Source organism: Onychomys torridus, chromosome 1 (assembly GCF_903995425.1).
Source record: "Onychomys torridus chromosome 1, mOncTor1.1, whole genome shotgun sequence".
In the NCBI taxonomy this organism is placed as follows: Eukaryota; Metazoa; Chordata; class Mammalia; order Rodentia; family Cricetidae; genus Onychomys; species Onychomys torridus.
In genome coordinates, this window is record NC_050443.1 from 151,302,498 (window position 1) to 151,446,676 (window position 144,179).

Sequence of the window (144,179 nt, forward strand, 5' to 3'; positions counted from 1 at the left end):
GTTTGATTTTTAAGGTTCTTGTCCTTGGAACCAAGTTCAGGATACACAGGGCAGACAGTGAATACCACTCACATCTCATCTCATATTCTGTGTCCAATTGTAGGGCTGGAAATGCAGTGAAAAGTCATCTCTAGTCCCATTACCCTGTGTAAACTTGTTCACTAAAAGCAAGGCTTTTGCCCCATTTTTGTTTCACTGAAGAAATTTCCCAGGCTCCTAAGGATCTGTAATGTTTTGTGTAATGGGAACATGTCAATCATTGGTCCTAGTTTCTTCGATTGTACAATGGGGGTGGTGAATGAGGAGGTCTTTGAGATTTCTTCTCGATCTTCTATCCTTCTATCACAGGAAAGTCTGCTACCAGGTAGGACCGGAAGATGGCTGTGGTGCTGTAGAAATACAATTATTTCTGGAGGAGAAGAAAATGCTTTGAGCAGAACACTGTTACACGGTACAAAGAGTGGAAATAGACCTTGTGGAAGCAGTTGATACAGGGAAGACAGGATACTTGGATTATCACAGAGCCCATTTAGCACATAGCATCCCTGTAGTACACAGCATCCCTGTAGCACATAGCATCCCTGTAGCACACAGCATCCCTGTAGCACATAGCATCCCTGTAGCACACAGCATCCCTGTAGCACATAGCATCCCTGTAGCACACAGCAATTTCTCCCAGATAACATTTATGGCAGACACTGAGCAGACCTTTAAGCTTAAATGCTGGAAATTTCTTAGTGAGCTCATTTATTTAAAAAATGAAATTAGAGCTGACCTTCTTCTCTGGTTATTTGATATTCTTCTGGTAATATACATTTATTTTTAGCTTTAATTCTACTGGGAGAAATCACTTTTTTGGTCCTATGAAAACAAAATTGATCAGTGTAAAGAACACCTTTAATTCCAGCATTCTGGAGGCAGAGGCAGGCAGATCTGTTAGTTCAAGGCCAGCCTGGTCTACACAGCCAGTTCTAGGACAGCCAGAGCTACATTGAGAAACCCTGTCTTAAACAAACAACCCCCGCCAAAGCCCAACCAACTAAACAACCGCCCCCCCAAACCTTCAACACACAAAGAAACAAACAACAAAGGAAGAGACAGCAGTCTCTCCCTCTGAAAGGCTTTTCTTTTCTTTCAGACTTTTGTTTATTCTCTCAGATATTTTCTGTGTATTTAGATGAACATATTTATCTATATATGTATTTGTTTTCAATTTTATTTCCTTTTTTTTGGGGGGGGGTTTCAAGACATGGTTTCTCTACATAGCCCTGGCTGTCCTGGAACTCGCTCTGTAGTAAATGCATGTACCGCTTCTGGAGGTGGAGGCAGGAGGATCAAAAGTGAAAGATCATTGTCAGATACAATGAGCCTGCAATAAATAAGAACCAGTCTCCAAAACTGGGGCCTGGGAGCGTCTCTTTACTTATCAAGAGTCTCAATGTGAGAAATGGCTGCAGGGGTCAACTATACAGTATGCCCTTGAGATAAAGATCCAGACAGGTGCAAAATGAGAAACTTCACCCATGCTCTTCATGATAGCTAAGTTATGGGCTCAGCTTTAGAGCAATCACATGAAGACAGGGAGGCCTCAGTCATTTTGGTTACCTCAGCTGAGTCCCTGGATACTTGGGTGAAACTCCCTTGGACATTCCAGATCCGGCCAGACTCACAGCTGAACAGACCACATTTGTTCCTCAATTTCATCAGTGGCACACGCCTTTGATCCCAGCACTTGGGGGGCAGAGGCAGGTGACTTTGTGAGTTAGAGGTCAGCTTTGGTCTACAAATTGAGTTCCAGGACAGCCAGGACTGTTACACAGAGAAACCCTGCCTTAAAAAACCAAAAAAAAAAAAAAAAAAAAAAAAAAAGAATTGTCTAGCCATACCCTTCCCCAAGAATTGTGGAAAAACAAAGATGGTCGATTCCAGTCACTGGGTTTTACTATGATTTGGGGTGAAGCAATAGAAAACTGAATCAGTTATCAAGCATCACAGTAGTTAACTCGACTTTGTGGACTGTGAGGAAGTTGTAATAGTCCAAGGATTAGTTCCCAAAGCTGACTCATCCTACTGAATGTGGACCCCCGCTGGCCAGTCACTGCTCTACTCATAAGGCTTAAAACAGTAGGAGCACTTAACAGTCCCAAGTGTTTGTTGACTGAATCATTACAAGAACAGAGATAAGGGCCCCTGTCATGATGAGGACAATTTAGGCAGATTTTGTCTGTTTTCTCTTGCAGAAAAGGTACTCCCCCTCCAAAGCAGTTGATTATCTAGAAGAACTGTCAGACTTGATTCCATCTCAAGGGAATCCTAAGCTTGCATGTGGGGCTACCCTGAGTCATTTAGCTTCTATTATTAGAAGTGTTAATACAGCAAACTATGTTCTATAGAGCTGAACCTGGGGTTAAGACCCAAGTAGAAGATCTAGCAGTCAAAGTTAATGGAAATAAAGTTGTTTTGTGTCACTCTCTGAGGGGTAATTCCTGAGTGCCATGTGGACGTCTGATCTGCTCCTTGGCACTCCTGGGAACACACAGTTTACTCTCTGTTTGTCTGAGACAAATGGTTTCATACAGAATATCTCTTTCCCAAGACAGGCAAGGTGACAGAGAGCCATTTGCAAAAGCTTTGGGAGAGGTTTAGGGTATGGAAAGCTTAGACAGTAATTCAAAAATTTTCCCTAGAACACAGTATATGTCTGGAGAAAAGCTGAGCAAACTGGGCTTAAAAGAACAGTAATGGGGGTGCTAAGATGGCTCAGTGGGTAAAGGTGTGTTCCATCAAACCGACAACCTGAGTTAGATCCCCAGAAGCTATGTGGTGAAGAGACAGAACAGACTTGCAAGTGCCCTCTACCATGCACCAGTGTGCCATGGCATTTGTAATATGTGCTGGGGCATGCTTGCACACACAATAAATAAATATAGATTAAAAAAACTAAATAAACAATAGAATAAATAAGAGGAAAGCCTTCAGAACCATAGATGAACAGGCCAGTTTACATTCAAAGCCAATTATATGCTGCTACCTACTCCATTATTTTCTATTATTTAGAAAATGCTTTTTAGGTAAAAATAGAGACGCTTGCTTAAAAATGAAAGCACTTAACTATCTTGTTGAAGGGTCAGAGTACGGGAAAGGAGAAAGGCACTAAAGCAAGAGTGCTCACACACAAGATGCTTTAGTGCAGAACCTATAACAGCACATCAACTATTTATATTATCCACATCCAGTTCTTGGTGTCCCACTTATCAAAGAAACGAAGAAAGCCTTTTCTTCGGCCATCTTTTGCATGTAGTAACAATGCAGTTTTGGAATCAGCTGCTAGAAACTATAATTAAAGCTGGTTTATCATACTCTCTAATTATTCTATAAAGTTAGTCTCCCTGGAGCTTTATATAATTCCTCCTTTGTTATAAGCTTCTGTTTCTCCCTGGGGTGTTCTGAATCCAGACAGGTAAGGAAATGAAGTGCTTGGAAACCAGCATATTATAGTATCAGTACAGCCAAGCATTAAATATTTTTATTTTTTAAATAAAACATTAAATATTTTTTATTGCTATCTGGCCTATTCACAGCCTTTGAGTGGAGTAAGGAAGTGAAAAAACACCAAAAATTTTAAAAGCATCAGTATTTCTTTCAGAAACATATTTAATGCTGCGAGAGGAAACTCCCACCAAGAGCTGATGTCAGCCTGGCCACACACTGGCCAACATGGTTATCTATCTGTTCATTCTCCACTAGAGAGTAGAGGTCTGTGGGCGTTCAGGGAAGCAGCTAACTGGTTTCCGCCTTTCTTCCCTCACTCGGAAGTGCCTGTGGGCTGGTGTCAGGTTCCAGCATTTCTGTGCTGTGATCTACATCCCCTGTGCTCTAGAGTGATGCTCTGGGAGCAGAAAAGGGTCCCCTTTCCTCCAGCATCAGGAAGCTTAGGAGTGAATGCCCTTCTTTTTCTTTAGAAGATGTCAGAGCTTCTTACACACCCTTAGACTACATCACACAAGATGGCTCCAGGGAAGAGGCAAAATAGGGTGATTCTAGTTAACAGGGACTCTGGGGACAGGAACAAATGTGGGACATTTCCCCCTTCTCAACCTACTTCTCTTGATGTAACTCCATCCTTATTTCCCCACCAAGCAGTAGTAGATGCTCCACAGGGCACAACTGAGGTTTTTACCATGCATCTCATATAACACCTTGACTTTTGGGTCTATTTGTAAAATAGATCTCCTTCTTAGATTAGGCTGTGTGGGTGAGATTTGTTTACATCTATAGAAACCAAAAGGAGGCCTTTCTTCTATTGTTTTCAAATTGCTCTCTTCTGTCTTCCCTGCCTCCCCCAGCTGACCAGAACCATGAACAAAAACAGCCTGCAATAAACATTCAATGCTTGCTTGGCTTGGGCTGCTAACTCCTGCAGAGAGATCTTAAAAGGATGCATCTAAATGCAAGGTTTGAGTGGCCTCAGAGATCTCTAATAGAACTGTAAATATCCCTGGTTTAATTAGCAGTCCTGGAGTTAGGTAATGGCCCGTGGCTCTCTGAGCCAGGCCTCTTGAGGCTTCAGGAGCTGCCTGCAACTATGCTGTGCACATACGCAATTTTCTTTCCCCTATACTTCATAAACCCTCGGCTGGCCTTCCTAAACACCTACTCGCAATCACTGCAATACCCATGATAATTGATTACTAATCTCCAAATTTCTAAAATGACCCAGCTCAGCTTAGGTCTCAAGTCAGATACTTTCGGACTCAAATTATCACCCCGAGAACTAAGTCCTCTGGGAAAAGAACAAAAAGGAAGAAATCCCTACGTTGGCGCTGATGTCATTTTTCTCCAGGCTCAAGGTGATCGCTTGCTTTGTGGCTGGTTGGTGGGGGAGGAGAGGCTTGCACTTTAGCTATCAGCATTTCTGAACCAGCTCTCTCAACCGCGACAGGTCAGCCAATCCCGGCAGTTAGCTTTTACTTGACAGGTTTGCTCTGGGCGGACAGCCATTGACTAGGTGCTCAGATAAGTCACTTGGCTGAGTCTACAGTAGGTGGGGCGCGCTCACCAGTTAAGGGGCAGTGACTGGAAGTTTGTTGCAACATCGGTAAGCCCAGGCAGCCAGCAGCAACAGGAGATACCCTTTTGCCCCGCGAGTACAGATCTAGAGAGGGTCCACCTCATGAGCAAAGGAGATGCGTCAGACCCCCTAAGGCCCAGCCTCTTCTCCCACGGTTGGGAACGCGCGGGGTGGGCAGATCCAGAACAGGCGTCTCGTGCCTCGGCCTTTCTGGCTCGCTCTACGGGTTGCAAACGAAAGGGAGGAACAGCCTGGGGACTCTCCGCGTCAGCGTGCACAAACCGGCGGCGGCCAGCAGAAAGGGGTGGCGGGGGCACGTGCTTGGATGTGGGTGCTTGTGTAACCAGCTCCCCAGGCGCTTGGCCCCGACAGCGCTCCTGCGGACCGCTCGTGGGTGCAATTCTCCGCTCCGCCCGCGAAGAGCTGGGGTCCAGCCGCCCACACCTGCGGTGGCCATCTAGTAGAGCAGAGGGGTCCAAGCTCTAGCCTCAGGAGCACACAGATAGGGGAATGGGAATTTGGAAAGTTCCCCAACTAGGACCACACGTGACCTCCTCCTGAAAGTAGTTCCGACCGTGGCTCGCGTATCCTTCCACCTCGCCTTTGAGCCCTCCCAGGCCTGCTCGCCCCGCCCACTCGCAGTCTGCAGCTTCCGACCGTTCCATACTCCACACCCCGGCTCAGCAACCGGGTCCCGGACCGTGCACGGTCCGACACCGGCAAGAACCTGGCCACAGCGATCCAATTCTGCCGGGTTTTCATAGCGGCCACAAAGGGGAGGGGAGGCTTGGCCCCTTCAAGACGGAGGTTGACTGATCCGGTGGACCCACCGCTGCAGAGAGCTGCCGGGCTCATCACCCGGCAGTAGAGGGGTGCGTGTGGGGTGCACCCTGTTCATGGAGATCCACTTTGTGCACCCAGGGGTGTCCTCTGAGCCCTGGAAACTCAAGGGGAGACGTGTATGTACACGCCCCGTAGGCACAATCATCATGCTTGGCTGGGAGCGTTCATCTTTCGGGCAAATGAACCAACCCAGCTGCCTGGGAAGCAAGAGGTGGGGCAGGGAACCCGAGCCCGAAGAGGTGACCCACGCGGGAGACACAATAGGGGGTTGTTCTTTGTGCAAAGACTGACACCTTGAGAGCACCGTGGGGGGAGAGGCGCACTACCTAGGTCAAGACGGTCGCTGTCAGATCCTAGCGAAGCACTGCCATCTGACCACAGCGCAGGGCAGGGAATGCGAGCCTACTCGGAGGAAACCCAGGGACGGAGGCAGGATAGGGGGGCCCTGCCCCCGAGGCACTGACCAGCGCGACCGGCCAGTCCGATCCACCTGAGAGCAGTCGGCGGTCCCGCTCAGCGCAGGTTCACCTCCTCCGCCACAGCCTGCCCTACCTTTGCCGGGTCTCTGCGCTGAGGCCGAAGCCGGCGCAGCTCCGGGAAGAGAACCGGGGTCTCACTGGGCATGCTCCGCGGCGCTCGCCGCCCCGTCCCGCCGGCGCCCCGCCCCGCCCCTGCCCTTCCCCCGGCTCCGGCCGCCCGCCTCCCGCTCGCCTCCCGCCCCGCCTCCGGCTTCGGAGGCGCCCGGCTCTCCTGGAGGGGCGGCGGAGGGGGCGGGCTGGCCGGCGCACGGTGATGTGGCGGGACTCTTTGTGCACTGCGGCAGGATACGCGCTTGGGCGTCGGGACGCGGCTGCGCTCAGCTCTCTCCTCTCGGAAGCTGCAGCCATGATGGAAGTTTGAGAGTTGAGCCGCTGTGAGGCCAGGCCCGGCGCAGGCGAGGGAGATGAGAGACGGCGGCGGCCGCGGCCCAGAGCCCCTCTCAGCGCCTGTGAGCAGCCGCGGGGGCAGCGCCCTCGGGGAGCCGGCCGGGCGGCGGCGGCGGCAGCGGCGGCGGGCCTCGCCTCCTCGTCGTCTCTTCTAACCGGGCAGCCTCTGAGCGGCTTCGGAGAGAGACGGTGGAAGCCGTGGGCTCGGGCGGGAGCCGGCGCAGGCTCGGCGGCTGCACCTCCCGCTCCTGGAGCGGGGGGGAGAAGCGGCGGCGGCGGCGGCGGCCGCGGCTCCGGGGAGGGGGTCGGAGTCGCCTGTCACCATTGCCAGGGCTGGGAACGCCGGAGAGTTGCTCTCTCCCCTTCTCCTGCCTCCAACACGGCGGCGGCGGCGGCGGCACGTCCAGGGACCCGGGCCGGTGTTAAGCCTCCCGTCCGCCGCCGCCGCACCCCCCCTGGCCCGGGCTCCGGAGGCCGCCGGAGCAGGCAGCCGCTGCGAGGATTATCCGTCTTCTCCCCATTCCGCTGCCTCGGCTGCCAGGCCTCTGGCTGCTGAGGAGAAGCAGGCCCAGTCGCTGCAACCATCCAGCAGCCGCCGCAGCAGCCATTACCCGGCTGCGGTCCAGGGCCAAGCGGCGGCAGAGCGAGGGGCATCAGCGACCGCCAAGTCCAGAGCCATTTCCATCCTGCAGAAGAAGCCTCGCCACCAGCAGCTTCTGCCATCTCTCTCCTCCTTTTTCTTCAGCCACAGGCTCCCAGACATGACAGCCATCATCAAAGAGATCGTTAGCAGAAACAAAAGGAGATATCAAGAGGATGGATTCGACTTAGATTTGACCTGTATCCATTTCTGCGCCTGTTCCTCTTTGCTTTTCTGTCCCTCTGATAATCTTGGAGTAGACGGATGCGAAAAATTTCCGTAGTTGGGGTGACTATAACGTTTAATACTGGTCACATTTCTGGAGCGTGTATTTTGTGTCTTTTCCAGTGTATTGAGCCTAGGCAGCGTTCAGCTAGACGGAACTCATGCCTGCTTGCAAGTGTCAAGGCACGGATTGGTTTCTTGTCTAGCTCTGTGCTCCCTTCCTATTGTCCGTGAATGCAGAGTACTGTACATTGGATTAACGAGTTCGTTAATCCAAGCCTTCTAAGCAAAAAAAAAAAAAAAACAAAAAAACGCTGTGAGGTTGAAGCATATTTCGATTAGATCGTGACTTAGGCCCTAGATCTAGGGTGTAGATCAGATTAAAATGAAAGTCCGTGCTGCACGTAGGCATTATTGCCTCAGAATCTTGCAGTGATTGTTAGTTTCCTGGGTTGCGTTGATAGATTTTTCTAAAATGTGACTTGTGGACTGATTTGCATAACTTTATAAGCATAGTCGTCCTCAGCATAGATGGTGCACATTTGAGGGTAAAAGTAGGTTTGTGTGTTTAAACTGAGGTAATTACAACTTTGGAGCTACATTTAGAAGTTTTGTATTTTGAGATCAACAGTGCCAGAATATGTGTTATTGGAGCTTTTAATAGAACTATGCTAATTTAATCTTTGTTTCCTGCTGAGACGCGGGATGGGGCATGAAATTTGCCTTTCAGTCGTATTTTACATTCATTTGGCCTTGCCAGACCAGACGTGATAGGATAGAGATTGAATAGTTTTTGATCCCAGATGATGATGTCCGTGTGAGTTCAAGGATATTGTTTGTGTGTGGCAAATGACTGCAGAGGTTAAACCTCAGCTCTCCATGAAATCTAAGTATTATCGTGAACTAGAATTTGCTGCTCATATTTTTTGTGTTTCAGGTGCTCTGACCCGTTGACTATCCATGTTTTTGCCATGATTTGTATAGAATGTCAAGTATAATTTAACCAGCTGATACCCAGGAACACTAGCAAGAGTGGATCATGGGCTTCAGATTGTAGGTATGCTAGCTTTTTAAACTACTGAGTCAGCTTGTTGAATAAGACAGAAACCCAAGAATTTTTAACGGTGCATAGTTCTGATTGTCTAAGGTTAGGCCTTTGTACTTCAAAAGTTCGTGGTATCTTAAAGCATTTATCTTTGCAGTTTCAGGTATGGTACTGGTTTTGATCAGGGATAGAAAGAGAGCCCTCCTTTTTTGGAGGAAGTATTGACAGATAGTGAGAGCTTTTGGGAGGCAGATGTGTCAGGTGTGTGAAAACACAAGTTGCTAGTCTCAAATGACAAGTTTGAAGATCTATTGAGCCTTTTGTTACGACCCCAAATTTCTTCATGTGACTTGGAGCCGTGAGCAATATTTAGTTAAAATTATGTAATTGCATAATTGTTAATAAGGTATTCTTGGTAAAAGTTATTTCTTATTAAATATCAGTAGACATTTTCTTAAGGTAGAAGGGCAGCAACTTGTCTATACATGTCTTGCTAATAATCAGCATTATGGAGAGGCCTTTTTTTTGGAAGAGGTTTTTTTTTTTAAGATTGCATTAACAGCATATTTTGACTGAGTTTTTGTTCTGAAATGAGGATGAAACTCACTGAAGAACTGGCTTTAGAAACAGGCTAATTTTCTGTTAAGTTAAAAAATACACTTTAAGAGGAATCTTTAATTTTCAAGTTTGCATTAATTGAAAAGCTTTACTCAGAATGAGCTTGACCTTTTCCGAAAGGTATTCGGAGAAAATTCTGAGTTATCGCTTGCTTCAAGGCAGTTACTGTTGGTGTGAATTAGTGAGCGTAGTCTAGCTATAGAAGGAATTAGTCAGTGTTTAATTTAAAAAAAAAATAGATCCTCATTCAAAGAAAAATCTGGAATGCCTGGTAGTCAGGCTTCTCTTAGTTTCCACAGCACACTTATGTTTTGCTTTTCCCACTTGATTTAAAATTGTCAGGGGTATTGGACTTCAAGATTATTTTGCCAAATTTTTATGTATGATCGGTGATATGATTGCAATTTCTTATTTGATTTCATAGTACATAGGCTCCTGCATGTGCCATTTATGTGACTTAGAACTCTGAAACTGGACTTTTAGTTATGATATGCATGGAAAGCAGTGTCAAATATTGCATCAAATGACTAATAACACTTAATTTTTAGAGCTGTGGTTTTATTGAGCCAGATGTTGATATAAAAGAGTCAGTGGGGAAGCCAGTGAAGCCCTTGCTCTTCCGAGAGCTGTCCTCCCAGTAACTTTGATAAGCCGAGGGCTTGCTTGATTTTGCGTCAGTGTGCTGCTGTGTTTAGGGGCAGAAATTAAAATGCTCATTGAAGACTTGTATTGTCAGTGTTGGCGCCGAAGCTGGCCAAGTTAAATTCCTTTATGGAAGTAGTAAGGGAGCTGTGTTTGTTTGCTAAAGAAGGGTCAATAATGATGTACTTTCTGAGGAAAGTTGAGGAAAACGAGTTTTAAAATCCTTTGCAAGATTGAATTATTGTAAGAATTTGTTGGTTGGGTTTTAGTCTCAGTCTAGAAAATAGGCTAACTGAGATTGCACGATTTCATGTCTTTAAAGCACATGCAGAGCTTAGGCTTCTTTTACAGTGTTTTGTTTGGTGGATGTGCATCCTTTCAAATCCTGATCATGGGAATATTAGTATCTTGAAGTGATTATTAATGTTAGCTGTTTTGTTAAAGGCAAGTGATTGTTGAAAGTAATTCTAGGTTGTTTTTTTTTTTTAATAAGCAGAGTCTACAATCTTTGTCTTGATTTTTCATAGTCATTTGTTTCTTTCTTGAGAAACATGACTACGTAATTGCTGTATAAGTTGCAAATTTCATTTTCCCTAAAACTTACTTAAGAGTAAAATGCATCAAAACAAGTAATTTTCAGTTATATATAATTCAATATAAGGAAAAGAAATTTCATTACTGTCAATTTTAAAAGTTGACACAGTATAGTGATGCAGATTTAGATTGCTTTTAAAATATTAAAGATTAAATCAATTTAAATATATATATAACCATGTTAGTTTTATACTTGATTTTAGAAAATGGCGATTCATTGACTTTAAAATTTTCATTTTAGTAACAGGAGAAAGGCAGATAGTATATTCTAATTTTTGTGTGGAACATTATGTCTAATTTACATAAAATATATACCTAAGTATTATGAACCAGCTTACTTTCTGGAAATGAGTTCAATTCTTACTTTCAAATGTTACAGCTTGAAATTTGTCTTTGTTTGCTGTTTGTTCGTTTGTTCACAGCTTAACAGTTTTTAACAATTTTTAGGCCACTTCAAAAATAGTCACTTTGATGACTTGATTAGAAAATAGTTCATGTAGAAAAAGAAAAAAACAAAGTTTGAACATTCATTTCAGTAAATATTCAGTTTTCAGTGTTTCATTTTGTGTCTCAGTCTTTTTAGTAAGCCCAAAATATAGACAGTGTTTTTATATTGATAATGTATGTGAATTCAGAGATGGTAAAGATAAATTTAGAAGCCTGTGTACATAGGGCAGTTTTTCATTTCCATGAAATGTTAGGCCTATTCCATCTCAGAAGTATTTGGTTCCAGAAGACAGTATTAGTTATTAACATAGCTTAAGATATTATTTATTGGATAGTGTTTGTTTGTTTTCTTTTCCAGTAGAAACTACTGGTTCATAAAACAGAAGTTTCACTGCACAGAGCTGATGACTCTTGAGTTTTGTTCCCTTTTTTTCACCCAGTAGAGAAACTGGATTTTCAGAACCAGCACTGGAGAATTGGTCTTGTGATCTACATTTAAGAAGTTACAAGGATTTGTTCTAAAGATCATGATTTAGGACATTTGTATGGTAATATCAGAAATGATTTCTGTAAATATTCATTAATTTTGGTAGTTGCTTTGTATCTGGTAGTTTTGAAATTGATGCAGTTGCTTTTGGAGATATCACCAATATTGAGTATCAGTGAAATATCTATAGGCCATGCTACTGTCACATAACTTTCTTAGTTAGGTGCTTAAAGATTTTTTGATATGGGAATATTTTATTGGTTCTGTTTGTATTGAATGTACTAGGAAAGATGAAATTAGAATATTGGATTTGTTGCTTCACCTTCTAATTTTGTATTCTCTTCCTTGGTTGCAGAAGGGGAACTAGCAGTTTCATCTTTTAAAATGATTTGTACTGGAACAAAAAGGCTGTTTCTTAGGGAAATGTTCTTATCAGAGTAGACGTGACTTAGGAATGAATTGATTTTTGTCTGGGAAGTTTCAGTTTTGTTCACTCTTCCACTGCAACAGTTGGCATTAGGACATTTGTGGATGTCTTCACAGCATTAGACTTGTTGGTAGTATTGAAACTCTGGAGAGATGGGTATTGCAGGTGAATCTGCTAGCAAAAGAATGTTCTTGACCTGTATATGTACGGTCTGGAAAAGACTGTAAATGTGTTGTTTTGTCTAATTAGTCAAATAGTTAAAATTGAAGTCAACACTTTATTTTATTTTATTTTATTTTTCGTATGTGAAGCTGAGGATTGAACCCCGGGCCTTGGGCCTGCTAGGCAAGTGCTCTACCACTGAGCTAAATCCCCAACCCCAGAAGCCAGCACTTTAAATATGAACAGTGATGCTAACTTATGAATATTTGAATTTTCTGTGTGTATGTGAGAATAAAGTTAACAAACTCCTATTCTAGAAAATGGATTTTCTCCTCAAAGAACAGACTGCTTTGAAGGTCATTTTAAAACATGATTGAGTCTTTCTGGAGGTTGTTTTAGAACATGATTCTTTTAAATTACATGAAAATATGGTTGGTTTTGTCTACACTCTGGGGTTATACATTGTTTCATCTTAGTTTTAGGCAGCCAATGGTGGACTGGGGGCTGTAATCTTGGTGCTGTCACTTTGTAGCTGGATGACTCTATGCTATTTAGCTTTTCTCAGTCTTATTTTACCTGAAATAAGGGAAGGATAATGGTACCCACCACAAACGTTTATCTTGATTAAATAATGGAACTATCTAGATATAGTAATTCTAGCAAGGAGGAGGCAGGATTTTGCTAAATCCTGGTGCAGCTGGACTGACTAGAGTCTGAGGCCATCCTGTTCTACATAGGGAGTTCCACCATGAGACCCTGTCTGAACAGACAACACACAACATAAACAATGCCCTTACCGTGGTATCTACCTTACCTCGTTGTCAATACTTAAATCATAACTTCTACTCTTAACAATTTCCCATATGTCAATAAATTTTGCATTTTCGTTTATGGGGTGAGCAGTGTTTATGAATTTTGCTCAGTTTGAGACCTGCAACTTTAATTGACTCAAGATACGACTTTTTTTTTTTTTTTTTAAATTGGGGTGGGGATTCCTTTAGGAATTTAATTTTGCTGTTTACTTAGAGTTGCTCAAAGCAAGTAAATCATGCTTAGCAGAAAATATTTGCTTTCAACTTTTAAGGGAAGGTGAAAACTTTCTTTTAGTTTAGCATAATGAATTTAAAACTCTTATCTGTTGTAAGATTAAATTTTTTTAGTATGCTATAGATGATTGAAATTTATAACATAATATGTAGGTGTTTATATAGCATATGCATGGCATCTATGATCTGTGATACAGATAGGATATAGTTGCTCCTTTGGGTCAGGTTCACCTCGGAGCCCTGGCTTGTCTGGAATTGTGGCCATTCTTAGCTAGTATCATAGTTACTTTCACAAAGAATAACCCTCACCAATGATAACTAGACCTTCTAATGTATAACTCAGGAGAGTTAGGCAAACTCTTTTATCAGTAAAGGTACATTAATATAGCATTTCCTCTTAAGTTCAGCTTTATGGGGTAGTCATGCAACTCTGCCAATTTACAATTATTAGAACAGACATATACTCTATTATAGTCTTCAGTGAATTAGTGTAAGAATTTAAAGTTGGTGTTAATCCCCATTTTCATGTTTGGCCAAGATTTTCCACATAACTAGAACTTTGAAATAGGAAGAAAAATCTATAGGGATGTTTTTTTCTTCATTTACTCTATTTTAAAAATTACAGGGTTGGGGATTTAGCTCAGTGGTAGAGCGCTTGCCTAGCAAGCACAAAGCCCTGGGTTTGATCCTCAGCTCAAAAAAAAAAAAAAAAAAAAAAATTACATTCATTTATTTTGGGGTCAGAAGTGGGAGGAACAAAATGTGGCATAAGTGTGGAGGTCAGAGGACAACTTAGCCAGTTGGTTCTCTTTCCTCCAGTGCCATTGGGAATGGTACTCTGCCTGCTAAGCTTGTAGAAAGTGCCTTTACCCCACTGAGTCATCCTGAAGCTTACACACTGTTGTTACCAAGGAGAGGGAGGAAGATCTGCCTGCCTGCATGTGACAAGGGACAGTACCTCCTAACTTTGCTTGTATTGGCCTTTCAGGTGTTTAGTATCCTTAATAATGGAGCACCTTCATTTCCAGAGTGGTTTCTACTTATTTATACTGAATTGCTGAGTGAATGCTGCTCTATGTCATGACTGTGTGTTCTTAGGATTTTTCTTTTTCTTTTTCTTTTCTTTTCTTTCTTTCTTTTTTTTTTTTTTTGCTGAGTTTTGTAACTTAGCTGTATTTTTGGTGTAACACAGGCTGTAAAATTGAGTTGCATATCTTGATGTCTGACTGTGCTACATTGTCTAAATCAATTTGTCTTTCTCTTCTGTGTAACTGTATTAGGCACGTGCTGTATTAGGTGCTGTATCGGAAGAGCTCTGTAGAATAACTTTGTTTCTTTAAAAAGTAATAAAATTCCTGTAGATTTTCAGGCTGAAGTAGAATAGTTTCTTCCTTTTTTTTTAATTAGCAATTACAGACCTAATTTTGTTTGTTTACTTTGGAATCTTTGAATAGGATATAATTACTAAAGATATGCAAGTCTGCTTTAAATAAGGTATCTTTAAACGACATGCATTCCTAAAAGTGATTCATAAAATCAATATACATGTTTAAAGTTGGAAGCAAATTTTTGCTCTTTTTTTTTTTCCATTAAAATTTTTTCTCTTTAATGAGACATGTTTTTGAGTATTTGTGTTATTCTAAACTAGAGTTTAAAGAGCATTTAAGTTTTTCTTGTACTCTTAGAATGAAATTTTGGGAGATATTATTAAGGTTGTCTTTCTTTGTATTACATTATTACCCATCAAACAAACCTTACTTGATGTGTTATACTCTGTGTATGTATGAATGTGTGTAGGCTAGCAATCAACATGGGTTCCTTCCTCTTATGTTCTCTGCCTTATCTTTTGAGACAGGGTCTCTCTTTGAGCCTGGACTTGTCAGTTTGGCTAGACTGGCTGTTTTCTGTCTCTGCCCTCCAGTGCTGGGTTACAGATGTGCACCACCGTCCACAGATTTACATTGGTGCTGGGGACCTGCCCTCAGACTCTTGTGTTTGCACAGTAAGTGCTTGTGTTATCCATGGAACCATTTCCTTAACCTCCACAGTATATTCATTTGAACTATTAGTATTTATAGGTGCATTTTATCAATAGACATATAAGTCCTAAATAGCCTGACATAAGAAATATGCTGATTTTGTAGACAAGGCCTAGTGAATTAGAAAGGCAGCCTAGCCTGCTTGAATGCAAAGAATATAACTTGGCATTAGCCAGACCCCAAATACAGCTTAAATTCCTGCCCCAGTTTCCATCTTTATGAGGTAAAGCTGTGATTTGTAGGTGTTTGTTTTGTTAGAAGTATGTGGTATTTTCAGAGTATAGTATGTTCAGTCAGGAGGAACTTCTGCTAATATCCAGATACATTTTGGTGGGCATGGTCATAACTAAGGTGGCAGAATACTCACCCCACTTAGACATCTGCAGGACACGGCATCTCTCAAATGCTAGGTGAAGTGTCTGATATGTAAGTGTAGTACCTTTGCCTTAGATTGTGGACTCAAGAAGGTCGTATTGTTACTAGATGGTGGAGCTGGGCCTAACTGGGTTTTCTGACTGTTGTGGGACCTATGTTTTATATAAGAACTTTGTCCACTACAGATTTCCCTAATAAGAAAACAATTTATTTGACGACGTCTCATGTCTTTTGGCATTGTGAGATTTTGGAACTCTGTTAGAAAGGTTCAACTTGTTCCTAGGAAACCCAGTGTGAATCGCTCGTTGTTTGTTCAGAAGGGTATGTCAGGGAATCCAGGAAGAGGGTGTACTTAAGAGGAAGCAGGTAAAGGTGGGTATGTAAGCCTGTAATTCCAGCACTCTCGAAGCTGAGGCAGGAGGATTGTTTTCTTTGAGGTTAGCCTGGGTAACCTCATACTTCTATACTTTGATTCTAGAGTCAGACCCTAAAAAAATAAAAAGGATTCTTTTATTCATGTTTGAAAAATTTTCTCTGTAATTGGTTAGGGAGTTACCTTCCTGCTAGTGTCTTTAATGTTATTGTTTAACATTTTCTTTAGACTTTAACTCTAAACCTTTGTTTCTTCAGATTGGATGAAATTAAATGTGCTGATGTTAAGTGGCAAATTTCTGACAAGTAATAACAAAAAATCGTTACATTTTCCTGATGAGGATGGGGCTACTTGACTGAAATACTTGGATGCATGCTCTTTTCTGAGCTTCTGTTTGCTGGCAACCTGCTTGAATTAAAGTGTTTTACTCACTTAAAAACTGAAATCGCCATGAAGTTTTTCTGAATTGGGGATGCGATTTTCAATTAGTCCAGAGATGCAAAGAAACCATGGGAATAAAAAGGACATTGAATTTCTTGGTTTTATTTTTAGAGATCACAAATATAATTATAAATTCTAGGAATAGATTAGTTGCTATGATTTTTTATGTTTAATTTTACAATTTCATTTTCTATTCACTTTACATAGAATAAAATGTCAAGGCCTTACTTTTTAAATTCTTCAGAAATTCAAGTACTGACTTAGAATTTTGATTCTTGAAGTTAGGGAGTTTAGATATACTAATCAATATTTTGAAACCAGCATGACTTGTTACAGTAGCCTCATATTCACCAAGAAAAGCAAATATTAGTCATTGCTTTAATTCAACTGAATAGATTGATGGTGATTGTCTATGAATTAAAAACTCATTTGCTTACTCAAGAAAATTCCTTTTATAAAAAGATTACTAAGAGAAAAATCACCTTTTTTTTAAACTTTCAAAATTTAATATTGTTTTCTAATCATGGTGAACTTAAATGTCTTTCTTTTTGAACAATTTGCATATTGCCTCATAATTGAAATTGTCAAATTTATTTACCTATAAAGATTTCTCCTTTTTTTTCTCTTACTATAATTCCTTAGGGTGGACTTAAGGTGACAAACAGGAACAATTTTTATGATTCAGATTTTACAAAAATCACTATTAAAAACAAAAAAATAATTGAAATATTAGAGCCTTGAAATGCCTCCACCCAAATTTACTTCTAAGAAATCTATTACATATTTAATACTTAATGTTTATATTACTTATGTAAGATAACACACTATATAGTATATAATATGTCATATATAATATATATCTATAAAATATTATATGTGAAACAGTTTTTGATTCTCTAGCCCATGCTGGCCTGAAACTCAACTGTACACATCCTATTTTTTCAGCCTCTCAAGGGCTATGATTACAGGCTTGTATTACTACTCCAGGAGAAAAATACTTTTGATATGTTAATTTCATGTACTTTGAGTATTTTTGCTGTGTTGAAATTAAAGTGGAAGAGAAGCAATTTGAATAAACTTTTCACACTAAAGGCATAGCTTTGTTGATGTCCTTTTTGAATCCAGGATTATTGGCTTGCTATGGTGCTACTGTTGCTTATTTTGAATGATGTGGTTTATATTTTCTTAGTTGCCTGTGTTATTGTTGTACTATTAATTGATGAGAGTTTTTTGTGCATTTGCACGATAACAAGTACTATTTATAGTGAAAAATTGGCATTTAGTAGTCTTGCTAGATTTCATTTATTTATTTATTTATTTATTTTTGGAGCAGAGGATCGAACCCAGGGCCTTGTGCTTGCTAGGCAAGTGCTCTGCCTCTGAGCTAATTCCCCAACCCTACATTTTATTTTTAAGTCAGATACTAAAATAGACTATCAGCTAATTGTTAATTCTTTTTCAGTGAATTATACTAATATTTTTGAACAAAATATTTAAAACAAAGTGATAGAAACACAGTTGTCTTATTTTTATAAACAAAGTTGCTACCAGGTATGCATGTATGGCATGTCATTTCAACAGCTAGAGGTGTCTTCAGGAAAATCAAAAGTTCAGAGTCATCCTTGGCTACATAGTAAGTTGAAGCCCAGCCTGGGCCACAGGAGACCCTGTCTTAGAAAAGTCAAAAACCAAGCCAAGAAAAAAAAAAAAAAAAAAAAAAAACACAAACAAACAACAACAAAAAACCCCACCAAAACTACTTGCTTATTATTAAGTACAATTTTTTAACAAATAAAATGAAACTTAAACTTGAGATTTTCATCTAGGCATGTTGGTTGCTGTCTTAGGTTCTAATAAAAATCAGTGATGGAAAAATATTTTGTTAGTGTTTTCATGTTTCCTTTTGAGGGTGGCAGACACAGTCCAGTGTCTTGTGTAGTTTTTATGGACTAGTTTATAGAAAATTTGCATGAAATAACAGTATACTAAACAGTGACCAGGTAGTGGTCACAATTCTGTGTGTTTGAAAATACTCGAAGATCCTTATTAAGGGTGTTTGCTCTTTACTACTGAAGAGGTCACAGGTTGTGATTGTTGTGTGGTGTCCAGGAGCCTAGCCCTGCCACCTGTCTTCAAATGTAGGAAAACTTAAGATAGTTTAATGGTAGTAAGTGGTTTTGATACCTTTGTTTTTGGAGTCATCTAATAATAAGTTTTTAAGACCTAAGATTAAGTTTTGGCCTTTATTTATTTATCCATTTATTTATTTAATTATATTTATTTTTCCTTTTTTAAAATTTATTATATTTGTGTTTTAATTTTACACATCAGCCATGGGTTCCCCTGTCCTCCCCCCTCCCACCCCCGCCCCCACCTTCCCCCCAGCCCCTCCCCTCCATTCCCATCTCCTCCAGGGCCAAGACTCCCCTGGGGATTCCTTTAAACCTGGTGGATTCAGTACAGGCAGTTCCAGTCCCCTCCTTCCAGGCTGAGCAAAGTGTCCCCACATAAGCCCAAGGTTCCAAACATCCAGCTCATGCACTAAGGACAGGTCTGGTTCCCACTGCCTGGATGCCTCCCAAACAGTTCAAGCTGTTCAATTGTCTCACTTATCTAGAGGGCCTGATCCAGCTGGGGGCTCCACAGCCTTTGGTTCATAATTCATGTGCTTCCATTTGTTTGTCTATTTGTCCCTATGCTTTTTCCAATCTTGGTCTCAACAGTTCACACTCTTACAGTCCCTCCTCTTTCTCGACAGTTGGACTCCTGGAGTTCCACCTGGGGCCTGGAAGTTTTGGCCTTTATACAAATGAAACTTAAGGTCTGCTATCATTTGTACTTTGTTTCTAAATCACTAAAGGGGCTGCTTAAGAGCTAATGCTGCTGCTGCGAACCTGGAGTGTTTGGATGCTTCAGTAGAAGTGTTGTGTTTTCACTTGAGATACTAAATTACACAAAATTTTGGGGTTTTCAAGTTAGGATTTTTTTTTTTTTTTTTTTTTTTTTTTTTTTTTCGAGACAGGGTTTCTCTGTGTAGCTTTGCGCCTTTCTGGATCTGGCTTTGTAGACCAGGCTGCCCTCGAACTCACAGAGATCCACCTGCCTCTGCCTACCGAGTGCTGGGATTACAGGCATGCGCCACCACCGCCTGGCCTCAAGTTAGGATTTCTAACAAGTTACGTAAGAATTGATAATATGAAATTAGTGAGGGAAGTGATTTAATAAGAAACTTTAAAATGTTTGCTTCAAGTATTTTTTTAAGTCCTGTGCTTTTTTCCTCCACAATTTTATTCTGATCTGTATATAAAAGAACTCCCTCATTTAAACACTTTTCTCTTGCAACTTAAGCCTCTACAGAAAATTGTTTCTAATTTAAACATTTTCACCCTTATGAACTTGATGTTACCTATACTGTATAGAAGTCTTTAAAATGGCTTGATAAAATCAGATGAATTTTAGTTTTTTGTTTGTTTGGTTTTGGTTTTTCAAGACAAGGTCTCACTTAGTAGCCCTGGCTGTCCTGGACTCGCTCTATAGACCAGGCTGGACTTAAGCTCACAGAAATGTACCTGCCTCTGCCTCCCAAGTGCTGGGATTAAAGATGTGAGCCACCACCACCTGGCTTAGCTTTTTTTGTTAGATTAATTTACCTTTATTTTCTTGAGTAGGTGGGTTTTTTATTTTTACTTTTATTTTATTTATTTATTTATTTTTTTAATGTGCCAAATGGTTACTATAATAAAAAGTAATAATTAAGTCATTGACTGGAATGACTTTTCCTTTGGTCAAGACTGAGTTAGAGGCCATGAAACTTGAGGGCCTTTTTGCATAGGGGCCACTGAGTATCCATATATCCTTCTTAACGTTAAGTGAGGCTTTTCCCCAAATACTGACAGGTTAGAAATAGTCACCCATTCTTCTTACTTAGTGTTTGGATAAGTGGAGTCTTAAAAGGGTTCCTGTCTCATTGTTTTCGTTTATATTCCTTCCATTTCATTGGTATTTTTGTCTTCTTGATACTGAACTTTTTATCTCCCTCTCTTCCTTTCTGTTAGGGCCTCCCTGTGTAGTTCAGTTGCCTGAAACCCCTCCTGTCTCTACCTCCTGGAGTTACAGGAGTGTGCCGCTGCACCTCAGCCAGACTTGATATGTTGCGGCACTTTATTATCAGTGGAAAAGGTTGACTTTCTTCAGTTTTTTTCTCCAAAAATTTAGCTTAACTATTTTCTACATTTTTAAAATATGTTTTTTGAACATGAAGATTACTTATTACAAAGGTGCTTTCTCTCACAGTGGCAGTAACTATTTTTTTTTACAAAAATTGTACCCCTCTAGTAAATTACTGAAAGCAAGGCATTTGTCTATTTAAACATGCACCAAAGACTTGTTCTTACTTTCAATCTATCAATATAGTTAAAATGTCATAGAAAATTTCATACTCTAAAATGAATTTTGACTATCATTTTTATATATAATTTCAGAGTTTGGGGAATAATCTATAACTCACAGAAATAAAGCTGATTATAATGATTAAAATGCTTTCAATGGGAATAGGAATCCTTTCACAATATGAAAACAAGTCAATTATAAAATCATCAATATGATTCTCTTTACTATAGTTATGAGTGAATATATATGTCTTCATGATTTAAAACCCACATATTACTTCTGATTTATGTTATTTTTCTTCAATTCAAAACAATCTGTTGGGACAACTTATTTATATCACTTGCAAAAGAAACTAAGTCATTTCTAGATGATTCTAGGCTGGAAGTATAAGGTAAAGAAACTTGATTTATTTCATGTATTACATTAAAACCATATGTAAAGTGAACTAATCCAGTTTACACATTTGGAATTTTTCTGTTTTACATAGTCTCAAAGGCTTTACTTTTGAAGGACACATTTTGATTGTTAAGAGCAAATGTAAAAATTTTCCAGTTTTGGCTAAACTGGTAGAGAAAGATTTATTGTTGGGGACATGTTTGTGTTAGGACCCGTGAAATGGGCTCTGAATCTCCAAGCTCCTTGTTGAACCTGCAAAATCAGTGCAGATGAATGCTTTGGAATTTTTTGTCTTTTCAAAATGCAGTTACTACTAAGTGAATTAGCACCAGATATGACTGGGTGTTTGTTCTCAAATTACTGGTACATGCATCCTTGGCATGTCTTTACATCTTACCTGTTGGAATATCTTTCTTTTTTGTAAGTTAGAGAACTTAATGTCTTTTTTTTTTTTTTTTTTTTTTGAGCTGAGGATCGAACCCAGGGACTTGCGCTTGCTAGGCAAGCACTCTACCACTGAGCTAAATCCCCAACCCTGGAGAACTTAATGTCTTTTTGAATGATTATTAAGTAGCTAAAACTTAATGGGTTTTTTGTTTTCTTTTTTTTTGTTTGTTTGTTCTGTATTCTCTGCTCAGACTCTTCTAGCCACTTAAGTATTTCTTTTCTAATACAAATTTGTTTGTTTGTGAGTGTTTATGCCTGCGTTTTTGTCTGTTCACCATGTGTGTGCCTGGTATCCACAGAGGCAAGAAAAGGGAATAGGATCTCCTGGAACTGGAGTTACAGATGGTTGTGAGCTGCTATAATGGGTGCTGGGAACCAAACCTGGATTCTCTTTCTGCAGGAGCAGCAAGTATGCTTACCTGCTGAGTCAGCTTTCCAGCTCAGTGTTTTCTTTTGTCACTAATGTGTGATAAGGCTCTTGAGACCTGCCATCATACTCACTTGGTGACAGTTTGATCTGTAGAATTAGTTCCTCCCTCTGAAAACATCTTACTTTTTAAAATGTAATAGTACTTTAAGTGCCACTGTAGGTCTCTGTGCCTGTCTTTCTTGATAGATCAGGAGCTCCTTGAGGGCAGCAGTCTTGACTTAGCCTCACATTGGCAGTGCTCACTACATAGAATAATCTTCAGTACGTACATACATGGATGCTTTCACCAATGGAGGGGCCAGCTGAGTTCCGTAAGTATGTAGCATCCGTTCATCTGTAGTTATTGGTAAATGGTTTTCTTTAAGAGGGTAACTAAGCTGGAGCTACTGCCCAGAAGTAGAACGCTGGAGTTACCAGCAGCAACAGAAAAAGGGGTCAGGAGACTAACCCAATCTTTTGCCAACTTGTTCATTTCATTAGTATTCAGAATTCAAAGTTAAATTCAAAGTTAGTTCTAGATAGAACGACCACATTTCAAGAGACTTGGCTCTGTGCTTTTCTAGAAGGAGAAAAGTATTAACATTCACTGAACATGGTGATAATTTTTTCTTTTAATAAAATTCAGTTCTTAGTTGCATTGTTCAGTAAAGCATAGTTTATTTCCATCTTTAAATGTGTGCATACATGTTTATGTGTTTTTTTTCTTAGTGTTGTATAGAACCAAGGGTCTTGTACATGCCAGGCACAACCCTCTATCAATGAGCTATCTCTTTCCACCTCAATTTATATTTTGACCAAAACTGATTTATGTTTTGGGTGGGAATTTCAGAGTAGAGATAATTATCACTGTTCAGGCCTCTGTTCTGGTGACTCAATCTTTTGCTTGTATTTACATTTTTCTTTTTCTTTCTTTTTTCTCTTTTCTTTTTTCCTCGAAACAGGGTTTCTCTGTGTAGCTTTGCGCCTTTCTGGATTTGGCTTTGTAGACCAGGCTGGCCTCGAACTCACAGAGATCCACCTGGCTCTGCCTACCGAGTGCTGGGGTTACAGGCATGCGCCACTACTGCCTGGCTGTATTTACATTTTTCTTAAGTTGATGCTCAAAAAATTGAATCTTTTAAAAAACAACTCAGAAGTTGTATTGCTTTTGTCTTGGTTAGATCTCTCCTTGCTTGCTTTTTTCCCTCATTACTGAACATAATATAACTAGCACATTTTAGTAATTAAAGAAAAGCTATATTTTTAGGTGTGACCTTTTTCCTAATTTAGAATAATAGATGACAGATAATATTTGTGATATTTAAATGATAATTTTATTTTGGAACTTTTCTAGTTCTTTTTTGGTTGAAGTGAATTTATGTGTTCTTACAGTGACAAAATTTGTTCCTGGCACAGAAAATGTTATTAAAGTATATATGTCTGTACATGCACTTAAGAAATTAGGAACCTTAAGGCTGTAACTTGACTTGCTGAAGATGGCTAGGTCATGTCCTGCAGAATTTCAATTTGTCTCATTTACTGTTACATGATGTCAATTAGCCATCTCTATAATTCCTATACGTTAACATTTTCACCTAAAGGCTTTGTGAATTGGTGTTAAAGGTACTTGGCCATTACAGATGTTGCTCTGCTCTTGTAGTGTATATGGCTACAGCCTTCTCAATGACTTGGAGATTGATTGCTGAGTTACATGTGGGAAGCAAATAGATCCAGAATATGTAGCCAGAGATCTTTAATGACTGTTTTAAAGGAGGCAGCTTGGCTGGGTTGATGTGAAAAGTCTGATAGGTAATCATGAGATGAGAGAGGATGGGTGGAGCATCAGAGTAAGTGAGAGCAGGAAAGATGGGCAGATTCATTGATGTGGAGTTTTAGTTAGTTGGAAATAAGTTCTTCCTGAGTATAGAGGTTTGTTTTTATGTTAACTGCTGTGTAACAGAGTTGAGACTAATGGGCATGTTAAGTACTGATTACATTGATTAGAACAAAGTAACCGGACTTAAACCTCAATTGCGGATTAAGACCTCACAAGTGGCAGGGCCTAGAGGTCTTAGAGGTTATCTCTTCCAGCTCAGTCATTGTGTAGAATACTCACTCCAAGGATGGTGAGTGACTTGTTCAGGTTATACAGCTTGAGGGACAGTCGGGACAGTCGGCTATCTTCTTGAGTCTGTATTTATTTCTTACTGCTCTAATCATTGTTAACCAGGAGAAATGAGAAGTTGTACTGTTACGTCTTTTCAGGCTGCTTCAGGTTCTTGTTTTTGAGTTCACCTTGACAAATTAGCTATGTAAGATTTACAAAATATGGGTTTTCATTTTCCTTATTCCTCAACACTGTAAATATGGAGATGACCTTTTGTCTTAAGCTCTTGTTTACTTGATGTTTTGGTTTTTGTTGTTGTATTTTGAAATAGGGTTTCTTTGTGTAGCCCTGGATGTCCTAAAAACTCACCATGTAGACCAGGCTGGCCTCAAACTCAGATCCGCCTGCCTCTGCCTTCCAAGTGCTGAGATTAAAGGCCTCTGGCTCCTTACTTACTTACTTACTGTTTTGTATGTTTGAGACAATTTCTCACTGTATCTGGTTCATCTGAAATTTGTTCCATGTCCAAGGATAGCCTCCAATTTGAAAGCTTTTTGAGTCCTGGAATTATAGGCTTGTATTATACCCAGCTTTAGGCTTATTTTCAAGGTATTAAATAGAGAATTTTTAACAGTATTTTGTTGTAAAATTGATTTGAAAATCTTTTTTAGAATGATGTGTTTATCAGTATTTCTTATTACACATAGTAGGTTGCAGACCAATACATTTGACAACCTTTTATAATTACAGCTATAGTGGGGGAAGCTAATGTTTAAAAATGCATGAATATTTGTATAGTTGCCTATTTTAGGTATTTCCTTAACTTAAATACTCAGATATTTATCCAAATATTATTGCTATGGGATTTCCTGCAGAAAGACTTGAAGGTGTATACAGGAACAATATTGATGATGTTGTAAGGTAAGAACTCTTGATTTTCTGTTTCATATATTTATAAACCATTTGATGTGTCTTGTTTAGAAAATATTCCTAAAACACAGAATAGTATGTACATTATGATGTAGACTTTGTTTTGTTATGATAGTACTCTGAAACATTTTTAACCTAAAGTATCTGATAGCTCTCAGTAGGTTGCAATTCACTGGATAAGAACTGACTTCATATATAATCATGTGTTTACATGATGTGATTTTTTTTTGTATTTGATAAGATATCTCTTACCAGGTTAGTGCCTGGCTTCTATTACAGTACAGGTTTTTTTTATTTTACATTTGTGTTTGTCCTTGAATAGTTTATTTTGTTATCCACACTGAGGTATGGGTGACTGATTAAGTTGTGTATGTTTATGTAAAACTTCATATAGTGGTGTTTGATATAGTGCTTATAAAAGGGAGTTGTTGGAAATATGAAAGACAAAATTAAGAGATTTATAATTAACATAATTTTCCAAGTGAAATTGTCATGTAATTCAGAAAAGTGTTTCTCAAGGCCCAGTTAAAAATACTTTATGACCTAAGAATATATGAAATTGCCTGTTGGGCAAGTTAGTCTTAATATATCCTAATTTCAGAATTAAAATACATGTAAATGAACACTAAATTTTTAGTACAAACTACAGTGGTATTTTAATAATTCATTAATATTGGGTTTTGCTATGCTTGCTATGCTAGTTTTGAAGTACTTTAATGGAATTAAATGTTAAAATTCTGGATTATTTCCTTTGTACTCATAATGTCTTTCATGGAACTTTTAACTGCTTTGTGATTATCTGGATTTAAATAGGGAAAGCATTTTGTAACTTACAAAGTAGTATGCAGCTGTAGGATGCCTTTGTAATGGTGTATTAATACATGATTTTATACCGTTATATGAGTTAGCTGTCAGTTTTCCCAAGTGGTTAATTGTTATTGTATTAAGTTGTGCTCATTTAGATGTTTACTATAGTATTATTTATGTTTTGTTCAGGTTGACATTTCACTATAAAATCTACCAAAACAAATGTCCAAACCTCTGTACCACTTTGTAATTTCCATTGAACTTTAGGTTGTACTGTTAGAGGTACTGTTTAAAAATTAAAAAAATAGGGAAATGCATTTGCCTCCTCATAATTGGTAGAACATAGTGGGAGGGTCAAGTGTTCATCTTATTACTCTTTAACTAATAAAAACTCAGGAGTCAGATATCAGGGTAAGAACCTGAATGATCAGAGAAGCATTGGAGAAATGACCAGCAACCTCCTCTTTCTCTCTCTGTCTCTCTCTGTCTGTCCCTCCCCCCCCCCCCCCCCCCCCCTCTCTCTTGTTCCTCCATCCAAAAGGGCCAGAGACCCTTTCTCAGCCCCACCCTACTACTTTCTGTGTCTGTGTCCTCAGTTCTCTGAAACCTCTGTGGTCATTTTGGTCAGCTAGTAGCTAGCTCTGCCCTCTGATTCAGACAAACTATTGTCAGTCTCGGGGGCATCAGAGTGCAATCAAAATATCACACTGCAGAAGGTTATACTTCGCATGACAGGCCGTAGGAGCAGCAGCTTGGGAGTGACGACACAGAGAAGATTAAATAGGCCCTAGAAAAAGGACAGGACAGTTTTGAGTCTCAAGTTGCAGAATATGGTAAATGAGCAGTCTGGCCAGATAAGGGTCACCAGATAATGTATTTTCTGCTTTGATGCAGAATTGTTTATGTATTGGTAAAATTATTAAGGCCACTCTACGTAGTTAAAAGGGAGGTTTATTTTGTGGGGTAACTTAGAAATGATAGGTTGCAGGGTCTGGGAAAGGGATGGCTCCGTCAGGCGGTGTTCTCTGGAGAATTCTGCTCTGCTCAGTCTACCAACAGCGTCCAGGGTCCTGGAACCAAGAGAAGCCTCTCCTTTGGATCCTGGGTCTAAAGCGTACTCTCAGCCCCGCCTTGTAGGCGTGACCATTACCGAAGCCTCAATGGGGGTTGGAACTTCCAGGCCAAGGCTGGAATGGCTACCCACTACATTTATGCCCTGTGTGTAATGCCTCATAAGATGAGCTATTTCACATCAATTTTATTTTCAACCAAGGACCAATTTAACCAAGCCAAATTAGTACTTCAGCTGAATCAAACAAGGGTGTGAATACTTGGAATAGAGAGGAAATTACCTGGCCATGTAAGGTTCTTCTGAGTGATCTGGCATGTAAATTTTATATTAGTTTATGTTAAGTATAAATTATTGAGGGTGATTGATCATCTTTTAGGTTATTGTTAAATTCCAGTTTCTAGACCTTTACCACTGATTGATTATTAGACCCTATACTGTAATAACTCAACCAAAAATATGTTGTGTTGGGAAGGTAGTTTGGTCCTGAATCTTCTGGCTTTGTAACTCTTACTCCTGGACTTTGTCAGATGTTTTTCTTTTTTCTTTTTTTTGCCAGAGCTGAGGACCAAACCCAGGGCCTTGAGCTTGCTAGGCAAGTGCTTTACCACTGAGCTAAATCCCCAACGCCCAGATGTTTTTCTTAAGTTCTTATCTGGATTATCTAGCTAGTTCTTCCTTCCTTCCTTCCTTCCTTCCTTCCTTCCTTCCTTCCTTCCTTCCTTCCTTCCTCCCTCCCTCCTTCCCTCCCTCCCTCCCTCCCTCCCTCCCTCCCTTTTGTTTTTTCGAGATACAGTTTCTTTCTCTGTGTAGCTTTGGAGCCTGTCCTAGGACTCGCTCTGTAGACTAGGCTGGCCTCGAACTCACAGAGATCTACCTGCCCCTGCCTCCCAAGTGCTGGGATTAAAGGCCTGAGCCACCACCAGTTAGCCAGTTGTTCTTTTAGCCAGCTGATTTTGCTGCCTCTTATAATGTTTTTAGCATAGCAGCATGGAGAATTAGCTGTGTATAAAACTATGCTCCTTGATGGATTTGTTGTTGTTGTTTGTTTGTTTGTTTGTTTGATAAGATAAATGATCAGTAAGGCATGGATAGCTTCTGTTTACCAGCCCCTGCCCTCTATTGTAGTAAAGGATGAACAGTGACTAGGTGTAGTTAGAGTTTTCCTGCCTGGCCCATGGTCAGGACAAATCTCTCTTACCCGCCAGTCCCACAGTTGCTCAGACCCAACCAAGAAAGCACACAGAAACTTATATTGCTTATAAACTGTATGGCCGTGGCAGGCTGCTTGTTATCTACCTTTTTTATCTTAAATTAACCCATTTTTGTTAATCTATACTTTGCCACATAGCGTGTGGCTTACCAGTCAGTGTCTTTACATGTTGCTTTCCATGGCGGCGGCTGGCGGTGTCTCCCCCCTTTTTTTTATGTAAATTAACCCATTTATTAGAGAGCAGGCAGCTGTATAAGTTTTTATGTGCTTTCTTGGTTGGGTCTGAGCGACTGTGGGACTGATTGGCAGATGAGAAAGATTTGTCCTGACTGGGCCAGGCAGAAAAACTCTAACTACAACTAGGAAGCAAGATAACACTTTTCCTACACACTAAAATGCCTACAAATAATATTTTGGGGTGTTTTTTCTGGAGAGAGGGTCTCACCTAAGTAGCCTTGGCCAGCCTGGAAGTCCCTATGTAGACCAGTCTGGTCTTGAACTCACAGGTATCTGCTTGCCTCTGCCTCTGAGTGCTGGGATTAAAGGTAAGCGCCACCATATCAGCCCTTGCAAATAACTCTTAATTAACATGGCTTTATGATTGACCTTTCCAGAGTTTCTGTGTTCAACATCTAGATGACTGCCTACTTGAGCTTGTTTACACTATATTGGTGATATTAGCAATAATCAGCGATTCTTTTTTGCTTTAAAGATGATAACTCTCAGTAGAAATATTTTAGTTTTCATATACATACCTTTTATGTTAGTTACTGTTGGCATCTGTCACCAAATCACCTGGCGGAAACAGGTATTGAAGAGAGTCTGCTCATGGTTTGGGAGGGAGTTCAGTCTGTCACGGATGAGAAGGCAGGGTGGAGGCACTCCATCCATTCATCCATCCGTGGCATCAGTAACTTGCAGCAGAAGTTCATGGTGGAAGGACTGTGTGGCAGTCGACTCCTCATGGTAGTGGACAGGAAGCAGGGACTAGAGGACTGTTCAGATACCTGCCCCCAGTGACTGATTTCTGTCAGCTGCATTTTACTTCCAAAAGGCTCCCTGTGCGGGGATCCAGATTCAATCCATAACATCATTGCTCTTTTATTAATAAAACTTTTTTTCAGTTGATCTTTCCTCACTTTGTCTAGTAGGGCTTCCAAAAGGTATTTTAAGTATTTTTCGTTTATCCAGTTACATATTTTCTTATGATTTCCCCCACAAGTTTTATACTGTATAAAACTTAATTCTTTGTTATTGTACTATATCACTTCCTGGAGTAAAGTGAACTTAAATTGCAAATATCTTCATGCTTAAATTGTCCTGTGATTAAAGGTTTGTGATATATAGTGTTATGGTAATTGAAATTTCATATTTGAGAATTTGAGACAAATATTTAACTTTTCCATTTGAAATCAGGGATTAATATAAACCATGAAAATGGAGAAATGAACCAAGTTGGAGCTTTGCTTTCTCTCTCTCTCTCTCTCTAAGACAAGGTTTCTCTGCGTAGCCTTGGCTGTCCTGGAACTCGCTCTGTAGATCATGCTGACCTTGAACTCAGAGAGATCCACTTGCCTCTGTCTCCCAAGTGCTAGTGCACCACCACCTAGCTGGAACTTTGCTTTCTTAATTGCAGATGATTTGCTCACTCTATAAGGAATTAACACTGATGGAGGACAGGTCAAGACTGCCCAGGGGAGGGAAATAAAGAACATCTCCACTATAGTTTTTCTCTTTCCTGTCTATTTCTTGCACTAAGGTCTTTCCCTGAGCTAGGGGTAGTATGAAACCACGCTTTGTTCTAATAGTTCATTACTCTTTGATTTGTGCATTTACATTGTCCCATAGGCCAAGATCAAAGTGCCCTGTTTCTAAATCTAAGCAGTCTTTAGCAGACTGGTGCATAGTGTACTGAAGGGGTGTTATCTTGTGAACTGGTGTGCCCCTAATGAATCAGGAAATGTGGATGTAACAGAGGCAAACTGCCTTCTACACAGATTCTTCACAATGCCACCATGTGTACCTTTTCCCACCTTTGATGTTTCTTTCAAGTTTTCTTTTGTAATTTGTTAACTCTCATCTTCCTAGACATTGTTTTCATGGAGCTTAATTTAGGAAGTGTTGAAAATGAAAAAGTTAAGCATACAAATTTTTTTCTCCTTGTCTAAATCTGTGGCAATTTATTGTAAAGTTTATGGTAAGAAGAACATTTTTATAGTTTTGCTGTGTTTTAAGGTAGGATCATGCTATGTGGCCCAGGCTGACTTATATAGTCCAGACTGGTTTTGAACTCATGATTCTTATGCTTGCATCTGTGGGTGCTGGCATTATAAGTATGTCCACCAAGCCCAGTTTACTCATAGTTTTTAATAAGGAAAAAATTAGAACTCAATTTTATGACATAATGATGTAGCAAAAGACTTACCTGTTACTGTCTTGTATACTTAGCTTCCTTACCCATGTGTAACCTGTTATAGATTCAAGAGTCTATTCTTTTTTGGCTGTTAGCATGTACATTTTCTCTCTGAAGAAACTGCAAATGTTCAATTCTTAATTATATGTACATCCATCAGTCAAACTTAATTGTATGTTGATTTTCATTAAGTGAGAAGTATTTGTTATTCTATCATCATTATTGACTATCAATTAAAAATAAGACTTGGAAACAGATTATTTAGAGGCCAACTTCACAATAATGAATAGGAAAAAAGTTCTTCCATTCTCTCGTTTCTTTTTCCTTCCCTGCCTCTTTCCCACTTAAAGTGAGTTCATAGACCAATCAGTCATTGTTTTTGAACTGTGTAATTTGAGCGACATTTAATATTTCCACAGTATAGCCAGAGGTGATGCAGTTACTATGTATACCAAATTCTAGAACATTTTTGTCACTCCTGAAGAAAGCCCCATTCCCATTGGCTGCCTCTCACTTTTGCAGACCATATTTCCTTGCTCATAGGGAGATCTAGTGATTTAGACAATAAAAATATTATGGGCACAAATCTGGCTTTGCTATTTTAATAGTGGATATTATTTTCAGTACATTATTTACTTACTATTTATATGTATTAATTATTCTAGTTTGCATATACCATCTTACTAAGTTTTAGACTGAATCTAATCCACGATTCACTTTTATAAGTGATTTAAAAGAAACTGAGGGCTGGAGAGATGGCTCAGGGGTTAAGAGCACTGACTGCCCTTCCTTCCAGAGGTCCTGAGTTGAATTCCCAGCAACCACATGGTGGCTCACAACCATCTGTAATGAGATCTGGTGCCCTCTTCTGGCCTGCAGTCATATATGCTGTATACATAATAAATAAATAAATCGTAAAAAAAAAGAAAAAGAAAAAGAAAAAAATTGAAATCTTCAATTGCCACATCTTGGAAGTAGAAAGAGTCCATGTCTGTGAGATTCCAGAGTTGATTTTTTTTTCTCTATTGCTCGTTATTATTGAATTTGAGACAGGGTATCATTATGTAGCTAAGGCCAGACTTGAACTCACGATCTTCCTGACTTCTCATCCCTAGTGCTGGGTTCATCATCTGCCCAGAGAAGTTTTCTCTTTTTTTTATTGGGAGTGGGGGTCATCACTAGGTGCTGGATCACTGTATAGCACTCAAGCTACTTTCCTTAATACCTGTTTTCCTGTGTGTCAGGACAAAATCTGGACTATATTTAAAATCAGGAAGCCTCATGCAGAAACATGCATTTTTCGCTTATTTTAAAAAGCTGATAGAACTGTCAAAACTGAAGTCACATTCCTGTGTGATGCATCAGCTAGGGTTGTGTAATTCCTGACCTTTGTCACTGAGCACATTGTTAAGGTGCCATTTCTCTTCTGCTGGCAGACTGATCACAAGGCACTAAAGACTAACTGTGATTCTGTATAAACTCAGTATTTTTGCTTTATTAGTGCATGTACAGCAAGATTTTGGTACTTAATACCCTGAAAATGCACTATAAGAGACCGGAGAGATAGCTCAGAGGTTAAGAAAACTGGGTGCTCTTGCAAGAGACCTGGGTTTGGTTCATAGCACCCACACAGTGGCTCAGAACTGCCTATAGTTCCAGTTCCAGGAGATCTGATGTCCTCTTCTGAAGGGCATCAGACACTCATGTGCTCTAGATGTGTACAAGCAGTCAAAACACTCATACACATAAAATAAAATAAAAATCTTAAAAAAAAAAAAAAGTACTTGCTGGGCAGTGGTGGCACATGCCTTTAATCCCAGCACTTGGGAGGCAGAAGCAAGTAGATCTCAGTGAGTTCGAGGCCAGCTTGGTCTACAGAGTGAGTTCCAGGACAGCCAGAACTGTTATACAGAGAAACCCTGTCTCGAAAAACAAACAAACAAACAAACGTACTTGTGTTCTCTATAATTTTTCTAAAACACACCAGAGGATCAGCATAGAATTCTGATCTCCAGTTACCAGGAGTCCAGAGCAAGTGTTTCTCTTATACTGCTTTCTCATTTTGTCGTGTAGAAGAAAATGCCTTAGTCTGTTCATTTCTGTTTGTTCTTTGACTTGGTGTCTAGTTAAAAAAGAACTAATCGAGCCCATTTGTGTCTGAACATACAGTTTATCTGAACATAGTGGGTCTTCTGTTGCTGAGCTGGGTGTGTGTGGGCGAGTCTTTGCTTGTAGGCTTTACTATGCTGGTCAAGTCCTACTTTTTCTTGTCTCTCCACTATTGTGTTAAAGTGTTGTGTATATCAAAGTGTGCAATTATTACTTTAGAACATTTCTTATTTTCATTTTGTTATATTTGTTTGGTCTTATGTAGTCTAGGCCTGCCTTGAACATCTGATCCTCCTGCCTCTGCCTCTCAAGTTCTGGGATTACAGAGGTATAACTCTGTGCCCAGCTGCTTTAGGTATTTGGGTGGTCTCTCACTAGATGTCTAAATGCTTAAATTACAATTACTAAAATCTTCTTGATGTGTTGATATTTTTGTTTTTTATCTCATACTTTAAATCTAATATATTTTCTGATACTACTCACTTTTGATTATCACATAATTTTTTTTGCCCTCTTTCAATCTGTGCCTATACATTTAAAAATCTGTTTGTGCTGGTGTGTTGTGGGGATAGTATGTTATTGGATCATGTCTTTTGTATGCTTTCTGCCAGTCTTTGTCTTTTGATTGGAGGGTTTAATTTGTTTGCATGGATACAGGGAGAGTTAGTGTCCTACAATTTGCTATTTGTTTCTGATTTGCCTGACTGCTTTTTGTGTTCAGTTGATGTTTTATAATGAAATGTTTTAATTTCTTGGTGTTTTTATTCTGGATCTATTTTCCTTGTGGTTATCATAGGAATTTCATTTAACATTCTAAAGTTATAATACCAGCTTACCTTCAGAAGTATTCAAGCCTTGGTTCCTGTATAGTTCCACCCTTGCTTCCTGTTAGCTTTAAAAAAAAATCATAAAGTTGTGTCTTTTTAATGCTATATAGCCATAATTTAATAATTGGATTTTTTAAAATACCATGTCTAAAATCATGCGGAAAACAAAATGTGGAATTACAAGCTAAAGTTATACTACTGTTAGATTTCATCTTTTTTGGTTGTAATTGTCATTTCTCAGAGGTCTTTATTTTGTCCTGTAGCTTCAAGTTGCTATAGTTCCCTTTATCTGAGGTTTCAGCTTAGGTATGGTCGATAGTTGTTCAAAAATAATATTTGCCAAGCTGGGTGGTGGTGGTGCATGCCTGTAATCCCAGCACTCAGGAGGCAGAGGCAGGGATCTCTGTGAGTTCACAGCCAGTCTGGTCTACAGTGCAATGATCCGGGACAGGCACCAAAACTACACAGAGAAACCCTGTCTCGAAAAACCAAACAATAACAACAACAACAACAACAACAACAACAACAACAACAAAACACTATTTGCCTTTCCTCTTTTGAGAGAAGTACTGTATTTATATAAATTTCATTATGTTATAGCGTTAGAAATTGTTGTGTTTAAATATTACTGTTAATGTTTTTCTGTGCCTGGTTTATTAAACTGGCACAGGTAAGTATGTGTAGGAAAAGTGTATGTGTGTTCACAGTTTTAGGCAGCCACTTTGGGAGGAGGATGTAGTGTGATGTATCCTCTGAGAAGAAGCTTTTGTGTTGTGAAATGTTGTATCATTCCTACTTGAAGGACTGACTAGCATTTCTTTGAAGGACTAGTCTGGTGGTAATAAGTTTCCTCAACCTTTGTTTCTCTGGGACTATCTCAGTATTCCTCATTTTTAAAAAATGATTTATTTTTATTTTATGTGCATTGGTGCATTGCCTGCATGTGTGCCTGTGTGAGGGTGTTGGATAGTTGTGAGCTGCCATATGGATGCTGGTCCTCTGGAAGAGCAGCAGTGCTCTTAACCACTGAGCCGTCTCTCCAGCCCACTAGTCCTCATTTTTAAAGGACAGTTTTGCTGGATAGTTTTGGTTGACATTTTTGTCTTCTAGGACTTTAAATATTGTGTCCTTGCTTCCTAACTCCTCAAGATTTCTGAGGGGAGAAAATCCGCTGATACGAGGCTTCTTTGTGACACGTTGCTTCTTTCATTCTGCAGGTTTCCTTCCTTCCTTTCCTTTCCTTTCCTTTCCTTTCCTTTCCTTTCCTTTCCTTTCCCTTCCCTTTCCCTTTCCCTTCCCCTTCCCCTTTCCCTTTCCCTTCCCCTTCCCCTTCCCCTTCCCCTTCCCCTTCCCCTTCCTTCCCCTTCCCCTTCCCCTTCCCCTTCCCCTTTCCCAGCTGACAGAGTTTTTGTAAAGACAGCGGTCTCACAGTTCGGCTGGCCTGAAGCTCTCTAATATATGCAAGAATGTACTTGAACTTCTGGGCCTCTTGCTTCCACCTAGCTAGCACTGGGATTTCAGGCAAGCACCACCATGAGAGGCTTATGCAGAGCTGGGGACGGATCCCAGGGCTTTGTTAGGCAAACACTCTTATCAAATGAGGTACACCCTCAGTCTGTCTTTGTCTTTTGATGGTTTGATGATCATTTGTCTGGTAAGTCTGAGTTTTTGTGACTTGTGGTTCATTGAGCCACAACTTCTTTATATTTATATCTTTCATCAGATTTGAGAAGTTTTTGATTATTCTACAAATAAATCTCTTTCTGGAATCCTTAAGGTAAATAAGTTAGCCCAGTTGATAGTGTCTCATAGGTTGGTTAATACCTACTTTGCTTCAGTAAGTTAATTTCAGTATTTTGATCATATTTGTCCTCTGACCTCAACTCCTTCCAGATCCTCCCAAACCTCCCTACCTATATAACTTTATGTTGTGTTCTGCCACACTCTCCCCAAGTCAGGTCCAGTTAGTGTTGGGCAGCTACTTCTAGGTGTGTTGCTCATCCTGGAGTGTGCTTTACACCATTAAAGAACTAACTTCCCCTCTCCTGGTAGTAAATCCCGATAGCTCCTCAGCTGGGGTGGGACTTTGCTCGTCTATGGCACGCTGGACCTTTTTTTTGGCTTGAGCTTTCACTTAGCAGAGTAATAGTTGGTTTTCACCTAAAGTTCATGACCTTTTTAGTCACAGGCTCTAGGCCTCGTTTTGACAATGTTAGATATGGATTCCAGCTTATTGAACAGACCTTAAATCTAATCAAAAAGTTGTTACTCCTATATTTGTGCTCAGATCTACTTTTTATTTTTTCTAATATATTTTATTTTATTCTTTTTACTGTATTTTTCAGCCATGGCTAGGATTACAAGTTTGTACTCTTATGTATGCTGTTCTATTTAGAGTTTTGTTAAAAAATTTTTTATATATTTTGATTACATTCTTTCCCCTCCTCCAACTCTTCCCAGATCTTTCTCCCTCCCTCCCACCAACCCAACTTCATATTCTTTTTCTTTGTCCTTCTCAAAAAGGAAAAAAACAAAAAATGAAAGTCAAAACAAACACCGAGTAGTGGTAGTACACACCTTTAATTCCAGCACTTGGAAGGCAGAAGCAGGTGGATCTCTGTGAATTCCAGGATAGCCTGGTCTACAGGATGACTCCCAGAACACCAGAGCTACACAGAGGAAACTGTGTTTTGAAAAACAAAAAACAAAGACAAAGTAGAAAGCATAAAAAACATGGAGTCTGTTTTGTGTTGGCTAATGCTCCTGGGCATGGGGGCAGACCTGGAATGTGGTGGATATATCCAATAACACTCTGTTGGAGAAAAACTGATTTTCTGTTTCCCAGTAGGTATCACTGCAAATAATTTCTTGGTTAGGGGCAGGACTTTGTGTCTACTTCCCCTGGGATTTGGTTTGGTTTGAACTTGAGCAGGTATTGTGCATGCTGTGACAGTCTCTGTGAGTTTGTATGTGTATTGCCCCTGTTGTGTCTGGAAGATACTGTGTCCTTGGAGTCATTTATTACCTATAGCTCTTACAGTCTGCCTTCCTCTTCTGTACAGATAGATCCCTGAACCTTGAGGAAAGGGTTTCAATAAAGACATTCAGTGCTTCAAAGTCTCTCAATCTGCAAACTGTCCAGTTGTAGGTCTCTGTGTTAATAACCATCTATTCCAAAAAGAAGCTCTGATAAGGGCTGAGTGATACACTCATCTGTGAGTAGAGCAATATGTTGTTAGGAAACATGTTATTTTTGTATTCCTTCTACAGAATAATAGTAGGTTTTCTCCTAGAGCCACAACATATATTTAGCCTCAAGTTCTTCTTGGCCACTTTAGAAGGTCACTTGAGAAAGACATGAGTTCCATCTTATGGAATGGGCTGTACATAAATTTAATTTTAAAAAAGTGATTAGTTACTCCCATAACATTTGTGCCACTGTTGGACCAGTATATATGCCTGCGTGCAGGCAGGTCTCTGTTGTAGGTCGAAGGGTTTGTAGCTGGGTTGTATTGATGACTTCTTTCTCCTCCAGTAGTGTGCAAAGTACCTTCCAGCACCATGAATTCTAGTCAGTAGTGGTGATGCTTCTGGTTGGCACCTGCTCAGTTTCTCTGTGTTCCATGACACAAGTAAGTGTATCTCCAGCAATAGGCCCCTTACTATCTGGTTGTGGAGGAAAACAATAGCCTTGGCAGGTGGGGTTCCAAATGTGTGCTACTGTACCTTGTTCTCTATGTGAGTTTGGGGTCTCTAAACTTGGGTCCTCATACCTTCGAGTAATGTGCTTTACTGACTGAGGTGTCTTTCCAGCCCTGGATTTCTCATTTTTAAAAAATTTAAAATATTACATTCTTTGTGTGTTGGGGGATGTGCTTGTGCCATGCCACATGTGTAGAGGTCAGAGGTCAAATTAAAGTTGTTTCCTTTACTATGTGGTTCCTAGAGATCAAACTCATCTCTAGGCTTGGTGACAACAGTCTTTACCTTCTGAGCCATCTTGTTTGTGCCTCCTCCCCTCATTTTAAGCAAGCAAACAAACAAACAAACAACAATAACAACCCAGAAACTGTCTTTTCCTTTCCTGCCTCGGCCCCCTGGATGCTGGGAATACCACCATACTCAACTCCTTTCTTTCACTTTATTGGTATTTCTGTTTATCATTTCCCTGATCTCAGCCATGTATTTGTTTAGCTTTCTGAGTACCATTAAGGTAAAAAAAAATTCTGTCTAGTAAATTTGCTGTCAGGTTTTTTTAAGAGACAGTTTTTTTGACTAATTTTTTCCCCTTTGAGAGATGCACACTTTCTATTTTGGTGTGTGTGTGTGTGTGTGTGTGTGTGTGTGTGTGTGTGTGTGTGTGTGTTGGCTGAAGACTGGAACCTGACTCTTCTGGAGTGGAACAATTCTCCCCTTTTCTAGAGTTTGCCCAGCTTTAGGTGGGTATTTCAGTGCTGGATATGTGCTTATGCTATAAATTTAAGGCCTGGGCTTTGTTCTGGGCGTAGGGATGACTTCCTCATTCCTCTTGTCTGTGTAATTGCTCTCCATTGTTACTATTAACTGTTGGACTTGTTGAAGGAGGGGAAAGGGAGGGGCAGAAGGAGGCTCTAAGTCCTTCAAGTCTTCAATTGGTGGGGATTGAAGAGTGGTCAGACCAGCTGCCTCCCTGTCTACACATGTGTGATCAGAAGCACAATTAGTGACCAGAACACAGATTGCTAATACTGGAACACAGGCCTCTGTAGAGGTCATCATTATGGGCTGGGATGAGTAGACTCTGCTTCATGGAACTAAAATCAGGGCTGTGGAAACGGCTCAGTTGGTAAAGTGCTTGCTATGTATAAGCATGAGGATCTGAGTTCAAATCCCTAGAACCCATGCAAAAACCAGATGAATGGCATGGCATGTTTATGTAACACCAGTGATGGGGAGGGAGGCAAAGAGGACTGGATCCTGGGGGCTTGCTGACCTCCTAGCTTAGCCAAAATAATGAGCTCCATGTTCAATGAGACCCAGTTTCAAAAACATAGCAAGTTCTAGGGTCATAAAGCAATACCTGTAGTCTGCTCCTGGCCTCCCTGTGCCACACATGCATTCAACACACAGGAGATAATAGCGCGCGCGCACACACACACACACACACACACACACACACACACACACACACACTAACTTGTGGAAACCGTCAGCCTTTGTCTAGACTCCCCAGAGCCTGAGTGGGCACATGGCAAAGGTTCTGCAAGTGTAGTTGGTAGATGAATGTTGATTTCTGGTGCTGCCTTTTCTGTCCTCTCTCTTTAACGTGTGTGTGTGTGTGTGTGTGTGTGTGTTTTGGTCTTCTTTGGGAGGGGAGGTAACACTTTTCTAGCATCTGAAATATGTATTATCTAGATTTATTTAATAAGAAATCTCCCATGCTTGTGCAAGCAACCTCAGTTAAACTCAGTGAGACATATGCACACAAAGACATCAAAGTTGTTTCTTTTTTTTGGTTTGTTTGTTGAGTCAGGGCTTCTCTGTGCAACAGTCCTGGCTGTCCTGGAGACTAGGCTGGCCTCAAACTTAGAGGCCTCTCCCTCCAGAGGCTGGGATAAAGACCTGCAACACCACTGCCCGCCTGACATCAAAGTTGGGAAAAAGGGGTTCAGCAGGGATAGCAGTGGAGGTAAGAGAGAGCAGTGGGGGAGTATGCATATCAGGATTGCTTCAAGTATGGTATAGTTAGGAAAGAGGGGTCTAGATTGTGCAGGTTTAGGGAGTATTGCCTCTCTGCTTTTGTCTATTTAAATATCTGTAGGTAAGTTTGCCCATTTCTCTGTGGAAAGGACTATCTTCTTGCCTCTCCCCCGTTTCCTTTCTGTTGTCAGACTTAAAAGCTGAGCCAGATGTGGTCATGAAATTCCTGAGAGGACAGTGAGGGAATTGGTGGATGTTTCCCTAAGTGATCAAGTTCTTTGAGGGAATCACCCCCCCCCCCACACACACCTCTTTTGAAATGCTGTACTGTGTCCTTTAAAGGGCTTCTTTCTTCTGGTAGTCTTGCTGTGGCTCACATGCTAGCTAAGAAACCATAATGTACAACTAACTGTTAAAGGGGACATACAAATATGATTTCAACTTAAAACACACTATAGGAAATAGTCTTTGAAAATAATTATGAGTTCTTGTTTGCAAAGGACAGAAAGTGTCTTTAACTTAATCAGAAAGAAATACTGCTTTGTAGGAAGTTTGTATCTTGGAAAGTGGAAGGTCTAGGAAGTTGTAGGGGCTGCAGTCTGCTTAGGACCTTGTGTTAGACACCTGCTATGCATGCTCCTGCTGCCCTGCCTACCTACATCCTGCTGGCTGCCTGCGAATTGGCAGCTCCTCCAGTGAGATAAATCTCTGAAGAATCTATTCTCCTCTGCCTGGCTTCTAGCTCTGTAAGAGTCAACATCTGAGAGAGAGAGAGAGAGAGAGAGAGAGAGAGAGAGAGAGAGAGAGAGAGAGAGAGAATATGAGTGAGAATGAAACACCTGCTTCTGATCCTTTAGGGTTTGCTAACTGGTCAGCAGAAGGATGGCAAAGCTTCCCTGTGAAACGCTTATGCTTTATCCCCCCTCAGATCTTTGGAGCTGTGTTTACACACAAAAAACCTGTGTTTTTTGTTTTAATATTATTTCCTCAATTTTTCTTCTGTGTGTGTGTGTATGTACACTCTTGGACTTTCCAGCTTCCAGAGCTATGGACAGTTAATTTCTCTTTTTTTTATAAATTACCAAATCTACTTGGGCATGGTGTGCACACTCGGTGTTTATGTGTGTGTTGACTTTCTTTTCAACTTATTTTTCTTTTGGATTGTTTTTTTCTAATGGTTTCTGTGAGCTCTAAAAAGTAAGGAAACTGCTTTGATTCCTTTCGTTGACACAGCTTTATAATGAATACCCTTTCCTTCTATGCTATTAGATTGAGATTAGCTGTAGTTAGAGTTTTCCTGCCTGGCCCAGGCAGGACAAATCTCTCTTACCCGCCAGTCTCACAGTCGCTCAGACCCAACCAAGAAAGCACACAGAAACTTATATTGTTTACAAACTGTATGGCCGTGGCAGGCTGTTTGTTATCTATCTTTTTTATCTTAAATTAACCCATTTTTGTTTATTTATACTTTGCCACATGGCTTGTGGCTTACCAGTGTCTTTACATGTTGCTTTTCATGGCGGCGGTAGGCGGTGTCTCTCCCCAGCCTTTTACTTCCCATAATTTTTTTTTCTTCTTGTCCCGCCTATACTTCCTGCCTGGCCACTGGCCAATCAGAACTTTATTTACATAGAGCGATATCCACAACACTCGATATCCACAACAATTAGCAATTGATTACAGATATTGATAGGTTGTCTTTTGTTCAGAATTACTGATTGCTAACTTTGCTTTATTAATGTATATATTACAGAATATGCATATATTGGTTTTTCGAGACAGAGTCTCTGTGTAGCCCTGGCTGTCCTGGCCCTCTCTCTCTGTGGACCCTCCCTCCCGAGTGCTGGGGTTAAAGGCGGTGCTACCACCTCTCAACTGCTGGTTTTTTGTTTGTTTGTTTGTTTTGTTTTGTTTTTTGTTTTGTTTTTTTGTTTTGTTTTGTCTTGAAGAATTTATTGCAAAAGAGAATCCTAGAAAGTCTTACCAAATCCATAGCATTGTTGTTATTACGATTGCTGTTGCTTCTGAGTCAGTGTCTCACTCTGATCCTGATTTCAAACTCACTATATGGAACCACCTGCTTTCTGTGTGTTGAGTTTACAAGTGTGCTGTGAAAGCTAACACACATTCACCATGCCACTCAGTGGTTTGTTTTTTTAAAGTCATTAAAGTATATCTTTATGTTTTGTCTTTTTTAATATAATAGCATTTTTCTTCTCTGTCTTAGAATAATTTATAGTTTCCTCATGGACTTACAGTGAAATTCTCTCTTTAGTTCTCTTCTGTAGAGTCATAGGCTGTTGATGAAATGAAGCATTTGAAATGTTTTACAGAAGATCGGTATCGGATCTCACCATGCCAGTATTTCCTTCCTTGTCTGACGTGAACTCCAAAATTACATGAACACTTTCTCCCTGTTTCCTGACATTTCCAGAGTTGTAGTTTCCTTTAAAAAAATTATTTGTAGAAGAGAACTGGCCAAGCATTTCAATATTTTTTTTTTTAAAGAGAAAACTGCAGTAGTTAAAAGGAATAAAGTTCCTAATATTTTGCTGTATTCTTTCTTCTAGTTTTATATTGTATTCCAAGGATATACCTACTTCTGTTACCTGACTAGGACACAAATATGTTGGGTCATACTGCTTAATTTTCTTTTTTTAATTGAAAATAGATTTTTTCAGAAAAATGTTCTGATTATGATTCCCCTCCCCCATCTCCTCCCAGTCCCCCATCCAAATCCACACCCTTTCTTTCTCTCTCATTAAAAAACAGAGACATCTGAAAAAAATAGAGTAAAGTAATATAAGATAAAAGTAAACAAACCAGAATAGTACAAAACAAACAGCCAAACAAAAATGAAGAAAAGAGCCAAAGAAAAAGCACAAGAAACACATAGATTCAGAGATGCTCATGCTTGCACACAAAGAAATCCCGTAGAACCACAAAACTGGAAACTGCAATACAGATGTGAAAGATCTGTTCTTTCAGTTTTAATTTATTCACAAACCTGTCCCTTGGCTCTATAAATCTCACTATTGTTGAGATTTTTCTCCCTTTGTTGTTGTTTTTTTGTTTGTTTGTTTGTTTGTTTGTCGTCCCCCACCCCTTCTTCTGAGACAGGGTTTCTTCTTGTAGCCCAGACTGTCATGGCTCCCAAGTGCTGGGATTAAAGGCGTGAGCTGCCACCACCCACCACATGGTTGAGCACATTTGATGCTCATCAGTCTCCCCCTCTCCTGGAGTCTCCTGATGTGCTGACTCTGAACTAACTGCCTTCCTGTGTGTACAGCCTGTCTGAGATGCCCCTTTACCATCCTTCTTGGGGTTCTTATTTCTTCTTTTTCAAGTTGGGTTCCCCAGTTCCTAGAACCTGTCATCACCTATTATGATTTTTTTACTCTCAGTTAATGTATGGAAAACAAAATGACTTGTTGCTTAACCAATGCTTGTATTATATACTCACCTGTGATGTATCGTCTGTCTTGGTATAGCGTTCTAGGCTGGAAGTAATTTTTCCTGAAGATCAGACTTTGTATAGTTATTTTTAGAAGCTAATGTTAATGACAGTATCTTTGATGTCTTTTTTTTAATGTCATTTTTTTTTTTCTAGCAGACTTTAGGGTCTTGTGTTATCTTTGGCACTTAGAAATTCATAAAGATATGTGTGATTCTGTTTGAGTCTTTTTTTCCCCCTCCAAAGTCAATTTTATTGACTATTTATCCCTTTATCTTGAAAAACTCATGTTGGGCCTGTAGCTACTGGTAGAATGCTTTTGCAGCATGGCCGAGGCTCTAGGTTTAACCCCCCAGCACTGAGTAAACCCAGCTTGGTGACACATACTTGTGATCCCAGTCCTCCAGGGATGGAGGGGTGATTGAGGGTCAGAAATTAAGGTTTATCTACACTGCAGAGCGAATTCAGGACTAGCCTATGCTACATGAAACTGTCTTTCTCCTTTGACTTATAATTAATTCTTCAGCATTCTACCTTGCTGAGCCTTCTGTTACAGGCCTGGAGATTAAACAAATTTACATACATAAAGTGCTTAAAATAATATCTGGCGTGTAATCAGTGCTTTGGTACCTGTAATTATTGTTTAGTTTGACAGCTGACTTGAGGGAGTGGTCCGTTCCTTGGGTTTGAATCTTCCACTTACTAGCTACACACTTTAGGCAAAGTCTCCTAATCTCTTTCAGACTTATTTCCCTTCTCTGTAAAATGTAAGCTCCACCCTTGCGATGTTAGTGAGGAACAAGAGAGAATTTTCACAAGAGGAACATGTGGAAAATGCTTGAAAAACTTTGTACAGGATTACATTGCTACTTGTACCTTTCAAATATATATTTATATTTTTCATTAACACTAAATTTGCCAGGCATTGGTGGTGCACACCTTTATCCCCAGCACCTAGGAGGCAAAGGCAGTCTAAGTTTTTTTTAAAAAAAGAGTACGTTATTGCTTATGCTTTTTGTGGAAATCAGTATAAGCTAGGTACACTTGGGAATTGCTAAGATTGCCTTTTCAAGACATTACCATAATTTATTTGGTTGGAGACAATATGAAAATAGTTTTTGATAAAGTTGATTCTACTTCAGATTGTATAAATCTGTGTAATGTAATAATTATTAAATGAATGATATGAAGTTGGAGGGGATATGTATTCAGGTTATTAATAGTATTTGAGATTAGGGAAAATAAAATCTGTTTTAGTCCTGCTCAATATTATTGTAATTTGAAATGTTAGCTCATTTTTGTTAATGGTGGCCTTTTGTTTGTTTGTTTTGTTTTAAGGTTTTTGGATTCAAAGCATAAAAACCATTACAAGATATACAATCTGTAAGTATGTTTTCTTATTTGTATGTATGTTAAAATAACTAAATAAAAATTATTTCTTTATTGGAGTTAAAAATATATTTTAATAGAATTGGATTCCTAAGACAGTTGAAGTTGGAGAGAGAGGATTGTTGGATCTAGAAAGTGTGGTGATGAGGTACAACAGTGCTGGCACATTCATGTTACTTGATCTGCTTCAAAAGACTTGGCATCTCGCCCATCCTTGAGCCCATAATCATGTGATAATTTGAAATGTAATCCACAGCAGAGCTGCTGTTAGTGTTAGTGGTGGCTTCTATGGAGGCTGACTCCAGGGCGGACAGACCTTTGTTTTCTCTGTGCTTCTTGGTCAATTGTCTGAAATAGCCATTTGAATATTCTGTGTGTATAACCTAAATAAGTTACCCAGCATTGTTTAATTATCTGGTGTAGGGTTTTAGGGATTGTCCATTAGAGCTTGCAAGCCTACCTTTAAACCTTTGTTTTCTTTTGACTTTTGGAGTAGAGATGTGAAAAACAGAAAGAAAGGGGGAAAAATCATTAAACATTTTTGTCTTTGAAGACCATTTTTATTTCCCCCATACACTGAGCTTTTTTTTTTAATTTTAGGAGGTGCATAAGTTATTTTTCTATATGCCCTTTTTGTCATTTATATCTGATTTATACAGCAGGATAGTTTTATGTAATGTTAAATACCAATTAACAATTCCTATATACTCTATCAGATGTAAACACAAGTATTCTCTTTTCTGCTTCCAGTGGGCATTTGATTTTTGGGGGGTTGGGGTGGGGTTTCAGACAGGGTTTCTCTGTATAGCCTTGACTCTTCTGGAAGTCACTCTGTAGACTAGGTTTGCCTCAAAGTCTCATTGATCCACTGGCCTCTGCTTCCCCAGTGCTGGGATTCAAGGTGTGTACCAGCACTGCCTGGCAGGCAGGCATTTGAATTTTTATCCAGAGGATTTTCTGTGCCTTGTTAGGTTACTGGATGTTGCTCTTTTTCTTTCAGTCTTTAATAATATTTCTGTTTTGATAAGATCTAGTAATTTATGTGCAGTATCAATATTGTTTCTCGGAGTTTTTTACTGACTTCAAATTCCAAAAGATGCAGCCATTTAGTTAGGGACATCCCTTTAGTCATGATAAAATATATAGATATAGTGCTCACAAGGATACTTCCAGTCCTCAAGTAGCATATAGTTAATTCCAGAGTTCAGCAAAGTATTATGGGAGTGAGCTGTGACAGAATTGTAGCCATAGTAACTGGGCCCCATGGGAAGGTTTTGTAAAGGGTGGGATGTTTAAGCTGTGGTTACTTCTGATACCTTCTTCTATCCCTCTCTGTTACATGACCTGGTTTGGAGTTTTTCTTTCTTTTAATTTTGGAGTTGCAGTTATATGTGATACATCTTTCTTTGCAAACACACACACACACACACACACACACACACACACACACACACACACTTGAAGATCTTGAAATATTCCCATTAGGCTTTTCTGCTAATCAAAATCAATAGGGGTTAGCTGTTAGGCTGAGGAGGCTGGGGCATGGCAGGTGAGGAGATTGATAGCACAGTGGCTTTGAGATATGCAGTAAGTCATTTTTGGCAGATGGTGGTGTGTGCTGGCTTAGGTGGGGTTATAATAATAAATGTATATAGGAGAACTATAAAACTGTTTTGAACAGCTGCATTGGGAAGCTGACGGAAAAAAGGACAAGAACTGTCGAAAACTGAAATTCCTTATATGAATCATGTCGGACTCACACTGTCAGGACTGGAGATTTAGAGTCCCAATAGGGAAGTAGAAAGACACTAGAAGACATTTTTCCTGTGTTGAAATTTCATGCCTGTTTAACATATCCAAAGAACAGGGAGGAAATTCTTCTCATTCCTGTGTATAGTGGCTTCCTGCTTCTAGAATTTAGGGATTAGGCTTATGCTATCGCCTGTGTTCTATTTTAGTATAGTTAAAGGTGGCATTGGGTCGTAGCCTAGGAACTAGACTCCCTGTTTCTAAGCATTTGATTTCCAATGTAATGAACTATCTCTTTATTAGTTGAGAATAACCTATAGTACGTAGTAACTTACTACCATGTCACCTGTACAGAGGTTTTCAGATCTGCAAGATCACTTAGTAGAGCCATCTCATCTTTCAGATGGGAATCAGTTTAGGGAAGTTAAGGGAGGCAGCCAAAGACACAGAGGTACATATGGTATAGCATAGCATGTTCCTGTGCTTTATGCCAGCAGTCCCTTGTTTGTTAGTTAGGGCTTTGTTTCTACTTCTCCTGTTTTAGTCACTTCACAATTCCAACACCTGCAAAGTCGAGTGTCTTATATTTTCTTTTTTGTTTTTGTTTTTTGAGATAGGGTTTCTCTCTGTAGCCCTGGCTGTCCTGGAACTGGCTCTGTAGCCCAGGCTGGCCTCGAACTCACAGAGATCTGCCTTCCTCTGCCTCCCAAGTGCTGGGATTAAAGGCGTGTGCCACCACTGCCTGGCCTATTTTAATTTCCTTGCCTATTCTGTATCTGGTTTTAGGCAAGTGAGCCTAGCAGCAGCAGCAGCAGCAGCAGATGTTTTTGTTTTGTTTCTTTTTGTCTTAGGGTAACAATTGTAGGTGATATGTATTTATTTCTTGGGATAGTTGAAAATCTTAAGTATTTTTTACTGGATATACCCATTACTAGTAGTTTATGAAACCCTTTACAGCAGCTGTTGTATGTGGATGAAGAACTACTAGCATAAGCTTTCTGATAATTACTTGTTTATCTCTAAGTATCCTTGGATATTCACTAAGTTATTTTAAGAAAGGGCAATATCCTTAAATTAATCAGTTTTTTTTTTAATGAGAAAGATTTCATTTTTTGTTTCTCCATGTTCAGAGAATGCGAAACATTAAGTTTTATTTTAATGAATAGTTGACATACTTCTTGGCAAACATTTAGCTGTGTTGTTTTTATCTGTTAAGATTTCCTCTGTGTCAGGCAGTAGTGGCACCTGCCTTTAGTCCCAGCACTCAGGGAGGTAGAGGCAGGTTGATCTTTTTGAGTTTGAGGCCGTCCTGGTCTACAGTGTGAGTTCCAGGACAGCCAGAGCTGTTATAGGTAGAAACCCTGTCTCAACAAACAAACAACAATTTCCTTTGTAAAGTAGAGATAGCTTTGTTGTAAAGAGTGAAGAAGAGAGCTTCCTACCCAAGGGGTTGTACACCCAGTCCCAGTTCTCTGCAAACCTCTCTGTAATCTCATGCCTTCGCTTACTTTCTGTTTCTACTTTGGAAAACCTCTCTCTTCATTCTCCTTCATTTCTGTTCAAATAAGCCAGTTTAAGGTAAGGCAAAGACGTCATTTGAGTTTTAAGTATAAAGAAAAATTTAAGTCTCAGTTGTTATTTGCTATCTTTCATTTTAGTATGTTGAGTGACTTATTGCTAACATGCCATAAGAAATTTAAAAGGACTCCTCTGTGAATTCTGGATATATACCAGACATTTTTAACTAAGGTGCAAGTTTTCTTCTTTACTCTGTCAACCCTTCCTCTTGAACACCGTTACATAGGAAGCCCCAGCACCTTATGCCGGATGCCCCATGCTCACCTGCACAGGGCTGCATGCTCTCCACCTCCCCAACCAAAGCGTTGTAGGAGCTGTCTTGTCTTCAGTGACAGATACTGTTCATGTTAGGGCTGGCTTGGACTCATTTGAGTAAAACTTGTCACTGCTTTTACATTTAAAACTTGAGTGTTTTTATTATGTTGAATGAAACAGTAACAAAAGTTGGATTTTGGTGACCAAGGAGACTGAACTTGAGCTCATGTGTCATGGTGTGATTAGGCAAGCTTTTAAGGGCCTTTCTACATCTTGGCTTTCTCATCTATATAATGGAGATATAAACTGTCACATCATTGTGAGGATGAAGATAGGAATGTTATTGTTATCTTGCTGTCATTATTTTCCCTTCCATATCGTCATCTTAGCTGATACATGAGAACCATTTCTGATGGGAATAAGCCGTGGTCATTACACCAGGCTTTTGAGAGTATTTGCTCTGGCTTTCTCTGGGACACTCTTTTCTTTGATGAGGTGTAGCTTGATTTGTCCCTGCTAGACAAGAACTCTCCCAGATCCTAGACCTCAGACCAGGCATTTGGAGGTCCTGAGCAAGTGTGGTAGATTGAGACAACTATGCAGGAAGCTAACATTTATATTCTAGTAAGCTGTCACAGGACCAGTTTCTCAGGGTATGTGCCTAGCTTCCTGTCTCATTTATTTCCCGAGTGTCTCCATGACTCCTGCCTATGCTCCACTGTGGGTTCTTCCATTGTCTCACCAAAGAGCAGAACCTGGCTGCCCTGCATGGGAGCCCAGTACTTGGGAGGTGGAGGGAGGAGGGAAGTGGAGTTCAAAGCCAGCCTTGGGGATATAAGATTCTGACTCAGAAAAACCACAGGAGGGGAAAGGAAAGTAAAAATGTGCTCATCTGTGTATGGGTCAGCTCTCTTCTTCCCGTCTCAGTTTTATATACGCAAACACAAAGAAATTTAGCAAGGATGCATGCATCATTATCTAATTAATTGTTTTCTTTAGCAAATCAGTACATTAAGTGATACACTAAAAGGAAAAAGCTTGTTTTGTTTTGTGTGATAATACAAAAGTTGATTTGCTTTACGTCTGACCAGTTAGAAATCCAGTGGGCTGTAGTTTATGTATGATTTGTTCAATCTTCATTTGAATTTGGTTTTGAAACTTTAGAGTTGAGGAGCTGTGTAGATTCCAAGTACACAGTGCAGGTCCACAGCTGCTTCTTTGGAAGTCTTGGATCAGTTACATTTCAATATGCAGAATTTTTCAGCTTTCAGAACAGTGGTAGGGAAGCATATCCCTTGAGTTATCCAAGTAGCCATGTGGTAGATTGGCTAGTGCTCGTCATAAGCCTAGCTCTTTACTGCAGGTGTGTTGTTGAGCAGCCCCAGATTGGGTCTGTTAGAACTGAGATTACATACTTAAAACTTAAGGATTTGGGTTTATGGGCTAAGGAGTAATGGAACTTTACTTGTTTTAAAACACCAACTCTTGTTTTCAGTAATTTCCTTTGTTGGTTTTTTGAGACAGGGTCTTGTTATGTAGCCCAGGCTGGCCTAGGACTCATTGTATAGCAGAGATTAATCTTAACAATACAATCTTTCTGTCACAGCTTCCCAAGTGGTAGGATTACAGCCTGTGCCACCATGCCTAGCTTATTTTAGTAACTCTTAAATGTCTGATTTTGTTAGTAGTTGGAGTCATCAGGATGCTGCTGACCCCACTAATATGTAGGATACCCCCTTGAGCCTATTAATGCTTATTTCATAGCCTGTTAATTTTGAGTGAGCCAATTGCATAACAATAGTCACTGGTGTTATTGAAAAGATAATGTGTATGTTTTATAATGGTCAGCATTTTACTATTCTGATTGGTTTTACTTTATTTACTTAGTTATTTTATTGTGATTTGATACTAAAGTCATTGATAAAGATGACATTTGTATATAAAAGGATAAAGGTCTGGTTTACCGTTTTTAGTAAGCATTGTGTTATGTAAATTAGTATCATTCAGTTGTCTTTTACATTTTCTTTGTTCTTATGTTTGGCTATTTTTAAGATGTATATTTTAATGGTTTAAGGTTGTATATGATCACATGTCAGGTAAAAATAACATTGAAAGTAGCTGTTCACAGGTATTTGTGAAATAAACACATTCTAAAGGCATGTACAGTCTTCATCCAAGAAATCTACAGGGTCAGTGCAGTTGAATTCAGTGTTGCATGTTGATGTCACAAATTGTATGAACAAATACATGCACTCTAATTGCATGCATTTAACCTTTTTATTAAGCTTGGGTTTCCTTAATTACAAAATAATAATAATAATAATAATAATAATAATAATAATAATAGTACCTACTTCAGAATTCTTGAAATTAACTGGAATAGTGGATATAAAAACACTTAGCACAATGCCTGGCATAGTATAAGGGTGAACAAATGTTGGTAATAGTAATACTGTGCCTTCCAAGTGTGAAAGGTAACTTTATGCCACATTTAAACTTTCTTGTAGATGTGCTGAAAGACATTATGACACCGCCAAATTTAACTGCAGAGGTATGTATAAATACAACCATAGTATATTGTGTAACTTAAGACCAATAGACTGTCTTTTACTGCCTAGTGATAATTACCTAGATTATTGAGATAAAAGTCTTAAGAATAAAGATAAAAAATCTGGCAATTTTAAAAAGTGAATTTAGTTTCAGAGTTGTTCTTTAGGTCATATATAGACCTGTCAAAATTGTTAGGAAAGCTAAATCACTTTAGAGTAGATGGAGAACAGAGGAGCTCACTAGACTATACTAGGATAAGGAGGGACTTGTTGACTCTTTGGGGCAGTCGGTGCCATTGTAAACAATTACAGGAAGACAGCAGAACCATTAAGTTTTCTATATAGAAGAATGACATAAAAGAGGAAAGGATAGGGCAGCTGGGGCCGTCTGTCCCAGAGCCTGCAGAGACTGCCATGCACTGGAAGTCAAACAGAGATGGGTACTGTAAGCGATGGGTTGATGCCTGTCATCCAGCATGCATGCTAACCATGACCTGAGAACTGCGAAGCCTGAAGAACTACGTGAGGACAATTTGCTAGGAATGTTTCTTTGTAGGATAGATACAGGCTACTGCTTATTAGGAAGTTTGCTTCATTTTAAATGCACATTTTAATAGACTCTCTTGATGGTCTTGTGTGTCACTTGTGAGATGAGATTGGGAGTACAGTTAGGCAGATGATTAAGTGAAAGCTAGCCTGCCACCTATGTAACTGCATGCCATTGTTTACCAGAGAGCTCTCCTTTCACAGAGAGGATCAAATGGACTGTTCTTAGCCTATTTTATGATGGCTTGGTTGGGATTTGTCATAATTTTTGCATATTAGATAATATATCAGATAACTAGAACAACAGTATCCATCAGGGTTATTTTATTTTTGAAATTTTAAGGCAGTGTCTCAGTGGCCCAGTGTGTAGCTGAAGGTGCCTTCAAACTTCTGATCCACTGATCCTCCTGCTTTTACCTCCCAAGTGTTGGGATTACAGATGTTCACCTCATCCTCAGCTGTGTGTTTATGTGGAGCAAGGATGAACTCAGGGCTTAGTACTGTTAAGCAAGTGCTTTGCAAACTGAGTTATATCCCTAGAGTTGTAGTTAGGAATTAATGATCTCAATAGAGTATAGCATCAAGACAGATATTAGTAAAATAAAAATGAAGAAGGGTAGAGCTGAATGAAGCCTTGTTTCTAGACAATAACACCGTCACAAAGCTCGGCTCTGACTGTAGGGAACAAAAACATGTTAATGCGTGTGAAAACAAATGAAACTTAATTTGATAAACGTTACTACAGTTGTATGCTTTGTATAATTAAAATATATATATATTTACATATATATGTATATATATATATATACACATATATGCTTTTCAAGCCATTGATATATAATTACAATATTTGTGAGACTATTTTAAAAATCAGACACTTAGGTGGGCAGTAGTAGCTCACACTTTTAATTCCAATACTTGAGAGGCAGAGACAGGAGGATCTCTGTCAGTTTGAGGCCAGTGTGGTCTATAGAGTGAGTTCCAGGACAGCCAAGGCTGTTACACAGAGAAACCCTGTCTTGAGAAACAACAACAACAACAACAATAATAATAATAATAATGTCACTTAATAACTATTATGAGGTACAAAATCAGTATTTTCTATAGTTGAGTCTATTACTAACCTGTGCTTTCTTCAGAGCACGTTTTGTGATAATGCAGTAATGTCTGTTATTGCTCCCTCTGTTAGAAGTTACTCCTTGACAAGAGGCCTCTGTGACATCCATTGGACTCAGCTCTACTGATATGCTGTGACATGTTCCCTTCATGTAGCAGACTCCTCCTTCGTGGAATGAGGAGCACAATACTTGTTTTCTTGTCTAATGAATATATTTAAGAATTAATAAAAGACTTTTATTAAAAAACTAGGTTAATAAGCAATAAATTAAATTTCCCTGAAAGTTAGGTTTCTTTTAAGCAGCAGTAAGTTTATATATAACATTTTTAAAGTTAACCTACTCTTCAATAAGAAATTTCGGAGCTGTCTTTTCTTACACTGAGGTTATCTTTTTTGCAACAGTTGCACAGTATCCTTTTGAAGACCATAACCCACCACAGCTAGAACTCATCAAACCCTTTTGTGAAGATCTTGACCAATGGCTAAGTGAAGATGACAATCATGTTGCAGCAATTCACTGTAAAGCTGGAAAGGGACGGACTGGTGTAATGATTTGTGCATATTTATTGCATCGGGGCAAATTTTTAAAGGCACAAGAGGCCCTAGATTTCTATGGGGAAGTAAGGACCAGAGACAAAAAGGTAAGCTGCATTGTTATTTCCCTTTTCATCTTTGTGGACCCAAGACTTTACTGGGAAATGGGCTTTCCCCCTCTTGCTTTATTGAGGTGTAACTAAAAAAATAAAAGTCTGATCTACCTCACAGTGCATGTGTGATGTTTTGAGAAATGTTACCTTGTCGTTATCACAGTCATATCCACTTAGTATATCCCTCACCCCCTGGCATCGCTGTCCTTCCTTCCCTGTACTGAGAACATTTGAGATCTGCTTGGCAGTTGCTAAGCATACAGTACTATTTACTGTTGACTCTTGCTGCTACGCTGTGCAGTCTAGGTGTTCAGCTCTTATTTTTCTTGTCTAATAGAAATTTGTTGTACATCTCTCCATTTAAGAGATGAACTAATAATACCTAATTTAAATTTTGTTTTGTTGAGATAGGATCTCTCCATATGTTTTTAGCTGGCCTCTGAAGTGTTAGGATACTGAAATATGCCAACATTTCCAAAATTGGTTATGAGTTCATTAATTTTTCTCCTCATGTTGCTGTTTTCTTATAATATTGGCAAACTTCCCCACTAAATGTACTGGAAATTTTTATAAGGTTTATTAATTAAAAGAATAATCCTGATGTTTCAGAGGCATACATAAAAACAAGATATATTTTGCTGATAACCTGAATGCCATTACCTAGTAAAGCATGATATTCAATTTGATAGTAAATAAAGACATTTTCTGGTATGAGTATTTATTAACCTAGTTAACTAATCAAAGGTTTGATTCATTGGTTATTCAGAAAACTAAAGACTTGAAAATGAGTGACATGTTTAGTCAGTAGTATAATTTAAAGCAAAAGCAAGTTCTTTTTTCAGAGTACCCATTTCTTTAGAAAGTAAATTGAAAAATGTGTAATACAAGGAATTTTTGTGCATTTCTTCTCCAAAGATAATGCCTAAACCACTCCAGATAAATTGAAAAGCTCAGGGTAGCAGTGAATGTGGCCCATCACAAGATCATAAACTTACTTACATATTTTGCAATGTCCAAGAGTTGTACATGGCTGCTCTTGGGAGTAAGACAATTTGAAAATTGATTCTAGTGTTCAATTTGTTCTTCTGCCTCCCTCCCTCCCTCCCTCCCTCCCTTCCACCTTCCTTCTGTCTTCCCCCTCCTCTACTCTCTCTCTCTCTTATTTTCCTTTAAGCCCTAATTTTATCTCGTTCAGCTTTGGGCCGTAAATAGAGGGATGATTGTAGTTAGAGTTTTCCTGCCTGGCCCAGTCAGGACAAATCTCTCTTACCCGCCAGTCCCACAATCGCTCAGACCCAACCAAGAAAGCACACAGAGACTTACATTGTTTAGAAACTGTATGGCTGTGGCAGGCTTCTTGTTATCTACTTCTTCTATCTTAAATTAACCCATTTCTGTTAGTCTATATTTTGCCACATGGCTCGTGGCTTACCAGTGTCTTTACATGTTGCTTCTCATGGCGGCGGCTGGCGGTGTCTCTCCCCAGCCTTCTACTTCCCAGAATTCTCTTCTCTCTTGTCCCACCTAAACTTCCTGCCTGGCCACTGGCCAATCAGCATTTTATTTGTACAGATGATACCCAAGATGCTAATAAGTTCTGTGATTGCAATGGCCCTGGGTCCTACACTTCTTTCACCTCCCGTTTTCAAACCCTGTTTTTGTGGCTGTTTTGAGTTTGTATAAGGACATCAAAGGACTGTTTACTAGTGTGAGTTCTACAAAATTACACCTTTGATACAGTAAAAAAAGTCATAAGCCAGAATACCAGGTTCAGTGGAGAGACTCAAGTCTGCGTGTTACACCTCTTTCTAAACTCTGATGAAAACTGTAAATGTTCTCACATTTAACATGTGCACGGGCATATACATAATCATAAAATTTTGTTGATAGCTTTTCTTTGTACTCAGACTTAAAAACAGAATATAAAGAAATTGTAACAACCTATGTCCCACTACCCCCCCCCCCCCTAAAAATCAGTGTCCATTACTTGAGCGGCAAGTGTGTAAGTGGTTTGGTTATGCTCAGTAGTGAAGTTTATGAGAGGGTTGCTTTTACGCGACTTTTAAAAACCTAGTTGAAAGTTTGCCATTATTTGACTCCATTTTACATTTTTGCCCTAGTTTTGGTGAAAATAAATGCTGGAAACTCTTATTTCACATATGAAAGAAATAGGGAACATGAAACATTTTTACCAATTAAAGTAGGCTGTGTCAGATAGAATCTCTCTGAGACTAGATAAATTCATGTTGTCTTAGTTTCTTTGCTTTCACGATCATTATGATTGATGCTGTGTGGCAGGAAAGGATTTACAATCCATTTTAGTTTTAGGTTGAAGTGTTAAACAGTTTGACAGAGTTGGTGTTGTATCCACTGTACAGTGCTGTCTGGCTTATGGATATCAGTGGACCCATGTGCTGTGAAGAGCTTCATAGCTGTTCCTGTTTCTTGTCAAAGCCTCTTGAGAATCTAATGATTAAAAGTCTTGGCTCTCATGAATTTGGGTCTTTCACAGAAGTAGGTTTTTCATGACATATCTTGCCTAGGCCATGATTTAAAACTTGTAATTACCAGTAGGAGAATTTTCATAAAAGTAGACAAGGCCCTTTTAGGATTAATTGATCTTGTTGCTCAGTGCAGCAGTGGTGAGTGGCCATGGCAGATCTACCTTCATTAGTGCAGAGGTATTGTAGGTAAAGCGTGCCTACAAGGTATGGAGGGTTCTTCAAGAACAGTTTTTTTCTTAGCCATTTTTTATTTATTTAACTTTTTTTTTTTTTTCCTCGAGACAGGGTTTCCCTGTGTAGTTTTGTACCTTTCCTGGAACTCACTCTGTAGACCAGGCTGGCCTTGAACTCACAGAGATCCGCCTGCCTCTGCCTCCCAAGTGCTGGGATTACAGGCGTGTGCCACCACTGCCTGGCTTTAACTGTTTTTTATATTATTTTTTTCAATACAATTTTTTGAGACTATAATAAATTATTATCATGAGTATGGTGTGTGTGTATGTGTGTGTGTATCAATACTACTGGCAATCTATGTTTTCAGTGCTGACCATTGGTATTGGATAGCCAGTTGCTCTTCCCTGGGAAAGACTCTTCCTCTTCCTCTCAGCATTCCTTAGTTGCTGGTAGATCTTTGTCTAGGTTGCAGGCCTGGTGAACTGGCCCTCTTCCATGCTAACACCTGTTGTTTTCCTTGCTCAGCTCGTGTTTGGGCAGTTACATTGATGAGACTTTAAGCTTCTGACTTTCCTAGAAGACACACAGTCTCTGAGCAAAGGCCCTGGTCCTCTGGCTCTTACAATCTGTCTAACCCTCTTCTGCAGTGATCCACTCCCCTTCTTCATTGATGGTGAGGATTGAGTCTGGGGCCTTACCCATGGCCACACACTCTAATACTAAGCTATATCCTCAGCCCCTGTTTAACTATTTCTGAGATAGTGACCTGAGCTTTCATCATGTTCAACTACGTGACTTTTGCTTCTTTCTTTTTTTCTTTCTTATCCAAAGGATAAGAGTAAAATTCAAGGATACTTGAACTTTCCTGTAAGTTTTCTGTTTCCAATCCAGGTTAGGTACAGGATCCAGGTTAGGTGCAGGAGGCGCATGTCAGAAAGTGAAGTCATGCTAATCTGCCAGTGCAAAGACACTGTTTATTATAATCTGGTAACAATAGTTGTTTTCTTCTATAGGGGAGGAGAGGGTGTTTGTGGAAATGACAAGAAGTCTTGGGGGAATGTTACAGAGTGGGGCCAGAGTGGAAAGACAGCTAGGGAAGAATTTGTGAGAGTGTCATTTAGTAAAATGGGATACCTGTCCTCAGTAGAACTGCTCTGGGCAGCAGACATTCTCCATTCTCTTACCATTTCCCCCAAGTGAAGATGATAGACTAATGTAAATAGAAATCCGAGCCGTCCACAATGTTAGAGATGTGGATGGTACATCTGATGTCCAGCTGTTGAATTATAGGGAGACTCCTTAAGTAATTTAGCATCTTACAATCACACCAGTAGGATTTACTGTGCTTAGCTGATATATAATTAATATACCTAGACACTGTCTTGGATGAATTATACATGGATTTTTTTTAAAAAAAATTATACACATTTCCTATCTTTATTCTTTCATTTGTTTAAAAACAAGAAAGAATTTATGACCTTGCTGAGTTTGCTAAATAGTTGTATTTGTATTTTAAGCTGCAATTGCTTTAGAAAGCCAGATAGAGATAAAAAGCCTTATGATACCCCTACCTTAGGAATGCTTCTTTATAGATGTTGTAAAGGCCCAGAAAAGTGAACTGTTGTTATCAGCATAATACAGGTCATGATAGCATTTAGAGTACAAGCGAGTCCCTTGCCATGTTGTTCAATTTGTTTGTATAATACCAAGTTTGCAAGTTCTGTACTGCAGACGGAACTTTGAGGCTGTTGAGGATGTTACCTCTTCCGGGGTTCTCCTAAAAGGTTCAATAATGCTGATGGTTTTTGAAAGGCTTCTCAGTCTTATGCCTTTCTTTGCAAACAATGATGTTTAATAAGGAGAACAGGACAAGATTGCATGTCTTATAAATATAATGCTGTGCATTTCCTTACTATTTTTGCAATTAGTTTTCTTAAAGCTTTTAAATGTAAGGAGAAAGAAATCATGACATCTATAGGAAGAGGACGAACTGGAAGTCATTATTTTAAGCAAAACAAATGTAATCAGAAATACTTGTTTTCATTCATGTGAAGAACCTAGATTGGAGGGGTGAGTTTGTGCATACTGTCAAACTAGAAAGGAGACCTTTGGGAGAGGAAGAGATCTCAAGGGAAGATGGGGAGGGGTAAGGCATAAAGCATGACATAAAAGCAGAAGGAGCTCTTTAGGAGAGGGAAATGAATCAGTAGGAAGTACTATGATTCCTATGTGTGTGGAAATGCCATAATAAAACACGTTATTAACAAAAAATAAATAGTAAAACAAACCTTAAAAAGGCATCACACATTTGCCTAATGGTCAGAGTGGTAGTGAAATGATGGCTGCATTTTAACTTGTTCATCACAAGAAAACTGAGTACAGTATAGCTGTTTTACTACAACTGAGAAATTCTTCCTGGGAAGTGAGTACCTTATAATAAATATAATTGATTACTCAGAGTGATTTCATTTGTGAAACGTGTGGCAGTACACACAATGGAATTTTGCTTGAAAATGACCTAATAATACCTAACATTTCGTATGCTAGCTGAGAATCCCTCTTTAGTCATACATTTACCCACTTCTTGTCATTTAGGTTGAGCCTATGGATTTGCACTTAGGTAACTGTAACGACTGGAGGTGAATACTTTCAAAATCTGTTTGTAGTTGGTATAGAATTTGTTTTATTAGAATTGTTTTTATTACTTTGTTTATATTCTTAATTTTAACTATGGAGGGACCATAAGAAGCTGAAGAAAATTATGTTTTGGTCCAGAATCTCCTTTTTCTTCTCCTTTTAAATTGTGAACAATTTAGGACTTTGCATAGCTTCTCAAAATACTGTGACTAGGTCTTGACATATAGACATGGTGCAGATTGCATATATAAGCTGATCACAAAATGTAGCATTGTCTTCTTAATGCCCAAACAATACTTTAGGGTTTGAATACTGCAGAGAAGTCCAATAGTTGATACTTCCTATAAAGAAAAATATTCCAAGGATGAGATAACTACTCAGGGGAACAAAGACTCATCTTTTGTTCAGTAAAACAAAACAAGTATGTTATTTCCATTTCTCTGGAAATTATTTACTTGTATAGTTGATATTTTACTTTATAAAAGTGTGGCAAATTGTCCAAATGCAAAGCCATGAGGGTACTCCTCCCCCTATGCAGTAAGTTACCTTCTGGGGTTGGTTCCCATTTGTTCTTTGCTGTTTGCCAATGCACTTAGGTTTCAGTACTGCAGTACATAGTTTATATTATGTAGACTACGAAGAAAGAGTAAAATCCTCTTAAGAATGCTGGTGAGTGCAAATTTTGGAGTGACTTCCCAAACTTGTGCATTAAAGACACAGTTAATAACTTTACTTAGTCACTGCTCTCTGCTGCCCTCGAATAATGGCAAGTAAAACAAGCTTTACTTTTATTTTCTTTCATTAAACTTTGAAGGAAAAAGATTGAAAAGATTTCAATCTTCTCTTTCTTTGGTTCCAAATTGGTTATTAGAAAGGGGTGTGTGTGTGTGTGTGTGTGTGTGTGTGTGTGTGTGTGTGTGTGTGTGATGAACTCAGTACCTCAGCTTGTCAAGTTTACTAAAATAATAATGCTAACTTTAATATCAAGGGATTTCTTTATTTTTTCTGAGGAGTGAACTTTTATAACCTATTATCAGTTTTTTTCTGTTTCATTGATTAAATTCCCCCATATCATAAATTTTCTTGCTTATTCTTTATTTTAAATCAAACAAGCTATGGTTACTGTCTTTAAACAAAACAAATAAAATTCTTAGTGTTATTGAATTTGCTGTGACATCAGTTGTCATGGGGGAAAGTGTTCTCATCTTATGCATACTATTTTAGCCTATCATTCTGTCCATAGGTTCATAAAGTTGTGCAATTTTATACTTTGAAAGATTTAAGCAGTTACTTAATTTAAAGTATATCTGCAAAGATCGAACTGTCCTAAGTCATACTCTTTTGTCATACTCAAAATCTTGTTTCCTAATTTTGAAGCCTGTATTCTCCCTGCTATACTAAGTTGTACCTAAAAAAAGAAAAATAGCTGCTTTAAATGTGTGAGTTTTCCAGTTTCCGGTCAGAGAAACCCAGCTTAAAGTAAACTTAAACAGAAGGAGATGTTTATTGACTAATATAACCTATAAGATCAAGTCTGAACCTCAGTGCTCAGCAGATGTCAGGAATTTCCTTTCTTTTCTCTTCCTCTTTTCTTTCTTGCCTATATTTTGGAAAGGATCCCTCAAGTAATGCCCAGCTGTGGTCCCGGTAGCTTCAGGCTTGAATTCTTAACTACTTTAACTGCAAAGGGAAGAGAACTACAGTTTGAGTAAAAAAAGTTCCCTGTGCAGGCTCTGATTTCCATGGATTAAATAAGCATGTACCTCTCTTTGAACCAAGTGCTCTTGCTAGGGAGTGGAATCCTCTGATTGGCTCATGTATCTGAATTGGAGAATAGGGCTCAACGCTTACAATCCAGGTAAGGAAATAATGATGGCTAGAAATGATCTGCTTCACTCTTGTCATAAAGATTTTATAGATCATGTCACACCATTTAAAGTAAGTTACACTTCATGGAACTGAAGCATGGTAGTACTCCAAATTTTAGAGATTCTTCATAGATGGAAAAACTGAGTTAAGAGAAGTATGGCCTCGTTCAAGTCCCATAGTGTTCCTGTTTTTGGGTCACCTGAGTTAGATTCATGTAGATCCAAATACTGATTTTGCGCAAGAAAATCACGTGCAGCATAATAAACTATATTAAAATAGAGGCAACAAGGCTAGCCATGATATACTTGGGTAATCCCAGCACTTGAAGGTAGAGACAGGAGGATCAGGAGTTCAAAGTCATCTTCAGATACTGCAGCATGATTGAGGCCAGCCCTCCCCCATAAGGAATTGAGAGGTTATAATGATTGGCTCTGGTGTTACAAAGGTTACAATCTCAGCTGTTTGGGGATTGAGGTAGTAAGATAGAGGCCAGAGTCTTAAAGGAGACCATGCCTTAAAAATAAAATATTATGGTGGGGCGGTGGTGACTCACATCTTTAATCCTAGCACTCAGGAGGCAGAGCCAGGAGGATCTCTGAGTTCGAGGTCAGCCTGGGCTACAGAGTAAGTTCCAGGAAAGGCGCAAAGCTATACAGAGAAACCCTGTCTCGAAAAACCATATAATATATATTTATATATATTATATATTTATATATATATTATATATATTTATATATATAATTTATATTATATATATCGCAATGTTACAGGAATGATAGAAATATGTTTTTAAAGTTGGAAAATAGTTACAATAGCACTATTTTGTGTTATAATAATAATAGTCAAGATTTAAAAACCACGTTCTTTATTGAATTACTGCCTTGTGATTTATTATAATCATTCAGAAATGTAGATCTCCCTTTTCAAGCAAATACTTTTAGATGTAAAAGTATAAGTTTAGACATGGAAAGTGTTTTTCAGTTCACTGGGAAAGTTTGTTCAAATAGAAAATTACTTTAAGACATCTAAGTTGTAAATTTATCTTATAGAAAATTATCTAGATTGAATGCATGTAAGATGAACATACATTACATACTGTGTTGTAATATGCTTATCTAATATAGTAGCCTTATGGCAGTATTATAGACCTAAAAATGTTTGTAATCTGTACTCTTAAGTTTGTTTTTCAAGAGTTGGCCAAGTATGGTTGCACATGCCTTTAATCCCAGCACTTGAGAGGCAGAGGCAGGCTGATCTCTATGAGTTCAAGGTCAGCCTGGTCTACAGAGAGAGATCCAGGACAGCTAGGGCTACAAAGAGAATCCTGTCTTGAAAAACAGAAAGAAAAAAAGAAATTAGCATTAAATAGTCAATGCTTAAAAATAATGAAAAATATACTAGGAAAATGTAAATTTCCAAAGCAGATGACAGGTCTTCAGTATCTGAATAGCATTATAATAAAAAAGCATAAAACTGATCAAAGATGTCATTTTACACTAATATAGCAGATACTCCACATGGACACTTAGCAGTTATGAACTCATATGCCAAATGGAATTAAATGCATTAAACAAAAGCTGGAAAATTAAAATAAAATGAAATGTAGAAAGTGCTAGAAATCTTGAATGTATTGTGAGGAGGCACAAAACAAGATATGAATACAGTGAAGAAAGTAATAAAATTAGCACATAAATGCTTCACAGTGTCCACTTACTCAGATTTATTAATAACTCATCAGACTAACTCCAGAGCCTCCTTCCTAGCCTTGAAAGTAGAAACAGATTACCTCATTCATGCTGACAGTTGAGTAGAACTGCAGGTTAAAGTTTAATTCAAGTCCGTATGGAAATGTGAAACCATTTTTGTAATTTTTGAGCCATTGAAGAAAGATACACTCACATTGAGATTATTAACCAGTAGAAAATAAAGACAAATATAAATGAATGAAATGGAGAAACAGTAAACTGTTTGGATTAGTAATCAAAACACTGACTATAGAAAACCAAGATAGTGTTTTGAGTGGTCTTTACGGGACAAATCTGGGTTTTGAATAGATGTGTGAGAATCAAAGATGAATACTGTAAATGGATTTAGTTTTGTGTTCCTATGCATGCTTATGTTTAGCCAGGTAGTTAAAATCCTAGCTAGTGCATGGAACTCCAGCCTCCCCTGCTGCCCAAAGCCTTGCCTGGTTCAGGGTTTCACTGTGTGCATACCCACTGCCTTTCAGCTATGGGTGAGCTCTGGCCACACACTGCAGTTGGTTTGTGTAGTATTTACCTACCCATGGGCTTTTTCCGAAGGAGCAAGCATACACATGCTGTGTTAATCGGCATTGTACCCACCACTTGAGAAAACCTAAACTGTTGAGAACTATTTATTACTGTACACTAATGTGCACCAAAAATAGAGATCAAGAGAAAAGTATCCGAACCTTATCAGCTACTAACTTGACAACCCAGTCTTACTGACTTGCATTTAGTTTCTCTTAATAAATTTATTTAAAGTCTTGTGATGGTGGTCTTATTATGTGGCCTGGAGTTAGTTAACTTTAACCCAGAATGCCTCAACTTGCCAAGAGCTAGAATTGCAGGTATGTGCTACCATACTTATACAGTTTAAATTTTATAAATTTAATCTTTTGACTAGAAATAAATTCATATGGTTCTGAAGTTTATGTTAAAACAGCAGCTGCAGCAGTAACGGTCCTCATCTATCTCCCATCTCTTTCATCTAACTTTCTTGCTTTCCTGTTTTTTTTCCCTCACCTAAACAGTGTTTCTCTGTGTAACAGTTCTGGCTGTCCTGGAGCTCACAGAGATCCACCTGCCTCTGCCTCCCAAGTGCTGGGATTAAAGGCCAGGTGCTATGCTATCTTTTACTTCCATAATTGTCAGTGGCAACTTGTGTGCTAAAGTTGCATAAATAAGGTTCTCTAATGTGCAGTTTACATTAAATTTCAACACTTTACTTAATATATGTATATTATTTGGTATTTTAAACATTTTTTTAGAGAATTTTTTTTTAAAGATGTATTTTTTTATGTATATGAGTGCTCTCTGACTTTATGCCAGAAGAGGGCACCAGATCGCACTATAGGTGGTTGTAAGCCACCATGTAGCTGCTGGGAATTGAACTCAGGACCTCTGGAAGAGCAGCCAGAGCTCTTAACCTCTGAGCCATCTCTCCAGCCCCTTTAACATCTTTTGTGTAACTGTGTTCACTGTTTTATCCTCATGAGAATTCTATTAAGAAGGTACATGTTATTGTAATCATTTTCCTAAAGAAACAAATTGAAGTTTTATATTTTGTCAGAATTCAAATATAAGTTTTGATATCTGAGTGTGTGATTTTTCACTCTAGCCAAAATAATCATGATTTCAAGTGGCTTATATCCTTTTTTCTGTCTGTCTGTCTGTCTGTCTGTCTGTCTGTTTGTTTGTTTTTGAGTCAGGGTCTCTCTCCTTATAGCCCTAGCTGTCCTGGAACTCACAGATCTACCAGTTTCTGCCTCCCCAGTGCTGGGACTAAAGCTGTGCGCTACCACTCCTGGCTGGCTCTATCCACTTTGAAACGCATGTAGAGCAAAGAGACAGAAAGACTGAGGGAGAGGATGGGAGACTAGAGCCCATATTCCTGTACTTGCTAGTCAGCACATTGCTTTTATGTTTTTTAGCTTTTATGTTTTCTGCTCACCCAAAGAAGGATGTTTGTGTCTAGAGTTCTTAACACAATAGAGGTTTAGATGTCATCAGTAAATTAAAGAATAGTGTAAATATTTTTTCTTATGAACATAAAATATTGACTTCTACAATTCTGTTTGTTTAACCTGGGCCTCTCATAAACCAAGCTGACCTTGAACTTATGGTCTTCTTGGTTGTGCCCACATATTGAGATTACAAGTGGGTACTACTGTGCCAAAGCTACTGTTCACTTTTTACTGTTAGACTTGGTATTTATTATCTGCTTTATATTTCTAAGTTGGTTTTCCCCTAAACTATATTGTGTAGCAGAAAACTATTTTTCATTAGTGGATGAATTACTATATATGTGAGGGATTTTTTTTTTTTTTTAAAGAAGAGTTAGGGCTCTTAAAACTAATCTTTTTTAACCCCCCCCCCCCCCCATGTGTGTGTTTGTTTGTTTGTTTGTAGGACTGAGTGAGTGTTCATCCTCTGGTGCCATCCATCATGTTCAGGCAGGATCTTTCATTGGTCTGGAACTCACCAAGTAGGCTAGACTGGCTAGCCTGTGAACCCAGGGATCTGCCTGTCTCTCACTTCCCTGTGCAGAGATTATAAGCATATGCATGATTGTTTGGCTGGAGAGATGGGTTAGAGCACTTGTTGCTCTTAGAGAGGACCTAGTTTCAATTCCCAGTACCCATATGGAGGTTCTTAACCATCTGTAACTTTAGTTCCATGGGATCCAGTGCTGCCTTCTAGTTTCTGTGGGCACCAGGCATACCCATGGTACACATACACATATGTAGGCAAAACACTTGTATATATAAAATAAATATTAAAAAACTAAGGATATATATATATATATACATATATATATATATATATATATGTACACACACACACACACATACATGGGTTCTGGGTCCTTCATGCTTGCAAGGCAAGTACCTTATTGATTGAATCATCTCAGCCTCTGTGTATGGGGGGTAGGTGGTGGTGGGGTGATTTTATGTACTTCTACCTGGCCAGGAACTATGTACTATGTATCTCTGGTTTAAACTAACAGCAATCCACTTCAGCCGCTTCTGTGATAGGCTTACAGGTGTGGGGCATCATACCTGGTTAGGTTCCCCTTATTAAATACCACATAAATTATGTCTTCTAAACATTTGCAGTACCTCATTTTTTTCTAAGCGATCTTATGCTTCCCTAATTTCTTTAAGGAATGGATAGCACAGGGATGGATGCTCTTTAGTGTAGGCAGAGTTCTTCATCAGGACTGCTGGTCAGCTCCCAAATAACCACACAGAGACTTAGTATTAATTATAAATGTTCGGTTGATAGCTTAGGCTTGCTATAAACTACCTCTTACAACTTAAACTCATTTTTACTAATTTACATGCTGCCATGTGGCTCATGGCTTGTTACTTCATTTTTCACATGTCTTGCTTCCTCCACATCTCCTTGCAACTCTGCCCTTCTTCTTCCCAGCATCCTCTCTGCCCTGAAAATTCTGCCCTGCTATTGAACAGCTAGCTCTTTTATTAAACCAATCAGAAGTGCCTTGGCAAAGACACATCTTCATGGTGTACCAAAAGATTATTCCATGACACTTTAGTACCTCTGCTAACAGGTTGTTGCATTTGTTTATCATTCATCTGCATAGTCTTTGTTGGGCTCTAAGATCAGAATCTCATTTTCTACTGCTTTTTTCTGTGTAAAGGCTGCACATTTTTCTTTCTGGCGTACTGATTCTGATATGCTTTTGCTTAGAAAGTACGTAAGCAGGTTTGTGAAGAATTATGTGCTTAATGAGTCCATCTTAGTGAGGAGCCTTGGGTATAAAGAACATAGCTATAGTACAGAGGCCATTGGCTATTACTTTGGATATGTATTGGCCCTTGCTTATTGGGTTCATAGATCAGAGCAGTATTTAATCTTTGAATAAATGAGGTTTTTAATCACTACATTTTAAGAATATCTGATATTTTTCTTTCTTTTGCTATTGTTTTCATTGATTCTAATATTAAGTTAGATTTGAGTGTAGCCACTTAGAGAAACTTTGGAATAATCCAGTTATCATAGCAATTTAGTGCAATAATTTCAATGAAATTCTTCTTTTGAATTTGACTTCTCTTTTTTCTTTTCCTGTCCACCAGGGAGTAACTATTCCCAGTCAGAGGCGCTATGTATATTATTATAGCTACCTGTTAAAGAACCACCTGGATTACAGACCAGTGGCGCTGTTGTTTCACAAGATGATGTTTGAAACTATTCCAATGTTCAGTGGCGGAACTTGCAGTAAGTGCTCTAAATTCTCATCCTTCTGTGTGTTCACAAACTTTTCTTAACATATCAGAATGTATATGCAAAAATTTAGAAATAAATTTACCTGGCTAAAACTTATGCAGAAGAGTGTGTTTCTGAAGTGTTGGAATTAATTAGTATAATTGTTTAGCTCACTGGGCTAAGAAAGCTACGAATGGTGAATTTTAGTGTTCTTGAAGCCAGTTATATTTATGGGAGAAGTGTTCTGTGTTAAAACTACCTACTGCGATCTCCATTCTGACCAAATAACTGAAAGACAGTGACAGGCCAGCTGGAGAGTGGTAGTGGGATCACACTTTACTAGTCTTGGAGCAGGAACTAAGTCCTTCATATGAGGGAGACAAATGTTTACAGTCATGGTGACAGGGAAGGAGAAAAGCCACAGACAGAGGTAGCCTCCCAATACAAAGAGTAAAAGGGTCTGTGAGTCAGGACGTATGGAGAAAACCTGGATTTAGCTCTTGGTTCTGGCCCTCGGCCAGTGACCTGGCCCTCTCATTTGCCTTGCTGAGTTTACTTGTCAGTAAAATGAAGAGATCTTGAAATCTGCCCCTCCCTTGATGAGTACTAAGTCATGACATTGGTGTCGTCCTGTAATCCCGCTCTCAGCCTTAGCAGCTCTCTGCCTCCCTTGCATCAACCCACCTCAGTCGTTTAGATCTTGCTCTCTTTTCTTGCAGTCTTGATTAGAGTTCTTAGCATCATAACTCTAGGAATAGGAAACCCAATACCTGGGTCCAACGCAGTTAGTCAATGAAAGGAGAAGGTGTGGGTGGAGTGCACATAGAAAATAAATGGAGGGGCTTTATGCAGCCCCATAAGACCAGGCTGCTGCACCATCTTTTTTTTTTTTTTGGTAACAATGTTTTGACACTGAACATGTTAAGTGCCACTTAGGAGTGGTCAATTATATTTTATACTTAAGAATGTGTTTTACTTGTATTTATAATACAAAATGTCATAGTTTCAAATAGATGTCACTCATTAGAATCCCTTAATATTATTTTATAGATGTTTTGCAGTTGGTTAGTGATTTTAGTTTTTAACTTTAAGCTAATTTATTTAGATAAACTAATTTGTTCTTTCTAAAATAATTTGCATAGAGAAAATTAATTTCTTGAAGTCTTTGTCTGATAGGTCTGATTACCATGAGTGTGACAACTTTATCAGAGGGCCCAGATTTATTAATAAAGCTTGTTGGAAAGTTCTAAGGAACATCACTGATTATATCAGTATAACTTTAAATAAACTTGAGTACAAGGCACAATGGACTACTGAATGTGATTGACCTAAGAACGTCACCAGATTTATAGAGAAGGAAACAGGATGAAAACTTAGTTCTTTCTGTAGCTTATATATCAGTGTAAGAGCCAGACAGGTGATAGCAGAGGCAAAAAGGAACAGCTCTGCTCGAGACTTGCTAGGTACTGACACTGGTCTGAGCTCACCCAAGGTCTCCTGTCACTTCTGCTTTGCCCATCTATGATGAAACTCTGCTGTGTTGGGATTTTGGTTTCACAATATTATGCTTACATCTCTAGACTTAAAAATTCTTTTTAATCTTTAAAATTTTCTAGTTACCTATTTATGTGCTGGGATTTAATACTGTATATTCAAGTTGTATTAAAGTACTGCTCATGGGGGTTTGTATGCATAAATTATAAATGCTGTGTTCATAAAAGGCTTTGGAAACTGTTAATTTCATGGAGAAAGTCTGACATTGGAGAACATGTACAGTTTAGATTGGCATTAAGTCTGAAGGAAATACTGAGGCAATAGAAATAGGTTGAACTGAAGCACAACAGAAGGAAATGAGCTGGACAGGAAATGAAGGTATGCTTGACTGTCAAAGCATCTTGAGTGGGAGGTAATAGACTTGAAATATTGGTGTCATGATTCTTTAGGGACTTTAGCCATCTTTTAAGGACAATTGTATATTCCATAGGAAGTTGTGATGTAAGAGGGGAAAGAAAAACCAGTTATGTATGTGACTTGCCAGATTTTGCTAGAGCAATAAAATGGACTTTGTTGTTTGGTTTTTCCTTAGCTGTGCATATTCAAAGATTTTGTTAAAGTTTTGATCTTACTCAGGTGGATGATTCACAGAAAGATGAAAAGTACATTTGGAATTTGGAGACATAAATATTATAACTTGGGCTTTAAAGTTGTTTGAAATCTAATGAAAACAAGCTGTTCATGGGAAGATCTGCAGTGGGGCTGGAGGTTTGTCTCAGGTGCAGTATTTGACTAGAACTAGAAAGCACAAGGCCTTGTGTTCAATCTCCAGTTTTGTTTTTTTGTTTTTTTGTTTGTTTAGATGCCCCATGGTTAAATCCTTGGTGGATGTGAGTATAGATTCAAGTCTAGGTGAGAGATCATATTTGTTGGGGAGAAACATGAGGCACAAGATAGTAATTTAGCCTGTTGGGTGAATATGTTGTTAAGGTAGGAAAGGGTGAGGACTGAGAAGGGCAGAGCAGGGTGAGTTCAAGAAGAAGAGCAGGCATCAGTGAAACAGATACAACTAGTGACGGAAACTCAAGTGTCTTCTGCAGTTATCAGGAGCTGGCAACATTTGCCTTACTCGATTATTGTCTTAGTGTTTCTCAGTGAAGAAAAGTTGTTGTGTATGGGTTATAAATATTAATAAGGATGGCCAGTGTGCTTTTCTGTTGGGATACACTTCCCCAGGAGAGTTTACTTCTCACTTTTGTTTATTGGTTCTAGATCTTGTCATTTCTTTAGAATACAGGTTACATATCAAGGTTATATTTCAGATGTGTATCTTAGAAGTCAAAAGAACTTTAATAATATTAGAGAGTTTTGTTGTTAGGACTTTCATCCCAATGTGAAACTCATACCAGAGATTATTTTTCTCAATGGCTTTAGGAATGCTTCCATTTATTAATTTCTTAAAAAACTTTATGCTCTTTTATTGTACATGGCAGCTAAAGATGCTGTCTTAGTTAGTGTTGTATTTCTGTGAAAAGACACCATGACCATGGCAACTCTTATAAAAGAAAGCATTTAATTGGGGGTTGCTTACAGTTTCAGAGGTTTAGTCTACTATCAGCATGGCAGTATGCAGGCAGACATGGTGCTAGAGAAAGAGCTGAGGGTTCTACGTATGGATCTACAGGCAGCAGGAAGAGCAGAGATACTGGGCCTGGCTTGAACTTTTGAAACCCAAAGCCTACCCCTAGTGACATACTTCCTCCAACAAGGCCACCCACCTAATCCCTCTCAAGTAGTGCCATTCCCTTATGACTAAGCATTGAAATATATGAACCTCTAGGGGCCATTCTTATTCAAACCACCACAGATGCCGAGTTAAAAATCACTCAACAGCCCTCCCTCCCCAACAGACAGACAGACAGACACACACACACACACACACACACACACACACACACACAGAGGGTGGAGCCCAGGCTCTTGTGTAACCGGCAAATACTCCACTAAAGAGCCTCTACCGCAACCCATCATAAATCTACATGCTGTCAGAGCACCACTGTCCTCCATGTTCCTATTAGGATGGCCCATTAAGCCCTGCATAAAGTGTTGAACTGCTTTCCTAATCCAAAGTCCCAAAGTCCTGCATTCTGCAAATAGGAAGCATGGTCAGGCTAATTGGTTTTAGTGAAACATCTTTAGCTTATTTTTAGGGGATGTTCTAAGTAATATGGATTTGTAATTAGCTTGTCGATTGTTTATAACAGTTGTTCAAGCCTTGGAGATGTACATGTTAGATGTTGTTTAGTTGAAATCCAGATTATACTGTCAGTTTTCAAATCTTAAAACCAGTAGTATCAGATGCTGAGCTAGTAGAATAATTCATTAATAAGATTATAAGGCATTTTATCCTAATAATTTTTTTTACCACAGCATTGAAACCATGCTTTGTTCATTTGTTTCATGTTATACTTCATTATTGTATAGGACCTTGTACAATGTCTCATTACACTTGGACTTTGAACCTTCAGTCGTAGAAGTGAAATGTGTTGGCAGATTGTTGGTGAAATGTTTCTCCCTTTTGGGTGGATTTCATGATAAAGGTCTTGTAAATCCATGTGTATATGCTGGGCAGTGGTGGTGCACGCCTTTAATCCCAACACTCGGGAGGCAGAGTCAGGCAGATCTCTGTGAGTTCGAGGCTAGCCTGGTCTACAGAATGAGATCCAGGACAGGCACAAAAACTACACAGAGAAACCCTGTCTCGGAAAACAAAACAAAACAAAACAAACCCTCAAACCACCGTATGTTTTGTTAAGGGTCCTATTTTCTATAAGATGATTGCTATGTTATTGCTTTTATATGTTAAATACATAGACCTCTGTGTTAGAAATTTCACTTAAATTACTTTGGCTTTCACATTTTTTCAGTCAGTCACATTGCTAAAAATCTCATCTTGAAAGAAATAATACCTTTGATATTGATACTTCTATGTCACATATTTACACACAAATCCTCTAATTTGAACATATTAGTAGTGTCCTGTTTCTCTCTAGCTATAAATGAATAAATAAATAAATTAGAAATAAAATGCCAGACAGTGGTGGCATATGCCTTTAATCCCAGCGCTCAGGAGGCAGAGGCAGGTGGATTTCTGTGAGTTGGGAGCCAGTCTACAGAGTAAGTTCCAGGATAGCCAGGATTACACAGTTGAAAACCTATCTCGAAAAAACAAAAACAAAACACACACTCCCCCCAAACCTTCAACAAACAAAACCCCCACAAAACAAGAGCAAAAAACATCTTTTCCTTCCCACATCTATAACCATCTTTTGGTTGAGTTGCTAATCAAATCATGACGATGTTTGAGAAGTTGTACTTAAACAGCAATTTTAAAACAGACCTGGATTGGAACCCAATAATTGATGAAAACAGTGTGTAGAGGGAAGGGAAGCCCTGTTGTAGTTTTCCCTTGGAGCCTGCTGCATTTCCTGTGGATATGTAGGATATTTTCCTTTCCATAACTTTAAAATAAATATGGCTACCACACCCATGTGACTATGGGCAGCACAAACTGGGGAGAGAGAGAGAGAGAGAGAACGAGAGAACATGAAGTTGAGGAGGAGACTTGGGATATGCATCCAGGAAGAGTTAGAGGGAGAAGTGGGAAGTGAATTGGGTCAAAATACATTGAATACATAGATGAAATTCTCAAGGAATTAATAAAAATAATATATTAAAAACATGGGCACCGGGCGGTGGTGGCATACACCTTTAATCCCAGCACTCAGGAGCCAGAGCCAGGCGGATCTCTGTAAGTTTGAGGCAAGCCTGGGCTACCAAGTGAGCTCCAGGAAAAGGTGCAAAGCTACACAGGGAAATTTGGGTGACTATTCAGACAGACAGCTGCCTCTGTCATTCTAGATTTTTGGAAGTTGCTTACAATGCTTTTCCTATTTACGTAGGTAATATTATATCCTTCTGGGGTCTTTGACATGTAGCTGAAGGCTAGACAGTTATAATTATAATTGTCCTTGGTTATAATGAAAGTTTAGACTCACAAGTATATTATAAATGATGGAATATTTTCTTTAACTTTTCCAAATACAAATAGACTAGATATTGTAATTGTAATTCTTGCTTGATAACTGATCTATTTTGTGTAATTTTACTATGTTAAAGCTAAAACCTTCCTTTTAGATTAGATAGAAAAGAGGAAATGGTGAGGGATATCTTTCTGTATGCTGTAAATATATGTTTCTTTAAGTGGTTAATAAAGAAGCTGCTCTGGCTTATGGCAAGTTAGGTTATAGCCAGACAGAAAATCCAAGAGAGAGATAGGAAGAAGAAAGGCAGAGGCAGAGAGAGACACTGCCAGCCGCCGCCATGAAAAGCAACATGTAAAGACACTGGTAAGCCACAAGCCATGTGGCAAAGTATAGACTAACAGAAATGGGTTAATTTAAGATAGAAGAAGCAGATAATAAGAAGCCTGCCACGGCCATACAATTTCTAAACAATGTAAGTTTCTATGTGCTTTCTTGGTTGGGTCTGAGCGACTGTGGGACTGTCGGGTAAGAGAGATTTGTCTTGATTGGGCCAGGCAGGACAACTCTAACTACAGGGAAACCCTGTCTTGAAAAACAAAAAAAAAAACAACAAAAAACAAATAACCAAAACAAAAAAAACCCCCATGGGCTAGAGGTCAAAAGAATGATGATCAATATTTTATATATTATAAATGCTTAGGCTTATATTGTATAGTTTATTAAAATTTTCTCGTAATATTTTCTTTATATAGTTTACAAAAGTGCCAGAAAGTTGTTTAAACTGTTTTATGTTTATGGTAATTTGTGGTGGGTCTTTTGTCTAATGTTAATGTAAAGTTTTGATATTAATATTAATATGTTAGAACTTACTGTTTATGAAGTAGCAATTGATTTTCCTATGTGTGATAGAACTTTACATAAAGGTTCAAAGTGGAGCAGTCCTTACTTGGAGTGAGTGGTTATGTTTTTACCTAATTTATTTCTATTGATTTGTTTTAGATCAGCAGTCAATATGAAGAATTATCATTTTATGTTTACTTCTGTTACTTTATCACTAAAATAGTTTCTGATAATTTGAGTGTTAAAGGCATTTCCTGTGAAATGATCATGTATGTATTTAACCATGTAGATCCTCAGTTTGTGGTCTGCCAGCTAAAGGTGAAGATATATTCCTCCAATTCAGGACCCACACGACGGGAAGACAAGTTCATGTACTTTGAGTTCCCTCAGCCATTGCCTGTGTGTGGTGACATCAAAGTAGAGTTCTTCCACAAACAGAACAAGATGCTCAAAAAGGTTTGCACTTCAGTTCTATTGGATACACATAGCCATGCCTTGAGTGACCTCAGACCTTTTTCTTAGACTGAGATGCTATATTCCTTTGCTGTCCACTGAGCTTTGATGATTTCTTGTTAGATTTGCAGACACCGTGCCTCATCTGTGGTATTGATGACACATGTAAGCGGAACCTTTGTGTGGTTTTGGTTTTGGTTTGTTCTGTGATCTTATGCAATGACACACACTTCATTTTACACATTTGGGTTTATGTTTCTTGAGACTGGCTATTTTCCATTTTGTTTCCTCAGATTTGCTGAGTTCAGTCAGTATTAGGTGAAAGAAATGGCTATGAAGAAGTAATTTTTAAAAAATGATATACTTAAACATTTAAGTTCAGAATTACTAAGGCTTGAGATACACTTAAAAGAAGGCAAAAGCTCAGCTATAAAATCCTTTGTAAACATTTCAATCGAGTCTGATGTGCAGAAGTTTTAGCTAGTAACAGAGAAAGACTGACTTTGTGTAGAAGTGGCACCCCATGGAGCCCACGGGATAGTGTAGCACAGAAAGGGGATTTTATTTTCTCAAGTTTTAGATTCTTTTAAAGTAATAAAAGGAAATTTCACTTGCTCTAAAACTTTTAATTGTTAATTTATCAGGAGAAAAAAAATTACAAACATACCAAATTAATATTTTTATCAGACTCATTTTCTACCGCTAAGAAAAAAAAGCTACATATATCTCAGTATTTTTGAGTTACGGTTTGTTTGTTTTTTTTGTTTGTTTTGTTTTGTTTGGTTTTTTTTTTTTTTTTTTTGAGATTACAATAGATGTGAGCCAATATTTCAAAAATCAGATATTTAGAAGGCTTTCCTGCTTCTCACAGGACATTTTTCTTACAGATTTTCTTTTTGTTAGTGTTTGTTTGGAGATAGATTCTCACTTTGTAGCTCAGGCTGGCCTGGAATTCACTAAGTAGCCCAGGTTGGCCTCAGTTGAAGCAGTCCTTTTGCCTCAACCTCCCAAGTGCTGTGATTATAGGCATGTATAACCATATTTGGCTTTATATTGTTTTCTAAAATAGATTCCTCACTGTCTCCTTGTACTTTTAGGAATGTATTATTTCTTACTCCAGATCTTAATTGCACATTTATATACACAAAACTGAAGATTGGATATTTATATTTTTATATCTTAGGTTACTTTACATAAATTGGCATTCAGCATAGCTTTTCCTAACTTAGTTAAGTGCCTGTTCTGATTTAAATAAAAACAGTTTCAGAAAATTAGTACACATCGATGTGCTGCATTTTGGAAGTTTAAATAATATTATATTTTATATAATTGCTAAGTTAACTTCGCTAAAATAACTGAGATCAATAAGGTTTTTAAAAGGCTTGTCATGGGCTGGAGAGATGGCTCAGCAGTTAGGAGCACTGACTGTACTTCCAAAGGACCCAGGGTTGATTCCCAGGACTCACACGTTGGTTTATAATCATCTGTAACTCCAGTCCCAGGGGATCTGAATCCCTTTCTGGCCTCCATAGGCACCAGGCATGTACAGGGTGTACATATCTATATCCAGGCAAAAATATAGTTGCTATTATTTCCTTAGGGAATTGATACTGACCTTCCTAGGGCTTCTACTAGTAAAACATCTGAAACTTTGCTTATATCTACATACACATAAACTCAAAACATTGTTAAAATCCAGTATTAGAGTAGAAAATATTTTATTTAAAATTTTGACATATTTTGCATGATTATATTTTTATCTGAAATTGGAGGAAAAGAGAACTTAGTGACTAAGAATGTGACAGTTCATAGGTTGTTTGCCTTCACTTAGAATCCTAATTATATATGGTTCATTATGTTGACTCTTTGTGATACATTCTTAAATAAGTGAAATACATCTTCCTTTTCTTTTTTAGGACAAAATGTTTCACTTTTGGGTAAATACGTTCTTCATACCTGGACCAGAGGAAACATCAGAAAAAGTGGAGAACGGGAGCCTCTGTGATCAGGAAATTGACAGTATTTGCAGTATAGAACGTGCAGATAATGACAAGGAATATCTAGTACTTACCTTAACAAAAAATGATCTTGACAAAGCAAACAAAGACAAGGCCAACAGATACTTTTCTCCAAATTTTAAGGTGAGTTAAAGCCGTCTTTGGGGTGGGAGCATATGCTTTACTCTCAGTGTGTCGCTGGAGAACTTGGCTTTACTCATTGAGAACTAATGCAGTGTCACTCTTCAATCTGTAACTCCCCTACAGGCTTGCCTAGCCTTCCTTTCTCCATTCAAATACCTAAAATAGAAACAGACCATTACACGTGTTAAGTGAAAAGAGAACTAACATTCAATGCCTTTGAATCTCAAGTTTGTCTTAAGTTTCCTGTAGAGCTTTCAGGTTTTCTTTTCCTTTCTTTTCTATAAATTTATATTTCTGTCAACTGTTTTTCTGTTTTCTGGTTTTGTTTTTTTTTTAGATAGGATCTTGCTATGTAGGTCCAGGCTGGCCTTGAACTAGCATTTCTCCTGCCTCACCTGACAACCACTTGCTTTTAAATGTATTTCTTTTTAGTTTTACTGTTTTAATATTTCTCTGACAATGTACCTCAGTGCTTGCCTAACATGGGTGATGCCCTGAATTCACCATCAAGTACTACAAAAACAGTCATTGAAAAAGTTATTGTATATAAAAGCTGTTTTTGTCGCCACTGAACAAATATATCAAGGTAAACACTGTGAGACATGTAACTGGCAAAGATGGCCTGGTCAAGTGGGCGATAGTAGAAAGATCTGGATAGAATGGGCAAACTAGCCGCTCTTTGGGAAGAGGAGGAGTGGATGCAGGAATCTTGAGGCAGGAATGAGCTTGGTATATTTGAGTGGCCAAAGTCAGTTCCACTGAAGGAGTCACAAGAAAACTAGTTCTGATGTGACAATCCACAGTGCTCAGCATAGAAAAGATAGAAGCTGAGCTTGTCTTTAAACATTCAGTTTGCTCCCAAAAGTTGGGACTGGCTAGGGAGAGGCGGCAGGGCAGAAGCTGGAGTGAATGGGAAAGTGAGCCCTTGGCAGTGACTGAGTTCAGATAGAGGCGCTGGCTGCATGGCAGGGAGGGTGGTGAAATTAGTGAGATACTTTGAAGGGGTAACTTAAAGCAAATGTTGGCTGTAAGAAAAATTTATAATGACTTAAATAATGGGAGAGAAGCTATAGATAGAACATGGATCTGGTTTAAATCCAGCCTCCTGTGTGCTATTCAACATATCTAATATGTTGCCTGGTCTTCTGGGTCTCCGTTTCTTTTCCTTTAAAATGAAAATACTTAAGTTAGTTTTACTGCAGCCATGCATGTAAAGGCCGTTGACCCACTCTTTGGATCACTGTGTGGTTTCTTGTTAGAGTCCTCCATTCTCTATGTAGGTGAAGATTTTAGGGCTAATAGATCGTGATTATTATCAATAAGTGGGTATATAGTGTTACTAATATAAAAATAGAGTCATCTCAGGTAGAAAGAGAAACGTTTTAGAAGCTTAAGCATTTGTAAATTGAATTTTGTGGTTGAAAAACATTTAGTGAGTTCCTGAGGTCATTGTCTTCAGTTTACATTTCTTTTATAGGATCATATAGCTTATGTTTCTTTAGGCAATCTTTTTTGGTTTTTCAAGACAGGGTTTCTCTGTGTAGCTTTGTGCCTTTCCTGGAACTCACTTGGTGACCCAGGCTGGCCTCGAACTCACAGAGATCCGCCTGGCTCTGCCTCCCGAGTGCTGGGATTACAGGCGTGCGCCGCCACCGCCCGGCTTCTTTAGGCAATCTTAAGGTCATTTGAAAATCAGTACCTTTCAAAATTTATGTTTGCTATAGTACTTTCAAGTGAATCTATAAGATTTATTATTGTTATTAGCCTTTGCCTTTATATTATATTAGGATTTGCTAATATAAAACTCATCTTAATTGTTCATTTTCATCTTAAACTTTCTTTCTCTAGGTGAAATTATACTTTACAAAAACAGTAGAGGAACCATCCAATCCAGAGGCTAGCAGTTCAACTTCTGTGACACCAGATGTTAGTGACAATGAACCTGATCATTACAGATACTCTGACACCACTGACTCTGATCCAGAGAATGAACCTTTTGATGAAGATCAGCATTCACAAATTACAAAAGTCTGATTTTTTTTTTTTTTAATCAAGAGGGATAAAATACCATGAAAAAAAAAAAAACTTGAATAAACTGAAATGGACCTTTTTTTTTTTTTTTTTTTTAAATGGCAATAGGACATGTGTCAGATTGCAGTTATAGGAACAACTCTCTTTTCCTGACCAATCTTGTCTCACCCTATCCATCCACAGGGTTGGCACTGGTTGTCCAGTTGAAAACGCTTGTGTAGCTGTGTCATGTATATACCTTTTTGTGTCAAAAGGACATTTAAAATTCAATTAGGATAAATAAAAATGGCACTTTCCCATTTTATTCCAGTTTTATAAAATGTGGAGACAGACTGATGTGTATACGTAGGAGTTTTTCCTTTTATTTTCTGTCACCAGCTGAAGTGGCTGAAGAGCTCTGAGTCCCAGGTTCACGTCCTACCCCCTTGCACTTGTGGCAACAGATAAGTTTGCAGTTGGCTAAGAGAAGTTTCTTACAAGGTTTTGCTACATTCTAATGCATGTTCTTGGGTTGAGGGAATGGAGGGAATGTTCAGAAAGGAGTATTTTTAGCTGGGCTCTGGACCATATACCATCTCCAGCTACTTACACACACCTTTCTTTAGCATGCTACAGTTACTAATCTGGACATCCAAGAAATTGGCCGCTGTCACTGCTTGTTGTTTGTGCATTTTTAAGAGCATTATTGGTGCTAGAAAAGGCAGCTAGAGCGATTACATTTGTATTGGGGTACAGGAATGAACCTTCTACAACATCTTAAGAATCCACAAATGAAGGGATATAAAAATAACGTGGTCATAGATAAGAGACACAGCAGCAATGACTTAACCATACAAATGTGGAGGCTATGAACAAAGAATGGGCTGGAAACAGAAAAATTGACAATGATTTATTCAGTATGCTTTCTCAGTTGTAATGACTGCTCCATCTCCTGTAATCAAGGCCAGTGCTAAAAGTCAGATGCTATTTGTACCTACATCAGTCAACAACTTACATCTATTTTTATTAATTTTCAATCATATACCTACTGTGGATGCTTCATGTGCTGGCTGCCAGTTTCTTTTTCTCGTTAAATATAAAATATTTTGTAATTCTTCACAGGAAATTTCAATTTGAGATTCAACAGTAAGCAGTTTTTTTTTTTTCTACAAAGATGGATGTTGCACTTACTCAGTCCAGTAGCTGTCAGGTGCCCCACCCACCCTTTGACCTTACACATTCTATTACAATGAGTTTTGCAGTTTTGCACATTTTTTAAATGTCATTAACTGTTAGGGAATTTTACTTGAATACTGAATACATATAATGTGTATATTAAAAAGTCATTGTTTGTGTTGAAAAGGAGATTAGAGTTGCAGTCAATTTCCAGCACGCACAAATAATGAGGCATTTACGTTTCCAGTAGGAATTGTCCTACAGATGCTTTATTGACTTGCTATTGAAAGAGTAAACCTTTTTAATGTGCAGTGTTGAGTGACTCTTTATAGTGGTAGAGTTGGGATTAGGGCTTCAATTTTACTTCTTAAATATCATTATATGTTCGATATGCCCAGACTGCATACAATTTAAAGCAAGAGTACAACTACTATTGTAATGGTAATGTGAAGATACTATTAAAAAGATTTTTTTTTTTTTCCTGGGAATTTGGTGTCTTTCAAATTAGACCTTGACATTTGAATATCCAGCCATTATATTTCTTAATGGTGTGAAGTCCCATTTTCAATAACTTATTGGTGCTGAAATTGTTCACTAGCTGTGGTCTGACCTAGTTAATTTACAAGTACAGATTGCATAGGACCCACCAGAGAAGCATTTATAGTTTGATGGTAAGTAGATTAGGCAGAACATCATCTAAAATATTCTTAGAAAATAATGTTGATGTATTTTCCATACCTCATCAGTTTCACTCAACCAATAAAAATTTTTAAAATTGTAACAAAGCTATTAGGATTACACATTTATATTTAAACATTGATACATGAATATTGATTGACTGTTGATAAAGTGATAAAGTTAGAGACAACTTTTCCTACGATCTCATCATTGAAATTTGTATACCACCTTGTCTTTCCTAAAAGCTGAAAGTGGTTGACTAAAATAAAAAGCAGCTATTGGTGTTTTGGAGATAGTGACGAACACTGTTCTTTGTTAGTTTTGGGCACAGCATGCTAAACTATAACTTGTATTGTTCCAATTTGTAACACAGAGGGCCAGGTCATGAATAATGACATTACAATGGGCTGTTGCACTGTTAATATTTTTCCTTTGGAATGTGAAGGTCTGAATGAGGGTTTTGATTTTGAATGTTTCAGTGTTTTTGAGAAGCCTTGCTTACATTTTATGGTGTAGTCATTGGAAATGGAAAAATGGCATTATATATATATTATATATATAAATATATATTATACATACTCTCCTTACTTTATTTCAGTTACCATCCCCATAGAATTTGACAAGAATTGCTATGACTGAAAGGTTTTTGAGTCCTAATTAAAACTTTATTTATGACAGTATTCACGATTAGCCTGAAATGCATTCTGTAGGTAATCTCTCCCATGTTTCTGGAATGCTTTCTTAGACTTTTTGGATGTGCAGCAGCTTACGTGTCTGAAATGACTTGAAGGCATCACCTTTTAAGAAGGCATACAGTTGGGCACTGTACCATCCCAAGTCCTCTGTAATTCCTCTTGGACATTTTTGCCATAATTGTAAAAGGGTAGTTGAATTAAATAGCATCACCATTCTTTGCTGTGGCACAGGTTATAAACTTAAGTGGAGTTTACCGGCAGCATCAAATGTTTCAGCTTTAAAAATAAAAGTAGGTTACAAGTTACATGTTTAGTTCTAGAAAATTTGTGCAATATGTTCATAACGATGGCTGTGGTTGCCACAAAGTGCCTCGTTTACCTTTAAATACTGTTAATGTGTCATGCATGCAGACGGAAGGGGTGGAACTGTGCACTAAACTGGGGCTTTTACTGTAGTATTGGCAGAGTTGCCTTCTACCTGCCAGTTCAGCAGTTCAATCTGTTTCATATAGAATATATATACTAAAAAATTGAGTCTGTGAAACAGCCTTACTCTGATTCAGCCTCTTCAGATACTCTTGTGCTGTGCAGCAGCGGCTCTGTGTGTAAATGCTATGCACTGAGGATACACAAGTATGATGTGTACAGGATAATGCCTCATGCCAATCAGATGTCCATCTGTTACTGTGTTTGTTAACAACCCTTTATCTTAGTGTTATAAACTCCACTTAAAACTGATTAAAGTCTCATTCTTGTCATTGTGTGGCTGTTTTATTAAACGAGAGTATTTATAGTTCAAATTGCTTAAACCTATTGAAATGTCCAGTGATGGGCACCCAAATTATGATTACAAAGTTCCTGTAGGTTTTTCAGTTTTTTTCTTCCTCCATGTTCTTCAAAGCATGCCTTTGTCAGCTCAGGAGTAGACACGTATCTGTCTACTCATGGCTAAGAGAAGTACTTTGAGTTTCAGTCAGTCATCACTTCGTAAATTATTCCAGGCATAGTAAGGGATATCTTAATCTTGAAAAGTTCAAGGTTTCTTTTGAGCATGGTGCTTATTTCTGTTTTACAAAGCCAGATGTCTGAAGATAGCACCCCCCCCCCACACACACACACAATGGGCTTGATGTCTCAGGTCTGTTCTGTGGCTTTCTGTTTTCTAACTCTGCAGTTGGCCATCAGCACATGGGAGGCTTCATCAGGACTTGTCCCATATGAAGGTGGATGTTCAGAATAGTGGGCTCAAATGTAATCTCATTTCTAATACTCTTAAAGGTTAAAGTAAGGCATATCTTTTGAACAAAATGTAATTTTTGACAGTGTAGTTTGTACAGATGTTCTGAAAGTAAGCAGACTGTTCATGCCACTGTGGAATTTTAATGTTACATAAAGTTTATAGTTTCTCTGTGATTTTCTTTTTTTTAAGTAGGCTGAGTAACATAATTGTGTAAAGGAATTTGAAGATTGTGTGAATTCACACATTTTCTTTAGAATTTTTAGGTAGTGTGTATGGGTTAAAACTTGAATGTAAAGGTATTTTGATTTATTATAAGATAGTGGATGATGTTTGAAAACTGTAGTTTCTTAGCATTTTGCTTTTCGATCATGTCCCTATTATACTGTAATTTGAGCTGACTTGGTTCAATGAATGCCATCACCATTTCCATTGAGAATTTAAAAATCACCAGTGTTTAACATGCAGGCTTCTGCAAGGCTCCCAAAAAATCAAGACCCATAAGTTCAGGTAATTTACTTCTAGCATGAAATTTCTAGTTCTTTTATATTTTGCTAGATAATTTGCGATACATTTAAAGCATAGTCCTCAATGGCTTGCAGGTAGCTTTTACTTATCAGTGCTGATGCTAGGGCAGAGAGGAATGTTGCTGAATGGAAACAGCTACAGCCAGCCAGTCTGGTGCAGAGAACAGTACCTAAAACCCCATCCACAGCCAATGAATGGAACACTTTTAAAGTAGAAGTCCGAAGAGAATGGGTTTCTGTGGAATTCCATTGCAACAGGAAGCCTACTGGTCGAGGTCCTTTTAATGTTAGAACACGTTTTTATGGCTATACTATGGCTGTTCTCCATCATTCAACGGGTATCAGGATCTGGGCGAGTAGATTTAAACACAGTGTGAGGAGAGCAGCATAGTGTCATTAATAACAGGCCTCTGGCTCTTAATTTAGCTATTTTGAGAACTCTTTACCGACATAGCATGACAATTCCCTTGCTCTCGACACACCCCATATTATTAGATATATTTTAGTGACTAAGCAATCACCTTTTTGTTTACTCATGTACATTCTCTTTTAAAAACTTAATGCTGTACTGTGTATGTCTCCAAAGCCTTTTAGCTTAGTTTTTAGGAAATGGCCACTGATTGGGTCACTTTTTTATGCAGCAGGTCTGGAATATGTGCATTATAGAGAGACCTTTCCAGTTCTGTGGGTCTTCCTGAATGTTTATTGTTGGCATGAGGATGGTGAAGAAGTAAGCATGGTTATATTGGTTTAGCATAGCAAGCTTAATGTGGACGGTTGTCTTGGAGAACCATTTGAAAGCAGGGTATGTGAAGCACTGTGTGAGCAGTGACCTTTATGACTCTATTCCTCTTGAAGTTTGCAAACGGTTGATCAGTTTAGAACAAATTCGTATCTAATCCTGTCCCCTCAATAAAAGCAAGAACTACTACTGATTGATCACTCAGCTGTCTTTATATGTGTGCTCCTGTGACTTGCATCTCACGAGAATCTTACTAGTTCACAAATTGTTACATTTTAGCTCTGAATTTTTAGTATTGTGGTGGGCTTATAACAAACTCTTACAGTCACTTGAGAATTTTCATGAAACATTTAGCTGAAAGCATTTTATAATTTATAAGAAAATGTGTTGTCTTAAACGTACGTATATGGGAGACATTAACTGCCATTTTTTGAGCATACTGCATTTTAAAATAAAGCTGCATATTTTTAAATGAAGTGTTTAACAAGGATTTATAATTTTTGTTTTTTAAGATTAAAAATAATTTATGTCTCTGTCATAATGGTTAGATTCATGTAGAATTAGAGCAAGGCGTGTGTTTCCGCTTACAGTAAAATTCTTAATGTTGAAATGTGTCACTTACTGGCTGTCATGTTTGCCTTTGAGATTTTTCTGCCTGTTTTGTGCAGTTGTCTAAATGATACTCCTACATTTACAAATATTATCTTAGTATCTATTTTCTGTCTCCATTAAATTACCCCCATTCTCTACTGAGTTTGCAGGTGTGCACATGTGTGTGTGAGTGTGGGTGTGTGAGTGTGTGTGTGTGTGTGTGTGTGTGTGTGTGTGTGTGTGTGAACTAGTTTTGGAAGTGCTAGAGTAGAGGTGAAATTTGGTTCAAGCAAAAGTTTCCCACTGGGATATTGCAGTTCTTTGTAATAAAATGTTAATCTTGGATGATCTTGAATATTAATGAATTTGTTAGTAGCCTCTTGATGTGTGCATTAATAAGATATATCAAAGTTGTACATTAAACCAAAGTTGGAGTTGTGGAAGTGTTTTTTATGAAGTTCCGTTTGGCTACCAATGGACATAAGACTAGAAATACCTTCCTGTGGAGAATATTTTTCCTTTCAACAATTAAAAGGTTCATTATTTTTGATGATTTGTTTCTTAGCTTTTTATTCATCCAACGAATATTTACACCCTGCTGTGAATAACAGGTATTTGGAATGTTACTGAGAGAAAGAGGCACTTCTGGTGAAGCGTTTAGATTCGTAAACTACTTGAAAGCTGTGGGGTGTGCCAGGAAGTATAAGATGCATTGGTACACTGTGCAGACCTCCAGACATTCTGTGGGCGCCCCTACATTTCCATCCCCTCAGAGTTTTGATGCGTCCTGTTTACTAGTTCATTCCAGTGAAATAGTCACAAAGTGCTGAGATACTTCCAAGCAAGTGAGAAATCCCTGTGCCATCCTGTCTTTTCCTTTCCCTATTGCAGTGACTTCAAGTATGTCATATTGTACACGCCATGGCTCTGTCAGCCCAATTCTTGAGGTCCTACATGGAGTACAACTCTTGAAGTTCTTCCTCCACCCCTCCAAACTACTTAGCCCAACCAAGAAACAGTCACATTAATATTTGGGGATAATTCGTCATTAGGACATAGTTTATTCTAACCAATGTGCTTCAAAAAACTTGGATTTCTTGAGCAACAAAGGGAATTAATAAAACAAAAACATTTAGGTTACTTGGTCCAATTAATATAATGCAAGACATCCAAACATTTTTGAGCAGTTGTTACTGAGGTATGTCAGGCGGCATTATTCTGGGTGCTCAGTGTGCACCTGGGTGAAGAGCAGTTTCCTGTCTGAAGTTTGTGTTCTAGCTAGAGAAAGAGAAGGAAGATCCCATATAGAGGCTAACAGGTGCATTTGGGGGAAATGTGTAGCTGGGTGGTGGTGACTGTAGTGTTAGATAGGGTACTGGGGGGGACTTAAGCACAAGTGTGCAATTTCAGGAGACTGAGGCAATTTGCACTCAGAAGCCTCCATAAAACTATTTAGACTCTGACATCTTGAGTTTCAAAATTTTAGTATAGCTAAGAATTTATAATAATCCTACCCTAAGTATCCATGACCATTCTGTTGTCTAAATTGGTTTGGTGAATTAAACAATTGGTTCCTCTTCTCAGAGTTTACTTTTCTTTAGTATTTTTCTTCGTGTTTGCCTTGAAAACAAGGCATTTTTCAGAAGTTAAAAGTTCTATTATGACCTTAAATGTTTCTTTAAAGCTGAAGGGTTATGTCATTTATGATTTGTTGATAGAAAATGACATTGAGTTACTCAGGAAATGGGTGAAATCTTTGGCCTGGTACTGTATATATTAATATTCTCTCTCTCTCTCTCTCCCCCTCCCCCCTCCCCCCCTCCCCCTCTCCCTCTCCCTCTCCCTCCCTCCCTCCCTCCCTCCCTCTCTGGTTTTTTTGAGACAGGGTTTCTCTGTGTAGCTTTGTGCCTTTCCTAGAACTCCCTTGGTAGCCCAGGCTGGCCTCTAAGTCACAGAGATCTGCCTGGCTCTGCCTCCTGAGTGCTGGGATTAAAGGCGTGCACCACCACCACCCGGCTTATATATTAATTCTTAACTCATAACTAAACATCAGAAACAATGTTTTCACATGAAGAAGAAATCCTCACTTTTCCCACTCCATTTCAAGGTTTGGATCCAAAACAGCTTAATAATCTGATACAATGGTCATTTAAAGCTTGTATATTCTTTACATCATCAAAATTCTGCTAGTGACTGGGTACTTTCCTCAGATCAGGGCCATAGACTTGGGGATGAAATCTTTATTATTTCTCTGTATACATGTTCACATGTGGGAACGTGTGCATGTATGTTTGTGTGGGTGTAGGCCAGAGGTTAATGTCGAGTATTTTCCATGATAGCTCCTTATTGAGGCAGGGTCTCTCCCTAAACCTGAAGCTTTTTGGTTCTTCTGTAGTTATAGGTGGTTGGACTGCTGAGCATGTAGGTGCTGGTTTCCTAACTCCAGTCATACTTGCTCAGCAAACACTTTTTACCCAGGGAGCCATCTCCCTAGCCCCTGGCTATGAAATACTGAAAGGAAATGTTGACTATTCATTTTTTTCTCAAATTCTTAATTTAAAAATAGTTTTAAGATAATTATAGACATCTTTGTTCAGAAAGGATATAAAACTGTTGAGTGAGTTTTCCAAGTGGGAGAAAATTTATGTAAATTTAGAAAAATTATCACAGGACCCTTTGGTCCTGCTTTAACTGTTAAAATTTACATAGATTGTCTCCTGAACTGGCCTATTGGATTTTGGAGAGTAGTGCAGTTACATTTCAGGAATGTGTACGTCACAGAACTACAGGCAACTAGAGAATGCTGAGTGGGAGAAAGTCTTCCCCTGAGAAGACTACACTAGATGAATTAGGTAACCAGTACCAAATGGTCCACCCTAAAAACGCAAGTAACATTATACAGATTGAGCATGTAGCAATAATTAATTGAAAGAGACTGAATCTGAGCAAAGGGGTATATGGAAGGATTTGGAGGGAGGAAGTGACGGGAGAAATGACAGGTTATATTAAAACCTCGAAAATGCATGAAAGCAACTGAAGATTTTAATTTTATATTTTCATGAGAATATTGTTGGTAGGAAACCAAACATTCTCTGTGATTAACAGTGGAGCCACAGCTGGTTTTCTTGTTATTATTTATTACATTTGTGTTCATGCATGTGCAAATGTTTGCTGTGACCCTCTGTGAAGGTCAGAGGACAAGTTGTGGGGGGTCTGTTCTCTCCTTCCACTATATGGGTCCCAGGAATCCAACTTAGGTCCTCAGACTTGGCAAGTGTCTTCACCTGGCGAGCATCTCACCTGCTGGTACAAGCCATCTTTAACAAGTACTTCAGAAGGTGCAGCTGCTGTAAGTCACATAAACAACAGGACTTCTTTAGGCTAGAAGTAACTGACATATTTTAGGATTATAAATATTCTTGTTTCTTTTTTTGTTTGTTTGTTTGTTTTTTGTTTATTTTGAGACAGGGTTTCACCATGCATTTAGGCTGGGCTTGAACTCACTATATGGTCCAAGCTGGCCTACAATACAGTCTTCCTGTTTCAGTCTCCCAAGTGCTAATACTGGAATTACAGATGTGTTGCAGCACTGCTGGCTGTGTTATACATTAAATGACTGATTTACTCTGGCAAAAGTGTAGGTGTAGGTGGTATTTCCCCCATGTCAGACCCAGTAGTCAGCTGTCCACAGAGAAGACTGAGACTATAAAAGTCTAGCAAGAGTAAAATAATGTCATAATGAGGGCTGGAGAGATGGCTCAGAAGTTAAGAACACTGGCTGTTCTTCCAGAGGTCCTGAGTTCAATTCCCAGCACCCACATGGTGGCTCACAACCATCTGTAATGAGATCTGGCACGCTCTTCTGGCTTGCAGGGATACATGCAAACAGAACTCTGTATACATAATAAATAAATCTTAAAAAGAAATAATAATAATGTCATAATGAACATGACTTACTCAGGCATAAAATCTTGACTAAGAGACACTTGAAAGCTCAAGAAACTTGATTGAATCTCCAAAATGTTAACCTCACAACCTCATTTAATGTATAGGAATTCTTTGGTAAGTCAGCTTTGCTTATTTGCAAGTCAAAACAGGAGCACAGAAAACCAATGAAGCTGAAGTAAGATGAGAATGGCAAACAGGAAGTATGGAGAGAGCCCAAACAATAGTCAAGGGTAGCCAGAGATACAGAGGAATAGTAGCCTGGTGGTTTTGAGTCTGCTATGTGGGAAACGCATGCTTTCCCTTCCTTTAGGGTACATGATCTCATTCATAAAACCTTAAAAATGAAAAGTACCCAAGATCACAGCCAGGTGGTAATGAATTGGATTTGAACACAGAGCAGTCTGGCTTCTGCAACAGTATGACCACTATCTCTTAGAACCAAATAAAACAAACAAAAGCAAAGCTCTGAAATAATTTGTATCATGGAGTCACTCAATATTCTTTGTTAGAAATAGTAAAAAGCAAACCAGTGTAAGGTAGGAATCTTGCAAAATGGATATCAAAGATAAACACTTAGGGACTAGAGAGATGGCTTAGTGATTAAGAGCGCCGGCTACTCTTGGAGAAGACATAGGTTCAGTTCTCAGGCACTTACATGGCAGCTCACAGCTGAATGTAACCCCAATTCCAGGGGATCCAACCCCCTCTTTTGGCCTCTATGCGATTGCATGCTGTTAGTGCTGCACATACATACAGGCAAACTACTCATTCAGGTAAAATAAAAATAAATCTTTAAAAAGGCAAAGATTTTATTATTCAGGCTCAAGTGGTAAGGTATGGGTGTATAAAGGCCTATCTCAGTAGACAGAATTTGAATTCTGATTTTCTAATCTAGTGTGAAAGCCATTAAATAAATATCCTTTATTTTTGTTTGAATTGGAATACCCAGATGGTTTAAAGTGATTGGTCCTCAGTTAGCCAGGCACTCAGCAAGTCTGTTGTGCCTCAGATTATAATTACTCTAGTAAAGAAGTCAGAGATGCCGGTCGATTTTATGCTGAGGGAGAAGCATGTACAATGGTGTGATGTGGCACCAATGATAACCATTTTGGAAACTGTGAATCAGAGAGGAAGGTAGAGCAGATAGCAGGGTAATGTTAGGAGGTGAATTCTGGAGAAGCTGTCAGAGAAGCTCATGGTCTGGTCAAAGCAGAATATAACTACTGAATCCTACCCCACAGATAGCAACTAAACATCTCTGCACCAATCAAGGGTTAGCCTAACTCTCCTAGCCCCTCATTCCCCTCTCAAAGGTCACCCTAACTACTGGCAGCTGTGTTGGGGTACAGGCCATTCTCACTTACTCTAAACTGGAGAAGGATAAGCTAGGGAGGGCAACAGTCAGAGCGCGCCTCTGAAGAGGGCCAATAGGGGGCTTTGATAAACACCTGACGGCAAAATCTAAACATAAGACAACCATTTAATGACCATGCATCTTTGGAGCTAGCTATGTGAATGAAATAGAACCTGTAACACACAACAACTATTACAATCCCTACTAAAAAAGTAGTTCAGAAAATGGTTGGGGAGGCTGGGTGTGGCAGCTCCTGTCTTTAAATCCAGCATCTGGGAGGCAGGGACAGGAAGATCTCTGAGCTCAAGGCCAGCCTGGTCTACATAGTAATTTCTGGTTTAGTCAGGGCTATAGAGAGAGATGTGGTCTCCAAAAAAGTTGTTGTTGTGAGCAATTTTGCCCTTACTAGAGGAAGAGCACAACCATCCAAAGAACCTTGGTAGGCTCTGTCATCAGCGTCAAGGAGATTGATATTTTCTCTGCCACCTCTGTCCATTGCAGGATGTATCCTGTGGAGGAAGCCATTAGCCTGGCTTGAGAGTTTGAGAAGCTTCTTATCCATTCAAATTTAGAAGATGGCCTTTGGGTTTCTTCTATCATGGCCTCATGGGGGTACATTAAGAGACAAAGTTAATGAAAATTCCTTAACTTGATGAGTAACGTTAAGTCTTATTTAGTAAAATAAAATATAATTGTGCAGATGACTGGACCACATACCAAAACTGTAGAAAGATGAGGTCAGAGAAAACTATTGTTTTTTACATCTAGATGAGCTTAAATTATGTTTGATAGACTGAGGTGTAACGCAGTCAGTTGTTTGTGACATCAGACAGCCGCAGAAGTAGTGAATGCCTGGGAGCCTCTCAACATGAGTCAAAACCATCATCTTATTGGATGTGCCCTCACAGGGAAAGAACCCCAAAAGAGATAAGAAAGGTGCCAGACTTCAGGCTTCTTCCTCACACTCCTGACCTGACACAAAGGCCTAAGGGCCTGGTGGGCTTTTTCTCCTGAGTAAGCCCGCTTGCTGGTGGGCTGTTCTGACAAGTTCAAGACCACATCAGGCATGTTTACTCCAAAGTTGTGGACATATCAGCCTCCCTCCCTGCAAGCCCCCAAGGAGAAACTGGACTTCGGTCTCCTGAATCCCCCCTCTGCTTTTCAGAGGTTCTTTGTGTGTATTTCCTCACCCTCTAATAAAAGCCTTTCTTCAGCAGTTGAAAAAAAGTCTCTGCACTAAATATGAAAAGTAACTGTAGGGCAATGGCTTTTGTTCCTTTTGTCTTAGCTTTTCAGCAGAGTTGGGCCCCTCATGTAGATTGGTACAGCAGGGGGATCATGATTAGCTAAAATGGGAGTGGAGTTCTGTGGCTAGAGGGATAGGAAAAATCTGTGACAAGGGTCAGGGAGAATGGGTGAGCAGCTAGGGGTGGGTCACTGGGGACAATCCAGAATAACTGGAAGGGAATCTTTAATTTTGTTTTGGGGCTTCCGTGTGCCTTGAGACTCATCCCCAAGCTGATGTGCAGAGAAAAGAGTCCAGGCAGCACACCCAAAGTGCCAAACGTGAAGTTGAAGGAGCTACCACTCACCTGAGATAGAACTCACAGTCTGAGCTTACCAGTTGATTCCCTCTGCCAATCAGTCAGTCAGTCAGTCAATTATCAATCAATCCAAACTTTTTCTGAAAATTCTAACAGGACCTTTAGTGTACACAGAACACACTATCCAATGTTTCTTAATTGGGAAGAACCAGAAAATGAAACCAACAAGGACAGAGACAATCAAGAGATGTCAACTGCAGGATTACCCAGATGGAAATGATTAGACATCAAACAGCTATTGCAATTATATGTGATTAAAAATATGCAGCTGAATGGAAAGATAGTTGTTCTCAACAAGGGAAATTATATTACTAAAAATTATGGTATCTGAAATGAAAAAGAACATACTATCTGAACAATACAAGAGTGGCAAGGAAGAGCCTAGCCAGCAAACTTGAAGACAACTTGATAAATATCCATTTTAATAATGACTTGAGAGTTAAAGGGGCTGTAGCTTGTAAAAGCAAAACATATCTGACTGTAAGTAGCTACAGAGCTTAATAGAATAATAATCTTGGTGCTTTTATGTGGCCACCACAGACACTATGAAGAAGCTCCTGCTGCTTGTCAGTGACATTAAGTAAGGGATTAGCATCATCACAAGCTCAACCATGGCGATCATGAATATGTCCTATAAAGATCCTCCCGAGCAGCAGTCTGGCCCTCAGCCTCCCGATGTTGTGACCCTGTAATACAGTTCTCCATGATGAACTGACCCCCCCCAAGCCATAAAAGTATCTCATTGGTACTTCATAACTGTAATTTTGCTACTGTTATTAATCATAATGTAAATATCTGATAGGCAACCCTTGTAAAGGGGTCATGACCCACAGGTTGAGAAACACTTCTAAATAGTCTTAATAAAGCATGTTTCAAATGTTCCATCCACAGTTTCACAATTAAGTATCCATTAAGTTGTATACCTGCAGTGGAAGCAATTTGGAAACCTAGCAAAGTAACACTAGATCATTGTCAAGTGCATCCCTAAAGTTGGTACCCAATGATTGCTTGCTTGCTGCCTACAGTTAACTCTCTGATGCAGCCTTGGCAGTCAGACCTTTCAAATGTGGCTTTTTTCCTATACAAAGATATCATACAAAAAACAACCTGTCATGTAGATACAATACACGCTTTTCTTTTCTTTTTATCTTTCTTTCTTTCTATCTTTCTTTCTTTTCTTCCTTCCTTCCCTCCTTCCTTCCTTCCTTTCTTTTTCTTTTCTTTTTTTTTTTCTTTTTTTTTCTTTTTTTGGTTTTTCGAGACAGGGTTTCTCTGTGTAGTTTTGTGCCTTTCCTGGAACTCACTTTGTAGACCAGGCTGGCCTCAAACTCATAGAGATCCACCTGGTTCTGCCTCCTGAGTGCTGGGATTAAAGGCGCGCACAACCACTGCCTGGCTTAATACAAACTTTTCAATAGAAAATATTTTAGGAGAAAAAAGTGCAGTATTGCACTGGTTGACTGAGAAAATACTAAGGTAGGGTTGGGTAAAAGCTGAGTCAATATTTGTCTTTGGAGAAATGCTTCCTAATTAAGAAGTACAGTTTCAAGGCTTTAGAGTAACTCTCATTGGTATATTAGAACCATATAACTTTACAAATTTTTGTTGCTTTTTGACTTTTTAGTGTATATGGGCATTTTGATGGCATGTATGTCTATGTACCACATAGTACCTGGTATCCAGAGAACCCAGACAGTGGGTACTGGGAATAGAACCCAGGTTCTCTGGAAGAAGGTACTCCTCTTAACCCACTGAGCCATCTTTTCAGCCCACAAACTATAACTTTTAAAAGATGGTGTAAATTCTTATAATGCCTGTGTTAGTTTTTGCCTTAAATGTGCAAGTGTTGCATTTAATTCTCATAAAATAGGAAGTACGTTCTATCTATATTATAGATATGAGCCAGAGGAATAGACAGTTCCAACAATTTGTGGAATGTAACAAATCTGGTGCCTGGCAGAGCCACGGATCTAAATTCAGAAACTATAGTCTGAATCTCAAATATACACAAGGGCCCATATATTAAAGCCCAAGTCTGCTTTTCGGGGCACTGTTGGGAAGGGTTGGAACCTTTAGTATGTGAGGCCTAGCGGGAGAACATTACAGCACTTTCTTGTGTGTCTCTTGCTTCTTGGCCATTGTGAACCTTCCTCCTCTGTCACATGTTCTCACCATGATGCATTATGTTGCCACAGGCCCTCAGCAGAAGACCAAGAAACCATGGACTGACATTCCCCAAACTGTAAGTTAGGATATAATTTGACTCCTTTTAAGTTGACTGTCTCAAGTATTTTGTAATAATGATGGAATGCTAAATAACACAACTCAAGAGGTCAATTTGATTGCTAAGCCAAGGTTAATCATATATGTGTTAATTCTTACACCAAGGATACTTTTCTTTCACAGCATAGGCTTCAGACTGGAATGGATAGAACTGTGATGTCAGTGGTGGCTCTGAGACCTAGTCCTCAGGACCTTGTACTCTTGTAATGTTTGAAGGCCTTAGATAGGGTTTGTTGCTGATACTGAACACAACTTAAACTAAATGCTTGTTTTCTGATCAATATTTATTGATTTAAAATAACAGTAAGCCATTACATATTCCCATAAGCATTGTATTTAAAAAATACATTTTCCGTGTAAAATTTTTACTTATGTGGGTGTTGTTTTGAAAATACTTCTTAATATCTCTTGAATATTTGGATTAGAAAACAGCTGACTTTCTGTGTATACGTCCATACTTGATCTCCTGTGCTCTGCTGTTCTGGTTGTAACATATCACATGCAGTTTTCAAAGAGGCAGTTTAAAGGCCTTTTAAGACTATCAAAGCAAGCAAGTTGTAATTCTCTCTCTCTCTCATATATATATATATATATATATATATATATATATATATATATATGTGTGTGTGTGTGTGTGTGTGTGTGTGTGTGTGTGTGTGTGTGTGTGTATACATATGGCCTTGGACTTACTATGTTGCCTAGACTGACCTAAAGCCACAGTCCTCCTGCCTTGCTTTCCCTAGAGTTTGGATAACTGATGGATACAACCATGTCTAGCTGAAGTGTGGAATCAGAAACCCATAATGAACTTTTTGTAGAATTCCCTTACCTTGCTCTGTGAATAGATTTGTACTCATGCTCCATTTCATTACTTAATCCATTAATTATTTGGGGAAAAAATGGTTCAGTGTGTGTGTTGGGCACTATTCTCTAGACAAACAGAACCAGCAGAATGTACAGATATATTATGAGAGGGGCTTGGGGATTCAGAAGTCTGGTTTAGAGAATATGGGATGGATTTGGGTTAGAAGGGCTGAGAGCCCAGCTCACTCCAGGAAACTGGGTGTCTCCAGCAGTCCCAGTCCAGGGCTGACCATCTAGAAGATTCCTGGAGTCATTGGTCTTCAATTCATGTTGGGGGCTAAAGAAGCTGGAGTCAGATGGAAGCGAAACAGCAGCAAGATCAAGAAGCAATGCGGGTGGACAACACAGCTTAACCTTTGACCTCTCTACCTGGAAGGTGTCGCCCATTCAAGGCGGCTCTTTTCCCTTCAGCTAATCCTTCTGAAAGTTCCCCCTAGAGCTTATCTTTAGTTGATTCCAGATCCCAGTCAATTGACAATCAAGGTTAACTATCATACTAAGTTTTGCACATCTCCCCAATGACCACAATTTCTTTATACATATATACACATATATATATGTATGGCACATCTGTTAATATCACTAACTGAGCTTACTAGAAAAGCCTTTACATATTGAGACACTATCAAGTTCATAATGGCAGATCTAAGACTCTGAAATATTACAAAATGCTTAAATTCTATCACTGGCAACAAATGTCAGTTGTTTCCTGAAAAGGGTCTCAATGTTCTTCAGGGGCTGTGGCCATGTTTGGAAGATGACTGGTGTAAGAAAGAGATTTGATTGGGAGAAACAACCACAAGCATATTTATCTAAAAGGTCCAAGCAAAATAATTTTTCAGAGTGCTAAGGAATTTGAAAATGTACTCTCAGAGTCACGAGCAACAGTTTCCGCTAAATTAAGGGAAATAGGAGAGAGTTCAGGCACACAGAAATGAAAAAAAGAATGCCTTGTCTCTCTAGAGAGATGGATTCTGGGTAGTGAAGGCCAGTATATTTAACATAAATTCCCAGAAAAAAAGATTTATTATATTTGGTAGCAGGCATTTTTTAAAAACACCGGAAAAATAACTCTGTGACAACCAGCTGTCCTGAAGGCCATACAGGCTATCTTAAAATCACCTCAAATTGTAGCTTTCCTGTATGGTCATGTGTACAGTGTGCTACATGACAGATGTTCATTGTTACAACACTTACATAAGAAGTTGAAAATAGTAACACACTGGGTGAAGTCAGCTCTCTTTTGGTTAAAAATCCCTACTGCAATACCTGCCACATACAAAATGTTGGTAGGTAAAGAACAAGTCTAAAAGACAAGAGTGGAAATCAAGGCATGTTCCTTAAGAGCAGAGAAACCCAAAGGCACCCATGTGTCATAAAATATTGGAAGCCTTTCTTGTGAGAGAGCTAGTATGATATTATAAGGCTCATAGGAGAGGTTTAAACACTCGTGTATTCATCCTGCCTTTACTGATGGCATGATGGACTAGTGCAGCAACTGTTTCACTTCTTGTTCTGTGTGCTATCTCTTAACCTCTCTTTCCAAAGACAGATCACATTTCATGGATAATCTCATTCTTTTCTTGTTTACAACACTTAATTCTCTTTTGGATCATTTCCTGGGGGAAATCTATCAAAGGCTGTGGAATAATCATTTTGCACACTGTGAAGATGAGTTGCTCTCATTGTTAATAAAGAGCTGACTGACCAATAGGTAGGCCAGAAAAGGTTAGATGGGAGGCCAGACTAAGAGGATGCTGGGAAGAAGGAGGGTGGAGTTGCCAGTCAGATGCAGAGGAAGCAGGAAATGAACACGCCATGCTGAAGAAAGGTACTGCCATGTGGTAGAGTGTAGATGAGAAATATGGGTTTATTTAAATTGTAAGAGCTAGTTAGTAACAAGCTTAAGCTATTGGCTGAGCATTTGTAATTAATAATAAGTCTCTGTGTGGTTATTTGGGAGCTGGCTGGCAGAACAGAACTGACTGGTGGGACAGAAAAATCCTCCTACAATCAATATTCCTAATTTTAATCATTTTAAGAAGAGACTTTATGTTGCATTGTATTTAGACATGACCATTTTTTTCTTTTTTAAAACTTAAAAAATTGCATTATCTCTACTTTTTCACAGCTCATTCACTCATTTTTTTCTTATATTCACAACATTTAGTTATATGTGCACAATCTAGGTATCTATATCCTTGCAGCTAAACATTACAGAGTAAAAAATACAGTTGGGCTTCCTAATCTTTCTAGATATGAATATCACAATATCAGAAATAGATATTTCTAGTACATTAACTTTCTCATTCCTGAAGAGAAATTTTGTATCTTCTCCTCCATTAAACCTATGAAACTTAGGTCAGTGACCCAACACTGTGTGTTATGGATAGCATTGAAGGTATCACAAAAACATTTTTTTTTACAAAAATATTTCTATCATAGAATCTAACAATCAGAGCATGTGCTCTCTAATATCTTGTTACAACAGATAAAAAGGTCTTGTTCATTTCTCTACAAATGAATAAAAAATACTAGAAATGGGAGAACACAGATAGGGAATGAAAAGATGGTTCGGGGGTTGAAAGTATTTATTGCACTTCCAGTACCTGAGTTTGGTTTCCAGCACCCATGACAGGCAGCTCACAACTGCTTGCAACTCCAGCTCCAGCTGATCTGACTACCCCTTCTGGTCTCTGTAGGTGCCCACACATGTAGCATACATTCACACACACACATCATTAAAAATAAATTAAAATTTAAAAAATAAAGAATACAGGTAAATAAAAGAATTTTTCTCTCATTTTTCCAGCCTCCTTGAAACATAATTGTATTAGAGAGCTCCAGAAAATAGTTCCCATTTTGTCCCTCTAAATCTTCTGGAGGCTTGATAGACTGCAAGGTAGGCCAGAGACTCAAGAAAGATATATAATCTGAGCCTGAAGGCAGATATGGGAATCCTCAGCAAGACAGAACAGGAAAGCTGATAACACAAGCTCCATTCTAAAGACAGACCGTCATCCCAGCTTGGAAACAGGCAGCACAAATTCTCCTTTATCAAAAATAAAACCACGGGCCAGGTGTGGTGCTGCACACCTTTAATCCTAGCACTTAGAAAGCAGAGGCAGATGGATTTCTGTGAGTTCAAGACCAGCCTGGTCTATGTAGTGAGTTCCAGGATGTAGAGAGAACCTGTCTTAAAAACCAAAACAACAAAAAACAAAACCAAGGAAACAGATATCCAAAGACAAACACAGAACAAACCTCTTTGTGTTTGGGGGTGATGTGTGCACATGCTTATTTATTTACTTTTTTGTGTTGTTTTTGTAAGACAGAATTCCACTATGTGGCCCAGGCTGGCCTCACAATTCTCCTGCCTCAGCCTCCTGAGTGCTAGGATTAGAGGCATAAGTCACCGCACTCAGCAGAATTCTTTTTATTCTATTCAGGTCTTGAACAGGTTGGATGAGTCCCATTCATATTACAGCAGCCATTCTTACTCAGATCACCAATTCAGACCATTAATATCACTCAGAAACCTGGTTATAGACACACAAGGAACAATGTTTAACCAAATAGCTGGGCATCTATGGCCCAGTGACGTTGCCACATAAAATTGCCATCATACCCAGAAGTTGGTAGAGGTCCTTCTGGATAAGATTTAGTTCTGTTCTGCTAAGATCTACTAACCATGAGAAACATATCCCTCACTATGGTAAGTAATTGCTTGCTCAAGGTACTCTGATATAAATGTTAATCTCATTTAGAAAATGCTTCATTGTGGGGCTGGAGAGATGGTTCAGTAGTTAAAAGCACTTGCTGTGTAAGCAAGAGGGCTTCAGGGTCCTCTCACCCACACAGAAGCTGGGCATGGTCTCATGCATACCTGTAACACCAGCACTCATGAGGACAGAGACAGGAGGATCGCTGGGCTTGCTGGCTGCCAGCCTAGAAAACCCAAACCAAAATGGTGAGCTCTGGATTCAGGAAGAGACTCTGCCTCAAAGGAACAACAAGATGGAGAGTGATGCAGGAAGACACCTGACACTTTCTTCTAGTGTCTTTGTGTACATATGCATGTGCAACACACAATCAATCAATCAATAAATAATGCTTTTAATAAACTTCTATGTTAGAGTTGACCAAATATCTGGCAGTATGGCCCTGCCAATTTTATACATAAAATTAAATATTAAATATTTGATGATGTACTATAAAATTGATAACATCTAGAATTAGTACAACAGTACAAAGATGGACAGAGGATATATAATGTGTACAACTGTAAAATGCTTACACTATATGTGAGATGATGTAAGACTTGTAGATAAGTATGTTTTTTTTATATTTTTGGTTGTGAGCCTAGCCTTTAATGGCTGAGCCATCTCTCTAGCCCAAGTATGTTTTTTTTTAAATGTATATTGCAAGTCCTAAAACAACCACACCACACTGAGAACAAAAAAATCATAGCAATTGAGCTATTAGTGAAAATAAATGCAATGATTAAAACAATACTACAATAATCCAAAAGAAAGTAAAGAAAATAAAAAGGGGAACAAAGTGTGGACCAATACTAATGAAGTAATTGAAAATCTAACCATCTCAACAAAACACCAAGAATAAATGTTTTAAAACATCCTCTTAAAAGGTGTCAAATATCTGATAAGATAAAAAGAAAAATCATAATTATAAGCTGCCTACAATTGCCTTTTTATATAAAAATGCAGATAGTGGCTGCCCTATTAGAGTTCTGGGTCTTGGCAACTACACTGGGCACCTCACAAATACCTGGAACTCCAACCTCAAGGGATCCAAAGCCCCCATTTTGACCTCTATAGATACCTATGCACACATGTGCACGTACATACATACATACGTATCTGTGCATTCATGTGTGTGCACACATGCACACACACACACACACACACACACTTAAAAATGCAGTAGCTTAAGAGTGAAAGAATGAGAAAGTAAATATTATGTAACTGAATCAGAAGAAAGCTGAAATGGCTATATTGTTATTGGACAATGTAAACTTAAAAACAAGAAATGTTAAAAGGTTTAAAGAGATCCTAATCATAAAAGATCACAAGAAGCCATAGCTACTTTTAATGTACATACATCTAATAGCAGAGTATCAATATATGAAACAAAAGCTCATAGAGCTGACAATAAAAATAGATGTATCCACAATTATAGTTAGAGAGTGCATTTATTATAAGTTTGATTAAGCTGTAATTATACAATATTAATATAATTTCAAATTAATTTAGAAGCACTTTGCTCATCATTTAGAATCAGGACACATAATGAAAAAACCCACCATCTTGTCACACATTTGAGGCAACTACTGTTACCAATTTTTATGTATTGCCTAAAGATGTTTAATGCTTATACAAAAAAAACTTTTTTCTTTTCTTTACCTTGGATGAATGATAACACTATATACATTTTTGAACTCAATTTACTTTGACCATTTAACAATATATTAGTTTTCATTATTGGTACAAAAACCTGTAGATTAGGCAACTTTAGGAAGTGATATCTTCTATATAACTATCAATTCTGTTTTTTTTATTTGATTGTACTTACTATGACTTGAAATTTGCCAGCAGGTCTTAAGCCCCAAGAAGACTTCACTAGATTTTCTTGAGATGTATATATCACATATTTCATATATTTAATGTGTAATATTAAATTTCATAATTTAATTCTAACATTAAATATATGTTAGAATGTAGTACAAGTCACCACCACTTTCTACTTCACAATGTTGACATTATCTGTGTCCATTAGCAGTCACCTCCTACTTTCCCTCACTACCCTGGAAATTAATAATTTACTTCATTTCTCTGTAGATTTCTATTCTGAACAGAATAGAATCATGCAACATATTGCTTTTTGTGTCTCCCTTCTTCCACTAAGTACAATATTTTCCAATTTCATGCATTGTACTTCATTTCTTTTCATGACTTAATAACATTTAGTTTTTGTAGATATACCATGTTTTGTTTGCATTAGAATGTGAAACATCCTTATTAACAGTATATGACCGAATCAAAATAGGACCAGGAGATACTATCTAGTATATACCAAAATGTAAGCTGTTCTAGGTTTTTAATTTGGAAATGTTTATTTTTTTAAATATATTTCATATTCACAGTTTTTATAAGAATATTGAGATATGAGTGAAGTCCATTTAGGGGAATGGAGTCAGTGGCCACTGAGTTCTCAGAAAGATGGTAGTTTGCATATGAGCTTCTGAGGCTTTTCTCAGAATTAAAATGGCCAAGAGACATAAAAACAAAATAACCCAAACCAAGGAATAGGGCCAAACACATTCTGCAAAATTCATGGAATTTCTGTTAGTTTTGGTGCAATGGAAGCAGACTCAAGTGGTAAGAAAACCTGAAACACCCACAGGAACCAAACAATTTAAAGAGCGGTATTCAAAGCTAGGGTGGGAAGTGCCCATAGCAGTAGGTTCCCATCGGACTTCTCTAAACCGTCTTTGGTATTGGTTGTTCCTCCTGTAGTTCCCCCTCCACTCTGTCCATCCTTTCTCCTCCTCTGTTAGCCCTTCCTCTTCTGATTCCTCCCTCTACCACTTCATACAATTGCATTCTGTTTTGAAACATACCTCTGAATGATTCCCTGGCCTCTGTGAGCATTCCAAATGAAACACACATCTGAATACTCAAAGCTAACATCTACAAATGAGAGAAAACAAGTGGCTTGTCTTCTTGTGTTGGGGTTACCTCATTCAGAATAATTGTCTGCATCCATTTACCTCAAATTTCAATTTTCTTAAAAGTTGAGTAATATTCTATTGTTTCAATGTGCACATTTTCATTCTCCATTCATCAGGTGGTGGATAGCTAGCTGTTTCCATTTCATGGCTGAAAAGAACAAAAATGAACATAGATGAGCAGGTATTTCTATAATAGGCTGTAGAGTCCTTTGGGTAGATATCCAAGAGTGGTCCAGCTGCATCATATGGTAGATCTACTTCCAGCTTATTGAGCAATCTTCACACTGATTTTCATGCACCAATTTACACTCCCGGCAGCAGTGCATGAAGTGTTCCCTTGCCAGACGCCAACACCAGCATTTGTGTATTTTTTTTTTTTTTAAATCTTAGCCATCTTGATTGGCTTTGAGATGAAATCTCAAAGAAAGAAGTTTTAATTTGAACTTTCCTGATAGCTAGGGATGGTGAACATATTTTAATGTTTCTCAGCCATTTGTGTTTCATCTTTTGAGATCTCTCTGTTTAGTTCTATGACCCATTTTTTTTAGTGAGTTGTTTCCTTAATGTTTAATTTTATTTTTTTATTAATTGTTGGTCCTGCTCAGAAAGTTCAAGCATATTTTCTACTCTCCTTTCTATGAGATTCAGGGCAACAGATCAATGTATTTGGAATTGAGTTTTGTGCACACTGAGAGATAAGAATCTAGTTTCGTTCTTCTACATGTAGCTATGCCAGTTAACCAGCACCATTTGTTGAAGATGCTTTATTTTTGCCAATGTGTATTATTGGCCTCTCTGTCAAAAATCAGCTGGCTGTAGTAATGTTGGCTTATATATGTCCTCAGTTCTATTCTTTTGACCAATGAATCTGCTCTTATGATAGTTCCATGCTATTTTCATTACCGTAGCTTTATAGTATAACTTGGTATCTGGGATGGTAATACCTCTAGCAGTTCTTTTATTGTTCAAAATTGTTTTGGCTATGCTGGGTTGTTCATATTTCTATGAAACTTAAGATTATTTTTCAATTTCTGTGAAGAATTGCATTAGAATTGTAATGAAGCTTGCATTGAATCTGTAAATTGCTGTTGATAGGTAGCTAGTATGCTTCTGGAAGCTTCATCCCTACTGGCTAGTTTTCAAAATGCTGGAAGGTGCTATGCATGATACCCTAGGAGAAAAGGAGTCACCAGCCTTACCTACCTGTGAACTTTGTGAGCTACTACAACAACTGGCCTGGCAAGACATGACCATTGTTGCAATAGTGGCATGAATATCTTGGGAGTAACCAACCACTTTATGATTGAATTTAAGGCCCATTTCACAGGTTGAAACCCACATTTGGCACCATTATTAGGACTGATAACTTGTTACTAGATAGGTCATAGATGCTAGAGCAGAACCTAGTACTATTACTCTGCTGAATAGACTAGTATTAGATTGACTCTCAGTAACTTATTATTACTAGATTAGTGAATCTCTCAACTTTCATCACAGAAGCTTTTTTTTTTTTTTTTGGCAATAGACCCACAATGGGTCAAGGTGCAGGGAATAAGATATTTTAGAATGATCAGCCCTCCAAGTGATGTCTAAATCACATTTATTCTTTCCAGGGTTCAGAAATCATTTTGGAAGTGGGGTGGGAAATTTGTGAGATTCAGAGGTGGCAGATAACTACAGGAAAGAGTGTTTTCTGAGCACAGCAGGGCAGCTGCTTATGAATTTACAGAGCTTGTGACAGCATGCACAGGACTCACACAAGCTGAAGCCAGACAAAATCCCAGCATGGGGGAGGAAATGGGAACGAATTGATAGCTATTAGGAGAGGAAGAGTCAATTTTCTTCAAGGGTTGACCACACTCTCTAGTTAAAGCCTCACATCCAAGTGTACATAAGAAGCACAAGCTACTTGGTGAGTTAAAAAGTAGGACACAAAGTTGGGTGGGTAGGGAATGGGGAACAGATCTGGGGAGAGTAGGAGGAGGGAGTTAATATGTTCAAAATACATACAAAAAAATTCAAAGACCTAATAAAAATGAGAAAAATTCTTTTCAAAAAGATAGTAGTAATAATAATAATTAAAAAAAGAGTTGGGGTGGGAATGTTCTGTAACAGGGGTGTGATACATAGTACCCAAGAGAAAACAAGTTTTGAATTTTCTTTATCTTCTCTGTAACTTAGGGTTTTACGTGAAAGCAGAAGAGAACCTTTCAAAACAGGGATAACCTCAGTGACCACTTTTTACAAAGAGAATGGAAGACGTTTCCAGTAGTAGAAATGCCCAGTGGTCATGCCAAACAAATGGCAAACTGGACTCAGAGAACTGCCTTCCTGTGGTAAAGGACAAAATACAGAAGTAAGAAAGAAACCAAATACCAGTTTTCCCACCTCTACGCGATGCCAGGCAAGGAGGTCTAACTGTAGCAGGAATCTTAAATGGTCTTATTAATAAAATCAAACCTGGAGCCAGTTATTAGGGTGAATGCTGGAAGATCAGAGAAGCAGAACAAGCCACAGCTACCTCACCTCGCCAGTTCCTCAGCTGATCCTGTTTCCTCAGGCTGGAAGCCTCTGTGTCCTCATCCAGAATGAATCTCAGCTGAACTGTGCTGCTCCAAAGCCTAAAAGCTTAACCAGCCAAATGCTGCTAGTTTCTGGTCCTCACACCTTATATACCTTTCTGCTTTCTACCATCACTCCCTGGGATTAAAGGCTTGAGTCACTATGCTTGGCTGTATCCTTGAACAGATGGATTTCTGCCTCTGGAATGCTAGGATTAAAGGCTTGTGCTACCACTGCCTATCCTCTATGTTTAATATTACGGCTGTTCTGTCTCTGAGCCCAGATAAGTTTATTAGGGTGCACAATATTTTGGGGAACACAATACCACCACATCTAACCTTGCCCTTCCCCTTAAGAATGGATATGTTTATCATTGGGTTAAAGAGAAGTTTCAGTGGTACCCAGGATCAGTAAGGAAATTCAAGGACAATTTGTGTGTGCTGGGGTAAATCTATTTTCTGATCCTCAGCTCCACGTTTCTATATCCTATATAAATAATGCTTAATTTTAGAGATTACATTGACTTTCTTTTTTGGTAGATGGCATTTCACCCACTGGCTCTCACTCAAGCTTTGACTTTTTCTTTATTATTTTATTTTATGTATATAGATGTTTTACCTACATATATGTCTGTGCACCACACGCATGCCTGGTAGCCATAGAGGCCAGAAGAGGTCGTGAGATCTCTGGAGCTAGAGTTACAGATGTTGGTGATCTGCCATGTGGCTGCTTGGAGTAGACTCTGAGGCCTCTGAAAGAGCAACCATGCTCTTACCCTCTGAAACATCTCTCCAGCCCCTGCTTGACTTGCTCATTTCCGTGAACCTTGAACCCTTTTCTAGTTTTTCTCTTCTTGTAGTATGGAGTTCCTTACACTCCAATTCAGCCAGAACTTACCTATGCAGTCCCTTTTGCATCCTGAGATAGCCTTTTGGTCTTCACAGGGTACTCTCTAGACCTGCTGTCTTGTGGGCTCTTTGGTTTTCTCAGCATTGCATCCCTGTGTTCTAGCTGCCCTACGCATGCCTCCTTCTTTCATTTCTCCTTGTATTTTTCTTTTCTGAGCTTAAACTCTCCCCACTATGTAGCTTAAGGTAACCTCAAACTCACGATGCTACTGCAGCCTCCCAGGCGTGGGGTTTCTAGGTGTGTGCCACCACATCTGCTTGTTTGTCTTTCACGCCTTCATCCTTTGCTTTGCACTGGGCATGATTCTGGAGCTTCCTGAGAAAGAAGATGGAACAAGGAAATTAAAACAAAAAACAAAAAACAAGTTTTGTAGCAGAACAGAACTGCCCTCTCCCCCGGACCCCTGAGGCATACCTGCTGAAGAGTTTTAGTTAGGAATTGAGTTTGAATTGGCAGCTCATTTATCCTTAGGATTTCCAAGTCTTGCTCAATTAGTCTTCTTTGAGTTCAGTTATAAAGAACTTAGAAAATGCCAGGTGCCAGACCCTGTTCGGCTCCTAACCACACTCTGAGGCAGAGCTGTTCAAATTTTCCCCATGAGGGATCAACTGTGCAGGGTCACATCGTCTGTCACAAGGGAGCAGAGGCAAGGTGCAAACCCAGGAAGTCCGTTCCAACGTTGCACGGCACTGTTGCCTGGTGCTCACATGACTCCTGCAAAGCCGGTGGCATCTGGATGTCAGTCACCTTTAACACACTTCCTTCACTCTGTCTCTAGGACTGTTCAGGATCTTTTTGATTTTGATGCTTTAGAATTCTGTGAGCACATGTCTTGTTTAACATGTCTGGGTGTGCACACCTACGTGGGTGGAGGATATACTCCCCCACCATGTTCTCTGCTGTCCCCTCTACAGCTCTTTCTCCCTTTGTTCTTCTTGTTTGATCTCCTAACAGGCACGTCCAACCTTCTGACATTGTGACATGCTGTCCATGCTACAGAACCACGTAACTGAATTAAAACAAACCTCATAATGTTTAAATGAGGTTACGATTTTGTGTTGAATGGCATTCCTAACCATTTTGGACCACAGGTTAGATCATATCCTTCTGTCGGTCTTTAAAGGGCTTTTACTGTATTTTCATTTCCAGGCTCTTATTCTTCTTCTCTGATTTTTCTTTTTCCAGTGCTGAAGGTCGAACCCAGGACCCTGTGTATGCTCAGCTAGCCAGCCATCATTGACCTACATCTCGAATCTTAAGTTTTTCTTTTTATGTGGCTCTTTGATGTGGATTATCAGCACAATATATTCTCATCACTTTGAGAAGAATATATGTTGGCTTAAATTTTTAATCTTTCTCCCACTATTTCAATTTCTGTGACACTGTTTGAGTCTCTCTGTCCCTGTTTTCTATATTAGTGAGGATGTTTGGAGATGCCTGTTTATCCGTTTGCAACCTGAGGGAGAGAGCTGATGTTGCATATGGATAATGAGCAAAGCTCTGTGTTTGGTTTTAATCTCCACTCTAAGATGCACATAACTGATATTGAGCATTTTCTAGGGTGTGGCAGAATAAATGGACTTCCTTACTGGTATCTCTCACTACATGGTCCAAGCTAGGCAAAGTGGGGCACACCTTTAATCCCAACATTTGGGCGGCAGAGGCTGGTGGACCCACTATATATGTCTCTCTTTGATGGCTAACTCTTTTCTAACAATGATTCAATTATTCAATTATCCTAGATCAGCTAGCTTTCTCTTCCCTTTTTAAATGTTACAAGTAATATACCTTCCTGAAAGGGACATCAGAAAATAGACATTAATAGGAGAAAAATATTGGCAAATAGAAATACCAACATCTAGGGGATACTATTAACAGATTTTCATGGTTCACAAAAGTGTCCAGTGTGGTGGTATTGTGTTCCCCAAAATATTGTGTACCCTAATAGACTTATCTGGGGTCAGAGAACAGAACAGTCACTAGATACAGAGGCTAGAAAATGGTGGCACTCACACCTTTAATCCTAGCCTTCTGGAGGCGTGGATCTCTGTGAGTTCTGGGCCACACTGGAAATAGCCAAGCATGGTGACTCACGTCTTTAAGTCTAGAAAGTGATGGCAGAAAGCAGAAGGGTATATAAGGTGTGAAGACCAGAAACTAGAAGCTTTTGGCTGGTTAAGCTTTTAGGCTTTTGAGAAGCAGTTCAGCTGAGGTCCATTCGGATAAGGACACAGAGGTTTCCAGTCTGAGGAAACAGGATCCTGAGGAACTGGAGAGGTGAGGAAGCTGTGGCTTGTTCTGCTTCTCTGATCTTCCAGCGTTGACCCCAGTACCTGGCTTCAGGTTTGATTTTATTAATAGGAACTTTTAAGATTCGTATAACAGTCCAGCAATCACAACTGTTTAACAACATCATACTCGTACAAAAAAAAAAAAAAAGCTAAATCTTATCACCACCTAATTGGCTAAGCAGTACATAGAAGGGAGGCAAGTAGAGAGGGATACAGCATGGGAGGCACAAGGAAAGCTGTTGTCTGTGATTGAGACCCAGTAGATTTGACTTCGGTAATGTGGTGGTGTGAAAGAAAATGGCTCCCTAAGGGAGTGGCACTATTAGGAGGTGTGGCCTTGTTGGAGGTGTGTCACTGTGGGGCAGGCTTTAAGGTCTCTTTTGTTCAAGCTTCCCTCAGCATGACAGTTGACTTCCTGTTGCCTGCAAGATGTAGCAGTCTCAGCTCCAGCACCACGTCTGCCTGCACACCATCATGCTCCCTGTCATGACGATAATGGACTGAACCTTTGAAACTGTAAGTGAGCCTCCTCAACTAAATGTTTTCCTTCTCAGAGTTGCCATGGTCATGGTGTCTCTTCACAGCACTGAAAACCCTAACTAAGACAAGGAGTTTCTGAGTCCTTGATTAATCAAAGAGATGAAAATATATATCATTATAGTAGTCCATCTTACCTGTAATTTTCCTGTTATGCTGTTACAGAATTTTGCCATGGATTTAAGTAGGTATTGAATGATCAAGTATAGTCTGGACATACTAATTGGGAAATTGTAGAAACAAACAATTACTGAATTTTAAATTCCACACCATTCTGAGCACTGTGATGAAATCTCACACCACCTTTCTCCGTCTTACCGACAATGTGAAGTGCTTTTGACTAATGTATCCAGACACACTGGGCTCATTAGTCATTTATAACTGTCATGTTTATCAGATCAGTCGTTGAAGTACAGCAATGCTTGTATTTGGGTTACTCTTACTTTACCCAGTAAGGGTCCCAAAGCACAATAATAGAGATGCCCACAGTGTTATTAGAGTACATTGTTATACTGTAACTATTCTTGTAACAGTTATATTCTATCATTAGTTATTCTTCTTAAACTTATAAAGTAAGTTTTATCATATATGTACATAGAGCTTGGTGCTTTATACAGTTTCAGGCATCAACTGAAAACCTAGGAACATCTGAGGATAAGGGATGGCTCATGTCTAAACAAAAGAATAGAATGAACAAGTTTTATTTGAATATATAATAGACTTTATTCTTTCTAAATACCTGTTCTTTTTTGAAGAAAATTACATTTTCATGAAAAGACTCAATACAAATGCAATTTTATTCAAAGATACATTAATATACTCTCTACAAACACGTTTATAAGATAAAAATTGAGAGTGTAGTATCTCCTCCCTGGATGTTGGTATTTCTATTTGCCAATAGTTTTCTCCTATTTACATCTATTTTCCAATGTCCCTATCAGGAAGGTATATTACTTGTAATATTTAAAAAGGGAGGAGCAAGCTAGCTAATTGGTAATTGTTAGAAAAGAGGTGGCCATTAAAGAGAGAAACACATAATAGGAAGGTGGGAGTGTCAACATATATTTTTTTGTTTTGTTTTGTTTTGTTTGTCCAAGACAGGGTCTCACTATGGTAGCTGTCTTGGAACTCACTACATAGACCAGTCTAGCATTGAACTCATAGAAATCCACCTGCCTCTGTCGCCCAAATGTTGGGATTAAAGGTGTGCATCACTTTGCCTAGCTTGGAACGTGTATATATTTTGGGAGAATTTATAAAAGTACCAAAACTGAAGGATCTAAATCCACATACTTAGTTCATATATGGAGCATGGAGAAAGGCTGCCCAAGGCCAGAAAGAACATTCTTACCATTGGCAGAAGCCTCTTCCAAGGAGAACTTACCACAAAGCAAAGAACAGAAAGAAAAATTGTCCACAGAAGATAAAATGCTACTAGCTTCTGGTTCTAGAAACTGAGGAAAGTTTTGACCCTCTTGAAATGATGAACCACTGTGGTGTTTTAAGTGGACGGCTATTGAATTGGCAGTCAGAATGCAAAGTCCGCCATTTTAACAAGCTTGTAACTTGTTTATCTAAAGATCTCTGATCTTGAGTTTTCTCATCTATAAAATGGGATATATATATATATATATATATATATATATATATATATATATATTTTTGTTTGTTTGTTTGTTTGTTTGTTTGTTTGTTTTTCAAGACAGGGTTTCTCTGTGTAGCTTTGCACCTTTCCTGGAACTTACTTTGGAGACCAGGCTGGCCTTGAACTCACAGAGATCTGCCTGCCTCTGCCTCCCGAGTGCTGGGATTAAAGGCCTTATATATTTTTTATAAGAAAGTACATATACATGGTGTACTGGCTGATTTTATGGGTCAACCTGACACAAGCTAGAGTTAGCAGAGAGAAAGGAGCCTCATTTGAGAAAATGCTCCATGAGATAGAGCTGCAAAGCATTTTCTCAACTAGTGATCGGTGGGGAGGGCCCAGCTCATGGTGGATGGTGCTATCCCTGGACTGGGTTCTATAAGAAGACAGGCTGAGCAAGCCAGAGAAAGCAAGCTAGTAAGAAACACTTCTCTGTCACCTCTGCATCAGCTCCTGCCTCCTGGATCCTGCTCTGTTTGAGTTCCTGTCCTGATTTCCTTCAGTGACTGATGAACAGCAATGTGGAAGTGTAAGCCAAATAAACCCTTTCCTCCCCAACTTGCTTTTTGGTCCTGGTGTTTCATTGCAGCAATAGGAACCCTAACTATGACACATAGGAAAGTACATATGCATATACATGCAGCATTAGACATAGATTCCTAAAAATGTTAGAAGGGTCATTTGAAAGACATTGTATCAGATCTTAAAGGATTAACAGAGAGAGAGAGAGAGAGAGAGAGAGAGAGAGAGAGAGAGAGAGAGAGAGAGAGAGAGAGAAACTACCAGACACAAAGGACATAGAAATAATGGAGACACAGTCTCTATTCTCATGAGACTTACATCCCTGTGATAAGTAAGAATTTTTCTAGGCAAAGAATATCTATTCCTGAGCTAGAAAATGAGGGAACTGAGTTATGTTATGTATCAGATGCAGCACAAATGCAATCAAAGCTTCGCCCCAATTATGTCTTAATTATTTACTAAAGCTTTTAAAGCACCCATTTACTTAGTAGAGAATCTTTAGTGATGAGTCCTTTAAAGATGACACAATAAGAACATGTGTAAAATTTTAAAGGAATTCAAAGTGTGGTAATAAAGTTAAAACACATACAGTAATGACTACAATGTTGTTTGGAGTATTCGAGCAGGGACCACACCAAGGACAGAAAGATTATCCTGGGCAGGGCAGCACTGCCATCACTTCAGAGAGATGTTCTCATTCTGACTGACTTTGTAGGAAACTTAGAATCTTGACATACTTATCTGTGGGAGCAACAGATAACTTATTCATACAATTAAAAAGTAAAGCCAGAGAAGAGCAATGCTAAGTTATAAACAGAGAGCATGAAGACTTGATCAATAAAAACCATGGTACCACTTTTCCTTTCCACAGAATTTTAAAGGTTATTGTTTGTGATGAGGGTGCAAGCTAATATAATTGAGTGCAAAATTGCTGGAATTCTTAAGTATTTATACTTGGGTTCTCACGACTTTTATCTCTCAAAACAAGTAGTAAGGTAGTTCCCGCAGGCTGGGTAAGATGATTTGGGAAGATGTGAGAAAATCTTAACTGAAAACTGAGGTTTTGGGCTGGAGAGTTGGCTCAGTGGTTAAGGGCACTTTTTGCTGTGAAAGACCTGGGTTTGATTGCCAGCACCCATGTGGAGGCTCACAACCTTGCTGGGTAGCAGTTACACATGTAATGCACAGACACACATGCAGGCAAAACATTCGTACACAAAAATAATAAAAACAAATCTAAAATAATTTTATAAGAAAACCGAAGTTTTAAATATAATGGAGTAATTCTCATACCATAACAGGCACATTCTGATATTTAACGTGCCAGAAGAGGAAAAGCTAATGTATGCAAAAGGCTGCTAAAAAGAGAAATATGGACAGAATAACCCCCTTTGTTTCAGGAAAATCTCAAGCAGGGCCCCAGGGGTTGTTGGCAAACATTATCATCTTTGAAAGTTACTGCTTAACACAAATTCTGGGAAGCTGAAGACTTCTGGGTATTATGAATCACAAGGAAAGAATGCCCATTTTGTGGCTGAAACTTTCTAATGGGATACTGGTTGATCTTAGTAAAGAAGGCCAGAGGTCAAGGGTGGTTTAGAAGAATTTTCAGCCTGTACACAGGGTCTCAATTTTGCTTGGATCTCTCTTGGCATGCTTGATTAGAATCTTTCTGTCACACAACTCCTTTAAAATGTGGAGATATAGGTGTATGGATTTGCTTACAACTGAGCTTATTGGTGTCTGTTCATGCTTGTGTACAAATATTAATTAAGGGCTGTGGTGAGTTGAGTAAGATGGCCCCCCAGGCTCATATATTTGAATGTTTAGGGACTAGCTTTAGGAGATGAGGCCTTGTTGGGGGTAGATGTGGCCTTGTTGGAGGAAATGTGTCACTGAGGGTGAGCTTTGAAGTTTCAGAAGCTCAAGCCAAACCAAGTGTCTCTCTCTTCTTGCACACTGCAGATCGGGATGTAGAACTCTTAGCTACTCTCCAGCACCATGTCTGCCTGCGTGCTGCCATGCTCCCTGCCATGATGATAATGGACTAAACCTCGCAAGTGTAAGCCAACCCCAATTAAATGTTCTTCTTTATAAGCATTGTCATGGTCATTATGGCTCTTCATAGAAATAGAACATTGACTAAGGCAAAGCATTAATAACAATTTTTATTCTTTAGTGTTTCACACATGTATACAATGAGTTTTAGCTATTTGTAGCCCATCCCTCCCTCTTTCTATCATAAAGAAATAGACACTCCTTTCTCCAGCCACCATTACCTGTTAATAGTTCCTCAGGGAGAGATGGGGCCTCATGAGCTCTTTACCCCTACCTCCTACCCCCCCCACAAAATACAAAGTGGAGGGCAGGGTATTGTCCCAGAATTGTGCAGGTCTTGTGTGGGTATTCACGCCTGTAGTAAATTCACGAGTGTAAGGAAATATCATGCTCAGGAGATATCTTTTTGTTGCGTATTATCCCATCCTCTGGATCTTCTGTTCTTTCCCTACCCTGCTCTTTAATGTGTCCTGAGCCTGGAGAGAGGGGTATGGATGACTGATTTAGGGCCAAGCACTCCACTGTCCCTTCTTCTCAGTTCATTCCCTCCGTCAGTTTTGTGAGTCTCTGTTAACTGCTGGCCACTGCAGTAAGTGTCTCTGGCAAAAAGCAAAGAGCAGCACTGAGGGATGGATATAAATGTGACTATTTAGGATGCGGTTTGACCATGTGACCATTTGGCAAAATGATAAAAGTGGATTCCACACTAGAGCCTATGACCTTTCCAGCCACCAGCCTTTGACTAGGTTTACAGTATACATCTTTAAGTTTCAGTAGTAGAGAGAGAGAAAGGAGAGAGAGAGAAGAGAGAGAGAGAGAGAGAGAGAGAGAGAGAGAGAGAGATCACACATATTTAGCCTGGCAAGACATGCCCATCAGCACAATAGTGGTATGAATATTATGGGGGTAACAAATTGCTTTTTGCTCCACTCCACAAGAGGGAACAACATATGTCTGGCACTGTAAACCTGGTCAAGAACTGGTAGTTTTGAAGGTCATAGTCCCTAGTGTGGAATCCACTATTATTTTGCTAAGTGGGCACATGGTCAAACTCTAGTCTAGATATGGGGAAGCATACAACCTAGTGATTAGTAAGGGAAGAAATTGCTGCTGCTGTAGGGCAGGGCCACAGCCTAAGGGTGTCAGGATTGTGTGGTGAAAGGTCCACCCTAAGACCTCCTGGTGGAGTTGATCCTGGAGGGAGGAAGAACCAAGGAGCAGACAAGCCATTTCTGTGATGTCTGGAACATCTCAGGAAGCTGAGGGAGAGACGAGCATGATTTTAGTGCTTTAAGACCTGGAACTTTTAATCTTTCAGTAGTTTTCTTCATTGGCCAGATTTACTCAGGGCTAGAGGAGGGGGAACCTGGGGAAGGAAGTTATATGCAATACAGAGTAGAGGAGGGGTTTTGTGAGAGAGCTGATGACTTTGGGAGATAGATGCAGAATTGTTAGTGTATGAACTGTGCCCAAGCAACCGTCCATAGTGCATGCTGTAGAGCAGTGTTCATAAACAACTGTGTGCTCTGGAGAACGGGGGTGGGGGGCAACAGACCTATTTCAAGTAGAGTGGGTTTATGTTAAGGAAAGGGGAGATGGAGAGCAAGGCAGAAAATCACTTTGCACAGGATATTTGCGGGTTGCGTTTGTAGAATCTTATGCTCGGCTCTGTGGGGTCAAGCACCAGGGAATGGGCATATTGGAAGGAAGTGTTTGAGAATTAATTAGGGCCAGTCTCATGTTTAGGACCAGCAGTCAACATCAACTAGAACTGACAAGTGTTACTGGGGTTGTCTGCTCAGCTCTCCTGCAGCATGAAAATGAAGATTGACAGTCTGATGAGGAGGAGGCCAGACAGGGAAGAAAAGAAAGGCGAGAAAATCTTGCCTTCCCTGGCAAAGCACCCAGTGGAAAGGGAGCTTAATAATCTCAAGGACATAGAATGGGAGGACTTGGTGCTGGGAATGTAAATGAGAGGGACAGTAGGGAGGTCAAGTAATCTCTTAGGCTGCCAGGGGTTGAGCAAGCCAGGGGTCCTCATGGTCCTGAGAGTAGAAGGCAATTTTCTTTCTTCTGTTGATTGCCTCTATCTGTGCATCATGCTTCACACCCACCCACAACCTCCGCCCCTCTCCCCACATCCCTTTAAGGATCCCATTGATTTGCTGGAGAAACTAGGTTGTCTTGTCCTACAGCCTGCTTTCTGATGATTGCCGTGTTCACACATTTGTTTCCTTGCTGTATTTCTCATTGAGAAATCAATATTATGGAATCATCAAAGGAAGGAAGGTTTATAAACAGACCATTTTTCTCACTTGGCGTAGTGTTAAAATCTGTATTTGGCCTCAAACCAGTAGCTTACCCAACATATGTTTCTAACATATAAAAGTAAAGTTTAAATTCTTATTTATTTATTTCCTCCTTTTCATGTCTATGTGGTGTGCCTACATGTATGTATGCATATTCACCTGGGTATGGACTCATATGTGTGGGCAGTATGTGCACACGTGTACATATGTCTGTGGTCCGAGGTTGGTATCAAGAATTACCTTTGATCTCTCTTCTACCTTATTCATTGAGGAAAAGATTCCCAGTCAAGCTCAAAGCTCATTGCTTTGACCAGTCTCCTTAGCTGGCCTCCTCTGGGTACTCCCCCGTGTTTGTCATCTGAAACTGGAATTATCATGCCCACAGGACATGTAGGTGCTGGGATCCAAACTCTTGTTGGTTTGGGTTCACAATCAAGCTACCACCACGGCTCTGGATTCTTATTTTTAAGTATAATTATTATTACTGTCTTCTTGTGTGGAAACTGAAAATTGTCCCTTTTTCATATTTGTTCCCATTTGTCTCCTGTGATGAAGGAGACGTGAGCACATTGACAGTACTGAATTACCGTTTGCTTTTGGTTGAGATCAATGGAGAAGTGTATCAGTTACCTTTGTGTCGCTGTGATAAGACACCATGACCAAGGCAAGATGTCGAAGAGATAGTTTATTAGTGCTTATGGTTCAAGAGATGTTAGAGTCCCTCGTGGCAGAGGGACATGACAGCAAGTAGCAGATGGCAGCAAAAGCAGGAAGCTGAGGCCATTATCTGAAAATGCGGACAAGGGGCCGAGAGTGATCAGGAAGGGGGGCAAAACTATGAACCCCCAAAGCCTGTTACAGTGATGCGCTTCTTCCAGCAAAGCCCCACCTCTCAAGGCTTCCACAGTCCTCCCCAACAGCACCAGCCAGCGATGGCCAAGCCTTCAATTGCTTGAGCCTATGGGAGACATTTTCAATCAAACCACTACATTCCACTCCCTGACCTCCAAAGGCTCACCACCATATCATCACACAAACTGAATTTAGTCCAAGTTTAAAATTTCCCATAGTCTTTCATTATCAACAATGTTTTAAAAGTTGAAAGTCTCTCTGAGACTTAAGGCAATCAATCTCCTCTTCTTCCTCCTCCTCCTCATTCATCTTTGACAGGAGCTCACTAATGTCGCCCTGGCTCTTCTGAAACTCTCTATGTCAACCAGATTGGCCTTGAACTCACAGAGATCTGCCTGCCTTTGCTTCCCCTCCTGAATAATGAGATTAAAGGCATGCACCATCATGCCCAGTTTAAGACAATTGTAACCCTCTGTAAAATAAAAAGCAAATTGCATACTTCCAATGTATAAAGGCACAGAACATGCATTATTATTATTTTAAGAGAGGGAAATGGGGGCATAGGAAAGCCAACCAAAGCAAGACTAGAACCTAGCAGGTCAAATATCAAATCTCATAACTCTATGTCTGGAATCAAGGGACTTGGATCTCCCTACCCCCTCCCTGCTTTGCTACCTGCAAAATATATCCACTCTTGGGTTGGTTCCACTCCCTGTATGGAACTCTCCTTGGCAGTTACCCCTGACTTTGGCATCTCCAACATTTTGGGTTCTCCACTGAAATCCAGGCTTCATTTTCACAGCTTCATGTAATGGCATCTCAAGGACTTTGCAAAGGGACTTTGTCACACACTGCCTGACCTTAGTGGCTCTCTCAAACTGTGGAAAGAGAATCTATGACTCCTTCACTCTGTGTCTCTTCATATTTCTGAAGTCAGAACCATGGAGATGACACCGCCAAGTTCTGTTGGCAGCTTGGGGTGGATCCTGGCACCCTTGAATCACAGCAGCAGCAGCAGCTTTTAAAACAATTACCTTGTGTATGGGTGTGTGAGAGCCAGTTACACTTTAAGTTTTAATTACTATGCCTAGGAGATCCATGACACAAAAAATGCCCCTGATCTGCAAGCCCCTTGCCCAAGGACAGTGAATGGAGGCTATTGTTTACGGGAGATAACAAGCCACATGCTTTCACTCCCCTAAACAAGTTTGTTTGGCCCATCTGCACTGATGTGCTTCATCACATGTGGACAGGAGGTATGTAGGCAGGAAATACGTCAGGATGTATGCTTGCCCCTAATTGGACCTGATGGGAAATGCAATAAATTATGGGTTTTCCTTCTTAAGCTGCTGCAAACCATGGCTTGGGCCATTTCCCAGGAACCTGGGTTGGACTTGGCCAGAGCCCATCCACCCGGTCAATATTTAATTAATGCTTGATTCAAATTTGGCTTTAAACTGTGGTAGTGGTCTTATTCTCTATCGGTGGGATTAACAGTGGGTTTTTGCCTGTATGTATGTCTGTGTACCACAGGCATGCTTACTGGGGCCAGAAGAGCTGTCCCATGGATGCTGGGATTAACACTACCCAACCAAGTTCTCTGGAGGGATAGCCAGATCTCTCAACCCTGGGGCCGTTTCTCCAGCCCCTAGCAGCAGTTTTTTCATTCAAGTGCTTTCTAGAGATAAAATCCCTTAGGCTGCCCTTCACAAACTGGAAGCTTAGCTGGGTGGGGCCTGGCCCTAAGGGCATCCTTGCCTTCATTCCAGTGCAGAGAAAGCTTTTCCTAATGACACTAAAGTCCTTAACAATTACAGCCTGTCTTTCAGCACAGGCCTTGGTTTAACATTAAGCTTCCTAGTATTCTGTTTCTCTTCAAACCATACATTTTGTATTTCTTTCAGCCCACTAGTACTTTTTCATTATAACTTGCATAAGAGTTATCAGTTAACAACCACACCACAGAGTCTTGAAATTTCCTGGGCCAAAGAAATTTCTTTATTACTTTAAACCTTAGCCCCAGGTAATCTCTTAGGACCAGGGCAGGAGGCAGCCAGATTCTTGGTGGAAATGTCACTTGAATGGACTCTAGCCCAGTTGTTAGTAGATTCCCCTCTGAAACCTCCTGAGCTGGGCCTCCACAGTCTGCGTTGCTTCTGCACTACTATCTTTTAGGCTGCTACTAGAATGCCCGTTTAAGTTCTACTTACAGCATTCAACTTCTTCTCTAGTCCAAAATTCCAAAGTCTTCGACATACCTCAAAAACCAGTGTGGTCGGGTTCAGCACATAAGTACCCCACTCTTGATACCAACTTCTATATTAGTTACTTTTCCATTTCTATGATAAAATACCACAAACTATGGAAGAAATAGTTTATTTAGGCTTGTGGTTCTAGAAGGGTAAGGGTCCATCATGGCAGAGAAAAAGCATGGCAGCAAGTAGCAGGCATAGCAGAAGGACCAGGAAGCTGAGAGCTCACATTTTAAAATGTGAGCAAGGAGCAGAGATCATCAGGAAGTCGTGTGAAGCTATTAGCACTCAAAGCCTACCCACAGGGATGCACTTCCTCCAGGCAAAGTGCCACATCCCCAACAGCACCACCACGGTGAGGACCAAGTGTTCAAACATCTGAGCCTGTGGGGGACGTTTTCATTCAATGGTCACAAGGAGTAAACTACTTTGGAGTTCCTTGTTGTTTTCTGTTTGCTTCTTTATGTTTTATGTGAACTTCCTTTTGTTCCCTTTGTAGGTGACTTGTAGAATTTAGAGGGCTTCCTATCTGTGGAACTTTGAGGTGGCAAAGTTGACATTGTCCTTTTAATTTATCCTCATAAGACATAAAAGGACCCCCAAAGGACTGCTTTTTGAAAGACTCATGGCCTAATGCAATTAATTAGTGGAAATTAAACATGCTTCTTAAAAGTGACTCTATTATTATATGAATGTCAGTATATCAAGCAACCCCATAGAGACTGGAATTTATATCTTATCATCATTTATTTTTGACTTCTATTATTTGTAACTTTATATGAATTTTTTGGATTAAATTTAATTAGAAGGGTACTTTTTTTTCTCCCTAAGACAGGGTCTCATTATGGTTCTGAAGCTAGCCTTCTATTCAGGAACCCTCTGTCTCAGACTTCTGAATGTTGAGGTTATAGGCATGTGCCACCTGCTCTGACTAGGATGTAATAATTCTTGCTAAAAATATCTAACTAACATAGTTTGCATCTATTAAACTATTATAGGTAAGTTAATATTTATGAGCTAGATTTTCTCTCTGTGTGTATGTGTATGGTGCATGCATGTGTGTATGGGCACTGTCTCGTACAGGTGTGCATGGGCACTGTCCCTTGCAGGTGTGTATGGGCACTGTCCTGTGCAGGTGTGTATGGGCACTGTCCCGTGCAGGTGCCAGAACTTGACATTGGGTTGTCCTTCTCAGTTGCTTTTCTGCTTTTTGAGACAGAGTTTCTCACTGAACCAAGAGCTCACTGTTTTGGCTAGAATGGCTCACCAGGGATTCCCTGGCACCCAGTCTCTCTCTCTGGTTGTGGGTAATAGGTGCACACTTCAGGGCCTAGATTTTTTTGTAGATATTGCAAAACTCAGATGCTCAAGTCCTTAGGCTTGTGCAGCAAGTACTTTACTCACCGGGCAACCTCTCCAATTCTGAAACATATTTCAAGTATTTAAAATCTTTTAATACTTTTTGTACATGAAATGCATTTTTGTTTTTACAATTTTATTCCTTGGTTGTTGAGACAGGATCTCATGTAGCCCAGGTTGGCCTCAAACTCACTTACCCAGAATGACTTTGATCTTCTGATATTACTATCTCCACCTTCCGAATGATTGGTATTTTTGTTACTTTTCTATGTCTATGAAAATACACCATGACTAAGGCAAGTTATAAAAAAAAGTATTTAGTTGGAGGCCTGCTTACAGTCTCAGAGAGTTCATGACCATCATGGTAGGAAGCATGGCAGCAGGCAGGTAGGCATAGAGCAGTAGCTGAGAGCTTACATCCTGATCTGTAGGCAGCAGGTAGAGAACCAGAGAGACTGAGCCTTGTGTGATCTTTTCAGATCTCAAAGTCCATCCCCAGTGATACACTTCCTCCAAGGCCACACCTCCTCCGGCAAGGCCACACCTCCTCCGACAAGGCCACACCTCCTCCGACAAGGCCACACCTCCTCCGACAAGGCCACACCTCCTCTGACAAGGCCACACCTCTTAGTTCTTCCAAACAGTCCACCAACTGGGAACTAACCATTCAAATGCAGGAGCCTATAGGGGCCATTCTCGTTCAAACCACCACACGATTAGAGATGTGTGCGACCAAGCCCGGCTTTTTATGTAGTGCAGGAGATTGAACACAGGAGTTAGTGCATGCTAGGTAACATGGCCCAAAGCATTTATTTTTACAATATGAAAAAACGGGTGTGAGGGCCAGTAATTATTTGGCTCAGTCTTGATCCAACTCCAATATGTTTGCTGTTGTGCTCAGGGAAGTTTCCCTCCTTTTAAATCTCAGTCTGCTCTATTAGTTTCTTTTTTTTTAGATTAATAGTAATTTCTTGCATTAGTGGTCTGAGTTTTTAAGTAGACAGTGATATCACCTGCAAACAGGTTTGTTTTGGTTTTTCTTTCTTGAAGCTATATTTTTGTTATTTCACTAGCTAGAGAGTTCAGACTGTTAAATACTCATAGTGATGGGGAGCATCCTTATGATGCTAATGGGACTCAATCTTTCCCTTGTATATAACGTGGCATTGGTGGTTATATAGACATCCCTATCATGTTTGGGTTATATTTTTGTTCTTTCTACTTCTACATTACTAAACAACAGTGCTGTGGATTAGATGTGAAATTCTCCCAAATGTCCCTAAACTGTTGATGGTTAGTTGATCTGCTTTTAGGATATGATTGTATTATAAAGGGTCTGACTTCATCAATGGGTCAGTTCACTAATGGGTTCATAACTGAATGGGCTTTTAGATGATGATAAGAGATGAGGAGGTAGGACCTATTTGAAGGGACTGAGTCTTTAGGGGTCTCTCTCTTTTTCTGCCCTTGACCTCTCTCTTTCCCTTTCTCTTCATTGATGAGGTGACTAGCTTTGTCCCACAACATGCTCCCTGATGTGACATTCTGCCCTACAACAGACTCAGAAATAAAAGAACCAAGTGACCATGGACTGAAACCTCTGAAGCTGTAAGCCAAAATACCAACCCTGTCCTCTAGATTTCTTTTCTCAGGACCGGCTAAGAAACAACAAGATGTCTTCATCATTGGGTGTGGTGATGCATGGCTGTAATCTTAGCATGTCAAAGGCTGAGCAAAAGGATGGAAGATTTGAGGGCTGATTGGGCTATCTAAAAAGACTTTGTATTTAAAAAGGACAGAAAAGAAAAACCGTCTTCATCACTCTTCAAAATTTAACTCTTCCTCAAGAACAGGAGTTGGCCAGGACTCTGTATCCTGGCCCAGGTGCCAGATACATGCTGCAACCATTGGACAAGGTGTAACCACCAAGGCAGCAACTGTAACACCAGCTCTGCCAGTTACACAACAGATTAGACATCATGACTTCTCCTTGTTACTTCAACATACCAAGGAGGACACAGTGGCAGAGCTGGGACAATTTTCTCCAAATGTGGCTTCTGTGCCATTTGCCCATTTTTATTATTTGTTCTTTTAAAATGAATTTGGGTCAGAACTACCCCATATAGACAATTTTCTTTCATGTTAAATTCCTAAAACTAAATCTTAGGATGTCCAATAGCTATAGGCAAATGATTTTCTTGTAGACACTGTTTGATGAATGTGCCCAGTTAACTTCTGTGCTCACAGCTACACAGCTGTGTAGCTCCATAATTCTAGTATTGGAGAGGCAGACAGCAGGGATCCCCAAACACACTGACCAGCCAGCCTACCCAAAGTGGTGAGTTCCATGGCCCAGTGAGAGACCCTGTCTCAGAAACTAAGGTAGAGAAGAAATTGAGGATATTGACCTCTGGCCTCCACATATATTCAAGCATACTTTTACAGATGCATGCAAACAAATAAACACATATGCATATCACACACACACATGGTTATAGGGAGTGTGCACACTCAGCTGCAGAGAAAGAGCTGGCACTTCCAGGGTGTTTTTTGTCTTTTCCCCTGACACTAGCATTCTTCTGGACCTGAAGGCATTCTTCAGAGCCCAATTCACAGAGTAGTTTTTCTTGATCCAGGACTCAAAGGGCAGATACACGCATGAGAGAACTGTAGTCTCTGTGGAGGAAATAGCATGAGGATTAAGGTTGGAAAAACTAAAAGCAACATAATGTAGATAAGTTTCTACCAGTTCCTGACCAGGAGAAGACACACAAGGAACCAGGAGGGAAGTAGGAACTAAGCCCTGAAATGCCACTGGTCTGTCAAAGAGTCTCAGGAGCTGGGGAGGGATTCACTAACTGCTCTTAGGATCATCAGCTTGATGGTTAGTGGGGAGTGAACATCAGGAGGCCTGGGTCAAGATCATAAGGAAATACAGTAGTTTAGATAAAGGGAGAAAAGGGAGAAGATGAGAAATTTGCTGAATATCTCAAGAGGCCTAAAAAAGAGGTCTACCTTGGCCATGGCAGTGGCTGGCTTGTCTTGTTGGAAGACAATGCGACCTTTGGGAACACAGAGCATGAAAGGGAGGGGAGAGGAAGGAGGAGGAAGGAGTAAGGGAGGGTGGTCATCCTTGAAGCACTCTGAGACACCCCAAACAAAGATTTTGCAGAGATGTTAACATCAGATTTAAATATACTCTTTTTCAGTTTAGGAAGACTCAGAAAGATACTTTGGCTATAGCTAAATTTGACTGAATTATTCATGTCTGCACTAGGAGACGTGTTGGCCTGTTAGGCTTCTGCCACTAAATTCTCCAATGTGTTTTAAATTTGTACAAAAATTAAAAAAATAAAGAGAATTCAGCTATCCTGTAGTCTTATATCTTTGGATTTTTTACTGTGTTGTGAAGGCTCTATAATCATAAGTTTCCAGAATATTTCCAATTTATGTTTCCACATTAGAAAAATCAAAGGCTTTCTGTCTTAGATTGGATCTCTGATAAGATATTCTCTCCATGGAGGCCAAAAAGGATGAAGGATCCCAGAGGTGATTGCTGGGACAATGAATTTTGAGTGAATTTAGTTTTAATTACTGTTTTATTTAATTGCAAGTGGGTCCCGTGGAAAAAAAAAGACCAACAAAAGAAATAATTGTTCAAAGAATTACATCTGCACTGCATTCTCTGTCAGAAACTTCTCATTAAAAATGTGTTCCTTTAAAAGTAACTGAAAGCAGCTGATGGAATATAAGAGCACAGAAAGTTTCAACTCCCTGTGCAAATTGGGATTCATCAAGGACCATTTGTCAAAGGCTTGACTCAACGGCAGAGTGTCTGCCGCTTCTTACATCCATGAGCTGGCTTCCACACTCAAATCCAGACAATTGGCAGCTTTATTTCCATTGGTGGGGTTTTCTGGTTGCACACTTCCAGCTTGTAACGTCTTTGATGTTTCTGAAGCATTAGCACTATGCAACTTTTCCCTTTAGCAGGACTCCAGATACTGCATTTTTCTGACTTTGGGAATAGCTAAAAGAAAAAATAAAATTAAATTAAAAAAGCAAGCAGCAGAGCTCTTTAAAGGGGGTGAAAATCACGAAGACCATCCTGATGCCTGCACCGCTGACACCTGCGCCTCTGATAAGGAAGACGCATGCACTATGAGCACGCTATGTTAGAGCCATAGACAAACAGATTTGTGCCATCCCCCAGTGTTGGTGTTTATTGAATGAAAGTCAACTCAGTAACTTCAGTGGGAGATAATCCTGCCTACATTGCTAATCTGACTGAGGCAAATGCAGGAGTTGCATTGTCTTATTCCAATCTTAATTATTAACGTTAACTCTCCCATCACACAGCATATGGTAATAGATACACAAAATGTAGCTTAGAGAAGGATGCGGGTTAAAGGGGCTGCACAGAGCTCAAACACAGAGCTTTAGAAAATGGTATGAACGGGGTAGTGAGCCCATACCAGCCCTATGGAAGAAGCTGTTACTGTCAAGACCAGGCTGTGGGGCAGTCTGGGTTGAGAAGGCAAATGGATCCGACTGTGGAGATGAAAGAGCAGGACCAGGTCCATATGGGTAAGTAGGGGGCAGGCAAAAGGCAGCTGAGTCGGCCACATCACAGTGGGGGATCAAACTGAGTGAAGCTCTAGGTACCAGGGAGACACACACATACACACAAACACACACACAAGCCTTAAAATAAATGAGATTTTTTTTCTATTTGGCACAACATAGAAAAGCCTGGAGGATGTTATGATCAGTGAAATAAGCCAGACACCAAAAGAAAAAACACAATGCACAACCTTATGTGTGGGATCAAAAAGTTCAAATACACAGAGATGGAGAAGGAAACAATGGCTGTGAGAGGTGAGCTGGGGAAAGGGAAGAGGTGGGAAGTGTGTGGCCTGGAGAACACAGAAGAGCAGACTTTAGAGATGAACACATGTAGAGATCCAACAGACAACATGAATTGAATCCTGTTGGTTATAAAAGTGTTCTGTAGCTGGGATACTTATTAAATGAGTAGATTTTAGCTGTCCTTGCCACAGAGCTGCCTATCAAAAGGACAAGTATGCAAGGTGATGGGTACATTGATCTGCGTCACAATGGCAGCCATTTTGTTTTCTAGACGTTTACTACAGCATTGTGTTACACATCTTAAGGGTGTGTGATAAAATTTAGTAAGAGCAAAGAAAAACAACTTGAATTTGGTACTGTGGAGGTGAGAGCAAGAGGTGAGTTGAGGGCATAAAGATGACACAGACATTGAGATTTGGGCAATGTCTTCTCTAGAGGAGGAAAAGGTGGCTATCTAGTCAATGACTTTATTGTACACCTGTTGTAGACAGAGACAGATTGGCAAAGACTGGGAATCCTTGTCTTAAGGACATATGTAGGCTATGGAGAGGAAAGCTATGTATGTACCAATATTTCTTTAAGAAAGGACCAGTAATAGAACAATTACCTGAAGCTCTCCAGCACCGTATAAACATTGTTTGATAGGTATCAAGCTTGAAAAAGGTGCCTATTTCCGGGCTAGCAACAGAAAAGTCAAATAATACTGGCCAAATGCAAGGATTATTTGGATTGTGCCCAGAAAGCCTGGAGTTTGTTGTTCCTGGCTGGGACATTCCATGTTTCTGCCTTAGCCTTAGCTGTGGCCGTTGCTCTTCCAAAGATGACTTCTGAAATGCAAGATGGAGAAGGCTGAGGAGCTGGGAGTGGCAGCACGTTCTTGTAATGTCAGCCTTGAGGCTGAGGTAGGAAGATTTCAAGTTCAATGTCAGCCTGGATAACAATATCTTGAACTGCAAAAGAAGAAAGAGGAGGAAGAGAAGGAAGAGGAGAGAGGAGAAGGAGAGAGGAGAAGGGCACATGGAAACTGAGTGGTATGTGTGTAAGAGAAGCGAAGGTTTCTCAGAGGTCTCAAGCACACTTCCTCCTCTTTGATGTCTGTCAGAGCAGTGTCACTGGGCAATCTCTGGTTTATAGAAATTAGCTTGGAGATTAAGCATGCTAGCTGGGCCCATTTTCATTCTGAACAAAACCAAGGTTCTATAAGAATAATAAAGGGGCTGGAGAGATGGCTCAGTGGTTAAGAACACTGGCTGCTCTCCCAGAGGACCTGGGTTTCATTCACAGCACCTAAATGCCAGCTTAATTGTCTGTAACTCCAGCTCCAGGGGATCTAGCATCTTCACACAGACATACATGAAAGCAAAACACCAATTACATAAAACAATATCTCTATCTCTATCTCTATCTCTCTCTATATTTGAGACAGGGTTTCTCTGTGTAGCCCTGGATGTCCTGGAACTTGCTCTGTAGACCAGGCTAGCCTTGAACTCAGAAATCCACCTGCCTCTGCCTCCCAAGTGCTGGGATTAAAGACATGTGCTACCACAGCCTGGCATAAATAAATAAATCTTTAAGAAAAAACAAGAATAATAAAAGTAGAATTGATACCAATTGTGTAACTAATTGTATTTGCTACAGTGAGCTAACTCTGACTTTTAAGGAAAAGAAACAGGCTCCAAGAAGTTGAAGGGCTTGTTCAGTTTGCCACATAACCAGTGAATGGCAGAATTGGAAAGAGAGTAAATCCAAGGCTTCATTCTTAATTCAGTGCTGCTGAGTGGCAGTTCAAACCACCAACCATAAACTTGGCAGTAAATTCTGGGTGGGAATAGACTGGCAGACTTTTAAGAAGTAAAGATCAGAGGGTAGACTGTGTCATGGAGGAAGTTTCTACCAATAGAGACCTATGAGCACATGGACACAGACAATCAGAGACACAGCAAGGGGGACTGGGCACTCAGCCTGAGGAGAGCGGCTGGGGTGCCAGCCTTACATCTTCTCTCAAATGACAAGTCTAAAATAGAATTTCTCATTCCTCTGTTTCCTAAACTGTTTTACTCCCTGCTTTTTCCCAGATTATTTAAATGCTTACCCACATGGCCAGTTGTTTAAGTAGGAAATGAGAAGGGTTTGCCCCCAAATCTCTCACATATCCCCTTACCTTCACTGCTACAGCATCTAACTAATGTGTTTGCCCTCCTATAGTGGTTTGAATAGGTGTGGCCCCCAGAGACCCATGTGTTTGAATGCTTGACCCATAGAGAGTGGCACTATTAGGAGGTATGGCCTTGTTGGAAGAAGTGTGCCACTGTGGAGGCAGGCTTTCAGGTCTTACACGCTCAAGCTCTGCCTAGTGTGGCACACAGTCACTCTCTGCTGCCTGTGGATCAAGATGTAGAACTCTCAGCTCCTTCTCCAGCACCATGCCTGCCTGCATGCTGCCATGCTTCTCACCATGACAATAATGGACTAAACGGAAACTGTAAGTCAGCACCAATTAAATTCTTCCCTTTATAAGAGTTGCAGTGGTCATGGTATCTCTTCACAGCAATAGAAACCCTGACTAAGACAGAAGTTGGTATCAGGGACTAGAGCATTGTTGTAATAGGCCTGATCATGCTTTTGTTTGAGGAAACTTGGGGAGTTTGGGTTAGGAAAGCAGTGGAATGCTTTAAGTGCTGCTTAATGGGTCATACTAGCAGGAGCATGGAAGCCAGTGGCATTGAGGGATTTGAACTGTGAGGGCCTGACTCAAGAGGTTTCAGAGAAGAATTTTAGCATGTTTAGATTGTTCTTGTGATAGTTTGGTAAACAATGTGGCTGGTTTTTTTTTTTTTTTTTTTTTTTTAAACCCCTTTTCTGAAAAGTCTGCTTGAGACTAAAGTGAAAAGTTTTGGATTAATTTCATTGGCAGAGGAAATCTCAAAACAGCCTAGTATAGATTCTGTTATGTGGTTACTAGTGTTGACTTTTATGAAGATTTATAATGAAAAGGAGCAAGCTGAGCAAATAAAAATACAAAATGTACAGATTGAGGAGAAAATGGGCACCAGAAAGTAGAATGGAGATAAATCCTGTGTTGAAGGAGATAAACAGATTAAGAAATGGAATAAAGGGAGTGGTGACCCCAGGGCAGGAGACCACCCAGCTAAGTTTCCAACTTGTGAAAATGAATTAAAGAAAATCTTAGAGCCTTTAATCCCAGCACTCAGAAGGCAGAGGCTGGTGAATCTCTGTGTTTGAGGCCAGCCTGGTCTACATATCAAGTCCCAGGACAGCCAAGCTTAGGCAGCGAAGGAAAGCATCAAAAACAGAAAGTTGGTGAAGATGTAATTGAACAAGGAGGTCATGTTCCAGCTCCAGCAAGCAGCAGAACTTGGCAACTTCAGTCACGTGGTTCTGGCTTTAGAGTCAAGGATAGAAGAAAGAAGTTATGGAATCTCCCTCTGTGACTAAGGAAAGCCACTGAGGTCAGGCATGTGCCATGGATGTCCCTTAATGGAGGCCTAGAGAGGCCATTGCATGAAGCTGTGAAGTTGAGGTCTGGATTGCCTTGGAGACCTCAAAATCTTGGAGATGCTAGAGTCATGGGATGCCTGCCAAGGAGAGCTGCTATCAGGGAGTGGAACCAGCCCAAGAGAAAGAAGTGTGTTGCAGTCAACAAAGCTGAAAGGATTGGAGATGTGAAGAGTGTTTTGATATCAGACATGGAGATGCAGAGTTTTGAGTTTGCTCAGCTGGTTTTTGGTCTTCCTTTGGTCCAGCATTCCCTCACTATCCTCCCTTCCATTTTGGAATAATAATGTATATCCTGTGCCATTATTTGTTGGAAGTATGTGACCAGTTTTTTTATTTTTATTTTATAGGGGATTACAGTTCAGAGATTACATGAATCTCAGAAGAGATTTTGAATTTTGGACTTTTAAACATTGTTGAAACTGTGATAGACTATGGGGACTTAAACAACTTTCTTTATTCTTTGTGTCTTCCACATCGTGCATCCCCATCCCATTCATTTCCCCTTCCCTTCATAACTGCCCTCTGCCCTAGCAACGTCCCCTGCAAAATAAAATAAAATAAAATTTAGCAGAAAAATGAAAGAAAAATCAATCTGGTCATGGAAGCTGCACATGACCCAAAGCTGCAGGATCTTCACAATTCAGAGTAACAACAGGATATCCAGGGGGGAGTCCTAGTGAGGGCCCAGCATCAACAGTGAGGCAGAAACCAGAGGCCTTGAACCAGACCAATGACTCTTTGCAATAAACACTTGCAAGTAAAGATATATGGATAAAAGGGTTTACTGCATGACAATGGGGACTTTTGAAGTTGGAATAAATACATTTTGCATTATGTTATAGCTACAAGCCTATGTGGGCTAGTTTGTGGAATGTGGTGGTTTGAATAGGTATGGTACCCATAGACTCCTGTATTTGAATGCTTGACCCACAGGGAGTGGCACTATTAGGAGATGTGGCCTTGTTGGAGTAGGTGTGGAGGAAGTGTGTCACTGTGGAGGAGGGCTTTGAGGTCTCTTATGTGCTAAGTTGCGTGCAGTGTGATACATGGTTGCTTCTGCTGCCTGTGGATCAAGATGTAGAACTCTCAGGTCCTTCTCCAGCACCATGTCTACCTACACATTGCCATAAAGATAACGGACTAAACTTCTGAAACTGTAAGCCTGCCTCCATTAAATATTATCCTTTATAAGAGTTGCTGTTTCTCTTCATAGCAATACAACCCTAATTAAAACAAGCCTTACCTCTGTATTTGATCATTGAAATAGCCACCTAGTGGGTCTTATGTCATCCCCTCTGCCCCAGTAAGCTCTCCATTTGAATAAGGCCTTTGGATGCTTACACCCTGTATATCAGACCACAGCACAGCACAGCATCTGCCTAACTCCCCCAGTGTTTTTCACTGCACTTAGAAATGACCCCAGCTGTGTTCCAGCTTAGACCTCAACCATGTTTGTGACCCTGCATGTTTTCAGTCTCATCCTGAGACATGTTCCTTTGCTCACTCTTGAACTCCTATTACAGTAGCCCTTTGCAGTCTTGGGAGCCTTCTCCCCCTCTTCGCCCCTGTTCAGTTCTTGTTTTTAGACATTAGTAAACATTATCTGCTCAGGCAGGCTTCCCTAGATGGGCTCTCTAAATTTAATCCCTTTTGTTCCCCATCAAAACACTATTTCTTTGTTTTCTCGATTTCAAAGATCACTGTTCATATAATGTAATGATGTGTCTGCTGACCTGTGTCTGGTCTGTCTGGACCGGGGTTGTATTTGTATATCCATTTCCACAGAGTAGATGCTGCTTTCTCTTGAATGGTTGAATGAACAGATGCCAAGACTGACTTAGGAAAGTCTCAAAAGTTAGGAGAATGAGCTGCATGCTCAACTAGAGATAAAGCTTGTTAAAGCAATGCTTGGCAAAGAGATCCGTTTTCCTACCAGAATCAACTCCAAAGGACAGAAGGCGTGAGTGAGTTCCTGGAGAGCTCTACTAACTGAGGACTTCATGAAGATGATAAAGGAATCAGATGATGTCTTAGGGTTTCTATTGCTATGATGAAACACCAAAAAGCAAGTTTCAGAGGAAAGGGTTTATTAGGCGTACATTTCCACATTGCTATTCAACACTGAAGGAAGTCACGACAGGGCAGGTTCCCAGAGGCAAGAGCTGATGCAGAGGCCATGCAGGGGTGCTGCTTACTTGCTTGCTTTCCCTGGTTTGCTCAGTCCACCTTCTTATAGAACCCTGGGCCAGCAGCCCAGGGATGACACTACCCACTGTGGGCTAGGCCCTCCCCCATTGATCACTAATTGAGAAAATGTCTTAGAGTTGAATCTCATGGAAGCATTTCCTCAGCTGAGGCTCCTTGCTCTCTGATGACTCTAGCTTGTTGTGTCAAATTGACACACAAAACCAGCCAGCACAACTGGCCCCTTGTCAACATGACACACAAACACATCACCATTAAATCACAACCCCTCCTTTCTTATTCATCCCCAAGATCTCACACTAAAAAAATAACTTTACAAGTCCCACAGTCTTTACAAATTCAAGCACATTTCAGTCCCTTTAAAGCAGCCAGTCTCTTTAAAATCCAAAGTATTTTAAATTCAAAGTCAACTGCAAGTGCCAGCAAAACTAAACCAAATGCTTTCTTACTTCAAGGCAGAAAAATCAGGGCACAGTCACAATCAAATCAACGCAAAACTAAATTCCAACTGTCCAATGTCTGGGGATCCACTCATGATCTTCTGGACTCCTCCAAAGGACTTGGGTCACTTTTCTGACTCTGCTCTCGGCAGCACACACAGCTTGTCTTCTGGACTCCACTGGCTCCACTCCACTGCTGCTGCTGTTCTTGGTGGTCATCCCATGGTATGGTACTGGCATCTCCAAAACACTGGGGTCTTCTACTGCACTTTCACCAATAGCCTCTCATAGGCTCTCTTCATGGTGCCAAGCCTCAACTTCTTTGTATGACCCCTTCAGTCCTGAGCCTTCAACTGCCACTGAGGCTGCACCTTCAACAACAACCTCTCATTGCCTATCATAATACCAAGCCTTAGTTATTCTCCATGACTCCTTCATGCCTTCAAAACCAGTACCACTGGGTTTGGGGATTTAGCTCAGTGGTAGAGTGCTTGCCTAGCAAGCGCAAGGCCCTGGGTTCGGTCCTCAGCTCCAGATTAAAAAACAAAACAAAACAAAACAAAAAACAAAACAACAACAAAAAACCAGTACCACCTGTGTGACTCTTATACATTACCAAGTCTGGCTGCCAGCACAAGGTACAACCTTGGTGGCTTCTTTTGAACATAGCCTCATTGTGCTCTCAAGAAATAATTCCCAGAAGATTTTACTTCAGTGAGGCTGGTCTCTTCTTAATCACCGCTAATTTCTTACCTCCAGCCGACCAGCATCAAGTATCCCAGCAAAACAAGTTTTGCTTTAGTAGTTCTGGTATCATGTTAATCACAGCTGATCCTTCAGCACCACAGAACCACAAAATCTTATTTCAAAATAACAAATGGCCCTGATGGAGTCTTTAAACTTCCCTCTGAGGCTTCCCAAGGCAGGCCTCCCTCCTCTGCACTGCTCTCAACATTTTTATCTTTCAAGCTCCCACAGAACATCCCACAGAGCTCTTAACACTCAATGGCTCTTCTAGCCCCAAGTTCCAAAGTCCTTCAACAATCCTCCCCCAAACATGGCCAGATCTGTCACAGCAATACTCCTCTACACTGGTGCCAATGTGTCTTAGGGTTTCTGTTGCTGTGATGAGACACCATGACCAAAAGTAAGTTGGGGAGCAAAGGGTTAATCTGGCTTCCCCTTCCACATAGCTGTTCATCACTGAAGGAATTCAGGAACTCAAACAGGGCAGGATCCTGGAGGCAGGAGCTGATACAGAGGCCATGGAGGGGAGCTGCTTACTGGCTTGCTTCACATGGCATGCTCACAAAACCAGCCAGTACACCTACCTAGTCTCTGTCACACAGAGACCAAGTGACTTGTAAAATAAGTAAATACAAATCTGGGACTCAAGCTCATATCAATCACTAGGACCCTAAGGCTGAGCTGTTAATCTCATGTCTTTACTCCCTTCCCTTGTGGCTTTTTTTTTTTTTTTTTTTTTTTTTAATACCTGGCTAAGCTACATCCTGAAGAGAAGGTTATGATTTGCTTTTTGTAGAAAATTCATTGTGCCTGACTGAGGGCCAGGTTGAAATGTCTTCTCTGAAGGGACAGAAAGGTGGACTGAGTGACACTTCCTGTGTGAAGCCTATTCACGTCAACAGCTCAAAGGGCACCGGTCCTGCTTAACCAATTCCTGCAGACATGGCGAGACCACATCAGATCTTATCCTGTGGCAGACTGCTTGTGAAACTCTCAGCTGGATGCCTTTCAACCGCACAAAAGACTCCCCATTGTGGTTTAGGGAGCACACCCAGTACAATGGGCACAACTGCACTGTGTGAGCTCGGGTGTTGTGTGAGCTCGGGTGTGTAGGAGACGCACTTTCTCACCTCCAATTGTCATACTGAATTAAGTCCAATATACTTGTTAGCATCTCTCAACTCAGGAGCTTACTTAGGAAATTTTATCATTGTTTTTGGTTCCGGTAGCAATACTTGATGTTGCCTCTACATGTGTGAACTCCAGTCCAGGAGGCTCTGATGCTCTCTTCTGGCCTCTTGGGCACCTGCACACAGTGGGACACACATATAAATAAAAATGCATCTTAAAAACGTTGGCATTTCTTTAGCAAAATGAGAAGCTGTAGTGAGGCTAAAAGATCAGAAACAGAGAAGGGGAATGTACATACAATATTAGGAAAGCAAATTTCCTATTGCTGCTGTTTCTAGGAATGACTTCAAAGCAATGATGTCATTGCAATGTGCTGGAGAAGTAGAGTAGCGTGAGTCAGGAGGTGGCAAGGCACTTTGTTACTGAGTAAGTGAAAAGGTGCCAATCAAGGATGCACCGCCATTACATCCTTTTAGAATGGATGGCGACATGGTAGATGGAAACCTGGACCCAATAATAACGATACGGTGAGAAACAGTTTATCTCCCGCCCAGGGCAATAGTATGGAGAAAAGCAGATTTAGAAGAGAATCTATATGAGATATTCTCAGGAATTTCTCAATCAATTAATTTGGTTCCCTTTTGTATTTGCATTACAGTGGCAAGTAATAAAAATCTATGTCCCAATAAGTCTAAAGAGACTTTCAGAAAAACTGAAATAAAAATTTTAAGGGTTGAGAATGGACTATTTCATAGATTAATTTGAGACATACTTCTTTCTTAGTGGGACACAAATTAATGATGCATTTTACAATCGATGGCATCTTCGTATCAACAAAGTATCTGATTTCTCACTTGAGTTCTCATGCCTTTGTGTAATGAAAATTAAATTTCAGGCAGCTCAGCAGCTCAGTCCCCCACCCCACCCCCACCCAGACACAGGAGCTCTTTGAGGCTGCTAAGGCTGGCCACAGTTTTCTCATCTCTGACTTCATGCTGCCAGTTCCTCTCCTCAGTGACCTTGGTTTTTAAAACTCAGTGGAAGAGCAGACTTGTGGTTTTCCTTACTTCCCAAACATCCATAGACATATCCTTCATTGGCTGTCTCTAATCACATCTGAAAGTGGGATTATCATATAGAGTTTATAATCTTTATCTCATCAGAATTAGTCACATGCAGCGAGGCTAGAAGGAAAGGGTTGAAGTCACATAAACTGGCAGCTCTAAGATTCCTGGCGTGCTGATGTTACATTATTTTCTCTAGTTGGTTTTTCTGCTTAGTGGATGCACTGGTTAGTTTTTGTCAACATGACACAAGCTTGGGTAACTGGGAAAAGGGAACTTCAGCTGAGAAAATGCCTCCATCAGGTTGGCCTGTAGACAAGTCTGTGGGAGTATTTTCATGATTAAGGATTGATGTGAGAGGACCCAGCCCACTGTAGGTGGTACCACCTCTGGGCAGGTAGTCCTGGGCTGTATAAGAAGCAGTCTGAGTAAGCCTGTAAGCAGTGTTACTCCATGGCCTCAGCTTTGGTCCCTGCCTCCAGGTTCCTGTCCTGCTTGAGTTCTTGCCTTGGTTTCCTTCAATGATGGACTGTGATTGGGGTGTGTGCACCACGACCCAGCCAGATTGATATGTGTATTCTCCATGTGTGTGCACATGGGCCTAGTTGTAGATTCATTGCTTATTAGTGATATCATTTAAGTTATTTATATGGTTTACTCACTTAAGAATTTCATTCATAATATTAATTGTACATGGTACTTTGCTATGTAAGAATATTTTCATATGAATACATACTATTTACATATATTTAAAGACAACTCATTCTGACATTAAGAAGGAAAGTAAGATGCATGCATTAAAATGAACTTTTATAAAAAGAACAGCCCAGGGAAGACCCTGCCTCTTTTGAAATAATGCCACTTGATTTTACTTTTTAAATAATGCAGACTCTCTATAGAGAACTTAGAAAATCCATGAATTACATTATTCAGAGACATTCTTCATAATCTTTATTTTAAAATAGACTTAGTTTTCTTTTTTTTTTTTTTTAGAGTGATTTTAGGTACACAATAAAATCAAGCAGGAGGAGCCCAGATGTTCCATAATGATCCCTTTCCCCAGCACGTGCGTAGCCTTCCCCACAACCGACAGCTAGAATGATGCACCTGTGATGACGGATGAGCCAACTTTGACACACCATTACCAACCCAAGTCCATGGCTGACATTTGGGTTTGCTTGTGCACAGATTTTTGGGTTTGGACAAATTAATAAGGACATGAATCTGCATCACAATGTCCTATAGATAGATTCTCTGCTGTAAATCCACTCTGACTCTCTTCTTTGTTATATTTTGATATAAATATCTTGGGCCTTAGGGTCACCTGGAAATAGATTCTGAGAGATGCCTGCTGAATATGAATGGGAGGGTTCTCTAAGGAGATGGCCCTGTAAGGAGATAAGGGGGGGGGTCCTCCACTTTTCAAGACAGAATCTCACCCCAAATGCATTTGCAACCACATCCCCATCCCTGGGGGAGCGTCAGGGCTGGGAGGCCCTTTTTGAATGGCTTTGAATCAAAGTTGGAGTGAAACTAGTATCTCTGAATCAGGGAGTCTTTTGCTTTCCTAGAGGCGGTTGATTTTGGCTGAGTCTACTTCCTAGGGCCAAGAACAATTCCCAGCGAGGGATGCAGCTGTGAGCTATTAGCGGCGATATTCCCAGCAGCTGGTGAGGGATATGTGCTCCAAAGAGCAAACTGGGGCAAAGAATGAGTTTATTATGCACTACAATGTTGTGTTAAAATATGGATCATTTAGCATGTGCAACTTCACAGGCTATTCATTATTAGTTGATTTTTTTCTGCATTTCTATTTTATTATTACATGAGTATCATTTATTTGAATGTTCTCATTGTTGAGCAATTAATTTTTGACAAATTTTCACTGTAATGTATAATATTGTGATGAAGATCTTTGGGTGTTTGCAATGTACATGAATTTATTTCAGCGCTTAGTACAGACTATGTCAGGCCTGTGTGTTTATTGCCTTTCTTGTGGATTTTCAATGAGAAACGAATGGCAAAATTCCTCTTTTATGGCCCCTGTGATTCTGTGTCGCAGGGGTGTCACCATCTCCATTTGTAGACGAGGATACTGAGAAACAGACCAAAGAGCCACTGTAAGTGAGCATGGAAATAAAGACATTATACATCAAAACTCAAAGCAAGGCATGATATGATTTCTCTTAGCCTGTTTGTTGTTATTGTTTTGTGTTTTGTTTGTGTTTTGCTAGGCTTACGTCTTTAGAAAGAATTCTATGTTAAAGGCCTGGCTTATTTTAAGGCACATTGTAAGAACTGAAAGGCTTCCCAAAATCCTTGAGAATTTCCATCAGTAGAATATGAGTTGTTTTTTATTTTATTTTATTTTTTTAATCTTTCTATAGTCAGTATCAAAAAACTCAAATTCTTAGAACCATGTGATGGTTAATATCAGTACCTTGTCAGGATCTAGCATCACCTAGGAGATAAGCCTTTGGTCATATCAGTTCCTAGATTAGGTTAATTGAGGTGAGCAGATGTACCCTAACTCTGGGCAGCACCATTAAGCAGGTTGGGTCCTGAACGGACTGACTTGAAGGAGAAAAGGAGCTGAGTGTTGGCAGTCATTGCTCTCTGCTTCCTGGCTGCTGATGTGATGTGACCAGCCGCCTCTGCTTCTGCAGCAACAATGGACTAACTCTCCCAAAACTCATCCACAATAAGCGTTTCCTTCCTTAGGTGGCTCCATCTCAGACATTTGGTCACAGCAATAAGAAATGCAATGACTACATACCATGATAAAGAATAAGTAATACACTATCTTGTCTTCCATCAGATGTATGAACTTGAATTTTCTTAACCAGCCCTTTCCTTTAGCTTGCTAGCATGCTTAGTTATTTCAGGGTCAACTTCAAATGTTTGATAGAATGGATCCCTACATTTCAGCAGACACTTTCATCTGTAGAATGAATACATCACTGTTGTGGAATATTACTATTATTATTTTGTTTTTCAAGACAGGATTTCTCTGTAGCTTTGGAGTCTGTCCTGGACTAGCTTTGTAGACCAGGCTGGCCTCGAACTCACAGAGATCCACATGCCTCTGCCTCCCGAATTCTGGGATTACAGGCGTGTGCCACCCCTGCCTGGCGGAATATTATTTTAACTATGTAAAGATGTGTTACATTTGTTTATGCTGTGGAATATTACTTTAACTGTGTAAAGGTGTGTTATGTTTGTTTAAGCTGTATTTGTTTAAAGATGTAAGGATGTGTTACATTTGTTTGTGCTGTATTTGATTAACTTTGTGAAGATGTGTTACATTTGTTTCACCTTGCCTGCCTAAGGCACCTGATTGGTCTAATAAAAAACTGAACTGCCAGTAGGAGAGGGAGAGGTGGGGATGGTGGGCAGAGAGAAAAAGTAGGAGGAGAAACCTAGGCTCAAGAAAGAAGAAAGAGGAGAGAATGATGGAGAAAGAGAGGGGCACACCCAGGGCCAAAGCCAGGCAGCCTCTAGACAGACAAAAGAAGCAATGAGATTAAGATGCACAGAAGGACAGACAGGTAAAAAATCCCCAAGGCAAACCGTAGATGAAGAGAAACAAGTTAAGTTACAGGAGCTTGTGAGACAAGCATAAGATAAGGCCAAGCATTCATAACTAGTAAGTTTCTGTGTGATGATTTGGGAGCTGGTTGGTAGCGGCCCCCTGCCACCTCAAAAAAAAAAAAAAAAAAAAGGCCTGGTATACACAACAGGGCAGGGAGATGGCCTGGGTAAACAGTATTGGACTAGAACACAGAAACTCTGTAAAGCAAGCAAGAATCTTTGTTTTGCAGAATAAAAATTCCCCCAAATATAGGGATTTGTTTCTGACTGGAGCATTTTTCTAAAGACTTTACAGGGAACTTTTAAAATCCTAACTGAATTGGTTATTGAAGCACAAATCTCTAAAAGGTCTTATTAATAAAAACAAACCCAGAGCCAGGTACTGGGGTGAACACTGAATGATCAGAGAGACAGAACAAGCCACATCCTCACCTTGCCAGTTCCTCAGCTGATCCTGTTTCCTCAGATTGAAAGCCTCTGAGTCCTCACCCGAATGGATCTCAGCTGAACTGCTGCTAAAAGCCTAAAAGCTTAACAGAGCCTAAAAAGCCTCTAGTTTCTGGTCCTCACACCTTATATACTTTTCTGCTTTCTGCCATCACTTCCTGGGATTAAAGGTGTGTGTCACCATGCCTGGCTGCTTCCAGTGTGGCTTTGAACTTACAGAGATCGGGGTGGATCTCTGCCTCCAGAAGGCTAGGATTAAAGGCATGTGTGCCACCATTTTCTGGCCTCTATATCTAGTGGCTGTTCTGTCCTCTGACCCCAGATAAGTTTATTAGGGTGCACAATATATTGAGGGACACAATATCACAACAGGTTATGTCATAAACACTTTCGCTTCAGACTCTATCATATGCTTGGAAACTTGGGCTTTCCATTCTGGAAGGAGGTCTGGCTATGTCACCCCCAACGTTAAATATGGAGGAGAAGCTTGATGTCACTGCCACTTCCCAGAGGATTTCTCCTCCAGGGTGTGGATGGCCGTGCTGGGAGTCAGGGGAGCGGGAGCGTCCGATTTCCTTCATTCATGATGTGAAGAGCAGAGGAACTCCTGAGATATGTTTTGGAAGACAACTATAGTTGTCTTATTTGAATTTCAACTTAGTTGCTCTTCTCTTCAAGTCATCTAATGCTCGGTCATGCTCCTCCCCCGCAGCCCCTCCCCTCCCCACCGGGGGATTTCTTTGGGAAATGAAGACTTTTTCCATCCACTGTTTGCTACTCTGTTGAACCAAGTTCCTTTCCTTCCTTACCCCCTCCTCCGCAGAGGTGGTCTTGAGGCTTAAATGAGCCAAAGTATGTAAGACACAGAAAATACTTCCACGGATCAAGCATTCAATAAACATGGACTTTAATTCCCTGCCTTGTAGAATGCCCCTGCCCTGGCTCCTTCCCAGGATGCTGTGTAGTTGTGCGGCATTTGTGAGCCCCCGTTTCCTTATCTGGAAAAGTACAGATTCTCCCTTACTATCTATTTCCACACATGGCTTTAGCTGGATCAAATGAGGTAATCTATCTAAAATAACTTGCACAGCACCTGACACAGGGCAGGCAGCCGGCAATTTGTAGCTGGGGTTACTTTAAAACCTGTTAATTTAGTTTAAGGCAGCTGTTGAAGTGGCTGGGCCGTCTGTGGGAATGGATCGTGTGCACTTGATTCATTTTCAATCCTACTGAATTTATTGTACCCCTAGCATCACTGACATAGAGTTGTCTTGTGTTTCAGGTGGACCTGTGATGTTTTGATCTTTGCACACACTGCCCCATGATCGCCACAGTTAACATGGTGAGTGAGGCCATTTAAAAACCTGCTCTTTTGGCAAATTTCAAACGTGTAATACTTCACAATAAACTGTGGTTACCAGGTTCTATGTTACACTCCAGGGCTTACTCATTTTATGGCTGATACACTGTGACCCTTTGGCTTTACCTACATCCATCACTCCCATTTCCTATCTCTTTGGAAACTACTGTTACCTGTTTCTATGAATTCGACTTCTTCAGAGTACACAGCTAAGTAAGATTATCTGATGTCTGTGTCTGGCTAATTTCCTCAGACATAAAACCCTATAGGTTCATTCATGTTATTGTAAATGGCAAAAGCACCCCCCACCCCTTTTGCCAGTCTCATTGAATTTAGAAAAAGGATAGATACTGTATAGAAACAGAAAGAGTGTCACATTTGAAATTGTGTATGTGAGGTGTTAATTTCAGCTTTGCCTTCTTCATTTTTCTGTTTCTCTCATCTTTAATTTCTTGTTTCTTTCTCTCTCATTCTTGATAACCAAAGTGTCTTCCCCCACCTTAGGGGCCATGCAAGCAAGAGTCATCAGGCTGTGTGTTGGATAAATTGGCTCTACTGGTCTGTGGCAGCATTTGACATGCGAGTCCTTTCTCCGAGTCTTAGCAGTACCACTTGCCCGTCTTCCCCGTCTCTCTAAAGAATGCCAGAGGCTCTTCCTCTTCCCTTGCCTACTGCTTAGGCTCTGAAGTTCCTCTGCACCTCACCAGTAACTCTCTTCTCCTGCCCCACTTCCTCTTCTTAGGAAAGCTTCATCCTATTGTGTCAAGCCCTGGTTACATCCATCTCTAAGCTAGCCTGCTCAGGAATGGTGAGGGACGATGTTGTCACATAGCCATGCCACTAGCCAGTTGAGGGGAACCAGCATCACTTCTGCAGCTTTGCAATCCCACCAGAACCCCCAGGAGCTGGCTCTGCTTTTCTGACACAGCCACTCAGCAGCCAGCAGTGCCAGCTAACACGAACAGTCCAGCTGGCACGGTAGAGTGAATGCATTACGTGTTTTGCTCTTCCCAAATAAAAATTTTTTCTCAGTGTCCAAATGTCATCCTCACTATAAAGACTGATTCAAGCCATCATCTCTTGTTCTGTACTTACTTGTGGAATGTTCCAGATCTTATTTTAGTCTATTACTATTTAACTGTTTTCTTTTAGACCAATGGTCAGTAGTGATATTTTTAAAAAAATATTTTAGGTATTGCAGATGTATGGTTTCTACTACCACTAACTATGGCTGTTTAAGGAGGAAACCAGTGGAAGCCAGTGGCAGACAATATGAATGAATGAATGTGGCTGTGTTCCTATAAAAATTTACTTATCAAAGTGGGTGATGATTCAGACCACCCTACAAGTCCCACACTGTGGACTCCTGGGGGTTATTTAGCAAGGACTGAGAGCAGAGAGAGTCCTTTACCTGCTAGATGACATAAGAGGTAAGGAGACCCCATTCTTTACCTCAGGGATCTCCTATGGAAACCAGGCACACAGTTGAGGTATGGGTTAGATTCCTATGGCTGCAGGAACAGAGCACCACAACCCAAGTGGCTCTCGGTTACAGAGGCCATTCTGGAAGTGTGGAGTCAAGCCGTCACAGGTATGGGATTTCTCAGGGCTGAGAGGGTTATCTGCTCAATGCCATGCTTTCAGCTTCTTCTGGCTTGCTGGAAAACCTTGACCTCCTTTGGTTTGTGGATACATCACTGCAGTCTTCTGTCTTTGTATGGTAGACTCAGTCCTCATTTTGCATGTCTCTTTCAGGATCAAATATGGGCTTCTTTAAGGAATGCAGTCACATTACCTTAAGATCCACCCCATGACCTCATTTTTACCTATCTCTATAGAGACCCTATTTCTAAGTGAGGTCACATACAGGAAGGATCAAGAAACACTTCAAAATGTCTTCTTGTGGGGACAGAGTAAGTTGTAATGTCCTATTGAGGTTTGTGTATTTAATGTACTCATGTCAGGACAGCAGAGGGCAACTCATCTCATGGGATGGTGGATGGGTGGAAGGAGAGAGTGTACAACCTAACACCATATGGCCAGCCTCACAGCACTAGAGCAGGAAAGAGGATTCCAGGCGAGCAGGCAGCTTTGGCAAATGCAGCAAGAATAGAGAGTATACCATTGGATAGTTACTCTACTACAAGATGACGGGGCTGGTGGAAGGTACTCCAGCTGATGACAGAAGATAGTATGAACAACATCACATAAGCATACCCTCAAGACCTGCTTGGACAATATTTGCCGATGAGGTTAGAGAAACTGAAGAGTGGTTGTGACAAATCAGTGGCTATTAATTCCCTTTTGTTGTTCAGTGTTTGGTACCAACTTGTTGTAAGTACACATCAGTGTCTGAACCATGGAGTCTCTTGTTGTGGAATATTAGTTGAAGATATGTTACATTCATTTATACTGTGGGATACTTGTTTAATGATGCAAAGATGTGTTGCATTCTTTTATGTTACATTTGTTTAACTCTGTGAAGTTGTGTTACTTTGCCTGTCTAAAACACCTGATTGGTCTAATAAAGAACTGAATGGTCAATAGCTAGGCAGAAGAGAGAAGTAGATGGGGTTACCAGGCAGAGAGAATAAATAGGAGAACAGAGGAGAGGAGGATGCCAGGGGCTAGCCACCCAGCAACACAGCCAGTTACAGAATAAGAAGGAAAGAAAGGTATATAGAATAAAGAAAGGTAAAAGCCCAGAGGCAAGAGGTAGATGGGATCATTTAAGCTAGCAAAGCTGGCTAGAAACAAGCCAAGCTAAGGCTGGGCATTCATAAGAAAGAATAAGTCTCCATGTATTTATTAGGGAGCTGGGTGGTAGGCCCCCAAAAGAGTGAAAAAAAAAAGGAAAAAAAACCCTACATTCCCCCTTTTCACTGACACCTACTAGCTCACAGATTCCTTAGGATTTCTGTGCTTTTGTGTGTTTGAAAAAAAATTCAATAACATATACCTGGAGGTCTAACTCCCAAGCAACATGTTTGTCTTTTGGAACAATAGCTGTTCTCTTCTTTTTCCTTTCATCTATTGAAAGCTTACTCAGTACCAAGTACCACCCTGAGCATCCTATACATTCACTCATTTAATCTGCACACTCCTCCACAAGAAACTGTGGCCTCTACCAAATAGCAGAGGAAGAAGATAGGAACTGCCAGAGTGATGGATGAACTAGCCTCGTGTTGCCCACATGGTAGATAGCTGATCTCTCACCACTAGCCTACACCACCTTCCTCTTGCTCTCCCCTCCATATCTCTCTCTCTCTCTCTCTCTCTCTCTCTCTCTCTCTCTCTCTCTCTCTCTCTTTCCATTCTTGTCTGTTCATGGCCTCATGGGTCAATCTATCTGCTTCTGTTTGCCGATACCCAGCCATCCAGTGGTATCAGTCTTTCTGTCTTCTACTTCCTCTTTTTTCTCCCTTATTCTCATTTTTTCTTACCATATTGGCCCTTCCTTCACTTGCCTGATGATTGGCATATTGCTTTTTCCTACATGTGGTTTCAGTAATAGAAACTATTTTAAAGGACCTTTCTTTTTTTTTTTTCTCAACAGTAAATTCTTACCAGCTGCATATTAAAACATGGTCCTGAAGACTTCATAGCTAAGCCAGTCTCTATTTTTTTTTTTTTTTTTGGTTGGGGAGGGATATTACATAGGCTATATATTTAAATACAAAAGTCCGAAATGGAGTTGGGTGTGGTAGTGCTCACCTATAACCCCAGCAATTGGGAAATTGGGAGGCAGATCTCCATGAGTTTGAGGCCAGCTTGCTCCAGGATAGGCAGGGCTGCATAGTGAGAACCTGTCTCAAATCGAACAATAACAACAACAACAACAAAAATCCATAACACACCATCACCCAGAGTCTGAAATGTCATTGTAATTGTGAGAGACTCTATTAAAAGAAGTTACAAAAACGCTGAGAACAGTTAAAAGTGGAAATTTCTGGGGTCAGTAGTGTAATTTCTACATTCCGGTCCTTCCGAGGTTGATCCAAGTCTGACTTTGTCCATACACCTTGTTAAGCATTGGCGATCAAAAATAACTTCTCCAAACCACCATTTCTGATCATACTTGTTAAGTAAGCTTAGAGAGACCTCAGGGCTAGTCATCCAATGATGACTGGCTGCAATAGAGGTGGTTGGTTTTGTTCTCAGGGAATCTTTGGAATTTTACAAGACAGAGAATTGAAGGGAATTCTGAGATGATGGTGGGCAAGAGGAGACAATTTCCCAAATCCCTAAGATGGAATAAATCATATTTGTCTTATAAAGTGTTCTCATGTGTCTCCCTTCTTGACAACTTTTTGGAACAGAAAATAAGCACAGAACTTTTGACTATAGCCACATCTACAGAAAGCAGCCTTTTAGAACTTGTGAATGGCTTACATGTGCAAAACTGTGTGTGTGTGTGTGTGTGTGTGTGTGTGTGTGTGTGTGTGTGTGTGTGTGTGTAATTTTCTAGAGAAGCATGAAGCACTGCTTTAATTCCCATGGATGCTGTTCATTTCCCAGAATGGAAAATGTTCTATTTTTGGCCACAAGAGTATTTCTGAAGACCAATAAATAAATAAATAAATAAATAAAATAAATAAATAAAAAATTAAAGCATGACTGTCATTTCCTATGTGTGGTTTTCTGAGCTTTAAGAGGTTAATGCATCTGGGTGAAGAGGGGCTATTTTTTGCATGTAAGTGTTTCATAATGGTGAGAAAAATTGTGTAATTTAGATTTAGTCAGACCTGAGGGTGGGGTCAGGGCAGCTGCAGAGGTGGGGGTCTTGGCTGGGAAAGTTTAAACTTAAACTCTTAATGTATGACCAGTTGATGGTGTGGAAAAAAAAAAAAGACTTTTGTATGTGTAAAACACTTCAAGAGCACCGTTCTTGATCTGAGTATCTGGAATGAGCCTCTCACGGCTGTAGCAGAATGGTCACACATCCTGCCCTTAGCAAGTGGCCTTGTTGGCATCATTGCCTGTAATAAGGACTACCAGAGGACCAATTGGAACAGCAGCCCATCTAAAGACAGCTGGAAGTTAGCCACAAGGTGAACTCTCTTTTGGCCTTTCTCCAATCAGGCACACTTCAGGGGAACAGCTATTGGCGGCCACAGCCTACAGTGCTCACACATCCTTGAGATGGCAAATGAGAAGGCAGGGTGCACAGCAGGAGTCAGCTGCTTGTGGCTAGCACAGCAGATTCCCAGTGTCTCTTCTCATTCAAGGCCAGGCTCAGCCAGCACTGCCCAGGGGCTTGTGGAGTCATCTTGAAGGGTGGGGTAGGGGAGCATCATGCTGAAGTAGTTGGAGTGGATGGAAACAGCATCACAGAATTTCTGGAAGGGGAAGCTGTGCCCTTCGGCTCTGGCTAAGAAAGGCAGGCTGTGTAGCAGGAGCTGTGTAATTGGATACCCCATAGCCAAACTAGTCGATAAAATCCTGTGAGATTGCCTGGGATTTTCTCTCTCCTCATGCTGTTGAAATATTCTTGAATTCCAGTTGGGTGTTCCTTTCATCTGATTCAAACTTAGCCCTGGGGTACAGATGCAGCCTTGTAATATTTAATTCTCAGAAGGAAGGGCTGTTCTCATAAAGAGATTCACTATCTTTGGAGTAAGGAATGAAGTGTTGATGAGGAGACCTGCTATTACCTGCTGTTCCTTAAGCAGAACACTTCTAATCTGCTCTGTTCCTGAAGGCAGCTCCGAGACTATGCCTTGGGAGCTTGGGTGTTTGCCTTCTTGGTTGCAATCTTTTGAAAGTGCTGGGCATCCTGACCCATTGCACTGGTTCACAAATGTACACACACTGGAGAGGCCACTTAGACTTGAACCCAACTCCACAGTCTTGTAACTTTACCTGCAATTTTTACAACAAATATGAACCAAGCTCCCACTAGGTGCCAGGCAGGAGGGTGAACCCGAGAGAAACATTCTCTGTTGACTTAGTTTGTGTTAGTCACCTTTCCACGCTGTGATAAAATGCCAGAGACAGTCAACTTAAAAGAAGGAGGAGTTTATCAGGTCATATGGTGGGATGTAGTTGCTTTCTTCATGGTGGCTGGGACAAACAGAGACATAGGAAGAGACTGGGGTCCCAATATTCCCCTCAAGGGTCAGCTGCCAGTGACCTAACTTCTTCCCATGAGAGTCTACCTCCTGAAGGTTGGTTTTGCCACCTCCCCAAACTGCAGTGGATCTGTGACCAGCCTTTTAGCATTCAAGCCTTTGGGGGACATACCAGACCCAAACAGTCTAATGAGGAGATAGATTATATCCAAATATATTCACATTCTGGGGAATGTTTTGAAGAGCAAGGCACTCAGAAAGCGGAAAATGCTAAATATATTTTAGGAAGAAGGGGCAGGGATGATCTCTCTGGAAGGGTCAACTTTAAATTAACATAAAGAGAAGCCTTTATAGCCTGGTATAAAAAGAGATGGAATGCAATGCTCAAGGCAAAGCATTAGCCAATGCAAAGGTCTGGAGGCTCCCAATGACAAGCGTGTGGCATAGCAATGAGAGTGGCTGGGTGTAGTGGATAAGCCACAGGGTTGTGTAGGGCAAGGAAAGGCTGTCCAGTTTATCCAGAATGAGTGAAAAGCCCTGGAGGGCTGGAAATAGTGTGGCGCCTCCAGTTCTAAAGAAACGCTAGCCGTGGTGGGGAGAATGGATAGGATGGAGACAACAGTGGAAGTCTGAGAAACCTTTGGCGGGAGATGACAGTGGCTTGAACAGGAAGAATGGCGGTCGCCTCAGTTCATGCTTGTTTTCTCTTCCTCCATGGACTGCCCTCCTGGGGACCGATACTTCTGACTTCTCCAAGATTCATTAAGTAAATTGTCCCCAGTGACTCTCTCAACATCCCTGGGAAGGAAACGGGGAGTGTAGGATGTTTTCTCCATTTGTCCGACAGTAAAAGGATCTTTTTTGAGTTATTGGAACTTTCTAGCAGAGGCAGTCTCTTGCACTCTGAACCTTAGGGTCAGATGCTCCATGAAACCTGCCCTGATGACATCCTGGCTTCTTATTGTCACTTTGGATCCTAACTTTAGGGAAAAATAACTTTTAAAAGGCAAAATCTTGACTGAGGAAAATGTAAAGGCCACACAGGTGAAAGGTTTTATATTTAGGTATTAATAATGAGGGAACCAGTAAGACGTCATTCGCTTTTCCTAAGACTAACAAATCAAAATGCAGGTTATTAAATAAAACTGTAGGATAAGACTGTAGAGTCAGATATTAATGAGTTAACAGGCTGTACTTATTTCTCTAGGTAGAAACTTTACTTATATTGGCCACAAATTTGTGAGCTATGAAGTAACTCCACTGAGTCACACAGGGAGATACATTGAGTACATTCTAGAACATTCTTGGATGGCCTTTGAAAGGTGTATCATCACCTTGTTTTTCCAATCTTAATCCCAAGTTCTGGCTAATTTTAATGATATTGCTGCTAGTATTCCTATAACAAACATAGTGGTAGACAGCAAAGCTATTAGGAAACAAAAATTTTAAACTATAATTCAGTTAGATGTGGTGGTATATGCCTATAATGCCTATAATACTAGTACTTGAGACCCAGAGGCAGGAAAATCTGGAGTTAAAGGCAGTCAGGGTTGCATAGTGAGTTCTAAACCAGCCTGGGCTACATAGCAAGACTCTGCTACAAACAAAGAAACAAAGTTCCAATGCAACCTTCCCAAGGTAAGTTGAAATCATTTATTAGACTTTTGAGATCTGTTAGTTCTGCCTATAGACCTGAAGAGTCCTCTTCTAGGCTATGGGAGCACAAAGCTTAACAGAGAACAGCTCCTGCCCTATGGACTTAACAGTCTAGACAGAGAGGCAGACAAATAAACGGATACACTCCAATTCATGGTGATTATGGCTTAGCCGAAATGTGTGGGCTCCCAAGGAAGGAACTGTGCCCTTATCGAGAAAGAGAGAGAGAGAGAGAGAGAGAGAGAGAGAGAGAGAGAGAGAGAGAGAGCCAAGGACATGCCACAGAGCTGCTTTCAGCTGTTTCCTTAGGGGATGGGCGAGGAGGGCCATTCAGACAGGATGTCAGTGCCTGGCCTGAGAGCTAGTGTGGATGTGTGGAAAGAGATTTGATTGATGTCAGATTTGTAATTTTCCCATCAATTCTCAGAGCTGGTTCCTGAACTCTGCAACTGAGAGTGGGGTGGGGTGGGGTACGGATGGAACAGGGAAGGAGAAATTGGAGTCTCTTGGGCAAGCTTGCAAATTTTACTTTAAATATTAGGTCAAATTTGCTATAAAAACTCTATTTAAAACTTTCTGAAGGACTTTGAAGTCCCAGAGAAGCAGGAAGTTAATTAGAGTGGCTTTGATATTGGAGGGTATGTTTTAACAGCTGCTTAAGACTTTAAACAATAAGATCTGCTGTGGTTTGGGATGTGTCTGGGACA

The 144,179-nt window shown here is 39.8% G+C and overlaps 1 protein-coding gene across 1 annotated transcript; it reads left to right on the plus strand.

Annotated features, from left to right (window-relative positions):
• The first annotated feature begins 6,644 nt into the window (after positions 1-6,644).
• On the plus strand, positions 6,645-81,867 carry Pten (phosphatase and tensin homolog). The gene is made up of 9 exons (XM_036166635.1): positions 6,645-7,680; positions 24,986-25,070; positions 43,989-44,033; positions 50,129-50,172; positions 52,236-52,474; positions 65,510-65,651; positions 72,309-72,475; positions 74,389-74,613; positions 76,462-81,867. Exons 1-9 carry the CDS (start codon positions 7,602-7,604, stop codon positions 76,645-76,647), a joined length of 1,212 nt encoding a protein of 403 aa, XP_036022528.1. The 5' UTR covers positions 6,645-7,601; the 3' UTR covers positions 76,648-81,867.
• Positions 81,868-144,179: the final 62,312 nt, after the last annotated feature.

Bases quoted from the DNA above. Each gene is read 5' to 3' on its own strand.
- Pten (XM_036166635.1), top strand. From the start codon at position 7,602: ATGACAGCCATCATCAAAGAGATCGTTAGCAGAAACAAAAGGAGATAT. The intron at 25,071-43,988 runs GTAAGAACTCTT...TTTTGTTTTAAG, and splicing joins AATATTGATGATGTTGTAAG to GTTTTTGGATTCAAAGCATA. The intron at 50,173-52,235 runs GTATGTATAAAT...TTTTTGCAACAG, and splicing joins CGCCAAATTTAACTGCAGAG to TTGCACAGTATCCTTTTGAA.